The sequence below is a fragment of the Marmota monax genome, unplaced genomic scaffold (genome assembly GCF_021218885.2).
Source record: "Marmota monax isolate L192 unplaced genomic scaffold, Marmota_monax_Labrador192_F-V1.1 WCK01_AAM20220418_F8-fsc00068, whole genome shotgun sequence".
Taxonomy (NCBI): Eukaryota; Metazoa; Chordata; class Mammalia; order Rodentia; family Sciuridae; genus Marmota; species Marmota monax.
Genome location: NW_026692352.1, coordinates 8,137,501 through 8,243,423, shown reverse-complemented (window position 1 = coordinate 8,243,423; position 105,923 = coordinate 8,137,501). Strand labels below are relative to the sequence as shown.

The 105,923-nt window shown below is 40.0% G+C and overlaps 3 protein-coding genes, 2 long non-coding RNA genes and 1 pseudogene across 8 annotated transcripts; 3 read left to right on the top strand and 3 right to left on the bottom strand.

The window, feature by feature from the left end:
- Positions 1-13,365: 13,365 nt before the first annotated feature.
- Positions 13,366-20,605, bottom strand: LOC124091243 (uncharacterized). 2 transcript variants are annotated; one of them, XR_006851310.2, is made up of 3 exons: positions 20,506-20,605; positions 16,523-16,665; positions 13,366-13,496 (listed from the first exon to the last, which is right to left on the bottom strand). It is a non-coding gene; the product is annotated as an uncharacterized LOC124091243 (long non-coding RNA). The 2 variants fall into 2 exon arrangements; XR_006851311.2 differs by having other exon boundaries at positions 20,418-20,531.
- An 88-nt stretch (positions 20,606-20,693) lies between these two features.
- Alg8 (ALG8 alpha-1,3-glucosyltransferase) lies at positions 20,694-53,187 on the top strand. Of its 3 annotated transcripts, none has more exons than XM_046442066.2 (13): positions 20,694-20,827; positions 27,445-27,523; positions 33,992-34,185; positions 36,471-36,580; positions 38,825-38,892; positions 41,988-42,069; positions 42,356-42,459; positions 43,258-43,378; positions 45,983-46,122; positions 47,450-47,589; positions 50,542-50,639; positions 50,915-50,987; positions 52,583-53,187. In XM_046442066.2, exons 1-13 carry the CDS (start codon positions 20,733-20,735, stop codon positions 52,812-52,814), a joined length of 1,536 nt encoding a protein of 511 aa, XP_046298022.1. In that variant the 5' UTR covers positions 20,694-20,732; the 3' UTR covers positions 52,815-53,187. The 3 variants fall into 3 exon arrangements, with proteins under 3 accessions (XP_046298022.1, XP_046298021.1, XP_046298023.1); XM_046442065.2 differs by having other exon boundaries at positions 41,988-42,114; XM_046442067.2 differs by lacking the exons at positions 50,542-50,639; positions 50,915-50,987 and having other exon boundaries at positions 41,988-42,114.
- An 8,290-nt stretch (positions 53,188-61,477) lies between these two features.
- Positions 61,478-66,978, bottom strand: LOC131424106 (uncharacterized). The gene is made up of 4 exons (XR_009226607.1): positions 66,855-66,978; positions 64,162-66,360; positions 62,456-62,667; positions 61,478-61,899 (listed from the first exon to the last, which is right to left on the bottom strand). It is a non-coding gene; the product is annotated as an uncharacterized LOC131424106 (long non-coding RNA).
- Positions 66,886-77,281, top strand: Ndufc2 (NADH:ubiquinone oxidoreductase subunit C2). Its single transcript, XM_046442063.1, has 3 exons — positions 66,886-67,203; positions 73,677-73,820; positions 77,101-77,281. The coding sequence occupies exons 1-3, from the start codon at positions 67,035-67,037 to the stop codon at positions 77,148-77,150; spliced, it is 363 nt and encodes a 120-aa protein (XP_046298019.1). The 5' UTR covers positions 66,886-67,034; the 3' UTR covers positions 77,151-77,281.
- On the top strand, positions 67,211-73,669 carry LOC124091092 (actin-related protein 3B-like; annotated as a pseudogene).
- Positions 77,282-78,701: 1,420 nt separating the features above from the next.
- Thrsp (thyroid hormone responsive) lies at positions 78,702-81,668 on the bottom strand. The gene is made up of 2 exons (XM_046442062.1): positions 81,135-81,668; positions 78,702-79,350 (listed from the first exon to the last, which is right to left on the bottom strand). Exon 1 carries the CDS (start codon positions 81,601-81,603, stop codon positions 81,154-81,156), a length of 450 nt encoding a protein of 149 aa, XP_046298018.1. The 5' UTR covers positions 81,604-81,668; the 3' UTR covers positions 78,702-79,350; positions 81,135-81,153.
- Between the last annotated feature and the right edge of the window lie 24,255 nt (positions 81,669-105,923).

Sequence of the window (105,923 nt, the reverse complement as noted above, 5' to 3'; positions counted from 1 at the left end):
ACAGATCCAGACCATCACATCAATAATCTTTGTAATCCATGCACTGCCTTTAACAGTGTCTTGCCTATGTTTACTTTTTGAGCAAATGTGTGTCCTATGTCAGGTTCTGTGCTGGGTTCAGGAGAAAACATGATTTAAAAACTCCACTGACTAGATTTTCTTCTGTCTTCAAGGAAAGGGCCAAATAACTTCAAGAGACATTTAGGCAGGTAGGATGGCAGTAAATAGAAACATATCCAGAATTTGACCACAGACTCTAGAGTGTTTAATCTTAAGTAGTCTATAATGTCATCTTCCAATGATTGGTACTTGAATATGGAACTCAGGTTTGTAAGATTATCAATTCCTAATGTAGCCACAGGCAAGTAATCATCTCTCTCTAAAACTGCAATTTTCTCCCATGTTCACTGCAATGCAGCATAATTCACAATATCTAAGAAATAGAATCAACTTAATTGTCCATCAGTGAATGGATGGATGAAGAAAACGTGGATACCTTATATACGTACACAAGGAAATATTATTCAACCTTAATAAGAAGGAAATTCTGTCAGTTGTGACAATATAGATGAACCTAGAGGATATAATGCTAAGGTAAATAAGTCAGCACATAAACAAAATAAAATAAATAAATAAATACATTAATTGATAATAAAAATAAATAAGTATTTTATTTATTTTTTATTTTCAGACAGGGTCTCAGTAAGTTGCTTAGGGCCTTGCTAAATTGCTGAGCTTAGCTTCTGACCTGTAATTCTCCTGCCTTGACCTCCCAGGTCACTGGGATTACAGGCATATGCCACTATGCCTGGCAGGAAAAGGTTATTTGGGGCTCATGATTTCAGAGGGCCATAGGTTGCTTTGGGCAACCTCACTCATAAATGGAATGATCTCACTCATAAATGGAATCTAAAAAAGTCAAACTCAAAGAAGCATAGAGTGGAATGGTGGTTACCATATTCTGGGGGTAGAGGAGAAAGGGTTGGATAGGACTAGGGAGACACTGGTGAAAAGGTACAAAGTTTCAGTCAGACAGGAGGAATAAGTTTCAGAAATCTATTGAACAGCATGGTGATTACAGGTAATAATATATTGTGTATTTGAAAACAGTTTATTAGATTTTAAATATTCTGACCACAAAAAGATAAGTATTTGAGGTGATAGATATATTAATATCTTGACTTAATCACTCTGTAATGTAGTAATGTATCAAAACATCATACCATATCCCATAAATATACACAATTATTTGTAAATTAAAATTTTTAAAAAACAAAATAAAAAATGGGGGCTGGGTTGTGGCACAGTGGTAGAGAGCTTGCCTAGAACGTGTGAAGCATTGGGTTCAATTCTCAGCACTGCATATAAATAGATAAAATAAAGGTCCATTGACAAATAAAAAGAATATTTAAAAACAAATAAATAAATGAAGATGAAAAACTTCCATTTTCCCTAAATTGAGGGCTGGAATATAGCTCAGTGATAAAGCTCTTGCCCAGCTAGTACATGAGGCCCTGAGGTTAATCCCCAGCACTGCAAAAAAATAAAAATAAAACAAAACATATTGTATACTTCAAGTAGGTACATTATATAGAATGTGAATCATATCTCAATCAAGTTGTTTTCTAAAAAAATGAAAATATTTGGAAAAAAATTTAAAAGTAATAAAAAGAGATGAAAAAACCCCCTGATTTCCCCCAATTGATAAAGTGGGAAATATAATCATTAAAATGAATTTTATATGAATAAATATTTATATCTATCTACCTCATTAGATTGCCGAGGGAATAATTGAGTTGATCCACATGAAGTTTTTAGCAAGGTGCAAAGAATAAGTGCTAGGTAATTTTTTTTTTTTTTTTGCTCTGTTGGGAATTGAATCCAGTGCCTTGTGCATGCTAAGCAAGCACTCTGTCACAGAGCTCCATTCCTGCCTTGCTATATAAAGAAAACGTGGCATACAATACATATTATTCAACATTAAAAAGAAGAAAATAGGACTATATTTTCTAGAAAAGTGAGCCTCTAGGTATGACTTGTAAGGAGAAAACTGAACAGAAATATAATAAAGTAAGAATTATATTTTAGATGTGGAAAAGAGAAAAGAGGGAGCAGAAAGTTAAGTAACAGATCAATAGTTGGGGATTCTGAGGAACTAATAAGCTGGTGAGAAATTCTGAGTGGTAGAGTTGGCCAATTAACAATAATGAGTGCTGGGGCTGTAGCTCAGCAGCAGAATGCTTGTCTAGCATGTGTGATGCACTGGGTTTAATCATCAGCACCACATAAAAATAAACAGATAGGGCCTGGGGCTTGGGCTCAGTGCTAGTGCACTTGCCTGGCATGTGTGAGGCACTAGGTTTGATTCTCAGCACCACATATAAATAAATGAAATAAAGGTCTACCAACAATTTAAAAAATAAAACTAAATTTTTTTAAAAGATATAAACATAAAATAAAGGCATTGTGTTCATCTACAACTAAAAAAATTTTTTAATAATAATAATAATAATGAACAATAACAATCACTAATAGTTATATCTTTTATGCTCCAGGGAGTTCTAGGTGTTTTCCAATTAATAACTCAATTCACAAAACAATACTGTGAGATACATACTAAAATTTCTTTGCTTTATAAAAAAAAACTGAATTGAAGAGATGGTTAAACCTCTTGCCTAACATCCAGCAACTACTTGGTAAAGCCCACATCAAAAACCTGAGTCTGGGTCCCAAGTCTTTGTTCTTTTTTAAAAATATCTGTTTATTTAGTTTTTTAATATGGGGCCGGGGATCAAACCCATTGACTCTCATGTCTAGGCAAGTGCTCTACCACTGAGCCACAACCTCAGCCCCCAAGTCTTTGTTCTTAATCACTATGCTTTACATGGAAGATAATTTGAAAACTCAGGATTCAAGGAAACCATTCAATCAAATAGGGACCAAGATTTCTCAGAAAGATGTCTCAGCATAGTATTATTTGTTGAACATCTGCTATATAATGAAAGCTGCTTTTGGTGTTTGCACCTATCAGTAAAACTTCACCAAAAAAACCCTATGAGCTAGGAACTGTCATCCCACTTTTAGATGATGAATTTGAATTATGGAAACTAAGGGATAAAAGCACTTCTAGCCCAAGTCCATTTCAAAATGGTCCCATTTGTTCAGAGACCCGCCCTTGGTTAATCCCCAGTTTCTGGGAGTAGAGGTTAGTGGATATGTAATCAGCAGATATCAGAACTCGCACACTGGTTTCCTGACCTAAGAAGTAAGAGTCTTTATTTTAGAAAGGGCCAAGTAAAAGCCCTTAATATTACCCAGCTACTTCACAGCCCCAGTCAAGCCAAGATAGTAAATTAGAAGCAATATCATATTTTGGAGGGAATTGTAGAGATTAATACTATCAAAAAAAAGAATGCAAACCTGTTTATCCCTATTATATCTCTATTCAAATTACCTCTCTGGGGGCTGGGGCTGGGGCTCAGTGGTAGAGTGCTCTCCTGGCATGCGTGAGGCATTGGGTTCAATCCTCAGTACCACATAAAAATAAAATAAAGGTATTGTGTCCATCTACAACTAAATATATATATGTGTGTGTGTGTGTGTGTGTATATATACACAGATACATATATATATACATATGTGTGTGTGTGTGTGTGTGTGTGTATATATATATATATATATAATTTTTTAAATTACCTCTCTGGCCACTGCAAAATGATGGTGGGTGATGAGGGCCACAGACAAGTCAAGATGGCGCCTGGCACTTTGCCAAGAGGAGTGGTTGGAGAAGTAACGCCAGAGAGCCATTAAGATGATGGAGATTCCTTAATGACTGACTGTTGTGTCTAGATTATGTCAATTAAGTTAAGCTGTGTATAATTATTAAGATGATGAGGATTCCTTAATGACTGATTGCTGTAACTGGATGATGCTAAATTGAAACAAGCTGTGTATTCAGTTATGTATATATACCTCTGCTGTCCAACAATAAAGCGGCTCCCGCTGTATCAACCTTCACAAGTTGCTTGTCACCCCCAGGCCCCTGGTTATTTTGCCCAGCCAGACTGTGGCAGGTGGGCTATCATGAACTTAATCAATGGGACCTTAAATGTATCGGCCATATAGAACATGGAATCTTTACTGTGATACATCTTCTGGCACTTGAAATGTGGCTATTGTAATGAGAAATGTGTTCTAGGTCCCCAACAGTAAAGAAGATCAAAAGCAGCTCATCTTTCTCTGGAAAGGATGAAAATCCACATTCACTGCCCCAAAGCTATGTTAATTCTCTTGTTCTGTCACAGAGTAGGCTTCAGGGACCCCAAGAACATCAACATTGGCCCCCTAGCATGATGAAGTATCATGTGTGAAGCACTGGGTTTGATTCTCAGCACCACATACAAATAAAAGAAATAAAGGTCTATCAACAACTAAAAAATGAAATAAATTTTTTAAAAAATAAATAAATAAATATATAAACAGGAAAAGGAAGATGCCTCAACAAGGTATAAGGTAAGATGCCCCAATAACAAGTGTTTAGAGGGTGGGAGATAAATCCCATGAAAATTTATGGGCTTGCCATGTTGGAGAAGTTTCTTGGGGTCCAATAATCTAGGGTAGGTAGAACATCCCTTTTAAGATAAAGGACAAGCTGGGAGCAGTGGCACACACCTGTAATCCCAGCGGATCAAGGAGCTGAGACAGGAGTTTCAGGAGTTCAAAGCCAGCCTCAGCAAAACAAGGTGCTAAGCAACTCAGTGAGACCCTGTCTCTAAATAAAATACAAAATAGGGCTGGGGATATGGCTCAGTGGTAGAGTGCCCCTGAGTTCAATCCCCGGTACCAAAAAAAAAAAAAAAAAGATAAAGGATAAGTTTTACACTAGCACTCCTATCTCTTAAAAAGAATAGTCTTTGATAAAATTTGGAGGATGCATATACTAGACCACCAATGCTGCTCTGATGGGTTTATCTGATGCTTTGGAAAGCTATCAGTTTTGTCAGGGGATAAAAGCAATGGAGAGCTCTACAGTATGTTCATTCTGCAATACAAGCTACTTTGACACTTAGTGATATGGACCAGAATATCTGTAGGGGAGAAGAATGCTATGTAGCATCTCTGGAAAACTCTGAGAGTTGCAGTGCTAGGGTTCTGGTGCAACCATGGCTTCTGTGGAAGAGAATAACTCATTTGACAAACAGACCCTGGACTACCACAGGGTCCTAGTAGAGATTGCTAGACCATGGATACCAAATATGATAAGTTAAAACTCCCAATATCTGTGAATGTTACCTTATATGGCAAAAAAAAAAGGGACTTTGTAGATGTGATTGTTATAGACGTTTTGGCAGTGCTAAACCCAGGGCCTTGTGCATGTGAGGCAAGCAACCAACGGAGCTATATCCCCAGCCCCCAATTGTTTTAGATCTTAAAATAGAAAACTTTTCCTGGGTTATTCAGGGGGTTCTAAATATAAACACATGTCCTTATGAGAGGGAAGCAGAGGGAGACTTGACACGTACAGAATGGGGGAAGGCAAAGTGAATATGGAAGATTGATGCAACTATAAGCCAAGGGATGCTGGCGGCCCCTAGAAGTGAGATGAAATAGAAACAGAATCTTCTGTGAGCCTTCAGGGAGAGTGCATCCTGCTAACACCTTGATTTCAGTCCAGTGATGCTGATTTTGAACTTCCAACCTTCAGAACTATGACAGGGTAAATTTCCATTGTCTTCAGCCACCAAGTTTATGGTAATTTGTTTCAGAAGCCACAGAAAATGAATATATCAAGTTACATCTACAGGAGTCACCCATTATGAATGAGTATTATTAATCAACCAAGCCATAAGAATAATAGCTGCAATCCACTGTGTGATAGAAATGGGACATTTTGGGATTGGGTCCAAGCAGGTCCAAAAAACACAATAACAGAAACACTTGCCCCACCCCATGTCACCTATTTCTGTTGCACTGACACCTCTTCCTCTACTTTCATCTATGGTCTCAGGGAAAGGGGGAATTAGCCAATAAAATCACTGTCAGATTCGCGCCCAACCAGGGACGCAAAAAAAAAAAAAAAAAAAGAATCACTGTCAGAAAAGGCAAACTCAAATCTATTTCAGAGATGGGTTGGTGAAATTTTGGGGTACTAATCAAAAATGGATTATTGTGTTGGGAGTGGTGGTACACACCTGTAATCCTAGCTACTCAGTGGCACACAACTGTAATCTCAGCTACTCGGGAAGCTGAGGCAGAATGATCTCAAGTTCAAGGCTATAATAGGCAACTTAGCAAGATCTTGTCTCAAAGAAAAATTTTTAAAGGACTAATGATGTAGCTTAGTGGCAGAGTGCTTCCCTAGCATGTGCAAGGTCCTGGGTCCAATCCCCAGTACAATAAAAAAATAAAAAACTGGACAGCTGCTTCATGACTCAGGATGTCTCTTAAGGATAGTGGCTAAAGCAAGTTCTTTCAATGGACATACAATCAAAACCCTTGGTTGTTCACTTAGAAGAGAAAAACGGCTTAAGTACAGTCACACATGGTCTTCTGAGCAATGATGAATGGCCTGACAAGCTGGTCAGAGATGGGAAAAAAACAATGTCGGAAGATTGAACCAAGGAAATCTGGACAAGAGGCATCTCTAATATGTGGGTTATTGCCCACAGAAAATATTTATCATTGAGATAGTACTCAACACCAGGAGGAGAGGATAATTCATCCTGTGAATGTCAGTCAGCTTCTCTCCCTCAGCGACTCCAGTGATAGCACAATGGGCTCATGAGTTGAATGGCTATGATGTGTTCTATTAGCTATTTGTTGCTGTGATAAAATACCTGAAAAAGCAACTTAGAGGGGCAAAGATTATTTAGGCTCAGGATTTCAGAGGTTGCAGGTATCTGGGTGGCTGCATTGCTTTGAGCCTGAGGTAAAACAGAACCTCATGGCACAGGAAGGCTGCTCACCTCCTGGCTGCTGGGAAGCAGACACAGAGAGACAGGGGCCAGGGGCAAGATATAGTTCCCCAAGGGCACACCCCTAATGACCTACTTACTCCAACTAGACCCCACCCCTTATAGTTTCTAGCATTTCTCAATAATGCCATCAAATTTCATTGACTCCCTCAAGGAATTAATCCATTGGTGAGGTTAGAGCCTTCATGATCCATCACATCTCAGAATCCCCACTTCTGAACATTGTTGGATTGAGGATCAAGCCTTCAACACATGAGCCTTTGGAGGACACTCCAGATCCAAACCAAAACAGGTGACAAAGACGGAGGCTATCTTGTTAAACCCATGCATAGCTATGCTGGGCTTAACAAGATAGCCTCCCTCTTAACAAGGTATTGCCTCTGCTAACTGCCTAAAAAGCCAGTAACAGAGACCAATACTGAGCTCCAGCATAACACTAATTCTAAAGTAAATCAGTCAACGTTTTGGAAGGTTGATTACACTATATCCCTTCGGCCCCAGAAGAAGCAATGAAATGATGCTTATTCTGGGTAAAATTTTGCCTTCCCTTCCCTGAGAACTTGATGCCAAGAAGCAGGAGTTAGGGAAAAGGAGAATAAAATAGGAAAGCCAAATATAAGGATAAGATATTGGCTATCACTGAGACAAGTGATTGCTCAAACATGTCAAGCAAACTGGGGTCTTGTCGCTGATAAAAAATATATAGGAAAGGAGGGCTGGGGCTGGAGCTCAGCAGTAGCGCACTTGCCTGGTGTGAGGTACTGGGTTTGATTCTCAGTACCACATGTAAATAAATAAAATAAAGGTCTATCAACAACTATTAAAAAAATTAGGAAAGGAGCTATGGGATACCCTTTGGCACTCCAATTAAAATGTTTTTTACTGTTGGACATGGTAACACACACATATAATCCCAGTAATTGGGGAGCCTGACACAGGAGGATCACAAGTTTGAGGCAAGCCTAGGCAATTTAGCAAGATGCTGTCTCAAAATTAAAAATTAAAAGCACTGGGGATGTAGCTCAGTGATAGAGCACCATTGAGTTTAATCCCCATAACTACAAAAAAAAACTTAGTTATTAACACAGTGGTTTATTATGTCTTAGTATTATAAATGAGCTAGGATTGAGTAAAACATGATCAATTGATCCTTGCAAACCTTTGCCTCTTCAGACTCATGATAGGTAACTCCACTTGTAAGACCCTGAACGTGGAAAATGTAGCTATAACCAAGGTCTTGCCAAGAATACTACATGGAGTTCCTGAAAGCAAATGAAAGAGACTACGAAAAAGAAAGGGAGACAGACCTCAACAGGGTCAGTGATGCTTTATTAAGCAGCAGGGGGGGCACATTTTCAAGATGGAAAATGGTGACAGACTACTGAGAAGCTGATGTGACTCCATTTTTAAAAATAAATAAATAACAGCAGCTTCTACCTCAAGGCCTGTCCTAAGGAAGGGGGCGTGACCCTTGTCCTTGGAAAAACCCACAGAGCACTCCTAAGCACATACCCACCCTGCTGAGTTGTTTGTAAATAACAGGAGAGGTCTACAGCACCAGGTGTCCCTGACTCAGTTAGGCTAGGTGAGGACCCATAACAACTCCCCTAGTAACCTCCAATCAGCATGAGACAGGGAAAATACCTGGAATGCCAGATGACCCCCAATAACATGTTGGGAAACCATGTAGTTTAGCACGTACACCCCTAGTGGCCTAAACCAATCAGTTCAAACGAATTCCCCTCTTGTACTAAACAATCACCCCTATCCAACTTATTCCTGCCATTGAATGTGCTAATCAATGTTAAGAGCTGTTGTTTGATTTTCCCGCAGTATGGAATGATTTGCTGTGTGATGTTGTGATGCATCGAGTATACCCCCAAAACCTATAAAATCTCACTGAACAAAGGACTGGGACTCCACTCCCTGGGACCGATGAGGCGGGAACGGTTGTGAGTCCAGGCTCGAGCTTGCAATAAAGACTCTTGTGTGACTGCATCGGATTTGGCTCCTGGAGGTCTACTGGGGTCCCACGAATCTGGCATTACACTACAACAAGGGCCAGATCATGGGAGGAGTTGATCACTTACTTTAGGCAGCTTGCTTTTGGCAGGCAGGGGGATTTGGGCAGATGATGGAGATTGCAACAGGTCAGATTCCTGAGCTCCGTTCTTCCCCCAGGGTTTTTTTTTTTTAAGTATTTATTTTTTTTTTAGGTGGACACAATATCTTTATTTCATTTTTTACGCGGTGCTGAGAAACGAACCCAGTATGCACTACCACTTGAGCCATATCCCCAGCCCTCCCTGAGGGTTATTTAAGTCTCCATTTCCTTTAGTTCCTAATTCCTTCAGAAAACACATATTTTCAGGGTTCTGGGGATATAGCTCAGTGGTAAAAGGCATGCTTAGCATTTAGCATGTACAACTCCCAGGGCTTGAACATCAATACCACACACACACCAAAACAAACAAACAAACAAACAAAATCTTCTTCAGGAAATTCCAGAGAGAAAAAAATAAAACAAACAAACAAAAACCTGGTTAAGAAAGTGGATATGTGCACTGCTAGGTATAAGAGAAAATCTCAGGAAGAATTCTGTACACACACATTTTAATGTATTTACTGTTAGTTATGATAATGTCATTTCAGTTCTCTGTCCTTATAGGTATTTTCAGTGCAAGTTACAAGAAAAGGTCATTGAAGCAAGAGCTACAATAAATGTTTTAGGTAGGACTTAGAAGCTCTGATGAGCATAAGGAAACCAGAATTCCATGCCTCTATAGCAGGATATAGAATACTTTTGAAATCAAGCCTGGCACCATCACAAGAGCAAAGATGAGAAGCTCTTAACATCCCATTTATGTAAGATTAGTTTGTACTTTGAAAATATTTCTAGTTTATTCACGTTTTGCACATCACTGATTTTTTGCCAAAAATCTTTTTTCTAGTAATGTTATAGACATCATTATCTAAAGTATGAAGACACGAATTAGTGTCAATATACTTTATATACAACCAGAGATATGAAAAATTGTGCTGTATATGTGTAATAAGTTTGTAATGCATTCCACTGTAATTTATTTTTAAAAAAAAATTAATTAAAAAAAGAAAAAAACTTCTTAAAAATAAAAAAAAAGTGGATATGTGGAAAGCTGGGCCTGTAGCTCAGTGGCAAAGTACCTGCCTAGCACATGTGAGGCACGGGGTTCCATCCTCAGCACCACATAAAAATAAAAATAAAATAAAGAACGTGGTTGTGTGCACTTGCATGTGCACAGACGCGCGCACACACACTCTCTCTCTCTCACACACACACACACATTCTTTTTTTCCCTGGTACTGGGATTGAACCCAAGGGCACTTTACCACTGAGCCATATCACCAGTTCTTTTTATTTTTTTATTTTTTTAAATTTTAAGATAGTCTTATTAGGGAACAGACAGATAACGAGTTCTATAAAATGGTCCCACTGTGATCAATTGATCCTTGCAAACCTTTGCCTCTTCAGACTCTTTTCCAAGAAACAATTTACCTACAGCCCTGTGTGGCCTCTGTGGACAGGATATGTCATATTTCTCAGCAAACCTGTTAAGCGCAGGAGAAAACGGACCCAAGATAATGTTGATGGGAAGAACCCAGGAGACTTTTGTGACTAGATGCTGAAAATCTGGGAGATAAGGACAGTTCCTCCTAATCTTAAAAGCTATAAGAATGTATGGTTAAGAGTCCAATTAGAACAGGACGGCATGGGCCAAGGTGACCTAGAGTTGCCATGGCAGTGGGGACTTGACAATCTGATGTCATCTTGCTGCCAGCCAAAAGTCAAAAGGTGGACCTGGATCAGATTCTCTGGAAACTTTCTGGGATCCCCAATCAAACTGGAATGCAGGAAAGACACATTATCCCTCTTCTCTCTGAGAGGACCCACTTTCTCCCTTGAGAGTGTCCCCTTTCTCTTTTCCTATCCTTTCAATAAACTCATTCCTGTTACTCTAAGTGGCATGTCTGAAATCTTTCTGACTTGGCCCAAAGAATCAGGATTTGAAAGGGGAGTATTTGTGTTGCCTCAGTTTCCTAGAAGGCCTCAGCTCTGTAATAGTCTCTTTCACTAAATTGCTGAGGCTGACCTTGAACTTGCAATCCTTCCGTCTCAGCCACCGCAAGTCACTGGAATTACAGGTATGTGTCACCATGCTGGCTACATACACACATTCATGTATGGAGGCTGGACACAAGAAAAAACTGATGGGAACTTTTCCCCCCTAGTGCTGGGAATCAACCCAAGGCCTCTCATATGCTAGGTAAGAGCTCTATCCCTGGCATTTAATACATAAAGCAAAGGAGACAAAAAGGAGTTCATTCAACATCCAGCTTTACATAAGCACTGAAGGAGAGTGAGAAATGCACAGGTGTCCTGAATAAGAACCATGAGCTAGAATAATTCTAGGTCGACTCTGCTTTGAAAACACATCTTAACCAAGCAGGTGGGTTTTAATAATAAGCCACCCAGCAGGCCAACCAGGTCCCCACTGTGAAGCATCAGATTGCAGGTGGGGATTAGAATGAGGTGTGGCTGGTAGAACAAAGAGGAATAACAAAAACCACCTTCTCATTTTTCTACCAAGGTACAGAAAGAAAGGAAAAGTGACATGCCCTGGTTGTACAGCAAGTCAGAAACAGAAATGGAACTAACATTAAGGCCCTTAGCCTCTTTGTTTCACATAACTTAAGATCTCTTAAAACTATCAGGTAATTAATATCAAACACTTTTTTTGGGGAATTGAATCCAAGGCCTCAAACATGCCAGGTGCTCTACCACTGAGATACTCCAACCCCACCTCACTGCCCCAGTTCCACTCTTTTAATAGTTTTTTTTTTTTTTTTCAGTAAGTCATTCCCATCAATCTACTTATTCAACAAATGTTACAAATATCCCAAACTCTGTGCAGGGAACTGGAGCAACCAAAATGAATCAGATAAGACCTGATTTAGAACTGTGGGTCAAATACTCTGTTTTGAACTATTTGTGTCCTCCTATCCCAAAATTCGTATGTTGAAATCCTAACCTTTAGTGCCATAACATCAGGAGGAGGGGTCTTTGGGAAGTAATTAAGTCCTGAGAGTACAGTCCTCACAAATGGATCCCAGAGAGCTGTCTTACTCTCTACCAGGTGAGGACACAGTGAAACACTGGCAGTCTGCAGCTTGGAGAGGGCCTGGGCCAGAACCCTCTACCTGACTTAAGAGCCTTAGAACTGTGAGAAATAAATGTCTGTTGTTTGTAAGTCACTAGTCTATGGTTGTCCCCCTCACCACCCTCACAGCCATGTCCCACACAGGCAATGAAAGTTGGAGCTCCTCGCGTGTAACCAGTTGGCTGTGAAATAAAACCGAGAAAGAGAAAACAGGGAAGAAACCACAGGACACAGGAATTTTAGAAAGGTGGGGGGCAGGATGGCTATCCCATCTTAGGGATCAAGCTTCCACACTGGAAATAAGGAGATAGAGCCAGTGCTTGCTTTATTTATTGGGGGGGGGGGGACATCAAAGGTTTTCCATAGAATATACTTAGCCAATTAAGGTAGGAGGTGGGCTGTCCAGTTTCCAATGCATTAAGCCCAACTTTGGAGCTACAAGAGCAGTGTCCCTAGCCCGGAAAAGGCAGAGGTCACGTGCATTGCGCAATCTATCGAGCGGAGGAGCCACAAAATAGTTTTCAACGCCAAACCTAAATCTTACTGGCTCAGGCAGAGTGAAGAGGCTCAAATAAGCTCAAATAATTTACAGGTGGCCTCCCACATCTCCCCTCTCACCCCATACTAGGGGTCAAACCAAAGGACTTGAACATGCTATATAAGCACACTCTCCACTAATCTATATCCCCAGCCCCTTTTTAAAGACAGGGTCTCCTCTGCTATCATGTATAACTAATTAGAATAAATTTTAAAAAATAAAAATTAAAAAAAAAAGGCAGGGTCTCTCTAGATTGTCCATGCTGGCCTCAAACTTGTGATCCTCCTGCCTCTGCTTCCTGAGTAGCTGGGATGATAGGCATGTGCCACTGTGTCTGGTTTATGGTATTTTTTTTTTATAGAAGCCTAAACTAAGGCACCTTCATAAACAAAGAGTTAGATAAGAAGATGGAAAAAATTAACATCCAAACAACTGCCAGCTCTAGAATTCCTCTTTGGAAAGGAGTTGCATTTATTTAGAATACCACCTTGATAAGGGCTTGGACAGAAGGAAAGGCCACACATGGAAAGTGCCCTGAAACTATTCCATGTATAAACAGCTGTAGAAGAGGTTTGTTTTGTTTGTTTGTTTTTTGTGTGTGTTTGTTTGTTTGTGTGTGTGTGTGTTTTTTTAAAGAGAGAGAGCGAGAGAGAGAGAATTTTTTAATATTTATTTTTCAGTTTTCGGCGGACACAACATCTTTGTTTGTATCTGGTGCTGAGGATGGAACCTGGGCAGCATTCATGCCAGGCGAGCGCGCTACTGCTTGAGCCACATCCCTAGCCCCTGAAAATGAAAAATTTTTAAGGTATTTTTTTAGTTGTATATGGACACAATATCTTTATTTATTTATTTTTATGTGGTGCTGAGGATCAAACCCAGTTCCTCACACATGCCAGGCAAGTGCTCTACCACTGAGCCATAACCCCAAGCCCTGGAATTTTTTTTAACAGTAAGTTTCTTCTATCTTCCTTCAAATCTGTCTTTGAATAAAACATATTTTCCTACCAATTTGAATTTGAATATTTCTGGAGTGGTTTAGCCTTTCCCCAGGTCAGCACTGGAGCTGCTTGGTAACAGGGGACACCCTGTGGCCAGGTAGCTAAAGAGGGTGGAGGAGGGGCAGGCTGACAGTCTGAAAAGTCTTACAAATATGCTGTATGAGCAGACTTTTCCTGGAATTGAAAGTACTCCCTGAATTACAGGTAAGAACACAGGCTATGAGTGAGGGAGTAGGAAATCTAGAGAAATATGTCATGTGAAAACATAAGTCTGAGAATCTATAGAAATATCAGCAAGGATTTTGGCTTCTACAGGCCATAAAATCAGGAAATGGCTGGGTAAAGTCAGTTTTACCTAGATCTAAATTGCCCCTCCCTACCTTCAGCTATAAGGTTGTTAAGGTTGTGTCTTGGGCAGCTCCATCCTACCCTTCCCCCTTCAGCCCACCTGTTTCCTACCTTTTGGCCATTCCAACAAGCATTCATTCCTGAGTCTAGTCACAAAGAAATCCTAGGACATACAAAAAGGGCAGAACACCTCACTTCTGGGAATACGAGGATACCAGCTATGGCGCCCTTCTCCCTCCCTGGAGAAGTCAATGTTACCCCTTTTTAAATAAACCCTGCTTTATATGCTTGACTTGGCATGCTTAACTTCAACATGTGAGGGAGCAGAACCCGATAACCAGCGATATCAAATGCATTAAAAGAAATCTACAGCCGGGTGCAATGGTGCTCACCTGTAATCCCAGCAGCTCAGGAGAATAAGGCAGGAGAATTGTGAGTTTCAAAGCCAGCCTCAGCAACTTAGTGATGATAGACCCAACCTGGTCTTTTCTTAAAATTGGGCATCTCGCCACAAAACCATGAAAAGATAATTTCGGCTTTACTATAAATTACTGCAAATTCTGAACCTGCTTGGAATGCCTGCCCGTGCCTTGAACGCACCCATGCCTGGCTCTCTAACCAGATAGTAGCCCTCTCTGAAACTTAGTGACACCTCATAAATATTGGCCTTCCCTGGCCAGACAACGACCCTCTCTGAGGCTCTAATGGTCCTCATAAATTCTGATGTTGGGGCCAGCAAAAAATGTAAACTACCATTAGTGTGATGCTTGTCAGAGTTCTGTTATCTGTAACCCCCCTTTGTGTAACTTTCTGGGCTATAAAGCTGGGCTGTAGGAAAGCTGGGGTGCTGTCTTGTTCCCGCTGTTTTGGGAGGGAGAGGCAGCCCGGCCGGTGGAAATAATAAGCTTGCTTTAATTTGATTTTAATTGGAGTCAGTGGTCTTTTCTTGCATCCTGGTCTAACAGGGAGACCCTAAGCAACTTAATGAGACCCTATCTCTAAATAAATATAAATACAGGTGAATATGGATCAGTGGTTAAGCACCCCTAAATTCAATCCCTGATACCAAAAGAAAAAAAGAAAAAAACCTACAGAAAGGGTTTTGGGAAATTGCCATGGATCCTTTGGGCTGGGTCATGAAGGATTTGTGGTAGCATGTCATGGGCATTGGGGGAGGGAACAGCACATACAAAGGTAGAGATGCATAAATAACAAGGTATATTCAGAGAAGTCCTATCACAGGAGAGCAAGGAGCTGAAACTCCAAACATCTATTCTTGTGTCTCAATAAAAAATTTAAAGTCAGACACAAAAAGTCAAGCAAGAGAATTTTATTATGAGTGAAAGAACACTATCGAGAGAGAGAGTCAAGGCGGGGATTGTAGCTCAGTAGTAGAGCACTTGCCCAGCATGGGTGAGGGATTGGATTCAATCCTCAGCACCACATAAAAAGCAAATAAATAAAAAATAAACGTTAAATTCTTAAAGAAAGATAGAGAGTAACTTCTGAGCAAAAACAAAGGAACAATGTCATTTCCAAATTTATTACCATTTGATGTTTTTCAGGAGAACTGGGTTCCACCTAATGCAGTCTTTACCAATTAAATGTTTAACTCCTCCTTCACATCAGGCAGGAGAGTTTTTTACCTTAGTTGGTCCTCTCCAGAACTATCATGGTGACCACCCCATTCAGGGGGCTTCATTTACAAGTCAATTTCTAGATTAATGCAGGTGCCAGGGTCTATGACTAGGCAGACCTCATCTTTAGTGCACCTGAATTACTAAAGAAATTTCCTTCTGAAATACATTGAGAAACTTATGGCCATAAATCCTAACTTTACAATGACCTCAGTAGAGGAGTCAGTCCCATTGATCTTTCCTTCTTGATGTATTCCTTAATTGGCTCTCTTTGTGTCCATCTATTTATTCTCAGAGTTGGTATACCTGTTGTTCTACAAAGTTACTTGATTGTTCATTAAAGGCAATTCAAAGAAACTCCGTGACCTTTCTGTGTTATTGGTTCACATTTCACTGATCATCACTAACTACTATCTAACTCTTTCATGTGGCTAGAATAAATTAAGTGGGAGGAAGCAATGTGAGATGAAGCTGGAGAAGCAAATAGGGTCTGTGTCATAGAGGTCTGAATGACAGCTTCAACTTTTCTCTGTAGAAAATGTGTAGCCACTAGAAAGTGGGGATATGATTATTCTCTCCATTGCGTCCCTTTATTCCTATCTCTAATTGCTGACTCTTCACATTCTATGAGCAATTTGTTGTGTCATATGCTTTGGGAGACTCTAAGCTCCTGAAATTCCATGTGGGTGATAGGAAAATGTAATCGTAGACAGTCCTGAATTCAAATCCTACCTCTTTAACTTACTAAGCATCCTTGAGCAAGTTTTTTAACCTCTCTGAACCTTGGTTTTCTTATCTAAAAAATGGGGATAATCACAATACCTACCTCAAAGGATAGTTATGAAGATAAAAGCAATAAAAGTGTTCAGCATGGTGCCTGCATGCATTAGTCCTCAGATAAGGCAGTTCCTGTTATTCATCCTTGAATACCCAAGGCTTAACATAGAATGTGTACATTTTGAGGGCCTGCTATAACAGAGAAAGAGAAAAAAATTATTGACAGGGAGAACAAACTAGACATAATAAATGGAGAGCCTTCCCACTACAAGAGACAGTTTTGTTTTCACCTAGGTACAATTTTTTTCCTAATATCCCAAGAATGTAAAAAAGTCTTCTATGGTAGATTTTAAATATGTCAACAAATTCCTTGCTATTCCTCCCTTCAAGTGGTGGAGTCTAACTGCTCTTTCCCTGACTGTGGATTAGATTTAGTAAGTGGCTTCTAATAAATGATGCTAAAGTGTTGATGTGTACCTGACTCTACATCATGAAAAACATGGCAACTTGCTTCTTTCTCATTCTTTTTGTTTATTTTCTTTTATACATGGGTACAATATTTTTGTTATGTGGTGCTGAGGATCGAACCCAGTGCCTCACATGTGCGAGGCAAGCACTCCCCCAGTGAGCCACAACCTCTGCCCTCTTGCTCATTCTTGAATCTATATCTGGCAGCAGCCAATTGCTATGTCCCGGAAGGACAACCAAGCACCCAGGGAAAATCCCAGATGAATAGGAACTGAGGCCTTTTGCTGGCCTTGGAAGTGGATACTTCAGCTCCAGTCACATCTTCAGTTGGCTACAGCCTCTGATGTCATCCTGGCTGGAATCTCGGGAAAGACCCTGAGCCACAGCCACCCAATTAAGCCACTCTTGAGCTCCTGATCACAGAAATTGTGATATAATAGTGTTTTTTATTTTAGGTTCTAAGATTGGGGGCAAATTTTTATGTAGCAATAAATAAATACTACAACATCTAAATGCAATATTGTTTATTTAAAATTTTAAACTTGGAACTTAGCGGTTTCTTTTTGACTTCATTCTCTAAGTGACATTATCAACAATCACCCTGAGGTTAAAAGAAAAAACAACCTTTCATTTATGGGAACAATTATAATCATAGTTTCAGGTTCCAAAAAAATATAAGAATTGAAAATAAAAACAAGTCTCTGGGCACTCAGAACCCACAGAACTGCTGCAGTCTGTGAGATAATCAAAATCTGAGCATGTTTTCTCTCAGAGAAAAGCTTGTTAGTGGTCAGGAGAGCTTTCCAGTCACCAGCAATGCCCAGGAACTGGAGCAGAATGGATCAACTTCTTAGAAAGGAAAGTGGCCAGGTCATGTGGCTTAAGAAAAACATCTCCAAATTGTATATTGTTTTATCTGTTCAAATATTCTACCTTGACAACCCTATAAGGCTGACATAAGGGGTTGGAAATGTGGCTCAGTGGTAGAGCACTTGCCTAGCATGTTTGAGGCATTGGGTTCAATTCTCAGTACCACATATAAGTAAATAAATAGATAAAATAAAGGTCCATAAACAACTAAAAAAAAAATTAATTTTTTTTTTAAAAAAGGATACACAATGGTACAGAAGAGAAGACACAGAGATAAATCACACTGATCCTTGACAAAGTTGCCAAAAAACATACATTGGAGAAAAGACAGCCTTTTTAACAAACAGTGCTGGGTAAACTAGTTATCCATATGTAAAAGAATGAAATTAGACCTTATCTCTCATCCTGCACAAAAGTCTACTCAAAATGGATCAAAGACCTAGGAATTAGATCAGAAACTATACAACTCCTAGAAGAAACTACGGGGACAAAACTCCAATATATAGGCACAGACAACGACTTTCTCAATAGGACTCCTAAAGCTCAGGAAATAATGTCAGAGTTAATAAATAAAAGGAATCAACCCCTTGACTTTAACCTAGTGGGACTTTCAGATTTCTGGTCTGCAGAACTGTTAAGAATCAATTTGTGTTGTTTAAGCTACTGAATTTGTGGTAATTTGTTATAGCAGCAATATAGCAGAAACTAATGCAAGATACTTTAAAACATCTAAGAGACCTGGGGGGCATAGCTCAGTAGTAGAGTGCTTGCCTAGCCTACAGGAGGTCCTGGGTTTGATCCCCAGCACTGAAAAGAAAAAGGTGGGGCAGGACACATAGCAGACACCAGTAGGCAGTTGGTAGATAAGGATCTATATAGGTGAGAGAAGAGGGTGGAGCTTGAGGTATAAATTTGAGCATCATACACATGTTGATGGCAGATGGCTGCGGGGAATATAAATTCATGTTAATACCTACTTGCTGTGCATCTTTCAGAAGAGTATTTAATTTCTCTGACACATTATTGAGCACTTATTCTGTCCTGGTATCATCCCACACAATTTATATACATTCTCTTAATCCTCACAATCACCATTTTTATCTCCTATTTTACAAAAAAAGAAACTGAGGTGTTTTTTATTTATTTTTTTTTTGTTTTGTTTTTGTTTTTAAAGTTTGTCCTAGTCCACAGACAGCACAAAGTAGAGACAAACTAACTTCAGCCAGGTCCCATGGTCATGCCTGTAATGCTGGCATGACAGGAGAATTGCCAAGTTCAAGGCCTGCCTCAGCAACTTTGTGAGACAGTCTCACAATAAAAATAAAAGGGCTGGGATGTAGCTCAGTGGTAAAGTGCCCTGGGTTCAATCCCTAGTATCAAAATGGAGGTTAAAAAAAAAAAAAAGAACTAATTCTATTGCTTTTTGCCTCAGTGCTTGTGGCCGAGTACCAGCACCATTGATGCAATCTAGGAGTTTGTTAGGTTTATTGGATTCAAATGTGAATTTTAACAAGATTCCTAGTTATCACATTAAGTGCGGGAAATATTAGACTCTTAATATTTGGTATCAGGCTTCCAGATCAGGCTCCACGCAGCTAGGTGCTCCACCATGTCCTAGCTTGGAGTCCTAGCAATATAGATTGGTTTCTACCTCTATCTCTGCTCATGTTATTCTCTACCTCTGTTGTAGGGACAGATGAGGCAGGGCACCAAAATAGCAGTTTTATTTGGCTGCAGCCAAGTTCAGAGGGTACAGCTTTCGCTGGAATCAACTAATCCCCAGAGTTCAGGTAGTTTCAGAATTTTTTTTTTTTTTTTTTTAGTTTTAGATGGACACAATACCTTTATTTTATTTATTATTATGTGGTGCTGAAGACCGAACCCAGTGCCTCACACGTTCTAGTCAAATGCTCTACCACTGGAGCTACAACCCCAGGCCTAGTTTCAGAATTTTATACCCAGCTTGTAAGAGGAGGGGCTCAGAAGTTCACAGTCTGCAGAAGTTCACATAAAAACAGATTTTTCTTTTCACTGTTCTGGGCAAGTTAACCCTTCAAGGACAACACCTGAGAAGGGGAGAGCTTCTTCTCCCCTTCCTTTCCTCCCCCTGCCAGCTGTTACCATTGAGCCCAATTTCTCATCCTAGAAATGTAGACATCTTTGTGAAGCTCCAGCTCAAGGCCAGAGGCTTTGTTAAAAGATTTGTCTTTTTATTATCACATTTTGCATTTGTAAACACACTTCTACAAATTACTACACTGGATAAATGTTTCTGAAAAACTAGTAAAGGGGTGTTCAGCACCTGGAGCGCTTATTTCTTCCAGGCCAGTGGCCAAGTAAAATAAGGCAACATGAAAATAGGAATTTTACCTACATTGAACTCTTTTGTAGAGACTCTTTTGCTTCTTGTCCTAAAATCCATTTTGGTCAAGATTTTGGAGAAGCTTAGTTAAAATTTTCTGTGGAGGAGGGGGTGCCACTACACCTGCATTTTAAATTCCGGTTCCGGGGCCTCCCTACTTATATCTACTGTAACCACGGATAACAACCATCTCCTCCACTAGCACTCCGAACTTAGCTCTATGACAAGGTAAGATTTTTCTCACCTATTATGCCAAACGCCAGTAAAATCAAGACCTACAGGAGACCAGGGACTGTTTGAGTCAGAAGTATAAATTGGCAAATAAAACAAACCTGTCGCTGCCAGCGCCCGCGCAGGCGCTGTGGCGTCCTGCCCCGGGAGCCCGGACTGTGAGGAATGCAGTGGGCGGGAAATTTAAAAGCTTGAGTTCTGGCCTCTGGGCGGCTAAGCGGATATGCGCATGCGCGCAGTGCAAGGGCACCGCCGCGGAGGGCCTTCTCCGCATGCGCGGAAGGCCGGATGTGGCTCAAATAGATTGAAAGTGCGCTGTGCTGCAGCAATGGCGGCGCTCGGAACCCTAACGGGTAGTGGCAATTGGTTTTCTGCTTTGGCGCTCGGGGTGACTCTCCTCAAATGCCTTCTCATTCCTACCTAGTAAGGACCTGCACGGCCAGGGGCTGGGCGGGAAGGCCCCAGGGTCGGTCAGGGCGGGAGGAAAATGTGTGTTATATCCCTGGGTATGAAGAGAGATGTTGGGTCGTGGACGCCACTCCACCTTTGCTAAGCTTCCCACTTCTGCGGTTGTTACTTAGAACTAGAATATAGCCCTGGCTGGTCCTGTTCAGCCCCGTTGCTGTCTGACTTAGGGCAAGTACTCTGAACTTTTTGAGCTTCAAGGTCCTCATCCTCAATGTGCAAATAAGTACCCACCTCCACCATTCATTAAACAGGTATTATCAACTGCAATGGGGCTCCAGCTCTGTTCTAAGTCCTGGGGATGCGGTGACTTGGAGTTGGTTGGGGCAGACAAACAGGAAAGTTTCAGGTTGTGATAAGATATGAAGGATGAGGCCGCTGCGCCCGCCTGAAACCAAGCGGCTCTGGAAGCTGAGGCTGGAGGATCCCGAGTTCAAAGCCAGCCTCAGCAAGTTTGCGAGGCCCTAAGCAACTCAGCGAGACCGTTCGCTAAATCAAAAAAAAAAAAAGGGGGCTTGGGGGTGTGGCTCAGTGGTTAAGTGGCTCTGGGTTCAATCCCTGGCACAAAAACCGGATATCAATTGTATAAATTAGTGGGTTTCACTGACAGTCTCATACACGCAAAAATTGTGATTTGGTCGTATCCAACTGAGGTGATCTTTGAGTTAAAATCCAAAGTATGAAAAAGAGTAATGTGAAAAAAAGTTCAGAAATGAGAAAGAGTAGGTCTTTCCTACAATAGGAGAGAATTCTGGATATCCTGAGCAGAAAGTAGCCTGTTGTCTAAATAGCAGTTAAGGAGGAAAAGTGGTGCAGGAAAAGTAGATATTAGCCAGATCACACAGTTAAGAAAACCATAGTTAGACTGTTGTATACAGAAAAGTTGTTTGCTGGGTCAAGACTGAAAGCATCAGAAGGGGAAACCACTACCAAATGTGGTATCTATACAACAGGTGCTCCGTATCAACATTTATTAACATTAGTTTCTGCCTTCCCTTTATCCACTTTCCTGGTTTTTTTTCCCTCATCCTTTTTCTCACCGCCCCTCAGGGTCTCCCATTTGTTAGTTTTAGGGTTTGCTTTATTGGTATCATTTTGATTTGAGTTCTTGATAATCTCTTGTTGGGTGTGGAAGAACTATATGTATAGAAATTCCATACTTATATATGTAATTATATAAGAATTGCAATATGGCAAAGTAACTTACAGGGGTATTGGTCACATGAAAGCAAATAAGAAACATCTTTCCATCTTACAAGCAAATTGGAAAGATCTTACTAAAATATAAGAAATTCCTTTCATAATAAAATGAAAGGGTTTTTTGGTTTTTTTGCTTTGCTTTTTAAACTATAGGTCTGTGTGTATAAGGTCATTTTTCTTGTTTTAGTTACTTCAGCCTAGAAATGTATCTTGAGTACTGCTGCAGGTCAAGGATTAAGAGTATTTGTTGTAGGAGAGCTTCCTAATTGAACTTTAAGTATTCACTCTGGCTATTTACTTATTTGTTTGTTTGTTTTTGTGATGCTGGGGATTGAACCAGGGCCTTGTGCATACAAGGCAAGCACTCTATCATCTGAGCTATATTTTTTTTATATATTTTTATTTGTTCTAATTAGTTATACATGACAGTAGAATGCATTTTGACATATCATACATAAATGGAGTATAACTTCTCATTCTTCTGGTTGTAAATAATATAGAGTTAGACTGGTTGTGTGGTCATATATGTACATCTATCTGGTAATAATGTCCAATTCCTTCTACTATCTTTCATACCCCCATATTCCCTCCCTTCCCTTCACTCCTCTCTGACTAATCCAAAGTATCTCTGTTCTTCACTATCCACCCACTTATTGTGAAAACATTTGGCTTTTGGTACTTTGGGATTGGTTTATTTTGCCTAGCATGATATTCTCCAGCTCCATCCATTTACTTGCAAATGCCATAATTTCATTCTTCTTTAAGGTCAAGTAATATTCCTGTGTGTGTATATATATACCACATTTTCTTTATCCATTCATCTGTTGAAGGGCATCTAGTTTGGTTAAATAGCTTGGCTATTGTGAATTGAGCTGCTATAAACATTGATGTAGCTGTGTCACTGAAGTATGCTGATTTTGAGTGTTTGGGATATAAACTGAGGAGTGGGATAACTGGGTCAAATGGTGGTTCCATTCCAAGTTTTCTGAGGAATCTCCATTGCTTTCCATAGTGGTTACACCAATTTGCATTCCCACCAGCAATGTATGTATCCTTGCCAACATTTATGGTTGCTTGTATTCTTGATAATTGTCACTTCGGCCATTTATTAATCTTTACATTGCAGCCAAAGTACAATCATGTACCATAAAATGACATTGTTTTGTTCAAATGGACCACATATTATACAACTGTAACCCTGTAAAATTATATCATCTACATTGTGACCATCTTAGTTTATATGTGAACTTTCTATGATGTTTGCACAAATACAAATTGCCAAAAGATACGTTTCTCATCCTTGTTGTTAAGGGGTCCATGACTATAGTTACTTGCTATTTGGCATTATGTCTCCAATCTTGGTTTTTCATTTTTTTCCAAATACCTTTTCAGTAAGTTAAAATTACTTTTGTTCGTCTTAGTTTCTTTGATAAATAGAAAAAAGGTGCTATGGTTTGGGGATATAGCTCAGTTGGTAGAGGGCTTGCCTTGTATGCACAAGGCCCTCGGTTCAATCCTCAGCACCACAACACACACACACACACACACACAAAAAAAAAAAGGAAGAAAGGAAAGAAAGAAAAAAGTGCCACAAGGCTAAAATTCTCCCTCTTTGATTTAGATTTTTGTAATGCTTTTATGAATATTTATAACTCTTCATTTGTTTTTGTTCAGGAAACATTTCAAAAACATCTACTATATTCCTACATTATAGTAAACAGAACACTAAAGTGAAAGACAGTTTTTTTGCTCAAATTGCTTATAGTCAAGATGGGGAAACAGACAAGTTCTGTCAAAGACTTATGGTTACCAAAACGTATCTCTTCTCACAATAATGGCAAAGTAATTATAAACCTAATGAGAAAGGATATCAGTGTATGAGAACATTCAGCAGCCTTTGAATCTGGTAGAAGAGTGATAACTGATTTAGCAACACAAAGGGACCTTCTACCAGCATGCTTGCAGAGGACAGACAAGAAAGGAGTCTATATACCTTAAAGAACTCTAGAGGGCTTCAAAGTTTGAGTATATGGGATTCGAAATTGGAAAATTGGATGACAGTCAATATACTTTAAAATTTTTTTTTTTTTTTTTTTTTTTTTTTTTACTGTGGTTCAGGGGATCCAACCCGGTCTTTGCATGTGCTAGGCAAGCACTCTACCACTGAGTTATATCTCCAGCTCAACAATCAGTATACTTTTTTTTTTTTTAAATCTGCAGTCCTGTAATACTGGACTGTATTTCCCTCGTAAGTGAGATTTCTCTCTGAGGACAGTAAATAGGGAAGTCTGGATTCAGAGTTAGCAGATTATATGGAAGGCATAAGTAAGATAAAGGGAAGAAAATGAAGATTAATTGGAAGTCTATACAGAGTGGTCAATCTCCCACATCCCATTCTCCACCCCACTGTTATTCCCTCAACTAAGTGCAGAAGCAGAAAATCAGGTTGTTTTCTGGGGAAATTGAACAACCTCAGAGAAAATATCTTTTGGGGATCTGCTACTAAAACTTAGCAGTGTATCTAATTATCAGAAAGTGAAGCCTCCAACAGTATCCAAAAAGAAACAAAATAACAGCAACCAAAACAACAACAACCAAAAAAGGGAAATTGAGGTAGTACAACTAAGAAAATGTCCCCACACTCCCTCATGTCTTCTAGATGCTCTCTTCAGAGAGAAAAAAGATAATATGGATAAAGACAGAAAAGATGCTATAAAATAGAGATGATGAGAGAACGGAGTACTTTAAAAAGGAAAATGTAACTGGGCATGGTGTCAGACGCCTGTAATCCCAGTGACTCAGAAAGCTGAGGCAGAATGATCGCAAATTTGAGACCAGCCTCATCAATTTAGCAAGGCCCTAAGCAACTTAGCAAGACCCTGTCTCAAAATATAAAAAAGGTTGGGGATGTGGCTCAGTGGGAAAGTACGCCTGGGTACAATTCTTGGTACCAAAAAATAAAAGTAAGTGTAATTGCCAAAATTAAAATAAAAGGAATAAGAGAAAAGAATAAAATAAAATGTAAAGGAAAAGAATTAGAAGTACATTGTAGAATGCCTAACATTCAACTATAAAATTTTCAGGAAAAAAAAAATACACAAGACAGGAGAGGAGATAAATAATAAAATTTCCCAGAGCTGAAGGACACTTAAGTGCCCAGCATAATGAATGAAAAAAGGCCCTCACCAGAACATCAGTTACTAAAAATTTTAGACTGCTAAGGATAAGAAGACAAAAAACTTCCAGAGATGAAGTGAAAAAATGAGATATCTGCACATCAACATTTATTAGTAAAAACCAATGGAGAAAGTTTTTTAAATTCTTAGTAGCCTAGAATTCTATACCCAGTTAAGTAAAATATATCATATGTGTGAATCATAAATGTATATCACTGATTTTTACAGAGTTAATTTATCAATAAAGAATACATAGGGCCGGGTGTGGTGGCGCACACCTGTAATCCCAGCAGCTTGGGAGGCTGGGGCAGGAGAACCAAAGCCAGCCTCAGCAAAAGCAAAGCACTAAGCAGCTCAGTGAGACCCTGTTTCTAAATAAAATACAAAATAGGGTTGAGGATGTGGCTCAGAGGCCAAGTGACCCCTGAGTTCAATCCCTGATATCAAAAAACAAAACAAAAAGAGCATCTAGGGCAATAAGCAGAATTTTATCAGAAACCCCACATGCTTCTCCATTCACTTCTCTGTCCTCATCAAGGATATTGGTTTTCTGACCTTTAACTCCATAGGTTAAATTTTTCCTGTTTTTGAGGTTTATACAAAAGAAACCATTCAAATGTTCTGGCTCCTTTCACTCAATGTATGAGTTTATAGTTGGTTCATTCTCCCCCACCACCCTGACCCCAGTACTGAGGATTGAACCCAGGGGTACTTTATTTTTGAACTACACACCCAGTCCTATTGTTTTTTATTTTGAGATAGGGTTTTTCTAAGTTGCCTAGGCTGGCTTTGAACTTGAGACCCTCCAGCCTTAGATCCAAAATCACTGGGATTACAGAGATAACATTGGGCCTGGCTTATATTTACCATTTTAGAAATTGGAACTGAGGAATTGTTAAAGCACAATATGCAAGTACCAATTCTAGTAACTGTCACAGTAATGACATCACATTATGTAGTCTCTGGAATACCACTGCATACTTGTGAAAAAAGGAAAGTGAAAAAAAGGACAGATAATATCTGAATGTTATGAAAATAAGTTTTGTCCTACAAACTTCCTGAAAGGGTCTCCTTGGGAGTCATACTTCGGGAATTGGTGCCCTATAGTATTCTATTATATGGATATATATGATAGTTTAACCATTCTACTGTTCATGGACATTTGGATTATCTCCACTTTTATCTGTTGCAAATAATCCTGCTTTGGAACATTCTTAGGTCACATAAGTCTTTTAGTAAGAACATCTATAAATATATACCTAAAAATGAAATTGCTATGTTATCAGTTCAGTGGTGATTTTGAGGAATTGCTATGAAATTTAGGTGAGATTATCTCAGGAATTTGGGGCTATCTCTCTCTAGAAATCAAGAAAAAGACCTAGATTGTATATTGCAATTTGTGAATCCTTACATGACAGTGGAACTACTATCATGTGAACAAGATTGTCTAGAGCAGAGTACTTTGCTTTAGAAGCCCCAGAACTAAACTTAGGGGCACATCAACATTTACCTGATAAGTATGGAAAAGAAAAGCCTGGAGACTGAGAAAGGAGTGGCCAGGAGACTTAAGACAAAGTTGTTACTGTGGAAAGGTGTAAAACATTGGAAAACAAACTGAGCTGTGAGGGATAATCTGTTGACTTTGGTGAGTGGATATTCAACAAGAATGCATTGATCCTATCCAGGTGTAAAGTACTTTCTAGATATGGAGGGGCAGTACAGTGCAGACAAAAATATTCTGGAGCTATTTGGATATATTTATATATAGTGACAGGGATGTGGATGCAGTGAAAAGATAGGACTAGGACCTTTTTCCACTTCCTCCTCATCCTTGAGGGTCCAGCTTTTATGTGAGGCTTTCTCCAGAAAATTAATTTTGTTAGAATTGTTTGTAAGCAATAGAAAGTCACTTCTGAGGAATAGCCTGGGAGCCTCCTGTAAGTATTTTTTCAGCCCTTTAGATAATTCTGAGATCCTTTTCACTGATTTCTAGATCTCCCAACAACTTTACAGAAGGTCAGGCCTTGTGATGTACAGATAAGTGAGGTTTTTCAGGATTATGTAATGCCTGTTTTTGTCTTTATAGGATAGTGAGCTGTGACTGTTTAGGGGCTGTTGATCCTTTTAAAAGCATAATAAGAAAATAGAATTTATTAAATGTTTCAAAATCTCATTTTATTCATCTGATTGCTTTGGTAGCCATTCTACAGATTTTGAAGTACACCGCAACTGGCTTGCTATCACTCACAGTTTGCCAATATCACAGTGGTATTATGAGGTAAGTTTTAATTTTCATGTCTTTTACTTCTTTTAAGATGATATGTAAAATCATGTAAATATTATTCATATTAAAACAAGTTTCTGGTGCTGGGAGTATAACTCAGTGATAGATAGTTTGCCTTGTCTACCACCACAAAAAGAAAAGAAAAGAAAAACATATATTAAAAATAGGGTTTTATACAACATAGATCTAATTAATCTTTACAAAAATTAATTGTGTGGTGGTGCATGCCTATAATCACAACCAACCCAACAGGCAGAAGCAGGAGATCAAAAGGTCAAGGCCAGCCTCTACAATTTAGCAAGACTAGTCTCAAAATAAAAAGAGCCAGGCAGGGCTGGGGTTGTGGCTCAGCGGTAGAGTGCTTGTCTGGCACGCACGGGACCCTGGGTTAGATCCTCAGCATCATGTAAAAAATAAATGAGTGAAATAAAGGTATCGTGTCCAACTCTTGTAAAAAAAGAGCCAGGCATAGTTGCATATGCCTATAATCCAAGTAACTTGCAAGGCTGAGGTAGAAGGATCTCAGGTTCAAGGCTAGCCTTGTCAACTTAGTGAAGCCCTAAGCAATTTAGTGAGACCCTGTCTCAAAATAAAAAATAAAAGGCAGTAGGGTGGGGGGCGGCGCTGGAGTTGTGGCTCAGTGGTAGAGCACTTGCCTTGCACATATGAGGCACTGGATTTGAACCTCAGCACCACATAAAAATAAAATAAAGATATTGTTTCCACCTACAACTAAAAAAGTGTTTTAAAAAAGAGAGAGAGAGAGAGAGAGAGAGAGAGAGAGAGAGAGATAAAAAGGGCCAAGGATGTGGCTCAGTAGTAAAGCACCCTGGGTTAAATCCCTAGTGCTAAAACCATATGTGTGTGTGTGTATATGTGTGTGTGTGTGTGTATACACACATACATGTTTTATATATGTTTTTTTCCTCAGTTCTGTTCTCTGGAACCATTAGAATCCCCTTACTTCAAAATGAGATTCCCAATCTATAAATTGTGAATTATATCATCTACCTCTCTTTTTTTTGAAGGAACATTGGATTAGGAAAGAAGAAAAATTAAATTCTAGGCCTGGCTCTATTTATATAGACAGACACAAAATATTTCATGTCTTGGACCACACTCTTTCACCTGGCACATGGGGATTTAGAATGAATCATTTCTAAGATCCTGTCTATCCCTAGTATTTTGTGATTTTATGTGGAAAGGAATAATTAAAGGTAATATGTAGGTATCATGTAATATGCAAATAATTCTCTCCTAATACTTCTAGAAACCACATCTGTGTTTTTATTTCTGGATGAATATCTAAATTGCATGTGGTACTTCATGAAAAACAGACATCATCTTAGAAATATTCTAATCAAAAGCTGTAGTTTGCCATCAGGAAGGACACCCTCCCCCCCATTTTTGACAGTACTTGGGATCAAATCCAGGACCTCGAACTGCTAGGCAAGTGTTCTACCCCAGAGCTACATCTTTAAGCCCATTAGTAATTTTTAAGTTGAGTTTTCAGAAATAGCTTTTTGGGTTGTTTTGTTTTTGTACTCTGAACAATTGTCCTATATGAATAAGTTTATTCTCACATGATAATACTTTACTTCACGTGATAATACTTTATTTCATAGGAATGCTGAGGAACTTTAAATGATTGCATCAGCAAGAGGTATTTCAGTCTGCATGTATGGATACCAACTAGAAGTAGTGTGTAGACTAGTAGTCTAGAATTTGGGTAGTAGCTTCAGACTGCCTGGATTTGACTTTCAGCACTGCTTCTTAATGACTGTGCTGGGTGATGATGGGCATGATATTTGACCTCTCAAATCCTCAGTGTTCCCAATTATGAAATAATGTAAATAATTGTTAAGTTGAAATGAATAAAACCGTGAAGCATTTTTAACACAGTACTTGGAACAAAATGCTCAACAAATATTTTTAATCAATTATTAATTAACATCATTAATGTAGTGACTCTCAGCCTATAAATGAAAAGGCAGTCCCCTATCTTGCCATTTCTCCTTTTTTTTAATATTTATATTTTAGTTATAGGTGTACACGATACTTTTATTTTTATGTGATGCTGAGGTCAAACCCAGTGCCCCATGCATGCTAGGCAACCGCTCCACCTCTGAGCCACAACCCCAGCCCTGCCATTTCTCCCTTTTTGACTGTTCCTTCTCAGTCTCCTTTGCTAACTCTTCTTTATCTGCACACCCCTTAAAAAGCTAGTACTCCCTGGAATTCTTTTTCCTTTAATTCTTTCTGGGTATCCTTTCATTTAGTCCTATAACTTTCACCACTTCCCATTATCTTAAGACTTCTAAAACTGTATTTGTGCCAAAGGTATCTCCTAAATCTGTTATAGAAGAGGTTTATGCATGTTCTTGGCAACAAAAACCAACAAGAAGCAAAACTCAGTGGTTTGGCAGAGACTCATAGAAGGAGATAAGGCTGGAAAGATATGTGCACTGGATCAGTTAGGGTCTTATATGTCCCAGGAGAGTATATGTGTGAAGCATGGATTGCTTTATGGAGCTCTTCTTAACTGGCCTCAAATTAAATTGGTCAGTTGGTTAGAAGAGACACCAGAAAGACCCTTAATAGGGCTGGGGTTGTGGCTCAGTGGTAGAGCACTTGTCTAGCATGTGTGAGGCACTGAGTTCTATTCTCAGCACCAAAACAAATATATGAATAAAATAAAAGTCCACTGATGTTTAAAAAAAAAGAAAAGACTCTTAATAAATAATTGTTAAATGAACACATTTCCTTTGAATCTTTATATGTACAAGTTATGTGTTCAGTATTTGAAGAAATATCTTTGTTGTGGTAGCTTCTTCTTCTTCTTCTTCTTTTTTTTTTTTAATCTTTATTTACTTATTTTTAGGTGGTGCTGAGGATTGAACCCAGTGCCTCACACATGCTAGACAGACATTCTACCACTGAGCTACAGCCCTAGCCCCTGCAGTAGCTTCTTGAGCTAATAATGCATTTGGAGTCAAAAGACCCAGATTTGTGTTTGATTTGAGTTTGGTCTCCAGCACCTCTTAGTTAAGTGATTCGGAAGAAATTCTAGCTAAAGCTGCATTGGCTTCCCAAAACTTATTTAGCTAAGAAGATGCCCTTAGATAGTAATCCTTGAGGTTAAGAGGCCTTCTGGGCCTACTTTAGGAAATCTTTATGTGGATTAGGGGTTATGAACACAGAGTCCCTGAGTAGTGTGAGATGATTAGAGACAGTAAAGAAAGTATAAAACTTTATTTTGAAAAAAGTGACTGTCTCAGGCAGAACAGTGTCCTGATTTTTTTTTTTTTCGGGGGGGGGGGGCTGGTACTGGAGATTGAACCCAAGAGCACTTTGCCATAGAACTATGAACTATATCTCCAGCCATTTTTTATTTTTGAAACAGGGTCTGGCTAAGTTCTCAGGCTAGGCTTGAATTTAGGAAACTCGCAATGCTTCTACCTTAGCCTTCCTAGCCATTGGGATTATATGCCATGGTGCCCAACCCAAATTCTTTTAATGCTTTCCACTTTAAAAATATATAACTATGTCAGTAAAATAAGACTGGAAAAACTTAGACTTCCAATAAAATTAATGATTCTTTAAGAGTAGATTGAGGGCTGGGTTTGTAGCTCAGTGGTAGAGCACTTGCCTAGCATGTGTGAAGCACTGGTTCGATCCTTAGCATCACATAAAAATAAACATATAAAATAAAGGGATTCTGTCCACTTACAACTACCAAAAAAAAAAAAAAAAGTAGATTGAAGGACTTCGGACATAGCTTAGTGGTAGAGTTCCTCTTGCTTAGCATTCATGAGGCCCTGAGTTCAATCTCCAGTACCAAAAGTGAAAAAAGAGTAAACCAGGTGTGGTGGCTCATGCCCTTAATCCCAGTGACTCAGGAGGCTAATGCAGGAGAATTGCAAATGTGAGGCCCTAAGCAACTTAGTGAGACCCTGTCTCAAGAATAAAAAATAAAAAGGGCTGGAAATATAACTCGGTGATAAAGCACCCCTGGATTCAATCCCCAATACCAAAAAAAGAAAAAATTAAAAAAAAAAAAAAGTAGATTGAGGTCTGTCATTTGGAATGTAGCTGGAAACTGCAAATCTTAATGAAATCTAGATATTGTAGACATCATTATTATTGTAATTTCTTAGAATTACATGAACAGTAATTTCTAAACTTCTTTGGATTGTCCTATCAAGAAATCATTTTTGAGCACTGTCTACGCAATGTGTCTTTATTTAAAATTATAAAGACAATGCTCCATTAATACACAATTAAGATAGAAATTTTGGTGGGAGATACTGGGGATTGAACTAGGGGTACTCAACTACTGAGCCTCATCCCTAACCCCATTCTGTATTTTATTTGGAGACCGGGTCTCAATGAGTTGCTTGGTGCCTCACCGTTGCTGAGGCTGCTCTGAACTCTCAATCCTTCTGTCTCAGCCTCCCAAGTGGCTGGGATTACAGGCGTGCACCACCACGCCCAGCTAAGATAGAAATTTTTTTAAAATATGTTTTTAGATGTTGGTGGACCTTTATTTTATTCATTTCTTTATATGCAGTATTGAGAATCGAACCCAGTGCCTCACACATGCTAGGCAAGTGTTCTACCACTGAGCCACAACTCCAGCCCCTAAGATAGAAATTTTTAAAGGATGAGACTAAAACATAAAGTTTCTAATTTTTCTTTAGTTCAGTGGCCTGTTTTGTTTACACCCCACATTGGAGACTTGGAGATAGAGAAGGATATTTCATGAAGTAGAACTTAATGGGTGGGTTCATAGCCTGAATGCTCTGACAGAGCTCCTCTGGTTTTGCCTTAGCTTATCTGTCTTCTCATTTTACTCCTACAGTAGGGAGCAAACAGGTTAGGACTAAAGTTTCATTTATTTCTCATTGTGAGTGGAGGGCCTGACTGGGCGTACATGAGGCCCTAGGTTCAATCCCAGCACCATGATAACCAAATAAAGGTCTGGGGTTGTAGCTCAGTGGTAGAATGTTTGTCTAGCACATGTGAGGCACTGGATTCAATCCTCAGCACCACATAAAAATAAAGAAAGAAAGAAAGTATTGTGTCCATCTAAACTGAAAAAAATAAATAAATTTTAAAAATTTAAATAAAAGTGAACAGAAGGGGTGCTAGAGATATAGCTCAGTTGATAGAGTGCTTGCCTCGAATGCACAAGGCCCTGGATTCAATCCCCAGCACCATAAAAAAAAAAAAAAAAAACTGAACAGAGAACTAACATTTTGTCTGAGTCTCTCTCACCTCATTTTTTATCACAGAGAGACCCTGAACAGCAGTCCCTTTGGGCAGCCAGTTAGTATTCAGTATACATGTAGTGCACTTCTAAATAAAGAATAGTTTCTCATTGAAAAGAGCAACAAGTGATTAATATCTTCACCTCTTCTAGGTACAGGCCTTAGTTTGAGTTTTGGGGACAATGATAGTAATTTTTAAAATAAATTTTATTTTATTGATTGATGCCTGGGATTGAACCCAGGACCCTGTGAATGTTAACCACGCACTCTACCACTGAGCTACACCCCTAGCCAATAGTAATAATTTTAAGTGATAATAATATTATTATGTTTGTATCCAGCTTAATACCATATATATAGATTTTATAACTTACAAATAAGAGCATATTAGGTAAAATTATTTATATGTAATTATATATACACATGCATTATACATATATTTATATATACATATATTATAATAATACTCATAATAACCACATGATGTAGATACTACCATCCCTTTTGTATAAGTAAGAAAAATGGAGATTTACAGAAATCTAACAAAATATAATATTCTGAAGTTTATATGTTTTTCATATGATCTATAGCTTTATTTACTCATTAGTTCACTCATTTAACTAATAGTTATTGTTAATAATTAATGTATCCAGCACTTAACTAAATTCAGGATACAAAATGACAAGGGGTGGTTTCTGCTCTCAAGGATCCTATAACCTACTGAAAAAAAGTAAATAGCATTTATGTAGCATTTTGTTGTTTAGAAATATATTTCACATATATTACCTCATTTAATCTTCATAGTATCTCATGTTAGAAGTTGGGGAATTGAGTATGTCAGACAGAAATTGAACCCAAGCTGAAGAATCCTTTGTTATTCTGCAGCTCTGCTTACAAAGGGTAGAATTATGTCTGAGCCATGTTTATTATTTCAAGGCTTCAGGTTAGTTTCCTTTGAAGTATAGTTGATTCCATACAAGGAAATTGAAGACCATATGAAATAACCTGGAAGACAAGTTTTAGTGTTCTGCTCATTCTTAGATAGGAATTGCTCTACATATTTAGGGCATTATTTTAAAAGCAGTTCATTTCATTCATTCATTAAAAGGCCAGAAAGTATAAAGGTTTTTAATTCTTTATATCTTTGTTTATTCAGTTACTTAAAATGTTTTATCTTCAATTTTTATCACAGGCAACTTCAGAGTGGACCTTGGATTACCCTCCTTTTTTTGCGTGGTTTGAGTATGTCCTGTCACATGTTGCCAAATATTTTGATCAAGCGATGCTTAATGTTCATAATCTGAACTACTGCAGCTCAAGGACCTTATTTTTCCAGAGATTTTCTGTCATCTTTACAGATGCACTCTTTGTGTATGCTGTCTACGAGTAAGTGGGAAATGTCATTCTATGTGGAGGGTATTGAAGAAATATAGTATTAAATAGATTAACTTATTCCTGATTTAGAGGAAACAAAGCTCATATAACAGAATACTGTGAGTAAGTACATGAGCAGTCTAATGTAATCTTGCAGAAGAAATTAGAATGAGGTCAGGTGGCAAGGCAGAGGTAGAAAAAGAAATTGTGAATGTTGTAGGGGGAAAAAAGTAGACCAGGTGGAGTTCCAAGACCATTTCTCCCAGCCAGAATATCTCCACATGCTTTTCTTTCCTTCCTTGCATCAGGCCCTCAGAGGCTTTTATGGCTGCCTTGTTCTTTGGGATGCACATAAACACTGTGCACATATAATCCATTGTGTTCATCACCAAAGTCTGCTGTTAGAAGTTTACATTCCGCTAAACTCAAGAAATCTTAGTACTTTTAGTTGTTATTTCTGGATTGTTTTCTTCATGAAGACTCTTCTTTATGTTAACCTTTTTATATTTTATATCTTACATCTTATAACTTAGTTTTAAATAAATATTCATATATAGTATATCTTGCACAGTGACTTCCAAATATGTAAGTTTTCATTTAAAGTTGGCTTCCATCCTTTCATAAAACTTAAATCTGCCAGTATGATTGTGACGGAGCAATAACTAATGTCCGTTCAGTGACCCTTGGCATAAATGGATCCTTTCTATTAGTGAGACCCTCTAGACTGAACCCTTGTCCCAGTCAGGAAGAGTCCCTTGGGAATGTGTTAATCTCTGCTTTTCTCATTGAGTAATTCCTGTTTGACCTCCTTTCTTTCACTCTTTGTGACTTGGCAAAAGTTGGAAGGAAGATGATTTGTAGTATACTCCTTTTAACTCAAAATATTTGAATTCAAGCTCTTTCCAAGAAAAGGAGAGGGAGCAAAATTAATTTCAAAGTAGGGAAAATAGTTAAATAAAAGCATCAAAATGTATATGCCGATTCCCAGAACCAGGCACTGTGGGTAGATTATTAATTTATTTAATTTTCTCAATTATTCTAAAAGGTTACTGTACCTATTCATGAGGAAGCTGAGTCTTCATCAAGGAAAAGCAGTACCCTCTTTAACTGTCTCTATAGTTTTTTTGTTTGCTTTGGTACTAGGGATTGAACCCAGGGACATTTAACCACTGGGTCATATCCCCATCTCTTATTATTTTTTATTTTGAGACAAGGTCTTATTAAGTTGCTTAGGCTGACTTTGAATTTGTGATCCTTTGGCCTCAGCCTCCCATGCTGCTGGGATTACAGTCACCACCATGCTGGGCCCTTTATTGTTTTTAAAATTAGCTGATATTCAAATGTAACACATTTTTAAACATATTTTCATAAAATAATACATCTTTGACAAATTTTGGAAAAGCACTCATACAAACACAAAGTAAAAATGACCCTATTTTCTCCCTTCCATAATTGTTACTATTAACATTTTGATGTATATTTGGTCTCTTTGGGGCCTTAATATATATATACACACACACACATATGTATATACATATATACATATATATAATATATACGTATATATGTATATATTATATATGTGTATATACACACACATATTACATATATAATACTATATATATTACATCTATAGTATTATGTGTATATGTTATATATATATATATATTTTTTTTTTGGGGGGGGTGGTGGTGGTGCTTGCGATTGAACCCATGTGCATGCAAGGCAGGTACTCTACCAAATGAACTATATCCCCAGCCCTTACTATAATTTTTATAAAATAAAATAAAAATGGGATTATATTTTTTATTACCTTTATTGTTAATATATCACAACATTTAAATAGCATACAATTTTACATAAAATTTTTATAAAATTATTATTTGGACAAGCAAGAGTCTCAAGTTTGCTACTCCATTGGGGTTTGTGATTCAACCCAGGGGCTTGCACATGCTCTACCACTGAGCTACATCCCAAGCCCCTGCGTTTTTTTATTCTGAAGGACTGAAATAATATGTGTACTTTCAGTTTTCAAAAGACTTATTTTGGAGTTTTAGGTTACTTTTAATTTTATTTTTAATTAAATGAAGACTTCGATTAAGAAGAACATAGCTGAGAAAGACATGGAACCAGCCCTGAGTTCTTTGTCTCTGCTGCCACCTTTATAAGCAACTAAGAATAGCATGGACAGTTTGTCAGTAATGGCTTGTAAAATGTACCATAGTGTACTCTGCAGAAGTATCGTGATGCTCTAGTGAAAAATCAAAGTTTTCGTTTCATTCCTGATGAATCAATAGGTGCTGTAAATGCATCAATGGAAAAAAGGCGGGTAAAGAACTTACAGAGAAACCAAAGTTTATTCTTTCAGTGTTACTATTGTGGAATTTCGGATTGTTAATTGTGGACCGTATCCTTGATACTCTGTGTAATATTTTCCTTATGTCTTCTAAAGTATACTAATAAGATTAAATCTTTTAATAATTATGATTTCTAAATGTGAACTTATTTTGAAAATTGGCATCAGGTGAATTAATGGGCTTCTAAAACTATGCTTTCTGCCCTTTATTAGTGGACTCTGGCTGTTGGAACACTTTGTCCCTGAGAAGTTAGTGGTAATATATGAAAATCTCTTAAACTATTCTTAAAGAGCTATGGATGTGGCTCAATGGTAGAGTATTTGCCTAGCATGCATGGAGCCCTGGGTTCAATCCCCAGTACCACAAGAAAGCAAAATCAGTAAAACAATATGCTGATACATACATGAGAGTGTGTGTATATTGTATGTATACTCACATATATGTGTATGCTCAAATTTGTCAGCTGTCTTTTTTCTTTTTAATTTGGCACTGAGGATTGAATTATATCACCACATCCAGCTGTCTTGATTAATTAAATGGTACTGAGGATTACCACTGTGCTACATCCCTGGCCTTTTTTTAAAAAAAAAAAAAACAGGGTCTCACTAAATTGCCCAGCCTGACCTCAGAGTTGCAGTTCTCCTGCCTCAGCCACTGGTATTACAGGCATGTATCACCATGCCCAACTGTTGACTGTTTTTAGATTAAACTAATATATATTAAATAGTTTATAACACATTATACTAAATACCTCTTATAGGAAAGGATGTTACATGTAGGAGCAGCCAGACCTTCATGCTTTCCTACCATTTTGGCTTACTACCTATTAACAGGCAAAATTCTTAAATTCAGAGGATCTTTATGTAATTAAAATCCTAATGATAGAAATCTAATAGTTTGCAATTTTCATAAAGGTAGACTGGTGTAGAGAACACTTGGACTTTGTTTTTAATCTGACCTGCACTTAAATCATAGTTATGTTGTCACTGTAGCTTTTAGGACCATGAATAGTCTCAAAAAAAAGGGTTAGAGGTGTAGCTCAGTGGTAGATTGCCCTACCACTAAGCTTCAATCCCTAGTACTACAATCAATCAATAAATGGTAATTCTGAATACCTCACAAATTCATTGTGAAGCTTAATAAATAAGATTGAGTATGTCAATGGAATATTACTCAGCCATAAAGAAGAATGAAATTATGGCATTTGCAGGTGAAAATATGGACCCAGAGACTATCATGCTAAGTGAAATAAGCAAATCCCAAAAAACCAAAGGCCAAATGTTCTCTCTGATATTCATATGCTATCTCACAATAAGCAGAGGAAAGGAAAAAATAGATGTTAACTGGATTAGACAAAGGGGAATGAAGGGAAGGGAGAGGAAAGAGGGATGAGAATGGGAATGACAGTAAAATGGATTGGACATAACTTTCCTGTGTTCATATGTGAATACACGACCAGTGTAACTCCACATCATGTATAGTCCCAAAAATGGAAAGTTATACCCCATGTATGTATAATATGTCAAAATATATTCTACTGTCATGTATAACTAAAAAGAACAAATAAAACTTTTTTAAAAACATTTATTCTTTAGTTGTAGGTGGACACAATGCCTTTATTTAATTTTTATGTAGTGCTGAGGATTGAACTCAATGCCTCACTCATGCTAGGCAAGCGCTTTTCCTCTGAGCCACAACCCTAGCCCCCAAATAAAACATTTTTTAAAAGAGATTGTGTATTACTTCAAATTACGTCAAACAATGAAGTGCTGCATGCTAGCAGCCTTAAATGGCTATTAGGTACCTCCATTTTTCAACCCTAATTCTGAAAAACGAAACAAAATGTAAACTGGTGGGTACACACCTGTAATCTCAGCAATTCAGGACATTGTGGCAGCAGGATCACAAGTTTGAGGCCAGTCTTAGCAATTTATCCAGGCCTTGTCTCAAAATTTAAAAATAAAAAGTACTGGGAAAATAATTCAGTGTTAGACTACTTGCCTCTGGGTTCAATCCCCAGGACCCCACAAACATCAAAACAAAATAGAAACTTCTTGCACCTTAGCTGATGACCGTTAAATTAGGAAAAACCATAGGAAAGATTCTGTTTTTCTTCTTTAACATTAATTTTAGAAGATTTTTTTGATTCTTTATGGAAAACATTTATGAGAAGTCCAAATTATTAGTAGTATATTTGTCTTTAAGGAAGCATTTGCAATTTCTATATTCATTTGGCGGTCACTGTTCATTATGAATTTGGGGTCTTCTGATGTGTTTCCTTGACATATATCCAGATATTCATTTCCAGTACAATGGATTCCTATTTGGATTAATGCTGCTCTCCATTGCACGGTTATTTCAGGTAAACACAAAGTGCCTAATTAGATTTTTCTCCCTTTAGTTTATTGCTTATGAAGACAACATTGTAGTGGGTAATTTATTTGACCCCTTGCTTAGGGTTTCCAAGTGCTATAGACATTTTTATTGGGTATTCTCAAAAATTCCATGTTCTCTTTTGACAGTAATTTTCTCCATCTTACAGATGAGAAAATTATACTCTAAGAACTTATTAAGAGTGTGGGAGGCTTGAATTTAATTTGAGTTCTATGTTAGGTTGATACCATTTCCATAGGAATGAGATCTCTAGCAGTTTTTACAGTGTGGTAACTATGATGGTGGTGCTTTACCATAAAAGCTTGTAGAATAGTGTAATGGAAAATAAAAGACCTGGGTTGAAATCCTAATTAACACTAATGAGCACACAAGTGCATTGGCTGTTTTCAGATTCGTTACATAGGATGCCTGACTAAGGCTACCTTACAAGCATTCTGTGAAGTTGTCTTAGCTATTATCCTCCTTTTATAGAGGAAGAAATCAGAAATTCAGATTTCTAGGTGACTCTTCAGTTCTGGAATTGATATTTAGGAATCTCCCCAAGGAATTTTCTTAAACCATCAGGTTTGAGAATCACTGCCCAGGGACAAGTCATTGAACCATCTTAGCCTTTGTTTTCTCATCCATAAAATGAAACTTACCCCTTGGTTCTTTTTTTGTAAAATGGAGTTTCCTATCACAGGGACTTTGGAAAGATCAAATTTGGTATCTGTTTTAAAGTACCTTGTCAGCTGTAGGGGCTGGGTGTAGCTCAGTGGTAGACTGTTTGCCCAGCATGTGCAAGGCCCTGGGTTTTAACAACAGCACCACAAAAACATAAATAAAAAATTAAATAAAGTTCTTGGTCAACTCTAAATGCCTAGATAAACATTTTGGGTGGGGGCAGGTACCAGGGATTGAACTCAGGTACTCGACCACTGAGCCACATCCCCAGCCCTATTTTGTATTTTATTTAGAGACAGGGTCTCGCTGAGGCTGGCTTTGAACTTGTGATCCTCCTGCCTCAGCCTCCCGAACAGCTGGGATTGCGGGCGTGTGCCATTGCACCCAGCTAGATGAACTTTTTAGCAATAAAAAGCCACAAAGTGTGTGAAACATATTGGTGTTCAGTGAATAATCAATTATTGGATGGTTGTTGAACAAATGAACTAAAATTTGACTGTAGAATCAACTAGACTTTATTTGGATTTTAAATTAAGTTATGAAATTGGTGAAGAGAGATGTGGAAGCATCCCATTCTATTTCCTTATTATTCCTAAACTTACCTATTCTAGACCACACCTGATAAAACAGTAAGAAAAGGAACTTGGCCTTTTATGGTCCCTTTGGCAGTTTCCCTTTCTGAACACCAGGACCATTACCACATTTGATCTTTCCAAAATTCCTGTGAGGTAGGTAGAATTCAGACTTCTTTAATTATAGTTAACTTGTTTTTATTTTGGTTGGGGTTTTGTTTCTTAATCAAAATACCTGTATTTCTAGGTAGTTTGTTAGGATCAAGTGCTATACCTGGTACCTTCAACCTATAACAAGTTACCTGATATGTAATAGTAATATAAGATTTAGCCAGGGATGGTGGCATATGCCTTTAGTCCCAGCTACTCTGAAGGATGAGGCCCGAAGATCTCTTGAGCCCAGGAGTTACAAGACCAGCCTGGTTAACATTGCAAGGTCCCATCTTAAAAAAAAAAAAAAAATTTAAATTTTTTAGTATAGCATCATATATATTCATACTCTTATTCCCAATTCCTCTTTGGAAATCCACGTATTATAAGACTTTTTAAGGGGTGAAAGTAATTGAATTCTTTTGGCTGTAGCTCCTTAGGGAGGATTTGTAGTATGTTGTTACTAATGATACATCCTGTATCTCAAGCATCAGGCTTGGTACTTAATAAATATTTGTTGAAATAATGAATTTATGAACCCACTAGGCTAAGTATTAGAATCACTTGCCTTTGTACTCCTCCTTATATTGTCTGTAAAATATTTACCTTCAATTTTATAACTTTTTTTTTTAACTGTACTACAGATTGAATCCAGGACCTCACACACACTATGCAAGCATTCCACCACTGAGCTATATTCCCAGAGATATATTTGTATGATTTAAATTTTCTATATAAGACATAGCTCAATGGTAGAGCGCTTGCCTGGTACATGTGAGGCCCTGGGTTCCATCCTCAGCGCTGCGAAAAAAGAAAAAAATGAGGCAGTCATACAGAAGTAGAGAAAATAGAACAGTGATCTACAGATACACGTTAGATTATTTTTAAATATATCCCAGATAGCATATTTCATTTATATTTTAGAATATATTTATTTGAAAATTGACATTGTTGGGCTGTGGCTCAGTGGTAGCGCACTTGCCTAGCATGTGTGAGGCACTGGGTTTGGTTCTCAGTACCACGTATAAATTTAAAAAAAGGTCTATCAACAACTAAACATAAAAATTAAAATAAAAAAATATATTTGACATTGTTTTAGCTGGATGCATAGAGCAAGTCTGTAGTCCCAACTATTCAGAAGGCCGAGACTAGAGGATCATTTGAGCCCAGGAGTTCAAGGCCAGCTTAGGAACATAGCAAGATCCCCATCACTTCAATAAAACAAACTAACAAAGTGTTTTTTTTTTTTCTTTTTTGTCGGGTGGGGCACTGAGAATTGAACCCAGGGCTCACATGTGCTAGGCAAGCCTTCTACCGAGTTAAATCCCCAGCCCTTTTGTTTTCTGAGACTGGTTCTCAGTAGCCCAGGGTGGCCTCAAACTTGTGATCCTCTTGCCTCAGTCTCCTGAGTAGCTGCTATTATAGGTGAGTGCAACCATCCCTGGATGTTTTTCTGTTTTTCAGTAAAAATTTTGTGAGTAATCACAAAAGTTGTAAAAATAATACAGAGTTCCTGTGTATTCCTCAACTATTTTCCCCTAATGTTACCATCTTACTTGACCACCAGTTTTCCACTCATGTCCTTTTTCCTCTTTCAGGATTCAATCAAGGATACTAAATTATTGCAATTTCTTTTACCTTGAGTTTTAAAGTAATATTTCCCTTTTCAATCTTCTAGAAAAGGCATGTGGAAGGAGCATTTTTCTTTGCCGTTCTCCTACATTTCAAGCACATCTACCTCTATGTAGCACCAGCTTACGGTATATATCTGCTACGCTCTTACTGTTTCACTGCAAATAAACCAGGCAAGTTTTACTGATAACAAAATGTTTTTTTGTTTTCTTCTTTAACTGTATTGACTTAGTGCCTTACTGTATAAAGTTTTTTATGACTCACAACAGATATTTCTCATTTATTGATCCTATTGACTCTTTACCCATCCTGACTTTTCTGTTCTTTCAATATAGCCCAAAGGGGATACTTCCAGTTATTATTGGGTTATATTTCTCTAAGCTGCTGGTTAATGGTAATGTTCCTTTTCTGTAGATGGGTCTGTCCGATGGAACAGTTTCAGCTTTGTCCGTGTTATTTCGCTGGGACTCATCGTTTTCCTGGTTTCTGCTCTTTCGCTGGGTCCTTTCCTAGCCTTGGTAAGCCTGTTTATTTTTTTCTTCTTTTTTAAAAATAAAGAAATACATGTGTTTGTCATTGTTTAATAGAAAATTATAAAGCCAGAAATATATGAAGTAAGTAAAACTACTCATTTCTTACCCTCTGCCCTTTTTGACTTTCACAAAACTAGGGTAGTATTGTTTCAGACATTGTTGTGCATATTCAAATGTGTACATGTATATATATACATGTATATGTTAACTGTATATTATACACACAGATATACGCAGAAGTGATCCTCATTATTTGTGGATTTTTTATTTCAAATTCACGTACTTGCTGAAATTTATTTCTAACCCCCCAAATCAGTGTTTTTATAATCTTTCATATACAGCAAAATGCCTAGAAGAGATGTTCAAGTGTTTCTTTTTTCCTATTGTTCCCCACCCTGAAGTCAGTTTTAACTTCTACTAAAACTGAAAAGTACCATATCTCTTACAGACTTTCCTGCTCTCCCCTTCACTCCAGTAAACTTGGATGATCTGCATTCTGAATTCTCCTTTGCACCTTACAAATTCTTTCATTACTGTTTACTTCATAATAGTATGGAACTTGTATTCAGTGTATTCTTATGTGTCTTGCCCCGTTGACTGGTTGATAAGATTAGATTAAAAAAGGTCTATAAACTGCTCAGGATCATACAACTGTTTACTTGAAGGAACAAACTGGTACTAGACCTTATAATTTTCTACACATTGTGCCATAGACAGCTTTCCAATTTTGTTTTTGACATTGGGAAAAATTGATGACTGTTCAATCACTTCTTTTTTTAACAGAACCAGCTGCCTCAAGTCTTTTCCCGACTCTTTCCTTTCAAGAGGGGCCTCTGCCATGCATACTGGGCTCCAAACTTCTGGGCCTTATACAATGCTTTGGACAAAGTTCTGTCTGTCATTGGTATGGTATCATATCTTTTCAAAACTTAGACTGTGAATATTGATAGGACTGGTCACATCCAGAAATATGTTGTGAATGTGCCTGAATTGTTTTTTCTCCAGTCCTGCATTTAGCCCTCAGGATGAACAGAGGAAACATTTCTTGGGACTGAGGTTTAGTGCAGTCAACAAATTGCATTCTTTAAAAAAGCTCCTTTTGGAAATGGAATTCTTTCTTGGTAAAAAACAATATACAGATACTTCGGAGGTAATTTTTGCCTGAAGTAAAACATTCAGCAGAACTAACCTTACTTTTAAACTTAAATGTATGAAGAAGCAAGAATAGAGAATGTATAAATTGTGACTCTGGATATTAAGCCAATAAGGAAAATGATAACCATGCATTTTAGCATGAGATGAAAAGAAATTAAAAAGCCCAGTCTATACGTTTTCCTTTTTTTTCCCCCCCAGTTCTGAGAATTAAACCCAGGGATGTTTTATCACTGAGTTACATTCCTAGCCCTTTTATTTTGAGACAGAGTCTCACTGAGTTGCTTAGGGCCTTACTTAGTTGCTGAGGCTAGCCTTGAACCTGAAATCATGTTGCCTCAGCTTCCCAAATCCCAGGCATGCACCACAACACCTAGCTTTCTTTTCCTTCTTGAGATGCAATCTCACTGTTTTGCCAAGGCTGATATTGAACTCCTGGGTTCAAGTGATTCTCCTTACTCAACTTCCTAAGTGATGAGACTATACAGACACATACCATGCCTGGCTTAGGCAATGCATTTCATGTTTGTGTTGTAATGAACACTAATGTACACCTTGAGATGGTTATGTTAAAAATAACTCACTATGGGCGGGGTTTGTGGCTCAGTGGTAGAACGCTCACCTAGCATGTGCAAGGCCCTGGGTTCAATCCTCAACACCACATAAAAATAAATAAATAAAATAAAGGTATTATGTCCAACTACAACTAAAAAAAAAATAACTCACTATGGAATAACTCATTCCCGTCTATGAATCATGCCCACCCTGGTGAGAAAAAGCAGGACAGAGCCAATTGCCTTATCTGAACCAAGAAACTGCTATACTTTGTATATCTGCCTCCTCAAAGATGTCTCACATAGAAAGTCAGTGACAAGTTAGGCAACTGTGTTGCAGGGAAATAATTGTTAACTTTTAATAGAGAATCAACGGGCTAAAGGGGACAGAGAAAGGGGTGAATAAGCAGAAAATATTTTAGTAGTCTACATCTTTTCTTCAAGATTTATGGGACAGGGGGCGGGGGGTGATGCTGGTGAGTGAACCCAGGGCCTTGTGCATATGAGACAAGCAATCTACCAACAGCTATATCTCCAGACCTCCCTCAAGAATTTTAATTTTTTTTAGTTTTGTACTTGTAGATGGAAAGAATGCCTTTATTTATTTTTATGTGGTGCTGAGGATCAAACCCAGTGTGTCACACATGCCAGGCAAGCACTCTGCCACTGAGCTACAGCCCCACCCCTCTCCCTCAAGATTTGTAATGGCATTTAGAAGGGCTTTACAGGTGCTCAAACTATCTGTGACTGTCCTGTTACTCTGGTGCTTGTTTGAGAAGGCGCTTTCATCATTATTCCAAACTTGGTTTATTTAACAAGTTTTTTTTTTTTAACTCCTTTGTTCAGAGGAGACAACATCCTATCATCATTTCTGTCTTTAAGGGAACATAGTATAATAAAGGAAATGAGCATGAAAACAAAAACAGTGTAGTATACAAACACTTCAATAGAAAGCTTACAAGAAAATCATCTCTGCTTTTCGATTTAGGAACTAAGATGAATAAGTGAATTAGGAGTTAATTTGGCAAAACAAGTAGATCATTCTAAGCAAAGAGTAGCCTGAGCAAAAGGACACAGATGTTGAGAGTGATATGTTGAGGACCCACAGTTAGTTCGTGATAAGCAGGCCACATTTAACAAAGAAGAGATGAGGCTGGAGAAGTAAGAAGGAGCTAGATCATGGAAGACTTTGTATTTAAGATTATGGACTTTCTCCTATAAGAAGTGAAAGATTCAGGCTGGGTATGGTGGCGCACACCTTTAATCTCATCAACTTGAGAGGCTCACACAAGATGATTCTGAGTTCAAGGCCAGCCTTAGCATCTTAGCGAGGTCTTAAGAAACTTGGCCAGACCCTGTTTCAAAATATTAAAAAATAAAGGGATGGAGATGTAATTCAGCAATAAGTGCCCCTGAGTTTAATCCCTACTGCCAAAAAAGGAAAAGAAATTACGGATTCAAAGTTGGGATTTGACATAGTCTGCATTCCAAAAACTTGCTTCATTTAAGAGGTAAGAGCAGATTATTGTTTACATATTACCTGCCCACAAGATTCCTGTAGGCTGCCACAGTTCCCCATTTCAATGCAAACAGCTACTTTATAGATTATAACTTAAAGCAAGAGGCATTCTGTCAGAGGTAGGACAGTACAGACTTAAATTCATGAAATCTTGCTTTAAGCAACAAGAAGATTTAGTAGTTTAATTTTTTTTCTCAAGGTAATTATGGAGTCCCATTAATTACAAATATGTGTGTGTATGAGTGTGTGTGCGAGTGTGTTTGTTTATTTATTTATTCTCTAGGTTTGGAATTGAAACTTCTTGATCCCAACAAGATCCCTAAGGCCTCAATGACAAGTGGTTTGGTTCAGCAGTTCCAACATACAGTCCTTCCCTCAGTGACTCCCTTGGCAACACTCATCTGCACTCTGATCGCCATACTGGTAAGAATTCAGCTGGTATTACTTGAGTTTTCTCTGCTTTTCTGTTGCGTGGCTGATTGAATTTCAACTTGAAGGTTTTCAGGCTGCAGGGTGAATTCCATGGCTGTAATCCTGCAGACTGAAGCATTTCCTGGCAACTCTTAGAGAAACTTTGTACATGGTAGGGAAGGATTGCCAATAAAGCCTCTGCAAGATTCTTGCCAGTGGCTGTTAGACCATCTGTCCACCCTGGGGTGAGGAAAAAAGAAAGCCCATAGAGAAGACATGAACCATGCTGTGAAGAGAGAGGAAATCTTTGTGGCAGATCATCCAGATTGTTTTGTTTTTTTCATCCTAACTAAATGATCAGCATTCCAAATATGTCTAGATGGCATGGATATTTTGTCTTGATATAGATAATGAGCTGAGAAAGTCAATAGTGACTCTTTGCACATCAGTTGAGTCTGTTGAGTCAGATGCTGTTAGAGCCTTCATTCATTGTTAGTGATCATGGTGACTTCAATTTTGTGATATAATTTCAGTAAAATTCCAATAAATTCAATCCTGTTGATGATTATGCTCAGTGTTAATTTTCATTTCCAAACTTATTTGCAAGACACCTGACTCCACTTAGGTACGTGGCAGTACTAGTATGTAGATAACTAAGCTCTGCTGGCCTACTTGTTCACATGTTTTCACTGAGGTCAAAACCTTTTTTCAAAAATCTCAGCCTAGTAAGCTGCGTATAGAAGCAGTAGTTTTATTGTAAATTATACTCCAGCCCAAAAAGGTACATGTTTGCTTATTAATTTGGTAACATCTAACTTATTAGCCCAAAAATATCTAAACTTTGTAGTTTGATCTAATAGATTGAGCTAATCCTAATTATAAAGATATAAATCATTATACTGTATATCCAGAACTTAATTGTCATTTGTTAATTTTGATAATTAGAATTGCTTTTAATGAGTTAAATACACACTTCCAAATGCCTGCTTATTCTGAGTAATTGCTTTCATGTTAATGTTTGTTGGACTATGGGGCTGGCGTTGCAGCTCATTGATAGAGTGCTTGCCTAACACATGTGAGGCACTGGGTTTGATCCTCAGCACCACATAAAAATAAATAAAAAATAAAATAAAGATATTATGTCCACATGCTACTAAAAACAAACAAACAAAAAGATTACATTAAAAAAATGGAGGACTATGCACACCGTGATAAATTACACCAATTTAATAGAGACTTGTCTATTATTTTTCAGCATTAATACAAATTGCATCTGCCTGATCTGTCAAGCTGGGATTTTAAATGACACTGAAATTTTATCTTTATTTATTATTTCTAGCCCTCCATTTTCTGTCTTTGGTTTAAACCCCAAGGGCCTAGAGGCTTTCTCCAATGTCTAATTCTTTGTGCCTTGAGCTCCTTCATGTTTGGGTGGCATGTCCATGAAAAAGCCATACTCCTCGCAATTCTCCCAATGAGGTAAGCACATAGCTTAGTCAGTCTGCATTTCTGGCATATTTCACAGTGTCTTGCTGTTTTCCATTTGTTGTGCTCCTTTTTGTCATGTTCATCAGGGTAGGCAAAGGCAAAGGAACAGTTCAACAGGACAGGAATGTTTACTTGGGATCCCTGGGCCCATGAAGGTTCCGAGGTATGCAAAAATGCATGTGATGTTTCTACATTTTTTGGTAAAAATACTGTAATAATTAAATATCATGATAGGTGTGGATGTTGAATGGCAACATGGTTTAGAAAAAGCCTGGGCTTTGGCAATATCTCCTCTGTTAAAATAAAGTCCCATGGTTCCTTGTTAAGTGTTAGTTAAAGTAAGGACTGAGACCATTCTGAAATAATTCTGTAATGTTTAGATTACAGAAGTAGATTTTCCAATATTGTTTGTTTGTTTATTATCATTATTATTATTTTGCATTCTTCCTTTGAGCCTCTCAACAGTCTTTAAGATAATTAGAATAAATGGGTATCATCCCCTTTCTTAACATCTGCAGAAACTAGGACTCAAAGAATTTATGAATCCCCAGCCCTATTTTATATTTTATTTAGAGATAGGGTCTCACTGAGTTATTTAGTGCCTCACAGTTGCTAAGGCTGGCTTTGAACTCTCAGTCCTCCTGCTCAGCCTCCTGAGCCACTGGGATTACAGGTGAGCACCAACACGCCCTGCTAAAAAGAAGCATTTTAAAGGTAGTAGTGTCCATTTTATGTACAATTAAAACCCAATAGATAGATGATAATGAAATTGGCCTTTTTTTCTTGGATGTTTTTCTCAAATCTTGAGAAATCATTTAAAACGCTAAAAGAACATTAAAGCAAAATTTTGAGGTCAGTTTATGGCTTCTCTGGGTTTATTTATCAACATGAAATTGTCAGATTAAAAAGTAGAACAGTTTGGGTGCGGTGACACTCACCTATAATCCCAGCAGCTCAGGAGAATCACACATTCAAAGAGTCTCAACAATGACCTTGTCTCAAAATAAAAAATAAAAAGGTCTGGGGGATGTGGCTCAGTGGGTAAGCACCCTTGGGTTCAATCCCTGGAGCCCCCTCCCCCCAAAAATAGTCTTTTTCTGAATTCATACTGAAGATATAGGGCATTATCTAGGAGATGAGCTATGGGGTTGGAAATGAAATTCTGAATCCTGTTTGCCTGACTGCTACCACTAGGCAGCTCCCAATCCCACAAGATTCCTTTCTTTGGAGAAGTTATTTCCTGATTTGGTTTGGTATACTCTATCAGTCACTTAACTTTTCCTATTTAAAAAAAAAAAAAAAAAAATTATTCTCTAGAGGACACAGAGACTAACCCATATAATTACAGTTATCTTATATTACACAAAGGCCAAAAACATACATTGGAGAAAAGATAGCCTCTTCAACAAATGCTGCTGAGAAAACTGGAAATACATGTGCAACAAAATGAGATTAAACCCCTATCTCTCATTATGCACAAAATTCAACTCAAAGTGGATCAAGGAATTAAACCAGAGACCCTGCATCTAATAGAAGAAAAAGTAGGCCCAAATCTCCATCATATTGGATTAGGCCCCTTCTTCCTTAATAAGACTCCTATAGCACAATAATTAAAATCAAGAATTAATAAATGGAATAGATTCAAACTAAAAAGCTTCTTCTCAGCAAAAGAAACAATCAGTGAGGTGAATAGAGAGCCTACAGCTTAGGAACAGATTTTTACCAGTTGCACATCAGATAGAGCTTTAATCTCTAGAGTATATAAAGAACTCAAAAAGCTAAACACCAAAAAACAAATAACCCAATCAATAAATGGACCGAGGAACTGACAGAAGATGATATACAATCAATCAACAAATATATGAAAAAATGTTCAACATCTCTAGCAATTAGAGAAATGCAAATCAAAACTACTCTAAAATTTCATCTCACTCTAATCAGAATGGCAGCTATTAAGAATAGAAAAAGGGGCTGGGGATGTGGCTCAAGCGGTAGCGCGCTTGCCTGGCGTGCGTGCGGCCCGGGTTCGATCCTCAGCACCACATACAAACAAAGATGTTGTGTCCGCCAAAAACTAAAAAATAAATATTAAAAAAAAAAAAAGAATAGAAAAAACCATTGGTGAGGATGTGGGGGGAAAGGCACACTCATACATTGCTGCTGGGACTGCAAAATGGTACAGTCAATATGGAAAGCAGTATGGAGACTCCTTGGAAGGTTGGGAATGGAACCACCTTTTGACCCAGCTATTCCACTCCTCAGTCTATACCCAAGGGACTTAAAAACAGCATACTACAGGGACTCAGCCACATCAGTGTTTATAGCAGCACAATTCACATAGCTAAACTGGAACCAACCTAGATGTTGTGCATATATACACAATGGAATATTACTCAGCAATAAAAGAGAGGAAAATCATGGCATTTGCAGGTAAATGGATGGAGTTGGAGAATATCATGCTAAGTGAAGTTAGCCAATCCCAAAAAACCAAATGCCGAATGTTTTCTCTGATATAAGGAGGCTGACTCATAGTGGGGTAGGGAGGGGGAGCAACGGAGGATTTAGACCAACTCTAGATAGGGCAAAGGGGTGAGAGGGGAAGGGAAGGGACATAGGGGTAGGAAAGATGGTGGAATAAGATGGACATCATTACCTTAAGTACATGTATGAAGTCATGAATGGTGTGAATATACTTTGTATACAACCAGAGATATTAAAAATTGTGTTCTATATGTATAATATGAACTGTAATGCATTCTGCTGTCATATATAACAAATTAGAATAAAAAATTATTCTCAATTGAATTGGACTTGTAGAAAAATCTGTACTTATTTTAAGCTTAAATCAGTTGTAAGAGTAATGATAGAAGCGGTTTATTCAAGCTCTTTGCAAGTATGATTTCAGTTACTTTAAGGAATTATTGTAAGAATTTTTATTTTTAGCCTTTTGTCTGTGGAAAAAGCAGGAGATGCTTCAATTTTTCTGATTCTGACCACAACAGGACATTATTCTCTCTTCCCTCTGCTCTTCACTGCCCCAGGTAAACAGCTTCTTTTTAGATGCATTTGACACCATGTGCCTTTTTAGTCAAGGCTGGAGATCATTATTCTAATTTCAACAATCCTAAAATTTCAGAGATGTCATCTTAAATAAAATCTTCAATTTGCCCTTAGTTCAAAATATCTCTAAATGTCACAAAAATGCATAAACTCAAAAATATTATTGTCATAATTAACTGTTTGTGTGTGTATATAGTTTTAAGTATCATAAATCTTTCACTTACCAGTTAAAATATCATTTTTTTTTTTTAAACAGAACTTCCCATTAAAATCTTACTCATGTTACTATTCACCATCTATAGTATTTCTTCACTGAAGATTCTATTCAGGTAATCAAAAAAGCACATTTAAATTATATTTATACTTCTGAAATGTTTACTACTAACTGGTAAGATAAATCTTTAAAATTTGTTTTTAAGTTATAACAGTAATATAACATTACAAAAACTTGGTAAGCAGAGTGAGAAATTACCCATAATCCTGTAATTCTGGCATGACAGCATATTTGTGTCTTTAGTTTGAGAAAGTATTTAAGAAAGACTAGTTAGCTTAAAGCTTTAAATGAAAACTAAAAAATGGAATGTAAAGGGCTGAGGATGTAGTTCAATGGTAGAGAACTTGAATAACATGCAAAAGGCCCTGACTCAATCCCTAGTACTACCACACACACACACACACACACACACCCAAAAAAAAAAAAAAAAAAAAAGGATGCATTATGGATAAAATTACCTAAGTAGAGATGAAAACAAAGATATTATGTAAAAATTGTTACAGATGCTGGGTGTGATGGTGCATATCTGTAATCCCAACTAAGGGAGGCTAAACCTGGTGAATAACAAGTTCAAGGCCAACCTGGGCAACTTAATGAGACCCTGTCTCCGAAGAAGAAAAGTGACTAGGGATATAGTAGTCAGTGGTAGAGCATTTGCCTAGCATATGTGAGACCCTGGGTTCAATCCCTAGTACTATGAAAAAATAATAGTTAAGATTTATGGGTGAAACTTTTTGCTCTTCTAAACTTTATATTAGTTTGCTTATGGATCATATCTATCTACATAAAAATTAATATAATTAATTATAATTATTTTAAAACTTATAAATCATGTGACCCAGCAATTCCACTCCTAGTTATACACCCAAGAGAATTGAAAACAGGGACTCAAGCAAGTACATGTATATTAATGTGGAAATGTGCACCATTATTTACATACCCAAAAGATGCAAACCACTCAGATGGCTATCAATAAAAGTAATGAATAAATAAATTTGGTATATACTTATAATGGAATTTATTTAGCCAGAAAAAGGAATGAAGTTCAGATACATGCTACAACATGGCTGAACTTTGAAAATCTGCTTAGTGAAAGAAGCCAGACACAAAACAACAAATATTTTATGATTCCACTTACTTGAAATTCTAGATGGACACAGTGGTGAGCCTATAACCCCAGATACTTAAGAGGCTGAGGCAGAAGGATCACAAGTTCAAATCCAGTCTGGGCAACTTAATGATACCTGTCTCAAAATAAAAAATTGAAAAGGGCTGGGGATGTAGCTTGGTGGTAAAGTACCTCTGGGTTCAATTCCCAGTACCACAAAAAAATTCTCAATTATGTTACATTTCATCATATTTTTATTCTAGTGTCACAGCCCCCAGTCCCTTTCCCTCTTCCAAATACAGAGCTAATTTTCTATGAACAGCTTCAGCTAAGTGTCAAACATAGGTGGATGACTGGGTAAATTTGGATTATTATGATAATGTAATGGTATATCATTGTCATTTTTTCTAGATGTGAAATTTAATGTAAATTTTTATTTCAGCCTTGGTTATAATTCACACCAAAACAGTATAGGTGGAAAAGCTTTAGCTGGGAAATGTTTGCTAAACCAGAATGACTCATCTTTCTCTCCTTTTCTTCAGAAAAGAAAAACCTCTTTTTAATTGGATGGAAACTTTCTACCTCCTTGGCCTGGGGCCTCTGGAAGTCTGCTGTGAATTTGTATTCCCTTTTACCTCCTGGAAGCTGAAGTATCCCTTTATCCCTTTGTTACTGACTTCAGTGTATTGTGCAGTGGGCATCACATATGCTTGGTTCAGACTGTATGTTTCAGTGTTGACTGGCCCTCCTGTCAGCAAGACAAAGAAGCAATGAATAGAGGAACTGCTTGGAAGTAGGCCAAGCAATTATTTCATGGGAAATTAATCAGAACTTGAAGAAAGTTGCTGGTGGCATGAGCCATTCATTTTAGTAGATCTGTTTAGAGGACCATGCTTGCCATCCTTGGCCTTGTTGAGCCTAGCAACCTGATTGTCACCATGGTGAGAAGCCACTGCCCTCCGTAAGCAGTGAAATTCATTTGAAAAAAAAAAATCTCATCTTCCTCTGACTGCTATGTTTACTGAAAGCTAACGGAGTCTGATTAACAGCATAATTATTTGTATACTAAGTTAACCATTGGCAGGATATAAAGGATAATTAGACTCCTCTACTGAAGGAAACATAAATAAAATGGCATTTTTTTTTATTTCTGCACAGAATACTTCTGGATCATTACCAGCTCCTACATTTTCCTATTTAGCATGCGTACAGGCAGATGGTGTACTACCCCCATTCTGTACACCTTGTTCTAGGAGGTTTTTGGTGATGGTGGTGGTGGTGGGGTTGTTTTTGTTTTTTGTTTTTTTGGTTTGTGGTTTTGTTTGTTTGTTTGTTTGTTTTTTCCCCATTGAAGTTACACAATAATAATATTCAAAGTCAGGAGACTATTTAATGTTCTGCTTTGGCCAGGCATCAGAGACTATAAACCAAATACAAGCTACTCTTATATTGAGTTTAGGACATCTTGAACAGCTCATTTTTTCTGATAGCAAGCACTGCAATTTTGATAGCTGCCACTTAAACTTTTCCTGGTGTGAAAGAACTGAAGAGATTTTGCAGATTTGTCTCTTCCTGTCCCTTCCTTGATAGTACTACATTTTATCTAGGACCTCTAGTCACCTAATGCTAAACATGCAAATTTAGCTAACATTTATCTAGCCAACACCAGAACTTTTACACATTTTATTTACCCATCACCCCCTAAGAAGATCAGAGAAAGTCCAAGGTCAGCGGCATCCTAGGATGCTAATCCAGTTATTCCATCTCTTAAATCCATTCTGTTTTCCCAGACTTCTCTTGAATCTGTTATTGGATACATAAAGATGGAGATTTGGCCAAAGAGAAAGAGAAACATAACTCCTCTCGCCTCACCAGAGTCTCCCCTGCACCCTTGTCTGGTTCTCTCAACAACATAAAATTCTCAGTGTGCCACGCTATATTAGACCTCTGCTTCCTTTCATTCATGCTGCTTCCTCTCCCCTCTGACTTTTCTACTATCATCTGATTGTGCATACTTCAAGATTCAACCTAGGGGGCTGGGGATGTGGCTCATTAGTAGAGTGCCTGCCTGGCATGCACAAGGCCCTAGGTACCATCCCCACTACAAAAAATAAGGTAATGGTCCTAAAGGAAGGTACAATGATACATGCCTATAATCCCTGAAATTTAGAAGGCTGAGGCAGAAGAATTGCAAGTTTGAGGCCAGCCCCAGCAATTTAGCAAGACCCTGTCCCAAAAATGAAAAAGGGCTGAGGGGTGTAGCTCAGTAGTAGAGCACCCCTGGGTTCAGTCCTTAGTACAGAAAAAAGGAAAAGAATTTTGGGACCCTGGAGTCATACAGCCTGGTTGGAAATCCTACCTCCATTTTTTAAAAAATATTTTTTAGTTGTTGATGGGCCTTTATTTTTTATTTATTTGTATGTGGTGCTGAGAATCGAACCCAAGTGTGTCACGCATGCTAAGCAAGTACGCTACCACTGAGCCACAGCCCCAGACCCCCTACCTCCATTTTAAAGAATTATTTAACCATCCTTTGCCTCTCAGTGTTGTGTTTCTCTCTCTCTCTCTCTCTCTCTCTCTCTCTCTCTCTCTCTCTCTCTCTCTTTTTCTTTCTTTCTTTCTTTCTTGGTGGTAGGGGGTGCCAGGGATTGAACTCAGGCACTCAACCACTGAGCCACATCCCTAGCCCTATTTTGTATTTTAGTTAGAGGCAGGGTCTCACTGAGTTGCTTAGCACCTCACTGAGTTGCTGAGGCTGGCTTTGAACTTGCAATTCTCCTATCTCAGCCTCCCAAGACACTGGGATTACAGGTGTCACTGCACCTGTAATCATCATCTCTTGAATTGAGAAGTGATTTAAAACATTGCCTGAAGCATTGTATTATATATGTGTATATATTATATAATATATATGGAAAATACTCACACATGAATCTTTTCTCTTTCTTCCCTTCTCCTCGAAAATTGAGTGTCCCCACCCAGTGTTCCCACTGCCAGGGATCTGCTTCTACCATTAAAAACTGTAGTACTTGAGTGTGTTTTTTTAACCTGCTTTCCCCAGGGATCCAAACTTGTATTGTTAGTCCCATTGTTTGGCACAGTTGAAAGGGCAAGCACACCACACAGAGCATGATTAAAACCTAAATGTTACTAGTGCAAGCATTAGCACAAAGGACCAATGTAACTCCACACATTTTCGCCAGTTGTACAAGCCAAAAAAAATTTTTTTTAAGTGGAAGATTAATTTGACTGCATCTCAAAGCCAAGTTTAATAGGCTTTGCATGTAGTTACTGTAAAAGTGATGTGATGACAGAACTGAAAGAACTCATCTGGTGCAGGGGTTTCTAGAATGGAGGGTTGAGCACTGGAGGGTTGTTTTCAAAGTTACCTCAGAGCCTCTGGGTTCCATCCCACCTTCCACCAAATAAATAATGTTTTGATCTATTTTACCTATTAGGTTATATTTACATTTTCCTCAGAGTCAAAAAATAGTCTTTAAACAGAATAACCCCTTCCATTATCAGGAGGAAAATGGCTCTGGAGATAGAAATACTGACTGGTGCCAACATAGACTGGAACCCAGACTTCCTGCCTACCACCCAGTACATTTTACAGGTACTATATTTTAGATTCATGAATGTTTTGAAATTTTATAGACATGCAGGTGATTTTCAACAACAAATTCATATGTTTCAGAAGTTAGTAATAAGTACAAGAAAATTCATAATATGGCTGTGCATGGTGGTGCATGCCTGTGATCCCAGAAGCCCAGGAGGCTAAGACTGGAGGATTGTGAGTTTAAAGCCAGCCTCAGCAAAAGTGAGGTTAAGCAACTCAGTGAGACCCTGTCTCTAAATAAAATACTGAAAAAATGTTTTGTTCTTCAGTAGCTTAATAAAATTATACTTCCAGCATGACCATGGTAAAAATAGCTTTTGGCCCCTCTATCCTTTTGTGCTTCAGAGAAATAGGCTACTGTACTAATGGCAGCTGAGACTATTTTTTAAATCTTAAGAACTTGAATCAATCTGGGCACGGTGGACGCGTCTGTAATCCCAGTGGCTCAGGAGGCTGAGGCAGAAGGATCACAAGTTCAAAGCCAGCCTCAGCAAAAGCGAGGCACTAAGCAACTCAGTAAGACTCTGTCTCTAATAAAATACAAAATAGGGCTTGGGATGTGGCTCAGTGGTTGAGTGCCCCTGAGTTCAATCCCTAGTACCAAAAAAATAAAATAAAAACTTTAATGAATATAGCCATTAGTTTCTCACAACATCTGCATTTTATTATAAGATCAATAGCAGTGGTGTTTTTTTTTCAAACTTAGGAGTAAGAAATAAAACCAATATACTTGTATATATACAACCATTCTTTAAAAAGACAGGACCAGGGGCTGGAATTGTAGCTCAGTGGTACAGCGCTTTCCTCTCATGTGTGAGGCACTGGGTTCAATCCTCGGCACCACATAAATAAATAAAATAAAGGTACTGTGTCCATCTGCAACTAAAGGCTATGGATTCTATTCCCAATGCCACACAAGAAAAGACAGGACCGTCATATACTTACGTACAGTGGTATATATGAATAAAAAAAAAAAAAGTCCATCTTACAAAGGCTCTCAAAAGAGTTCCTCAGTGGTTTTATTTTTTACAGTTGTTCTGACAAAGAATAAATGGCTGATTAAGCAGTATCCATCACCTCTTAAACCCTTCCAATATATGCAGATATTTGTTAAGGTATTCTTTTTTTTTAAACATTTTTTTAGTTGTCTGGATCTTTATTTATATGTGGTGCTGAGAATCGAACCCTATGCCTCACACATGCTTGGCAAGTGCTCTACCACTGAGCCATGCCCCAGCCCCAAGGTATTCTTTTTAAAAAAAAATTTTTTAGTTGTAGTTGGACACAATACCTTTATTTAATTTACTTATTTTTATGTAGTGCTGAGGATCGAACCCAATGCTGCACACGCACTAGGCGGGTGTTCTACCGCTAAGCCACAACCCTGTTAAGGTCTTATTATTATTATTATTTTAATATTCTTTTAGTTGTAGATGGGCCTTTATTTTAAATATTTATTTTTATGTGGTGCTGAGGATTAAACCCAGTGCCTCACACATGCAAGGCAAATGCTCTAGCACTAAACTACAGCCCCAGCCTCCCTGTTAAGGTATACTTGATTAATTAATATTTTTCTTCTTCTGACACACCTGTTTGTTTTTGGAGCAATACATAATGAGGTTCTATTCCCATTTTCATGACAACCCATTTGACTGATTCAAAAAGGGAAGATACCATATTGTGTTCATTTCTATTGAGTATCTACTAAGTGCCAAGTCTTGTGCTATGTGTTACCTTTTGTGTGTGTGTGTGGTTCTGGGGATTGAACCCAGGGCCTTGTGCATGTAAGGCAAGCACTCTACCAACTGAGCTATATCCCCAGCCCATGTAACCTCTTTTAATCCTTCCTAAAACTGCAAATCAAGTTTATTCATTATTTAGTGTTATGCACTGTGGTAGATGCTAGAAATCAAAAGTAAGAAAGAAAGATACATTCCTGCCCACAAGGAAGTTTTTTAGTGAGTAGAGGGTCATAAGAGCCAGGAAGAGAGGTACAATTTTAAGATTAGTTTTATATACTGAAGTAAAACTCAAAAGGTGCCCAAAGTTGGATGGGAAAGGTGCCATCCAGTTCTATACCAAAAGGCAACCACTGGGGCTGGAGTTTGTAGCTCAGTGGTAGAGCTCTTGTCTAGCACATGTGAAGCACTGGGTTCAATCCTCAGCACCACATAAAAATAAATAAATAAATAAAATAAAGGTATTGTGTTCATCTACAACTGAAAAAAAAAAATTTGTAAAAAAGGGAACCATTTGCCAGGCACGGTGGCGCACACCTGTAATCCCAGCAGCTCAGAAGGCTGAGATAGGAGAATCACAAATTCAAAGCCAGCCTCAGCAACTGCAAGGTACTAAGCAACTCACTGAGACCCTGTCTCTAAAATAAAATACAAAATAGGACTGGGGATGTGGCTCAATGGTCAAGTGCCCCTAAGTTCAATCCCCAGTACCAAAAAAAAAAAGGCAACCATTGTTATTAATTTCTTGTAATCATTACAGAGGTACCAGAGATTTTCTATGCTTGGAGAATACACACACACACACACACACACAAACGATAACATTAAGCACACCATTTTTACTTCACTTTTTGTGCGTAGTATATTTGGGGATTCATCCTATAAAATTGCATTATTTTAACATCTGCATAGTATCTGTGTTAATGATTTATTTCTAAGTAACAGTGACTAGAAACAATACATTTATTATCTCACAATTTCTGTAGGTCACAAGTCCAGGCACAGCTTATCTGGGTCTTCTACTTCAGGATCTCTCAAAAAGTTGCAATTAAGGTGCCACCTGGAGCTGTGGCAGCTTACCTGAAGGTTTGACTACAGAAGATTCTGCTTCTACACTCACATGGCTATTGACAGAATTCAGTTCTTTAGGGTTGAGGACTGAGAGCCTCAAGTTTCTTTGTGCCTGTTGGGTGGATACCACCTTCAATTCCTGGCCTTGAGGTCCTCTCCGTAGAGTCATCACTATTTAGGTGCTAGCTTCATCAAAGTCAGTAAGAGAGACATCGAGATAGATGTTGTAAATTTACATAATGGAATCATGGAAGTGATATCACCTTTGCCACATTCTGTATGTTAGAAGGAAATCACACATTCCACCCATACTGACATGAATAACAGGAGGCAGAAGTAATTGGAGATCATTTTAGAGTTTGTCTTCTATAAAATCCAGTATATAGATGTTCCCTAATTTGTCCAGATTCCTCTTTTTTATCTTTTTTATGTATACATTTATTTTTAGTTGTTGATGGATTTCTTTTTTTAAATGCAGTGCTTAGGGGCTGGGATATAGCTTAGTTGGTGGAGTGCTCACTTTGCATGCACAAGGTCCCTGCGTTCAATCCCCAGCACCACCAAAAAAAAAAAAAAGTGTTCTGCTTAGAATCAAACCCAGTGCCTCACACATGCTAGGCAAGGGCTCTGCCACAGAGCCACAACCCCAGCCCTCAAGATTTCTCTTAATGGACATTTAAGTTGTTTTCAGTGTTTCAAGTACAATAATGATGCAATCAATATTTCATTCTGTATATGTGCAAGGATTATACATGAAAGATGAAATTTCTGAAAGTGGGATTTCTATGTTGAAGGCTATGTGCAGTTGTTTTTTTGTTTTGTTTTGTTTTGTTTGACTTTGGTTTTGGGTTTCTTGGGGTGGGTGTGTGTGTGTTTTTGTTTTGTTTTTCCAATACTGAGGATTGACCAGGAGTGCTTTATACCTAAGCTACATATATCCTCAGCCCTTCTATTTTTTATTCTGAGTCTCACTCTGGCTGGCCTTGAATTTGTGATCCTGGAATTACAGGTGTTTGCCACTGATCCTGGCTATGTTGTAATCTTGATAGATGTTGCCTAATTGGTCACAGAAGGTGCAGTTTATGTTCCACAGGCAATGTATGAGGATGCCTATTTTCCCACACATTTACCAACTTACTCTTTCATCATTCTTTTTTTTTAAGAGAGAGAGAATTTTTTAATATTTGTTTTTTAGTTTTCGGCGGACACAACATCTTTGTTTGTATGTGGTGCTGAGGATCGAACCCGGGCCACACGCATGCCAGGCGAGTGCACTACCACTTGAGCCACATCCCCAGCCCCCCTTTTTTTAATTTAAATGTTTCCATTGGCTTTTTTTTTTAATATCTTTATTTTTACATGGTGCCAAGGATTGAACCCAGTGCCTCACATGTGCGAGGTGAGCGCTCTTACTCTGAGCCACAATCCCAGCCCCCTCATCATTATTTTAGATCTTTGCCAATGATAGGGTAATTTTTTATCTACATTTCTCTTCTGTGAGAATGTTAGAATCTTTTGCTATTTTGAGTCATTGTATTTTCTCTTCTGAAACCTTGTTTGAATTATGTTCTTTGGCTTTTTATTAGAATTTTATATTTAGTTGTAAGTCGGTATATGTTTTTATTTATTTACTTATTTAATTTTGTGTTATGAAGGATTGAACACAGAGGCACTCTACCCCTAAGTTAAATCCCCAACCCATATTAATTTTTGAGACAGGGTCTTACTAAGTTGCTGAGTCTGGCCTTGAACTTGTGTTCCTCCTGTCTCAGTCTCCCAAGTACCCGGAATCATAGGTGTGTGCCACCATTCCCAGAAAGTTAGTATGTGTGTGTGTGTGTGTGTGTTTTAATGTTTTTTGTAGTTGTATATGAAGAGAATGCCTTTTTTTGTTGTTGTTTATTTTTTTTGTGTGTGTGGTGCTAAGGATCAAACCCAGTGCCTCACACATTCTAGGCAAGTGTTCTGCCACTGAGCTACAGCCCCAGCTCTAGTATATATTTTTAAAGATCATTCCAGTTACCCTATGGAGTTACGTAGGTACAAGATCATGAAGTTCAAAGAAGGGTGGCAGCAGTGTGATAAAGAAGTGGCTGGATTCGGATGAGGAATTGACAGGAGGTGGAGATGATGTGACGTGGGGCTTGAGAGTAAGGAAAACATCATAGATGTACTTTACATGTGGAGCATCACACCTGGATGAACAGAGGCACCATGTTCTGAAAGGAGAAAGATGCAAGAGCAGGGAGTCGAGGATGGAAGGCTGGTACCAAGAAATTTGGCTTGAAATTTATAAAATTCTTTTTCTAAAAGCCTCACAATAGTGATTTTACTAAATTGGTTGCTGGGCTGGGGTTGTGGCTCAGTGATAGAGCACTTGTCTAGCATGTGCAAGGCACTGGGTTCGATTCTCAGCACTGCATTTAAATAAGTAAATAAAATAAAGGTCCATAAACAACAAATAAAAATATTTTTTAAAAAACATTGCAGATGTCATAATTGTTAACATGACTTTACCAAACTATAGTTAACTGGTGCAGTTCACTGAGCTTATTTTACAAAGAAAAGAAAATGCCAAAACTCTGACAAAGTTGTTCCATTGCAGCCTTTTCTTGCTTATTTTTCACTGTAAAGCACAGTTAATGAATTGGTTATCTCCTTCAACACATCAATTTTCAACAAAATACATCTTGAACTAAGACTTCCAAAAAACTAGTGTAATTAACTTTTCATACTGTGTAATTTTATCTTTTAGTAAATTTCCATACTCTGAAACCATCCTTTGAAAATGGATTCATAGCATCTATTCCAAAAACTCTGTTATTAACACCAAAAGTTTCCTTTGCTAATTCAAGATCTGACTCTTCCTGTAATTTCTGAAGCCGCAGTTTAGATATCTGCTAATTATTCTGGTGTTGTGTTTGTACTTTAGGTTTTTCAGGTTCTTCTAACCTCTTTTTTCTAAAATAATTTTTTCTTTCTTTTTCTTTTTTTTTTAATTTCTTTATTTTATTTATTTATTATTTTATGTGGTGCTGAGGATTGAACCCAGCGCCTCGCACATTTTAGGCGAGCCGTCTATCACTGAGCCACAACCCCAGCCCCTCTTCTAACCTCTTTTTAATTTCTTCTTGCCTTTTTTTCTACTGCCATTCTTTTCTCTTTTATATTCCTGATTTTTTAAATTTTCTGGTTTTTACTTCCGCTTCCTTGTTTTTTTGTTATCCCAGGTATGCTTGATGTTCTCATCCTCTTCTTAGCCTTCCTGGGGATCCCTGCCAGGGGTGCCGTGGTTCCCCACCGTCCACATTGGGTCTTCCACAGAGAACATGGAGAGCATTCCAGGAGTCGGAGTCCCCTGCAGTTGCCACTTGAGCCAGGCGTGAGCATCAGTGAAGAGAAAGCACAATGGATGAAAATTATAAAATTCCTAAAAGAAAATTTAGGAGTTTGGTTTGAAAAGAATTAAAAACATCAAACAAAACCTAAAGAAAAATATTATATTGACAAATATGTCTGAATTTGGGTGTGTGCGGTGGTAGACCTTGTATGCACTAGGCTAGGACTCTACCAGTAAGGTACACCCCCAAATCACTGCATCAGAATTTTATATATATATATATATATATATATTATATATAATTTTTCATATATATAAACACACATATAATTCTAATTAGTTATACATGATGGTAGAATGCATTTTGATATCATACATAAATGGAGTATAACTTCTCATTCTTCTGGTTGTACATGTAATCATATGTGCACATAGGGTAATAATGTCCAATTCATTCCATTATCATTCATACCCTCATACCCCCTCCCCTTCTTTCACTCATCTCTGTCTAGACCACATTACCTCTGTTCCCCCTCACCCCTTATTGTGAATTAGCATCCACATATCAGAGAAAACATTTGGCCTTTGGTTCTTTAGGATTGGTTTATTTTGCTTAGAATAATATTCTTCAGTTCCATCCATTTACCAGCAAATGCCATAATTTCATTCTTCTTTAAGGATGAGCAATATTCCATTGTGTATATATACCAACCACAGTTGTTTTATTCACTCATCTGTTGAAGGGCATCTAGGTTGGTTCCAGAGTTTGACTATTGTGAATTAAGCTGCTATAAACATTGATGTGGCTTCCTCACTGTAGTATGCTGATTTTAAGCACTTTGGGTAAAATTAAAATGCCTAGAAAAAAATAAGAAATTTTTCATGACATTGGATTTGGCAATAATCTTGTTTTATATGACACCAAAACACAAGCTACAAAAGCAAAAAGAGACAAATGAAACTACCTCAAACTTTAAAGCCTCTGTACATCAAAGGAAGTAATCAACAGAGTGAAAAGGCAGCCCATGGAATGGGAGAAAATTTTGCAAATCATATATTTGATGAGAGGTTAATATCCAGAAAGTATAAGTAATTTCTACAACTCTGCAACAACAAAAACAAATAACCTGATTTAACAATGGACAAAGAAATTAAATAGATAATTCTTCAAAGAAGATGACCCACAAGCATCTGAAAAGATGTTCAACCTCAATCATCATAGGAGAAATGCAAATCTAAACTACAATGAGCTTCAAATGGTGGTACACACCTGTAATCCCACATATATTAAAAACTTTTGGACCAGCATCATGGGCTTGGGGATATAACTCAGTTGTAAAGTACTTGCCTAGGATGCACAAAACCCTGGTTCAATTCACAGTACCACCAAAAAAAAAAATAGGGCTGGGGTTGTAGCTTAGTGGTAGAACACTTGGAGGCACTGGGTTTGATCCTCAGCACCACATAAAAATAAATAAAATATAGGTATTGTGTCCATTTACAACTAAAAATATTAAAAACAGTGTGCATCACAGTCTTGAAATTAAAAGTGCATACTAGACTGAATAATTAGGAAACTCAATCCTAAGTCTATGGCTTCCACAAATATAAAATGATTTTAGCAGTCACATCTCACTGTTGTTCACTTTCCTCATCTACAAAATAAAAGGTTTAAACTAGATTATCTCTATGGTCTCTTCCAATTCTATCTTCTATACATCTCAGTAGGCAAGAAACTTGAAACCATAGGAGACCTAGATCAAATCTCTAAGAGATAATTAAGAAATGTAATTAGATTACTTAGGAAAAAATAATCATTTGCCATGGATACCACATAAATGAATCTTTTTTTTTTTTTTTTTTGCACCAGGAATTGAACCCAGCGGCACTTTACCACTAAGCCATATCCACAGCCCTTTTTATTTATTTATTTTATTTTAAGACAGGGCCTCTCTAAGGTGCTTAGGGCCTCCCTAAATTACTGAGGCTGGCCTGGAACTTGTGATTCTCCTGCCTCAGCCTGCCAAGCTGCTGAAATTAGAGGCATGTGCCACCATGCCCAGCTTTGAGTCCCTTTCTTTAAAAGCTAGAATGAGGTTGACATCAAAACTACCTTTCTCTGCTGGGGACAGTGGTGCATAACTGAGGCAGGGTGGTTAATTCCAGGCCTGTCTAGTTACCCTCAGTAAGACCCAGTCTAAAAGTAAAATTTTAAAAAGGGTTGAGGATGTAGCTCAAAGGCAGAATGCTCCTGGGTTCAATCCCCAATAAAACACACACACTACAATGAAATTTCACCTCACACGCATTAGAATGGCCACTATCAAAAGAATAAAAAAGTCAGGTGCATACCTGTAATCTCAGCTACTCAGGAGACTGAGGCAGGAGGATCACAAATTTGAGGCCAGCCTGAGCAACTTAGGGAGACTCTGTCTCAAAAGAAAATAAGAAAGAAACAAACAAACACACACAGGGATGTAGCTCAGGGGTAGTGTTCACCTAGCATGTGAAGGCCCTGAGTTTAATATCCAATACCTAAGAAAAGAAAGAAAAAGTGTTGGTGAGGACGTGGAGGAAACTAGAGTCCTTATGCACTATTGATGAGAATGTAAACTAATGCAGCCATTATGGAAAACAGTAGGGAGTTTCCTCAAAAAATTAAAAATTGAGCCAGGCCCAATTGCACACTCCTCTAAGCTACTCAGGAGGCTTAGGCAGGAGGATCCCAAGTTTGAAGCCAGCCTTGGCAACTTAGTATAAACCTGTCTCAAATTTTTATAATGCTGGGATGTAGCTCTGTAATAGAGCATCCCTCAGTTCAATCCCTAGCACCTCCCCCCCAAAAAATATTAAAAACTGAATTAACACAGGGTTCAATTCTCAGTACCAAAAAATAAAAAAAGTATTGGGAAGGGGGTAGGGATGGGGATATAAGCTCGTGGTGAGGCACCTACCTAGCATGCTTGAGGCCCTAGGTTTGATCTCCAGTATATTATGTGATAGAGCAATCCCATTTCTGGGTATATACCCAAAAGTATTCAAAGCAGGGTCTTAGGCTGAGGAGATGGGTCAGTAGTATCAGTGGTAGAGCATTTGTCTAACATGCACAAGACTCTAGGGTCCATCCCAGCACTGCAAACACCAAGAATAGCTGATAGATTTAATATTATTTACCACAATAAAGAGATAAAATTGATTATCATATAAAATATATCATAAACCCAAAAGTGTAGATACAATTAAAATAATAAAATGTATGTCAATATACTCACCATATAGCTTCAAAACTTCACTTGCTTTTCCTTTTAGAGTTTTATCAGTAATATGTTTATCTATAGATAATGTATTTTTCCCTAATATTGAGCTTTATATAAATGAAATATTTCAGTACCACAAAGAAAAAAAAAAGCAGGGTGATTTAAGATGTGGGTAAAGGTGACTGGAGGTGAAGTTGTCAGTGGTCTGTGCATGCATAATCAGTCTTCACGATTGACATGTTCAGAAAATGGCAGTTAGAAAAATCTCATTACTGACTCTCCACGTTTTTTTTTTTTGTTTGTTTATTTTGTCTTTGTCTTTTGGTACTGGAAATTAGCCCAGGGACACCTACCACTGAGCTACATCCCCAGCCATTTTAATTTTTTTTTTTTTTTTAAGACAGGATCTCAGTAAGTTGCCTAGGCTGGCTTCAAACTTAAGACCCTCTTGCCTCAGCCTTCCAGGTTGCTGGTATTACAGGTGTGCATCAAAGCACTCAGAAAATTCCATGCCTTCTTTTGCTATCAGAAGATTAAGATAAAAACACATTAGCACAGGAACAAGACTTTTTACTCTTATGCTCAAACACCAGGGAAGCAGAACATGGGGTTCAGAAATCCCAGGCTAACTTAAAGGACAAAGGTTGTACAACTAACATGGCATCTACATAATAGGCAGGTACCCAATCTCTTGATGTCATGACATGTAGAAATGGAGTTTAGTATGTTCACTCTTCTTCATCATGTCTCTTCATAGGACTCATAACTTATTACCATCTCAGGTCTCCAAATAAGGTGTGATTTTTATTATGCTAATAAAGTTAACTATAGTTTACTTTTAGAATCACTAAAAATTATGATTCTAAATCTAAATTTGGATTTAAAACCTAAAATTGTGTTTGCACCTCACTTCTTGGAACTTGTCCCTTATCATCTGAGACAGTCCCTATTTTATTTTATTTATTTTCGGAACAGGGCATACTATTATTCTTTCTCAATAGGTTTGATTTTAGTGACCTTGTCTTTCCTGGCTCTGGCTTCTTGGTATCTCTGCTGACCACATAGACTTTGAAGGCTAAACTGACTTTCCAACATCCTGTTTCCAGATGTATCTTAATTTCATGTCTTTAAAGGCTGATCTACTTTTTAACTCTCAATTTTCTGGTATGTCTGTTAACTATTAAGAATGAGAGGGCTGGGGATGTGGCTCAAGCGGTAGCGCGCTCGCCTGGCATGCGTTCGGCCCGGGTTCAATCCTCAGCACCACATACAAAGATGTTGTGTCCGCTGAAAACTAAAAAAAATAAATAAATAAATATTTAAAAATTTCTCTTAAAAAAAAAAAAGAATAAAAAAAAAGAATGAGGGCTAGCTTAGCCATCTCAATCTGAGGGTGGAGTTTTCAGATTTCTGATGTCAAAAGGTCACCCATCAGACATCTATGCAGGCCAAGAGTCAATGGATTTAACAAAAATGGCCTTCAAGTTCCTGAAAAATAACCCAGGCAAATGTAACCATCATAACCTACATGTCAGAGGTGTTACTTATAGTAACCTCCAGTGATTTTTAAAGTCAACCAGAAGCAAGTGATAAAGGATTTATTCAAGTTTTCCCTCAATATTATTGCTCCAGAGGATAAGGGAAAAGGAACTTTCATTTTATCTGTACTGTTTTATTTTCTTTATAAAAGCACCCCCGCCACCCCAGGCCCCGCTGTCCCCACTACCACCCGCCCAATAAGCAACAGCAGACTACCTACACCGGCCATTTAGTTTACCGGAACCTTACGTGCAGGGTTCCGGCGTAGCACGCATCGGGAAGTGTTTGGGCGCTGCACCTCCGTGCGCCATGTCCTTCAACCCCGTACTCTGAGGAGACCGTTCGCCACTTAGGCCCTGAAAGTGGTCGTGGTGGTTTTCCTTATAGTTGGAGGTCCGAGGCCAGGCCTCAGGTAGAAACGGCATCACCATGATGGACGGAAGGCCGGGCCGAGTGCCCCTACAGTTCCTGCCAGATGAGGCTCGGCGCCTGCCTCCGCCCAAATTGACCGACCCGCGGCTTCTCTACTTCGGCTTCCTGGGCTACTGCTCTGGCCTGCTAGACAACGCGCTCCGGCGGAGGCCGGTGATGTCGGCGGGTGAGGGCTGCACGGGCGGGGTCTCCCAGGAGGAGAGGGGTTTGCAGGCCTGTGGGTCGGCTTCGCCATAGGCCTGCTCGCGGTGCATTGTTTTTCTGGGCCTTTATGTTTTTCTGGTCTCCCTCGTTTCCCTGGGCTGTCTGCCAGGTTAGCTCTTCGGAATCGGGCACAGCCAGACTGTCATTTTTCACTTGAAGGAACTGACAGTGCGGTGACACAGGGTCTTATCCGTGACCTTACAATGAGTTTGTGAAGGACCTGCAACTGTTCCTCTAAGTTCCTGCTGTGCTTTGTGTAAAAATGAGTGTTCACTCCATGCCATACATTACTGACACTCCGTGGACGTTGTAGCATTTAGATCTTTGAAAACTTTATGGGGAGGCTTTCTCCTCAAACAAGAAAACAACTTCATAGAGATTAAAGCAGTTTGCCCAAGGTCAGTGGCTAGTAAGCAGCATAGACCTGTATTTAGACCTCAGAGTGTATTGAAACCAGTGCTTCTCAGTCTTAGTGACCATAAGAATAATCTAGAGATCTTGATAAATTCGGACTCTGATTGATAAGTTCAGGGGACCGGCCTGATGTTGTTTGCAAGCTCCCGGGTAACAGTTACATCTGCTAGTTTGGGAACCCACACTTTGAAAGTCTCAGTGACCAGCAGGCTGAATTTTCTAGTAGAACATTACTGGCCTTGTGTCAGAGACTATTTTGACAACAGCTGACACAGTAGCTGTGCTAAGAACTATGGATTTCCAAAGGGAAAAGAGGAGAGAAACAACTTTGGAAGAGATGCCTTTGAACTTACCTTTGATTATCAGGTGAACTCAGAGAACATAGGTAAAATGCCTGACACACAGAAGGAGCTGGGTGAAGTTCCCTTTCCTGAGCTTTTGTTATGCAAACAGTTTACCATATATTTATTCAACATTGAACTTTTGTCCGTCTGGCATTGGATACATGGGGTAAGGAATACTGTCCCTGCTCTTAAGCTCCTAGTCAAGTCAGGGAAACAAACAATAGTCCATTACTGGTTTCAGTGTGATAGACACTTGTGTTCTGATAGAGGTGGGTGAACAGGGAGTTCTTTTCCAGCACAAGGAGATACAGATAGATGGACTGTTCCAGAGGAAGCAAAGGTGGCAGAATTATGAATTATTATTATAATCTCACTTCATTGTCTATTTAACTGTTCTGGGAAATAGAAGAACATATTAGTTAAGAGCATAAACTTTGGGACTTTTCAGCATCTTCACCCTATTAGCCATTGAATTCTAAGGAAGTTTTCTAACTCTGAGAACTAGATAACATTTATAAAGTACTTAACACAGGAGTGGGAGTCAGTTCCTGAGTTCCCCTGAATTTTCCAAAATTGCTTTGGAAAATTTAGTAAGTATGGAAGATTATTGAAATTGTCATCCTCAGCAGCATTTGTTAATGCATATTGTACTTTGTCTAGCTTAGTGCCTAGCATATAGCAGACTAAAGTATGGTACAAATACTTATTGAGCCAGGCACAGTGGTGTACACCTATAATCCCAGTGAGTTGGGAGGCTGAGGCAGGAGGATCTCAACTTTAAAGCAAGCCATAGCAATTTGGCAAGGCCCTAATCAACTTAGCAAGACTTGTCTCAAAATAAAAAAGGGCTATGGATGTGGCTCAGTGGTTGAGTGCCCCTGGATTCAATCCCCCTACCAAAAAAAAAAGGGAGGGGGTAACTTACTGAACATATAAGTAACATGTTAACAATTCTCCAAATATTTATAGACCAGATGGTCATATCTGTTAAAAAACAAATTGTGACTGGAAATGGTGCATACCTGTAATCCCAGCAACTTGGGAGGCTGAAGCAAGCAGGAGGATTTTAAATTCACAGCCAGCTTCAGCAACTTAACAAGACCCTGTTTCAAAAATAAAATAAAAAGGGCTGGGGGTGTTATTCACTGGTAGAACACCCCGGGTTCATTTCCCAGTAACACCAAAAGAAAAAAAATGTACAAATTTATTCATTTAGGGAAACAGGTATGACACATAAATGATGTTTCTAAGAGGGTTGGAAAAAGGAGAATGGAATAGATGGTGGATTTTCAAACTAGAGTCTTAGCATTCTGTGGATAATAATGGAATGTTCTATCAATGAAATAAAAATTTGCAGATCTTTTTAAATGTTTTTATTTTTTGGTATCGAGGATTGAACTCAGCGGTACTCAATCACAGAGTCATATTCCCAGCCCTATTTTTAGAGACAGGGTCTCACTGAGTTGCTTAGCACCTTGCTTTTGCTGAGGCTGGCTTTGAACTCGCAATCTTCCTTCCTCAGCCTCCCGAGCTTCTGGGATTACAGGCCTGTGACACCAAGCTTGGCTAATTTTTTTTATTTTTGTAGATCTGTTTTTCAATAAGCAGACATTATCAAGTAGAATTTTTCTTAAGCTTTTTTTTTTTTTTTTTGGTACCTGGGATTGAACCTGGGGGCATTTAACCACTGAGCCATATCTCCATCCCTTTTATATATTTTATTTTGAAACAGGGTCTCACTGAGTTGCTGAGGCTGCCTTTGAACTCATGATGTTCGTGCCAGCCTCCTAACTGCTGGGATTACAGGCATGTGCCACAGCACCTGGCTCTTTTCTTTCCTTTCCTTTTCTTTTTTCTTTTTTTAATATTTTTTTAGTTGTCAATGGATGTTTATTTTATTTATTGATATGTGGTGCTGAGAATCGAACCCAGTGCCTCATACATGCTAGGCAGGTGCTCTACCACTGAGCCACAATCCTAGCCCTCTTTCCTTTTCTTTACTGGAGATTGAACCCAGGACTTCCATGCATTCTAGATAAGCACTCTACCACTGAGTTACATCCTTAGCCCTTTTTGTTTTAAGACATTGTTTCACCAAGTTGCTGAGGCTGGCCTTGAACTTGCAGTCCTCTTACTTCATTATTTAGAGTGGCTGGGATTATAGGTATGTGCCACTACACCCAGCCTTCCACACTCACTTTTAAAACTCTTGTTGCTGTTTATCACTTACCTTCCCTAAATTTAGTTATTTATTATTTCAAGTTCAATGTATCAGTAATTTATGGTATTATACAAAGAGTACAGTGGTTTATAGGTTTAGATTCACTGGGAATAGAAAAGAAAGCGAAAGTGTTTGTGAAGGGATTATGTATGTAATGAAAGGAAGACCACCCCTAAGAGAGAAAGATTGGGGAAATAGGGATTTGGAGAAAGGGCAAGCCATGCTTTTGTAACAGGGACACTGACAGCATCATCTAAAACATATGAAGTCTTTCTCTAAGGAGTATGGATCAATGTAGATAGGATCTAGATCTTTGTCTGATCCATTGGCACATGAAAGAACCTGGCACACTTTGGTTTACCATACGGCAGGTAGCCAGTTAGGGGAAGCAGTGGCTATTTGAGTCAGGGAAGAATACAAAACAGCCTGGGCTCTGTCCATTCCCAGGTTGTAGGAATATTTTGCAATTGTATTGCTTCCCACATTTTCCAAAGTACTTGTATATGTATTTTGTCTTAGTGTATATACTACTAGTAGTGGGTAAGATGGAATGGTACCATGCATCCCAAACATGGCAGGCTCCCTGCCTCCCTGTGTGGTGGACTGTGGCATTGAGGTCTTGCACTTCCTAGCTATACCAAGCTTAGCTTTACAGGTAACACTGAGCCATAGTTCATTATTCTGTCATGTGTTGCCATCAGAGTCTGCAAAAGTAGTCAACCCAAACCAAAGGATAGTGGTTGAGGGATGTTGGTGACCTTGACTTTTTCATAGGAGATAAAGCCATTAGTAATCCTACCTGTACTCTAAAGTGGCCAATATGACATGGAATCATTGAGGACTGGGCTCTTATGGAAAGATTCATGGAACAAGTGGTTTTTAAATACCTTTGAATAAAATACCTTGAGTAAAAAATAAGGACCATTATTTTTAATGGCAGACCTCCAGTGAATACACCAGAAAATAGGAAGTATCTTGCAGAAATTATGTTTGAATCATTTAATGTATCAGGAGTCTATCTACACTTTTGTTTTTCTTTTTTTCTGGCTTTGAGATGTAGTGTTAGAGCATTGTTTTGTTGACTATTTATTCTTTTAATGAATGCACTCGATGCAATAAACTTTCCTCTTACTACTGCCTTCATAGTGTCCAGAGATTTTGATACGTTGTATCAGTGTTCTCATTTACTTCTAAGAATTTTTTTTATTTCATCCTTGATTTCATCATTCAATTGTGTATTATTTAGTCTCCATTTGTTAACAGTAGCTTCTATTTTTTATTTTATAGTGATTTCTAATTTCATTCCATTGTGGTCTGTTGGAATGCAGGGTCTTATCTCTGCTTTTTTGTATTTACTAAGAGTAGGAAAGATAGTAGAATGAAACAGACATTATTGCTGTATGTGTATATGTGACTGCATGACCAATATGATTCTGCAACATGTACACTCAGAAAAATGAGAAATTATATCCCATCTATTTATGATATATCAAAGTGCATAAATGTGTTCTACTGTCATGTATAACTAATTAAAACAAAAAAAATTTTAAAGAGTCTATCTACATTGCAACTCAGGCAGTGCTGCCTTTAGCAGCCTCTTGGATATCTTGACAAGTTGGTGAGCATACACTGATGAGCATAGTTATTGACAGTGGACATGGAGTCACCTGTGGCAGAAGGTTATATAATTGGAAGTTGCCATCAAAACATCTTTTTTAGTTATGTTTTTAGTTATGCATGGACACAATACTTTATTTGTTTATTTATCATGTGGTGCTGGGGATCAAACCCAGTACCTCTCATGTGCAAGACAAGCACTCAGCCACTGAACCACAACCTCAGCCCTCAAACACATCTTGATTGCAGGTAGATATAGTATGTATTTTCATTCAACAGCTGCTAAGGGAACAGGAGGTAGGAATCCCTCCTGAGCAGCCATTGGGAACTGCAGCAACCTTTAAGGAAAAATACAGTTACATTTGTCCTGAATTAGCTAAGTATAACATGGATCCCTGGAAGTGGATAATATAGTTCATGGGTATCTGCAATCAACCAGAAGAAATTCATTATAGATGTTTGTTCTAAAAGGTTCTTGGGTCAGGAAATAATATTTCACCCTGAGTTTGCCAACCCTGATCTCATGGAATTCATCTTGGATGTTGTTGATAAAGTAATACAGAACTGTCCCATCAGTGTATGTCATCTGCCTTCTTTTAGTCATTTTTCCTGGATTGACAGGCTTGACAATGTTCAGGGAATTTGGACATCAACTGCAGAAAGATTTAAAAAGAGTGTTGGTTGCCAGATTAGCTCTTCACTAGAGCTCAGTGGCAACAGAATAAAACCTAAGCCTGTGGATGTTCAGGTGGTAATATGTCATCACATGCAGCACTTTGCTGGGTAGTTTGAAGGCTTGATGCTGGCCTCAACTCCAGAGTTCTTTCAGGGCCATCACCCTAAGAAGGACTTGAAGAATACACCTGTAGCATCTGCTGCCACAATGCTGTCTTTGGAGTCATGTTTTAGTGTTTGCCTTAGAGTCTGTCATCCTTGAAGTTCATAGAAAAACAGAACAGCAAACTTTTTTGCCATGTTTGCTAGAAAATGATTATATTTTATCAGGGTGACATTAAGTCTGAACACTAAACATTATTGTGTGAGAATTATGGATACTGTATGTGTTAGTTTTTTTGTTTGAATTTTCTGGAACTGTTTTATAGAAGATGATCATTTGAGGTTGGTGAGTGTTGGATGAAATGCTATCTTGATCCATTATAATAAAAGCTGTTAGAATCTATAATATTTTTCAAAAGGTGTAGTATAGCTGTTTAGTGACCCATGATATTTATATTTATGTTCAAATATAAATATTTATATTCAAATATAAATTGGGATATACAGACAAACCAGATCACTTATTGCTTTTATACCATATGTAGACTTTACCTCTGTCTTAATCATATTCTGAACAAGCAGTAGAATATAAGTTTGTATAGGTCTAAAGTTAACTTTATTGAAAACAAAGTGTTGTTGGGTTTTGTTTTTTTTTCCTTTTTTAATTCAGGATTTGGCACTTATCTACCTTCTTCCATTGAGTATTTTATAAAACATGAAATTTTAAAATCGTAGGTTATGTTTGCAGATTTATTATTGTTTTTCATGATCACTAGATTTCTTTAAGAATATGGCAGATGGCTCAAGGTCACTTTCAGTTGAGGTTCTTTCACAATAGCCATATAGAAAAGGATTGTTTTCCTTTATTTTTTGTAGTATGAATTGAATGTGTTCTACTGTCATGTATAACAAATTAGAATAAATAAATAAATAAAGCACCCAAAAAAAGAATGATAGAAGAAATACCATAGCAATAAATTAGATATCTAAAAATGTTAAAATGTAGTTCTTTATGCACAATGACTGATTTGCTTGTTTTGGGATTTGTCATTTGAATTTCAGGTTTGCATCGTCAGCTTCTCTATGTTACTTCCTTTGTTTTTGTTGGCTATTATCTTTTAAAACGGCAAGACTATATGTATGCTGTGAGGGACCATGACATGTTTGCGTATATAAAGTCACATCCAGAAGATTTTCCTGAAAAAGGTATTTCAAATTAATTGTAGAAAACCTTGTTCCTTACTCTGTTGTATTCCCTGATTAATCCTATCTATGTTAGAGGCTTCATGTGTGAAGCCTTCTGTTTTCTATGACTCCTACGTCTTTGTCTAGATCGAAATCTTTTTTGTTGAAGGAGTGGAGAGAGATATAGGGGATTGAACCCAGGGGCACTTTTCCACTGAGTTATATCCCTAGTCCTTTTACTTTTTTATTTTGAGACAGAATCTTGCTAAGTTTAAGTTGCCCAGGCTGGGCTCCAACTTGTAATCCTCCTGCCTCAGCCTCCGAAGTAACTGGGATTACAGGTTTGTGCCGCTGTGCCCAGCAAACATGAAGTTTTTAAATTCATGTATCAAATTTTTGACTGAGGACTTCTGTGTCCCTTGAATAGCAAACAAAATTCATGTCCCCTCTGCCTTCTCAAACCTTCTGCTGAGCTTCGAACTCTTCCTCTCCCACTGCCACTGCCTTGGTTCAGGCCTACCTAGATAATATCTTGTTTGGACTGTGACACCTCTAGCTCACCTCTGCCTTCAGTCTTGCTTCTGCTAACAGCAAATCTGGTCATATTTCTATATATTGCCTCTAGGATAAAATCCAAACTCCCTAGGATGGTTCATCTCCACTGGCAGAGTCAATTGCTTGTCTGCTGGTAGAAACGCTTTGCCCATTGGTCCTTCTATCTTCCACATTATGTCTGTATTACTCCCTGGAATGTAGTTTAATCTTTGTTTTCCTAGCCTCTAGCATAGAACCTACTACACATAGCAGCACTTATAAAATTAACAGCTGACCTAAACCTGCAGGGAATCCTGCTTTAGCTCCTATCACTCACCTTTCATAAAATGTTGCCAGGGGCTGGGGATGTGGCTCAAGCGGTAGCGTGCTCGCCTGGCATGCACGCAGCGCTGGGTTCAATCCTCAGCACCACATATAAATAAAGATGTTGTGTCCGCCTAAAACTAAAAAATAAATATTAAAAAAATTCCCTCTCTCTCTCTCTCTCTCTCTCTTAAAAAAATGAGGGGGGGCATGGCATGACCTTGAAGGAGATTCTGGGATGCTGACCCTTTCCTTCCTCTCTCTCAAAAAAATTAAAATAAAATGCTGCCAGGAGAGTCCTGGCTGGAGGAAGGAATAAGTAGGGAAGGCACAGATCAGGTACTGGAGGGCATCAGCAGATGTGGTCAAGCTCACCATGTCCCCACTTGTCAATGGAAGAAGCTCAGGAAATGCTTGTCCTGAACCTACGCTGTATCACTTGGACATGTGCTTTCTTATAATATTCTTCCTTTGGCCCCTATTTCCATCTTGTCCATGGAACAGGTTCCTGCTCAAGGTTTAACATCTGAGTGAAGCCTTCACCCAGCTATAGACAGTAATTCCCTCAGCACACTGTTGCTGTTAATTGTGAATATCATTGTAATATGACTTTTATTACCCACATTTGGCACACTTACACACAATACTGATGAGCGTATATGTGTGCTATTTGTAGACTGGAAATTTAACTTACTAGGGCAATTTTTGTCTTCCCAAGGACTAAAGATCCTTTTTTTTTAATATTTATTTTTTAGTTGTAGTTGGACACAATATCTTTATTTTATTTATGTGGTGCTGAGGATCGAACCCAGGACTTCACACGTGCTAGGCGAGCATTCTACTGCTGAGGCACAACTCCAGCCCCCTAAAGATCCTTTCTAAACATGTGAATGAATGTTGGAAAATGTTGAACGTTTTAAATATATAATAGATTTTTATATACTTTCCTATGCATGTAAATGTATAATATAAAGCATTTAAATTTCATTAGGCTGAGTTGGGGATGTAGCTGAGTTGATAGAGTGCTTGCCTTGCATGCACAAGGCCCTGGGTTCAATCCCCAGCACCACCAAAAAAAAAAATTGTTAGGCTGACTGACTGATCCCAAAGGTCCTGTTCAACTCTAAAACTTTATTAGTATTACAATACAATATTCCCAGGGACTTGAGTCACCTATGTGATATTTATGGTATCTAAAAAAGACATTTTTTTTTTTTTTGGCCAGTGAAGAGTTTAAATACTAGTACGATCAGTCCCAGTGGTACACACTTATAATCCCTTGGGAGGCTAAGGCAGAAGGATCCCAAGTTCAAGGCCAGCCTGAGCAACTTAGCAATACTCTGTCTCAACATAAAAAATAAAAAGGCTGGGCTGGGGATGTGGCTCAAGTGGTAGCACGCTCGCCTGGCATGCGTGAGGCACTGGGTTCAATTCTCAGCACCACATAAAAATAAAATAAAGATATTTAAAAAAAAGGCTGGGGATATGGCTCAGGGGTAGAGTGCCCCTGGGTTAAACCCATTAAAAAATAAAGTACCATTAAAAATTAAAGGTATATTGGGGCTGGGGATGTGGCTCAAGCGGTAGCACACTCGCCTGGCATGCGTGCAGCCCAGGTTCAATCCTTAGCACCACATACAAACAAAGATGTTGTGCCTGCCGAAAACTAAATAATAAATATTTAAAAATTCTCTCTCTCTCTCTCTCTCTCTCTCTCTCTCTCTCATATATATAATTAAAGGTATAAAGCCATAAATCAGGTGTGGGGAAACTCAGAATCATTGGATGTTAGAGCTGAAGAAATCTTGGCTAATTCTAATTCCTAGAAGTGAGTCCCACTAGCTAGGCAATCTTCAGCCCTGAGCCTTCTGATATCTTTGCCTAGATATTTCCACTAGCTCCCTCTGTCAGCAGGTGTCAGCCACTTCATTCTGTCTTCTAGTGGATTACCAGCAGGTGTTTCAAGAACATCCTGCACTGACTACAGGAGCATGGAGGGTTTCAACACATTAGTTGAAACTGGCCTCTCCTAGCTGAGCTATAACCTTCCTGTTTATTTCTTCCTTCATCCCTTTAGTCAGGATATTCCTAGGAGTAATTTGCCCCTCCAGGTACCCATCTAAATGTCACCACAGATTTAAGAAATAAAATATTTCAGTGATTTCCAAGCCATTGTGGTACTAGAGATTGAACCCAGGACCTAGCACATGCAAGGCAAGTGCTGTATCGCTGAGCTACATCCCTAACCCCCCACCATCACCACCTTTTTATTTTGACATAGAGTCTCACTGAGTTGCTCAGTATGGCCTCCAACTTGTGATCCTTCTGCTTCAGCTTCTCAGTAGCTGGGATTATGGACATGTGCACAGCATGCCTAGCTAAGAAATAAAACTTTAAAAAACGTAATTGTAAGATAATTTTTTTAATCTTTTATTTTTTATAGATAAGAAAACTTATGGTGAAATTCTTGAAGAATTCCATCCAGTGCGTTGAAGTCTTCAAAATATTTGCTCCCATTTACTAAGATGTTTCTAAATTTTATGGAACATATTTCCTCCACAACAGCCGAAGTTTATGTTAATCTGTATAACACCTATAATTAAAGTAGTTATCATGAACAAGTACTCTGACTCTTCTTTTTTCATTTTAAGAAGAAATAGGGCTGGAGTTGTGGCTCAGTGGTAGCGCGCTCGCCTAGCAAGCACGAGGCCCTGGGTTCGATCCTCAGCCACATAAAAACAAACAGATAAAGGTATTGTGTCCAACTACAACTAAAAAATAAATATTTAAAAAGAAAAGAAAAAAAATAGTTCATCATAGAGTAGTCACTTTCCATTGACCCAGTTTTAAGAGATTTGGAAGATTTTTAAATGGAGTTTAGGGGCTGAGGATGTGGCTTAGTGGTAGAGTGCTTACATAACATTTGTGTTGAATCCCAATACCACAAAATAATAAATGGAGTTTAGTTCCAAATCAGAACTAAACTCCATTTATTCTGATCAGATTTGGAAAACTTCAGCCCATGGACCAACTCTGGCCCACTGTCAATAAAGTTTTATTGAAACACAGCCACTTTCATTTGTTTATATGGCTGCTTTCATACTACAACAGCAGGGTCAAGTAGTTATGACAGAGCTTATAGCATGCAAGGCCTAAAATAGTTAATATCTGGCCCTTTTCAGAAAAGGATTGCCAGCTTCTGTTCTAATGTAAAATAAGCCAGATTATAAAGGGTTTTGTGAATCATAGATCATTTTAACTTGATTCCTTAAGTATGGGGAATTCAGTAAAAGGGTTTTAATTGGAATAATGGTCAGGTTTGTATTTCTGAGCTCCCTTTGCAACAATATATAGGGTGGTTTGGAAGGAAGACACTTAAGGCAAGCACAGTTAAACATCTGATACTGCACAGGAGTGTGCTCTTAGGTGAATCATCCTGGACAAAGTGAGCTCAGCTAGCACAGCCTACAGTGGAGCTTGACACAGTCAGAAGTAAAAAGCACCTTCCTGGAAGGAGGTGGTTCTTTATAGTCAAATCCAAATGTTTGCCAGGCACAGTGGAGCACACCTGTAATCCCAGCAACTTTGAGACTGAGGCAGAAGGATCACAAATTCTAAGCCTCCACAATTTAGCGAAACCCTGTCTCAAAAAATAAAAAGGGGTCTGGGGTTATAGCTCAGTAATAGGGCATTTGCCTCACATGTGTGAGGCACTGGTTTGATTCTCAGCACGGCATATAAATAAATAGGTCCATTGACAACTAAAAAATATTTTTAAAAAATAAATAAAAGTTGTAAACTGCCCCTGGGTTTTAAAGTCCTCAGTACCACCACCACCCCGGCCCCCCAAAAAATTCTAAAAAGCTTGTCCAAAAAGCTGAAATTTTATAATCAGTACTTTGGGGAACATTAGTAAAACTGTATACATGATTTCAAAGCAGAAGTTTTCTGGGAAAAATAAAGTTATTCTATTTACTTGAGTATCACTTGTAAAAAGTAAGACATTGGAGAAAGTGTTTTTGAAATAATAAAGAGATGTACAAATACAAGGTATTTTTTCTTTATTGCTACTGCAATAAATAGGTTTACAGTTCTTGCTCAGCCTCATCAGTGGTTGGCAGGCGTAACAGTGAGGTACTCATCCCGAGGGACTCCTGCTACCTCAGTTAAGGACTAAAGCAAATACATAGGGGAAGGTGGGAGAAAAATCAGTCTATTACAATCTGATAATTTCTCATATACCAGGTTCTTTTGATTCATCTTGTTTCATTTTTGTAACTTTGTGAGGTAAGTTGTCCCCATTTTATACATGAGGTTACTTAGGCTCCAGTGGGTGAATAATGCCTGAGGTCACAGGGTGGATGACTGCCAAGTGGAGGGAAGTGAACTTTGGTCATAGGCTAACACCTCTGCTCTTCTGTGTCATACTAGACTAACTTTGTCTACTCCCTCATGAACCACTGGCCACCACCCTGAGCTGGTAAGAGGATTAAATGGAGTTGTGAATAGCAACACATCCTAAAGGTGAGCCAAGGACTGGAGGTCACAAATTGATGCTCAGAGGGAGGTAGGGAAGCATCCCAGAGACACAAGTCGCCTTCACTTCAGCTGCAGGTCCAGGTGTTTCTGGAATCAGGGCTGACACACTGCTGCAAGTCCTCATCACAGTCTGCATTCTCTCGTGTAAAGTGATCTGTGGAGTGCAGGAAATTTTAAAGAACCAAATGAGTCTAAATTCAACAAGGCACTGTGATATACCTATTAAAATAGGAAGAGCAAGGGGAAAAAGTTTTGTCACTGCTGCTGGAAAACTGGCAACACTTCAGCTGTGAAGAAGAACCAGATTCTCAGCTGGGATCACTCGTCTGGTTTTTCCTCTACATTTAGTGGAAACTGAGATGCAGAAAGGTCAAATAGGTTCTTTAGGATATTACAAAAGAAAATGGCAGAGCCAAGAAAAGAGCCCAGATTTTTCAATATCTGCCAAACCATACTTTGTCCATGAATGAAAATGAGGTTAAGGTATGTTGAAATACTGTAGTATAGAATAGCTGCTGTGGCCTTTATGACTATTTGGTTGGTCAAGAAGTTGGATTTTACTGGGTGTGGTGGCTCACACCTTTAATCCCTATGGCTCAAGAGACTGAGGCAGGAGGCTCACAAGTTCAAAGCCAGCCTCAGCAAAAGTGAGGTGCTAAGCAACTCAGTGAAACCCATCTCTAAATAAAATACAAAACAGTGCTGGGGATGTGGCTCAGAGGCCAAATGTGCCTGAGTTCAATCCCCAGTACAAAAAAAAAAAAAAAGAAGTTGGATTTCTACCAGGTCTTCCATCTCCAATTCTCTTCTGCAATCTACGCCCTAAGGAGCACAGAAAATCCATCAATGTAGAGAAAAGAATGAGACTACAGGGCTGGGATTGTAGCTCAGTGGTGGAGCACTTGCCTAGCACATTTGAGGCACTGGGTTCAATCCTCAGCACCGCATAAAATAAATAAAAGTATTGTGTTCATCTACAACTAAAACTATTTTTCAAAGTAATGATAATTTATTAGATAGTTAATATACAAGTGATTTAAGTAGTACTCAAATGCCAGTTGTTATTTTTTATTACTATCATGATGCAGTGAAGAAACTGAAACACAAAGAAGTGAAGTGGCTTTCCCAAGGTCTCAGCTCAGTGGTAGAAGCAGGACATGAACCCAGAGCTCAGCTCTTCTGAGGCCCCCTGGCTGTTGATCCAGTTCAATTTAATTCAAGAAGAAACTCTGGAAGGCAGCCAAGAAAATCTCAAGGAGAGAGAAAAGCAGCATTGAAGTTGACCGTTTGGGTTTGAGGTGGAGAAACAAAAACAGCTGGGAAAGTACCTGGAAAGAATTCTCTATAGACTGTGGGTAGGGAGGGCATGTCTATTCTCCATCATTACAGAGTGGGAGAGAGTAGGCATAATGGAAAGAGCACTCAGCTCAAAGCTGAGGTCAGGCTTGCTTTTATCTTATTTTTTTTTATATTGAAATAGGGTCTCACAAGTTGCCAAGGCTGGCTTCAAACTTGGGATCCTCCTGCCTCAACCTTCCGAATCACTGGGATTACAGGCATGTGCCACTGTGCCTAGCTTTAATCACATACTTAAAGAAGTTGACAACGAGAACATTCATACAGGTATAAGCATTCACATACTTACCAATAAATGCACACAGACACAGACACATCTGTGCCCATGAGTTATGCACTCACAGGCCACTTTTTTCTTGTCTCCATAATAGTTCACTGCCATTACTCATCAATACTGAGTCAGAAGACTAGGAAGGTGAGCCCAGTCTTGAGCCTTCCCCAGGTGATTCCAATGGCCACCTGATGTGTGGTGACTCTGTCTGAGAGCCAACCTGCCCCTCTCTTGTTAGGTTGCACCACCACTCCCTCTTCCCCGGGAATATCCCCCCATGGACCCGGACCCTTTAGCATAGCCACCATTACCTTCCCTAGAGTTGGAGGCCTACAGGACCTGTCCCGTCATTTCCTGGTATTTTCTTGTCACTTCCTGAGCTTTCACAGTCAGGTGAGTAAGGATGCGATGGAGGCTGGAGAAGTGCACATGGAACTGGGTTTCCAGGTCCAGCTCCCCAGGGACCTCTTCCTTGGCCTCCTCTATCTCGGCAGCTTCCTTTCCAGCCTCATCCGCTTTGCGACCGACCACCTTGGCCTGCCACTCCTCCCTAGGCAGGAGCCCATGTTCTACATCCATCCGGATGGTCTTGAGCATGGTGAAGTAGGTGTAGAGATCAGGGGCCCCCATCTGGGCCTGGCCGCCATGTCCACCCAGTTGCACATCCCGCAGAAGGCTGGGGATCATCACCACCTGCTCCATGTTGCACACCACAGCCAAGTACCGGTCCACGACGGCCAAAAGGCAGTTTTTAGGGTAGCGCTTGGTTAGTACCGGCATGGTTGCCTGCTTTTACACAATGAGTTGGGAAGACTGCCCCAGCACTATTTCTAGGCTCTGGTTCTGACCACAGATTGACAGGAAGCCAAGGCCCAGTCATTGGGTCAACACAGCCCTGTTTTAAGCCAATCCCAGGGTTTGGGTCCCAAGGTCTGTATCAGGTGATCCACTGCCCAGGGACAGACCCGCCAACCCTTTGTTTGTCATTTCAGTTCTACAAGACTGCCTCAGTAAGAGCCCAGCTCTTCCACTGGCAGCTTGCAGAACTAGTTAAAGCAAAGCTTTTCCCTTTGGCAACAGATGCACTTGATCGCAGGAAAGTCAATAATCCTTTCAGATCACCTGAGGTCAAACTGAGTCTTTGCTACCCTCTGAAAGCACAAAGCTTACTTCTTCAACCCGGAGTGACTGTGAAATGAACAAGGGAAGAGCGTCATGAAATGAAATAGTTTGGTGTGGGGCAAAGAGCACTGAAGTGGTAGCCAGAAGTCCAGAAAGAAGGGGTCTGGATGCTGGCCATGCTCATGTCCCCGACAATCTTCCTTATAGAGGGTGCTTTTCTACCATGAACTTGACTAGGAACAAAACTCTTAATAAGATGCATTAGCCTGGTGTTACCTCAATCAGTCAGCAGGGTATAGAATTTGCATAAAATTGTTTCCTAAACTGTGAGCAGAAAACAGCAATTTTTCCAAGTTAATTAATTTTAAAAATTAATTTTAAGGGCTAGGGATGTAGGTCAGTAGTATAGTATTTGCCTAACATGTGAGGGCCTAGGTTTGATCATCAGTCATACCCCCTTACCTCCTCCCCCCAAAAAGAGTTTGACTACCTAAAGCTGGGCATGGTGGCTCATGCTGGTAATCCCAGCAATTTGGGAGGCTGAAGCAGGAGGATAGAAAGTCAAGGCCACCTGAGCAACTTGGTGAGATCTGGGCTGGGGCTGTAGCTCAGTGGTAGAGTGCCCGCCTCGCACGTGTGAGGCACTGGGTTTGATCCTCAGCACCACATAAAAATAAATAAAGATATTGTGTCCAACTACACCTAAAAAAATATTTAAAAAAAAGATCTGAGTAGAGAATCCCCGAGTTAAATCCCCAGTACCATAAAAACAAAAAACAAAAAAGATCTCTTAAGTAAGCCTTTGATGAATTCACTTCTAGTCTTCTAACATTGGTTTTTCCTTGACTGAGGAAAAATTTTTTCAAATATTTTCTCCTCAAGAAAACAGGACTTCTGGAAATGGAGTTGTGGCTCAGTGGTAGAGTGCTTGCCTAGCATGCATGAGGCCCTGGGTTCTATTCTCAGCACCCCCCACATACACATAAATAAAATAAAGGTCCATCAACAACTAAAAAAATATTAAAAAAAAAAAAGAAAATAGGACTTCTGGGCTGGGCAAGGTGGAACATGCCTACAATCCCAGTTATTTGGGAAGATAAGGCAGGAGGATCACAAATTCAAGGCCCATCATGGCAACTCAGTGAGACCCTGTCTCAAAATTAAAAAGGCTGGGGATGTAACTCGGTGGTAGAGAACCCCTGGGTTCAGTCCTTGGTATTAAGAAAAGGGGGAAAAAAAGGAAGGAAAAATAAAAATGAGGCTTCTCTTGTATACAAATCTCTAGGGCTGCTAAGCAGTGGGTATAGACATTTTTCATAAGGCTGGACAGTGTCACTGGGTTCTGGTGCTACCCACAGGCCTCTTGGGATACAGCCAGGCTCCCTGGACTCCAGCCTCCACACAGTCAACTGAAAGGTTTGGAAATCTCTGAAGGGGAGGACTTTGCTGCCCTGGTTTTGTAACTCCTTCTGAATTTAGGTCCAGTCCCTAAGGGCATTAATCCCTGTGTTAGTTCTTCGTTTTTCACCCAGCCCCAGGGTTACAAACTAAGAACTGGCAAACATGGTGTTCTGCTCGTGGTAGGGGCATGCTGATGTTGGCATGAGGGCTTGCCAGGAGTGCCCTAGCAGCTGCCTCCTGATTCTTTTGCCCAATGACCTGGATTACCCCTGGGCCTCCCTTGCCCCATGTATAAAACTGAGAGGGCTGAACTTTGTTAAGGCCTCTCCACTTCAGATTTTTAGACTCCTCCCAAGCACATGGCTAGTATACCTCACTGTGTTATTCTGCCTATGTGTGCATTTTAATCCCATCTGAGGCCATTCTATTTCCAGACATATTCCTGAGCTTGAACTAGAGAAATGAATGAGTAAATCAAGTGGAAAAGGGAGAGAGTGACTTAGCAATTAGGCAACTAAATGGCCTCTGTATGAATAAGTGTAGAACACAAGGAGGCCTGGGAAGGAATGAGGGAGGGTCTGGCTGACCAGGGTCCCCTGGCCAGCAGGCTACAGACTGAGACTGCCTCTAGGTCTCCCTGGAAGACAGAAGGCCTTAGTTAAAATGTTGCCAGTCATGTGTCAGAGTAGAAGGCAGACATGGAGTGCTAAAGGGACAGGCTGGACTCAGGGAGGTTCTAGGTGTGGGAAGAGGAAGAAAGCAGGAAATGTGTTTCAGGGGTTATAGTATTTTTCCTCCTCTCAAAGATGCCTCATCCGGTCCAGCAGGGCCATCACAGGTGGAAAATCCCAGCAAAGGTGGGGGAAGGAAGCAGACTAGACCTCAAGCTTCATTGGATTTCCCAAGTCTTTCCTCCCACCACTCCCAAAGGAAACTGAGGCTGAGTAAGGTGCCTCCTGGCATGGCCTCTGCAGAGCTGTCTACGGCCTTGCCCTGAGTGCCCCAAGCTGGGCAAACTAAACTGGCCCAGATAGACTGGAGTCAATGTCCTCAAAGTCCAAGCCAGGAATAATGTATGAATGTGATGCAAGGATAAGATGATCAGGTGGTATCTGGGGTTGCCAGACCCCAAGTAACCCTGGCTGGCCTTGAGGCCAGGTGGCTACAGAATGGACACAGACCAAGGTCGGGACAAGCTTTTCAGTTTGAAAATGTTGTATACAAACACATCACCTGATGTCTATGGGCTCCAGGATTTTTTTTTTTTTTTTTAATGTGCTTGTGTGATGCTAAGGTTGGAGGGAAACAGGGGTCATGCATGTTAGACAAGTGCTCTCCAAATCTCCAGTTCCCCAGGCTATTTGGGGGAGGGGATACTGAGAAGGAACCCAGTACCACTGAGTGATATCCCAATCCCTTTTTATTTATTCACTTATTTTTTGAGACAGAGTCTTGTTAATTTACCCAGGCTGGCCTTGAACATGCAATCCTCCTGCTTCAGCTGCCCAAGTTGCTAGGTTTACAGGCTTTACCTGGCTCCTCAGGCTATTTTTCTTCACATTGTCACTCCAGTCCTGGCCAGGGAATATATGGAGTCAAGAAGTGAGAGGCTTTGTAGTCATAATATGCCCCCTCTCCCCCACCACTCAGCCTACAGTATGCTCCAAACTGCTGCTTTTCACACAGGGAAGCCCATGTATTGAGAGCCTACTATGTGCAGCACTCTGGGCCTGGGATTTAACAGGACATGAGGGCAAATGAGGTCCAGGCACTTGGGGCAGTTTATTTATTTATTTATTTACTTGAATTTTTAATATATGTATAATTTAGTTTTCATGGACTTTATTTTTTTTTAATTTATATATGGTGCTGAGAATTGAACCCAGTACCTCACACATGCTAGTGCTCTACCACTGTGCTAAGACCCCATCCCCAGTTTTTATCTATTTGGGAGAGAACCATCATGAGCATATGCACAGATAAATGTGATTAGCATTACATTGTGACATACCCTTTGGAGAAAACAAAACAAGGTAACAAGACTTGCTAGTCAAAGTGTGATCTACAGACCAGCAGCATCTAATCATCCCAGGGCTCACCAGAAATACATATTCTTAAGCTCAGCCCAGGGCCTACCACATCGCAGCCTGGGAATGCCTAACTCCAAACATGGTTCTTTATTTTTTTTTTAATATTTATTTTTTAGTTGTAGTTGGACACAATACCTTTATTTCACTTATTTATTTTTATGTGGTGCTGAGGATCGAACTCATGGTCTCGCACGTGCGTGCAAGGCGAGCGCTCTACTGCTGAGCCACAACCCCAGCACCCCCAAACATGGTTCTTTTTTTTCTTTTTTAAAAATATTTTTTAGTATTGACGGACCTTTATTTTATTCATTTATTTATATGCGGTGCTGAGAATTGAACCCAGTGCTTCGCACATGTGAGGCAAGCACTCTACCACTGAGCCACAACCCCAGCGCCCCCAAACATGGTTCTTAAATGGCCAGGAAAGAAGAAACAACTGTCCTGAGACCTTAACATTCTTGGCTTCAAGAAGATTTGTCCTGCAGGCAGAAGGAATGGCAAGTGCTATCCATCACAAAGGATTCCTAAAGGGACAACTGACTCACTGCATGACCTTAAGTAAGACATTCAGCCTCAATCTCCTACCTGGAAAGCAGAGGAGTTGAACTACATAAAGAATCTTGCTAGGTGCATTGCACACTCCTTCTTTTGGGGGGTAGGGGGGGATACCAGGTGTGCAGAGCGGTGACAGTGAATGGGAGAGCAGTATCTGAAATGGGTTCCCTGATGACTTCATGGCTGTGGCATGCCTGGTACCTGGGAAAATTTCTGTAAAAAGGTGCAGGATGACTAGTTGCTATGGCAATGTCCTCCATGAGAAGGCTCTGTGCCAGGGTCTTATCAGCCTCTACCTTGATCTCAGGCACACAGCTCCTGGGAATAAAGAAACTCTCTTGGCAGACAACCACAATGTTTTACCAGCTCTGCTGCTCCTCAGCCTGCACATAACACTGTGCTAAGACCCCATTTAAACAATGGACTTTCTTGAAAGCTACACAAAGCTCCTAACATAGCACACTGTAACTGTAGAAGGCAACTGGGGAATAAGCTGCTTAATGTTGCTAACTTGTAACTTTCAGGAATACAAAGAATAATGCTTGCATAGTCTTTAATCTGATTAACGAGATAAATATATAATAAAGATTGCTGGCGTCTTTAGACCTGCTTCTCCATTAGACAGCAGTGCTCCACCCAATCCCAGCTGTTATCTTCAATATCTGCATATGTGAGTCTTTCTTTTCCTAATTTTCCATCGACCTTTGCTGGAACCTGCTAGGTTGGCCATGCTGGTTGCAACAACCAGAATTGAATTCAGGGGCACTCAACCACTGAGCCACATCCCCAGCCCTATTTTGTATTTTATTTAGAGACAGGGTCTCACTTAGCTGCTTAGTACTTGACTTTTGCTGAGGCTGGCTTTGAACTTGCGATCCTCCTGCCTCAGGCTCCCAAGCCACTGGGAGTACAGGCATGCACCAATGCACCCAGTTTAGGCACACACCTTTTATCCCAGAGACTTGGGAGGCTGAGTCAGAAGAATTACAAGTTCAAAGTCAGCCAGGGCAATTTAGGGAATAAAATAAAAATAAAAAGGGCTGGGGATATAGTTCAGTCCCTGGTTCAACCGCCAGTACCAAAATAAAAGAAGAATCCTTCACATTGAAAACACAACTCCTCTGAATGGAGGATTTGGAGGCACCAAGAGCCAATGACCCAGACATCATTATCCTAGGTACATGTATGATTGCACAAAGGGTATGACCCTACTTCTTGTACAACCAGAGAAGTAAAAAATTGTGCTTCATTTATGTACAATGAATTGAAGAGCATTCTGCTGTCATTCGTAACTGATTAGAACAAAGAAAAAAAAAAAAGAACCAAATGACCAACTACGGAAGAGGCATTTTAGAGGGAGTAGAAGGGCCCCTTTCTCTAGAGACAGTTCACCCCATGAGGCCCATGTTTTTTTTTTTTTTCTGCTTACTTGGGAATATGGATCTCTGGCTGTTCAGAGAATCTACTACAAATTCTGCTGACCAGAGTGGACCCAGGAAGCTGGCAAATCTTCCCATCCAGCCCCACTCCCAACTTCCTCTCTGTCATACCCCTCACCCAGTTCTGAGAAAAGACAGTTCTTCCTCCAGCTGATGCAATTAGCTCCCAGAGCCAGCTTCTAGGCTGGCTGAGTAGGAGAAAGGGGCTGTATGTTCACAAAGTGCTCCCAAATCAATCACAAACGTCAAAATAGTCATAGCTACAAGACTCTGTGGTGAGCCCAGCTCCTATAATTCACTGAAGAAGAAACTGAGAGCCTAAATCCACCTCTAGCCATGCTTTGTTTCCTTACCTGGGAGGATGTCACTGCTGGATATATCACTTACTATAAGCCTATGAATTTTAAAATTCTGTGACTAGACAAGATTTGTCACTGACCAAACACATGTCTGCCTCTCCCCTACCTGGGAGCCCTTGGTAGTCAAAAAACAGGTCTTGGCTTTTCTTTCTGCCCAGCACTTCAGGAGCTCAGGACTATTTCCATGCTTGCTGACCCAAAGGATGAATGAAAGAAAATGTGGAAGTCTCTCTTCCTTCCATGTGTCCGGGTATGTCTTTGCCGCAGTCTGGCTGGGCACAAATGCCGCAGTCTGGCTGGGCACACAATCAAGAGCCACCACACAGCTTGTAGATTCAAACAGCAACTCTTTATTTCCGAACTCACACCAGCCGTCTACAATCACGTTCTGGGGAAATCCAAGTTCTCTGCCCAAATCCACGTTCTCTGCCCAAATCCCCCTCCACTGGGCTTCTATCTCCAAAATATATTGTCTAAATCCCGTGAGAACTCAAGGGGAACTCAGGCAGCAGGATACGCCCTATTCCCAGCAGGAATAATCTTAAACCTTAAACCTGGAACCTAAACTGGGAACGCCCTAAACACGATTATCTTAGAACCGGGAACACCCTAATCTGCCTTGGTCCTTGAGCAAGGTCACCTACATTCAATGTCACTGCAACATGGGGTACGCTGGCAAGGAAATTGTCATACCTACTTGGCTAATGGCTCCCAGCATGTCTTCATTCCTTCCTTCATTTTTTTCATTTGACACACCTTTGCTGAGCTCCTGGGAAGCACTGGTCACAGAGGGTCTCTGTGAGGAAGCTGTCAATGTCATCCCAGACCCCAAGGAGCTCAACTGCGTCCTTTCACCATGGACAGTCCCTGACAGAAACACTCCATAAGTCACCATCAGTCAGGAGAGCTCTTGGTCTGCCTACTAGACTGAGGACCCCGCCACCCCCACCCCCCCACCCCCGCCGGGCTTAGACCCCAGCCAGAGTTCACTCTGGACAAGTCCTGGGAAGAGGTTTTTGCTGGGGACAAAGGAGATTCCAGTTAAGATCCATGAGTGTGTATACAAAACTCAACCAATGGACATCATTCTTCCAAACTCTCTTAGGCCTCCATCCCTCAAACCACCCTTGGCTGTCCTTTAGGGCCTTTTTTCCCCTTTCCAGCCAGGAATTTACAGAGATTCTCCATGATTCTTCCCTTCCCAATCAATCTTGCAATATAGGAAGAAACTGATTTGGCTGAAGCAAGATGAAGAAACTATAGCTGTATCCTTTGGCCATCTTGCATTAGTCCTTAGGTCTCTTCAATAGAACCAGAGAGCCAGGCACAGTGGCACATATCTATAATCCCAACTACTTGGGAGGCAGGAGGATTACAAGTTTGAGGCCAGCCTGGACAATTTAGCAAGACTGTGTCTCAAAACAAAATAAAAAGGACTGGGGGTATAGCTCAGTAGTAGAGTGCTTACCTAATATGTGTAAGGCCCTGAGTTCAGTCCTCAGTACTGAAAAGAACAAACACAAACAACAACAGCACACACACACACACACACACACACACACAGAGACTTAAAGTACAACAAAAAACCACCAGTCAGGAATAAAAGTCCAAAGCCTTATCCTTACCTCATTACCCCTTCTGGCCTTAGTCCCTGCTGGCAAATCAACTTGTCAAGGGGGAAGAGATGGCTCCAAAGAAGGGTCTGAGTTGTTCCCAGAGAGAAGGGGAAATTCAACCCAGAACCAGCAGGGTTCTGGGAAAATGAGAAGGAAAGACTTTCAGCAGAGGCATAGGCAGAGATTTCCTTAGGAAAGTAGAGTCACATTTAGGGGAGAATATGGGCATTCTCAAGAGGGAGACACCTTTGAGGGTAAAGCAAGGAATACACATGCAAGGAAGAATGTGGGCCATCTAGAGAGTGAGAGAGGTGTTTTGGTGGTTTCCTGCTCTTCTTTTAAAGGAAACTTGGTAAGGGCTGGGTATGGGAAGGTATGATGGAATTATATCACATTGGTGATCTCAAGGCAGTTTCTGGTTGTCTGGTCAATATCTGGATCCTTAGGCTGACATAGTCTTCATCATCCGATCAACAGATAGCATTAGAAAGTCCCCTAAATTATGAGTTTCTTAAACTGTTGTATGTCTCTTTGCTTAATTTATCGGGGGGTTAATAACAATACTCAAATAGATTAACAGATTTCCCAGGAATTTGGGGGTGACAGACCTGGAAAGTTATACAGCACTTCTGGGTAAAAATCTATTTCCTTGCCCTTCTACTACATCACATTTCTACCTCTTTCTCATTCCCTCTATCATACCTCAAACTAACCTGAACTCTGCTCTATGCTAAGCTCTGGGCTGGTCATGGGAGTTACTCCCAAGCATAGCCCAGGCCCCTAAGAAGCTCAGATGTGGGAGACTGATGTGGGAGGACAGACAACTAAACCAATAAACCACACCGGACTGGGAAATATTTTCCAGGCAGAAATACCAGCCTGAACAAAAGCTAAAAAGCGCAAAATAACATGGGTATATACTGATAATTCTCCAGTATGACGCACTTTCCCCGATACTCCACAGAAACTTTCAAATCTTCCCTCCCCCTCTTCCTAACTCACCCCTAGAGGTCTACCCTCACCTGCCATGGCTGACCTTTCTGACCAGATCGCCTCCCTCCCACTGTAGAACAGGCTCTTATCCCAGTTGCAAGGGTTGGCCTCTGCAGACTCCAGGAAGGGCTGAACCTCTTCCAGCCCACGAGGCCTAGCGCCTCCCACTACGGTTCCGGTCAGCAGAGGGCGCTGTCGGGCAGGAGCAGATCGACAGAGCGATCAGCTGGAAACGCGGGTTTCCAGCCTCAGAATCGTCTGCCTCCTTAGCCGGTGAAACCTGGGGGCTGGTGGTGGTAGGAGAAAAATACTCTCATCTTTCCAAGATACCTCTCACCAAGTAGACGGCATCAGTGTTTCGAGCTGGTTTATTAAAAGGGCTTGATTTAGGAAAAAGCACTGAGCTGATTTCTCCCCCCCACCGCCCCACCCCCGCTACTGTGCTTTTCGAACCGATTCTGTAGACTCCGTCTTTGCTACGGGAACTTTTAGGTTCCATAGGTTTTCTGAGAGTCATCTCTCTGGTAATTCCAACTCTTGAGTAATTCTGGTGCCGGCCAGTTTTCCAGCAGAATTCCCCCGGTACCGACTGCCTGGGGCGGGGACACCTGCTGACTGGGGAGACCTGCGCCACCTCTTACTGCCTAGCTCTTGGGCTCCTCCTGCCCCTTCCTCGGGGCTTCGGGTTCTCCCACCCGGTGCGGGAAAAGTCAGGGCCGAAGTCCAAGGACCTCAGAGCCCTTTCTGTGGGACAGATTCCCAGTGCTGGCATGTTCCTTCCGGAGCGTTCTGATAGGCTTTGGCTGTACCCAGAGGCTCTTTTACCCCGGGGCTGGGGGAGAGGCTTGGGGCCACCCGAGCTACAACAGCTCACTGCCCAGAAATATTGGAAGTCAAATTGGTAGAAAAAGAGTTTTTTTTGTTGTTGTTGTTGTTTTTTATGCCAGAAAATAGAATAAACGTTTCAAAGCTTCCATCTTTGAAATCCCTGAAAATAAACAAAACTTTTGAAGAAGGCCTGGAAGTATAGCTGAGTATTAGAGCTTTGCCTAATGTGCTTGAGGCCCTGTGTTCAATCCCCAAAATGAAAAGGAAAAAAAGATATGCAGGGTCCCAGCTACTCTGACGGCTGAAGCAGGAGGATCGCTGGAGCCCAGGAGTTCAAGACCAGCCAGAGCAACATGGCAAGACCTCATCTCAAAAACAAACAAAAGGGCCAGGCCCAGTGGTGCATGCCTATAATCCCAGCTACTGGAGAACCTGAGGCAGGAGACCACAATTCAAGGCCAGCCTAAGCAACTTAGCCATATCCTATCTCAAAAAGGGACTGAGGATGTGGCTCCGTTGCTAAGTACCCCTAGGTTCAATCTCTGGCACCAAAAGGGAAAAAAAAAAAAGGTACAGAAGAGTTCATAATATGAAGGAAATCCTCATGAAATTAGATGGGGAGAATAATAAGTACATACATGTTTAGATGAATCTTGTAAAAATAGTATGATTCAAATTTCATGAGTGGATAAGTATATAACGAGTGGCACCAACCTATGCCCTTGTTGAAGATCATATCAAAGTTTGATTCAATTTCACCCTGTGGTAAGAGACAATTGCTTTTGGCCATTTAAAGTTCAGACTCTGGGCTGGGGACATGGCTCAAGTAATAGCACACTCGCCTGGCATGTGTGAGGTACTGGGTGTAAGACTAGAAAAACGCCGCACCACACGACACAGATTACCAAAGAGGTTTCCGGTTTTATTACAAAAGGCTGTGTGTTTATATAGGTCTAAGAGAGGTAGCAGGGCTGAGGTAGATAACAGGTCGCCCGTTTATTGGCAAGCTCTTCCATATGTCAGTTCCGGAGCCCAAGAAGTTAATTCTAATTGGGGCTAAGGCTTCCCACCAGCAGGATTTGAACATTGGCACCTGCGGGAACGTTTCACGCCAGTGAAAGAAACAAAGAAGAGAAGGAGGGTCGTTAGACGCCATGCTGGGGTTTTTCTCTGGGGTGCTGCTGCTGTTATATGTTTATCCAACACTGGGTTTGATCCTCAGCACCACATAAAAATAAAATAAAGATATTTTTAAAAATAAATAAATAAATAAAGTTCAGACTCTGGCCTCTCCTTACCCTACTCTCCCTTTTGGGGAAATTTCTGTTAAAGTCTTTGGCAAGGGTCTATTCCTGATCCCTAATCCCACTACAGAAGCCCAGGTGATTGGATGGTTCTTCTTCAGGTCCTAGTATGGCCAAGAGCCTGTCTGTAACCACAGCAGCAGTAGCTATCCAGTTCCACAGAGTGATCCTGGTCAGGCTCCTGTAGCTGGGCCCCCCTGATCCTCTGTCCCTCATCCTCTGTGAATATGGATAGGTTTCTAAGAATTTCTTTTTGTTTAAGGAGCTGGCATTGGCCTTAGTTACCTCAGGAGCCCAGTTTAGCATTCCTGCTGTATTTGGCCACTGGGAGGATCTGCTACTAATTCCCCACCCCTGTGAAGGATTCCTCCTCTCCTAGGGTTGTGAGAAAAGGTTATGGGGTAATCAGCTGCAGCCTGCAGTTAGGCTGGAAGACAAGAAATGAGGGGCTGAAAGAAATATAGTTCATTGCTCTCCAGGAACCAGGAGGACTAGTTGACAGAAATCCAGGCAAGGGAGGTGCTCTTCTGAATGACAGTGGCCAGTTGGGAAACAATAACTAGTTTCCACCTGGTGTTAGGTACATGAAAATTGGCCCTGCAGGCTAGATGCTGTCATCATGTCCTAAAAAAGAGGGGGGGGGGAGAATATCTAAGAAGCTCTAACTCAGACTGGGCCAAAGAGAGGCCTTAGGGGCATCAAGAGATGGCTCTGAGAGGGAGGGAGGAAGAGAGTGCTTGAGGACTCTGGAAGTCCAGGATTTGGGGCACTGCCCAAGTTGGTTACTTTGCTGTCCTGTATTTGCTAGTCATGATTCAATCAGAAACTCTTAGATGAGAAAGGCCTGTGGGTCTGTTTGGAGGAGCAGGGAGAGAGGATGGTAGAAAGATGGGTCCCACTGGTCTGGTGGGCAACCCTGAGGCAGGAGTGGGTGACAACAATTTTTTTAACCAGTCTTTTTTTGAAGTATAACTTATATGTAGAGAAATGTACCCAAGTAATTTTTACAAAGCACACCTGTGTAACCAACCCCCAGCTCAAGAAAAAGAACATTGATCTGGGAATGAAGCCAGTGATGGAGAGCTTACCTAACATGTGCCTAGGCCCTGGATTCTATCCCCAGTGCCATAAAACAAAACAAAACAAACAGCAACAAAACACTGCTCAGCATCCCAGAAGCTTCCATTTGAAAGGCAATGATTTTAGAGAGGGCAGGGGACAGGGTCTCAGAGCCAAGAGGGAAGGGAAAAAAAGATCCTGCCAGGTATCAGCCTGGGCTGATGTATAGTATAGGCCTGGAAGATCAGCAGGAAGACCCCCACACCCAGCTCTCTGCCATTTTTTTTCCCCTAACTTTACTTTGAAACAGAGTTTCACTAGATTGTTCAGGCTGGCCTACAGTTTGTGATATCCCCCTGCTTCAATCTCCAGGGTAGTTGGGGTTACGGGCATGCCCCATGGTGCCCAGTTGACCCTCCTTATTACCAGAAGTTAGTGAACTGGCTAGCATGCACCATGTACAGTGCCAAGTGTTCAAGGTCCGCCCCAGAGAGCTTGTAGAGCAGGTTTTTAGCCATGGGCAGCCCTGGAGAGAGGTAGGAAACACTGTGTTCTTAGGTCTCAGACCAGGTGGAGCTGGGCCTTGCACCTGAGGGCAAACAGGAAGAGGATGGCTTCCTGGAGGGGCTGGGAACATAGGTGCCAGGAGGATCTGGGAGTGGCTGGTCACAGGGGAGATACTGCAGCAGACACTATTTGCTGCTACCTAAGTTTCTGTTTGTCCAGGAATGATTCACCTGAGTCCGCTGATTAGTGCCTCCTCCTCTTACCCTATGAGTGAGGGACAGAGGGATGAGCATAGCTGTGGGGATACAGGACTCGCATTTGAACTCTGGCTCGGGGCTTAGTAACTCTGGGAAAGTTACATTCCCTCTCCAGCCTCAGTTTTCTTATCACCAAAATGGGACAACAATGTACCACATAGAATCATAGCAAAAAGGAAGAAATAAGATAAACCTTCTAAAATGTCTGATGTTGGGCAGACATTTAATAAGACATTTGTTCCTTTCCTTTGCCATTTTTTTCACTTAGCAAATATTTATTCGAGGCCTGATATGTAGTAAGCAACTATATTAAGCAAGGAGAAGCCAGCACTAAACAAAACAGATATGGAGCCCAGCTGCAGTAATGGACCTTGGGACAGACATTAAATAAAAACATGTGTCATAGCCGGGCGCCAGGGCTCACACCTGTAATCCCAGTGACTCAGGAGGCTGAGGCAGGAGGATCACAAATTCAAAGCCAGCCTCAGCAACTTAGTGAGGCCCTAAGCAATTTAGTGAGACCTTGTCTCAAAATGAAAACATAAAAAAGGGCTGGGGATGTGGCTCAGTGGTAAAGTGCCCCTGGGTTAAATCTCAGTACCAAAAAACAAGGAATGAAAAACAAAACAACAACAACAACAAAAAATGTCATGAAGGAAAAGACTATTGTCTTATGAAAAGAAACTTCAGTGATGACATCTGTCAAATTGAGTGGTCAGGGTGATACTGATCTTGGTATCAGGAATGGGCCCTTGTTTCCCTGATATTGAAGATTAAAGACCTGAAAAATGCCAAGACCAGTGTGGAAAGTCAGTTTTATTTAAGAAAGGGACAGTGACAAACTTCTTCAAAGAGAAGGGACCCCAGAATTGAGTGTCTGCGGGAGGGGGTGTGTCTTATTCTTTTATAGGCCCCAGCACTCCCCTTTTAATTATTGCCTTCTTCTCTCCAGGTCTGTGCCCAAGAGCAGGGATGTGGAGGCTGTTCGAAAGGCAGAGTGCCCAGGAGCATGAGCCTTTGTGGAGGTTAACAACCCATTTTTCTCTCTTTGATAACCAGTGATGACCAGTCATCATCCTCTCTCAACTCCCATCATTCATCACCTACACTGACTACCCAGGTTGGGCTCCAGGCAGAAGGCTTTTTGGCAAAGACAGCATGTGTGTGTTAGGGTGAGTCAGCACAGTGGGCTCATTTTTTAAAAAATATATCTTTAGTTGTCAATTAACTTTATTGTATTTATTTATTTTTTATGTTTAGTTGTAGATGGACACAATACCTTTATTTTATTTATTTATGTGATGCTGAGGATCAAACCCAGTGCCCCATGCATGTGACGCAAGTGCTCTACCACTGAGCCACAACCCCAGCCCAGTGGGCTCATTTTATAGAGCTATGCTCTTTTTTTAAAAAATATATTTTTAGGGTTTTTTTTTTATTTTTAAGTTGTAGATGGACACAATATCTTTATTCTGTTTATTTATTTTTATGTGGTGCTGAAAATTGAACCTAGGGCCTCATGTGTGCGAGGCAAGCGCTCTGCCCCTGAGCCACAGCGCCAGTCCCTATTTTTAGTTGTTGATAGACCTTTATTTTATGTATTTATTTATATGTGATGCTGAGAATCGAACACAATGCCTCACACATGCTAGGCAAGCGCTGTACCACTGAGCCACAACTCCAGTCCAGAACTATTCCCTTAATCTCATGTTCCCACTATTTTTATCAATCTGTCCCCTTAAAAGAGAAGGCCTCTTGGGAAATGGGCCGTTTGGACTAATACATAAAGAATGAGAATGAGCTAGGTATAGTAGTGCACTCCTGTAATCACAGGGACTGGGGACTCTGAGGCTGGAGGAGGGCAAGTTAAGGTAGGCCCCAGCAACATAGTGAGCAGCTGTTTCAAACTAAATAAAAAGGGTTGGGGATGTGGCTCAGTGGTAGAGCAGCCCTGGGTTTGATCCTCAGCACAGGGGAAAAAAGTGAATGAACTAGACCTTTTGGATTCCCAGCTGTGAGAGTTCCTTGTCTCAGCTTTACCTTCTATAACATGTGGCTAAAAATCCATTCCTACTTTATAGGATTGTTAGAATGAAACCAAATCGTGCATATGAAATGGCCTCATAGGTGCAACCACACAAGGTTCTGTTTGCGGCTAACTGGTAGAAAATAGAGAGGCAGAGAGACAGAGAAGAGCTTCCTTAGCAACAAGCCAGCCTTGTTGGAAGATGGCTGCCCCTTACCTTCAATGCCATCTAACACCCTGCCCTGAGGAAGAATCTTTTATATGTTTTTTTTTTCAAGAAAAGGGATGTGGGTCCCAGGTAGGTGAGCACCTCAGTTGTTCACTGTTTTTGAAAAGTAACCTTTATTTTTTGCTGGGCACAGTGGCTCACGCTTGTAATCCCAGCAGCTAGGGAGACAGGAGCATGGGGAGTTCAAAGCCAGCCTCAGCAATTTAGCAAGGCACTGAGCAACTCAGTAAGACTTTGTCTCTATAAATAAAATACAAAATAGAGCTAGAGATATGGCTCAGTGGTTGAGTGGTCCAATTCTTCGTCCAACCCCCTGCCCCCACACACCAAAAAAAAAGTAACCTCTTCTGGAATGGGGGTTGTGTGCTTGTGTGCATTTTAGTTCATTCACATAGTTAAGCAGGAATAAAGAAGATATAAATTATCAAAGTTTCTGTGTTGATTAGAGTGACTTGTCTGTTTTTTGTTGTGGCTGATGTTTCTGCAAAGCCCCATCCAGATATGGCCTTCTCCTATATAACTTGGGACTAGGGAGTGTTCGGAAGAGAGGGTTCTGTTCATTTCTAGCTAACTTCAGTGTAGTTAATCTATAAGATAAACTGGCTATAAGATTGGGCTTCACTGGGCAGCTCAATTTAAAGAGAGCAGACAGGAGCAAATTTCTGAGAAACTCCTGAGCACTGGGTCTTTGTTTTGTTTTTTGGTACTGGGGATTGAACCCAAGGGCACTTTGTGACTGAGCTGCATCCTCAGTCCTTTTTATTTTTCCTTTTGAGACAGGGTCTTGCTAAACTGCCCAGGCCTTTAACTTGAGATCCTCCTGCCTCAGGCTCCAGAGTCATTGGGATTTCAGGCGTGCATCATTGTGCCTGGCTGAGAATTGGGTTTTGATGGGAGGTGCTAATGTTCTCATGGGGACAGGCAGGTAGTGAATACTTTAAAATCAGTTCCCTTCCTGTCCCAGTTCATGACTAATCATCAAGTAAATGGTACAGAGACAGTTCATGCATAAATGTGCACACAGTTGTGGGCATGCACAACACACACAGTCAATAGCATGTAGACAGGACACAGAAGACCCCCTCAAACTGGATTATCTGAGGAGAGTTTCATAAAGGAAATCTTTTTTTTTTTTTTTTTTGCATCAGGGATGGAACCCAGGGGCACTTAACCACTGAGACACATACCCAGCCCTTTTTAGTTTTTATTTAGAGACAGGGTCTTGCTGAGTAGCTTAGGGCCTCACCAAGTTGCTGAGGCTGGCTTTGAACTCATGATCCTCCTGCCTCAGCCTCCCAAGCTGCTGGGATTACAGGTGAGCACCACCACATCAGGCTCTCATAAAGGAACTCTTGATAAAGTTTGGCAGGGTTTCGAGACAGCAACAGGGAAATAGTACTGTGGCTCCCTAAACTAGTAAAAGGCTAACAAGACAAGGAAGGGAGCCATACCAGAACTGTTGGGGGCCCTGACCCTCAGAAGAGGAATGCAGCACCTTTCAGGGACTTGTCAGGAAGGGGCCCAGATATTCTAACAGTAGCTTGCTTCTGATCTCCTTAGGATCCCAGTGGCCAAACTCAGGTGGAGTCAGAGGGCCTAAGAGCCTGTGAATACACCCCCGAAATAATTGGCCTCCCTGGGGAAAAGAATATGGTGGATCTGGAAGCACAAATGGAAGACATGTAACACAGCATCTGCACCTATAGGCCTCTTTAGATTGCAAGAGACAGATATATCTGATGTAAAGAGGCTTAAATAATAAAGACCACCTGGGGCTGGAGGCAAAGAACAGTGATAGAGTGCTAACTCAGCATATGTGAGACCCTGCATTTGATTTCCAACACTGCAAAAAAAAAAAAAAAAGAAAAAGAAGAAATACCTTAGGTCACCCAAGTGGAAGCTCTGGGGATGGGCCTTGTACATAGTTTAGCTATCCAAGGATAGCCAGCCAGAGTCTATCCCATTTGTTGATAATCGTCTCTCAGTTGTATTCCTTCATAGGGTGATAAGATGGTGACAGAGGAGAGTGAAGCAGGAATAGTTTCTGAGAAAAAAAAAACAAAAAACACCATGGTGGTTTTTTACAAAGGAGTATTGATAAAAGCAAGCACACAGTTCCTCTACAATTTGTGTTTGGGTGCTCACAGTCAATAAACTCAGGTGACAGGGTAAGTAACTAGAGAAATGCAAATCAAAATTGAGAAAGTTCATCTGTCATTTTATCCCCTATTATCCTTGACTATTATCCTTACTCTAAGATTTCATCTCATGCCAGTCAGAATGGCAGTTATCAAGAATACAGAGGATGTAATGTATGTTGGCGAGGATGTGGGGGAAAAGGCACACTTATACATTGTTGGTAGGACTACAAATTGGTACAACCAATCTGGAAAGCAGTATGGAGATTCCTTAGAAAACTTATAATGGAACCACCATTTGACCCAGCTATCCCACTCCTTGGTCTATACCCAAAGGACTTAAAATCAGGATACTACAGTAATGCAGTCACATCAATTTCATAAGCAGCTCAATTCACAATAGCTAAACTGTGGAAGCAACCTAGATGCCTTTCAATAGATGAATTAAAGAAACTGTGGCATTTGCAGGTAATTGGATGGAGTTGGAGAATGTCATGCTAAGTGAAGTAAGCCAATCCCCCAAAAAACCAAAAGCCCAATGTTCTCTCTGGTAAGTGCGGAGAGGGGGCATGGGAAAAATGAAGGAACTTTGGGCAAAGGGGAGAGAGGATAGGGAGGGTACATGGGAGCAGGAAAGATGGTGGAATGAGATGGACATCATTCCCCTAGGTACATGTATGACCGCACATATGGTGCGACGCTACATCGTATACAACTGGAGAAATGAAAAGTTGTGCTGCAATTGTGTACAATGAATCAAAATGCATTCTGCTGTCATATATGCCTAATTAAATAAATACATTAATTAATTAAAAATTTAAAAAATAAAAATTAAAAAAGGCCCACAAGTTTATGAACTGACCTTCTAGGCCTGGTCTCTGTTTCCTTTAGTCAAGGTTAAATTGAACAAGCTCTTTGTCTTCTTCTTTTTCTTACAGTAACAGGGATTGAACCAGGACCTTGTGCATGCTAGGAGAGCTCTCTAATGCTGAGATACACTCCCAGCCTCAAAGTGAAAGTTCTAACCTTACTCAGGGACTCAGGTTGCCTGTTCCCTCCAGAAAGGAGCTTCCTAGGTCTGGGGCCCAAACAAGTAGAGGGCTTCAAAAGGAAGCCTAGCCATACTTCAGCAGCTATATTACCAGTGCAACAAACACTCCTTTAAATTTTTTAAAAAATATTTTTTAGTTGTTGATAGACCTTTATTTTATTTATTTATATGTGGTGCTAAGAATCAAACCCAGTGCCTTACCCATGCCAGGCAAGTGCGCTACCACTGAGCCCCAGCCCCAGCCCCACTCCTTTAAATTTGAAAAACTTAAAGACCCAGTCATTATCAGCTAATCTCTTAGTTTTTTTTTTTCTCCATTTTAGCTTCCTACAGATGAGACAGTCAAGGATAATAGGGGATAAAATGACAGATGAACTTTCTCAATTCATAATCTGCTACTAAAGGTGTTTTTTTTTTTTAACTGGGAATGGAACCCAGGGGTGCTTTACTACTGAACTATATCCCCAACCCTTTGTATTTTTTTATTTTTTATTTTGAGACAGAGTCTCATTAAGTTGCAGGTGTGTGCCACCTGGTTCTCATACTTCTACTTTTTTTTTTGGGGGGGGGTACTAGGGATTGAACTCAGGGGCATTCGACCACTGAGCCACATCCCCAGCCTATTTTGCACTTTATTTAGAGTCAAAATCTCACTGAGTTGCTTAGCACCTCGCCATTGCTGAAGTTGGCTTTGAACTTGCGTTTCTCCTGTCTCAGCCTCCTGAGCTGCTGGGATTATAGGCATGCACTACCCGACTGGGCTCATACTCCTATTTGTAACCACATCAGCCATAAACACCAGGTACAAGGTGATGCCAAAAGATATCTGCAAGAGTATTACATAAAAAAAGAAACTCCTTAAATATTTTACCATTCCTGCCCCAGCCACTCAATAAAGGGCAAGGCCTAGGCCACTCATTTGTTCATGGACAGTTCTGACATTTCTCTATCAGAGCTGCCTCTTTCTCCTGGAGGAGGTGAAGCTTCCTCCCCCTTTTCTCTTTCTGATTAAAGCTTTTTTTTAATTGCTTTTATTTTTTTAAATGCATGACAGTAGAATGCATCACAATTCTTATTACACATATAGAACACAATTTTTCATATCTCTGTATATAAAGTATATTCACACCAATTCATGTCTTCATACATGTACTTTGGATAATGATGTCTATCACATTCCACCATCATTGCTAACCCCCTGCTCCCTCCCTTCCCCTCCCACCCCTCTGCCCTATCTAGAGTTCCTCTATTCCTCCCATGCAACCCCTCCCTACCCCACTATGAGTCAGTCCTGATTAAAGCTTTGCCTATGTATTCGTGCTCACTTGATTCAAACTCCATTCTTACACACAAGGTGTCAAAGACTCCTGTCTCCAGTATCACAGGCAATCAATCATGTTACCTGGCTGCTTCAACACCAGCCTGGAGAGGAAGAGGCGAGGCTACCACACTGTGCTCCAGAAATATAGAGAGTCAAATTAGTAGGAAAATAGGTTTTATCCAAAGCCAGCTCTGAAGGAAGATAGAAGAAACTTATTGCTTCAAGATCCCTGAAGGTGAATAGAGCTTTTAAAGAACAGCGCAGTGAGGGAGAAGGCAGGAGATGTCCCTGTGTCTATGAGTCAGCCCAGTGCTAGATGGACCTGAGCCGAGGGAGTGTCCATTTTCAGCTTTCTTGGTGTCCTGAGGATCTCAGCATTAGGGTGTGAACTGACAGCTTTCACTCTCAGTCAGAGCAAGTTGCCCTTAATTCAGAGTGGAAGCCCCTAAATGTGTCTGTTTCAATCATCTCATGCTGACATGAAAACTACCCCTCAAAATTCTGGCCTCTGGCACCAGGAGGATGCCAACAGGACCTGAAAACCAAATTTACAGCCAGGAGGGCACAGTGGCATACTCCTGTAATACCAGCTATTTGAGAGGTGGAAGGGAATGCATCACAAGTTCCAGGCCAGCCTAGCAAGTTAACCAGATTCCAATTAAAAAAAAAAAAAAAAAAAAAAAAAAAAAAGACTGGTGTTATAGCACAGGAAGAATGGTAGGTATGATGTTCCTGGTTCAATCCCTAGATCCGTAGTAGAGGGCTTGCCTAGTAAGCACAAGGCCCTGGGTTTGATCCCTAACATTGGAAAAAAAGAAAGAAAAAGGATTTACAACCCCACACAGCCTGATACATATACATATTTCTGCTTTTGTTCTTTCCCTAATCCTAATTCTTCATGGGGTTCAGGAAGGCAGATTAGCTATCTTCCCTATTTGGTCAAACTGCAAATAAACTTATTTTTCTCAGATTTTATAATTTTTTATTTTTGAGACAGAGTCTAAGTTGCTTTGGATCTCACTAAGTTGCTGAAGCTGGCCTTGAACTTGTGATCTTCCTGCCTCAGCCTCCCCAGTCACTGGGATTACAAGTGTGCCCACTGTGCCCTGTGGTTTATAAAGTAGCATTTCTAACAGGGTGTTGCAGCCAAAGATGATCAAAAAGGGGTGTCCTTCCTTGCTCTCTTGTCACAGGCCTCCTTCTTCCATTCCTCCTCTAACTCTGCACCTGCTTCCTGCCTCAGAGCTCAGGGTCCTGTGTGCCCCACTGTACCCTACCCTCCTACCACTGAACTCCTCTTCACCCTTGAGACATCGTCTGCCCTGGCTCCTCTCTAATGAATTCACCATTATTTATCCACTCTTTAGCATATCTATCTATAATTATAGTTCCTAGTTCTTTCCTCTTAAGACTGCTCACACTGTGTAACCAGATATTTATTTGTGGTTATTCAATTACAATCTGTGTCCCTGATGAAAGTGAGGCCTACAAGGCCAGCTCTTGTCCCCTAGCTCACTGCTCTCTTCCCAGTGCCTCATACCGTGATTGACACATAGTAGGCACTCAGATATGCATGTTCCTCTTCTCTCAAAAGAGAATGGCAATACTTGCAACCAACATTGTTCTGAAGATTAAACAGGATAAAACTCTCCAAACCGCCTGGCATGGAGTCAGGCCAGTCTGATCCATCCTGGAACATTCCCTAAAGACCTGGTTATTTCTTAAGCTCTTGTGGGGCAGAGGGAAGGGAATGGAAGGTGGTTCTTGTGGGTTGACATGGGTGTCCTCCTTTGCGGGTCTCATAAAGGGAGCTTTGTGTGGGAGGGGTGGGCAGAATGCCTCATGGGACAGCTGGGCCCAGGGCTGCCAGGCCTGGGCTGGGCACTCTGCCACAGGTAGCCTTCTGAGGGCCCTTTCATCTGAGTCCCAGCTGCCACTTGGCTGGCTGGCCAGAAGCCCAGCTGCCTGGGGAGCAGAAGGGCTGGAGGCTTTGTCTCAGGAAGAACAAAGAGCTGGTGGGTGGGAGGAGGGCAGAGGGAAACAGCACTTGCTCTTGGAATCAGGCCAAAGGGAAATAAGATCCAGCATAGACAACACCAAGGGGCCCTTTGAATTCTTTGGTTGCCATAGCACCAAGCAAGACAGGATAACAGGGACCCTCTCAGATAATTCCCCAACTCCTACCATGTTATAGGTAGAGAACTGAGGCCTAGAGAGGGGGAGGGACTGGCCCCAGGTTATCCTGTAAATGGTGGTTGAACCAGGTAGGACCTGGGTCTCTTGCCTGTTGGTGCTGACTCTGGTACAGACACTTCATCTTTGGTAATCCAGGGGTGCTCATACATGAAATGTAGGTGGTGCTAGGCGCGGTGGCCCATAGCTGTAATCCCAGAAACTCAGGAGGCTAAAGCAGAAGGATTGCAAGTTCAAGGTCAGCTTTAGCAATTTATCAAGGCTCTAAGTAACCTATGGGAGACCCTGTCTCAAAATAAAAATAAAATAAAGGACTAGGGATGAGGCTCAGTGCCTCAGTACTAAACACACACACACACACACACACACACACACAACCTAGAGGAAAGGAGGAAAAGTTTATTTTGGCTCTTGGTTCCAGACGTTTATTCCATGGTTGACTGACTTCATTGCTCTGGGCCCAAGGTGAGGCAGAACTTTATGGCGGAAGTGTATGGTGGAAGGAAGCTGCTCCACTCATGACAGCCAGGAGACAGAGAGGGAATAGGGAAGGGCCTCAGGGAAGATGAACCCTTCCAGGGCAAGCTCACAGTGGGCCCCCTCCTCCAATCACTCCGCACATGCCTATAGTTAACCACAGAGTCGTTTTATTTAAACTAGAATGGATGGATTCAGTTACAGTTCTCATAGTCTAATCATTTTGCCTCTGAGAATTCCTGCATTAACACAAGAGCTTTTGAGGGATATCTCATATCCAAACCATAACAGATACAAAATGAAGTGGAGGACCATCTAAATTTGGTCTTGAGGTGGTGCTGGAGTTTTCCATGCAGAGAAGAATGGACTGGTGGGCAATTCCAAGAAGGGGAAACACATAACAAAGGCATGAAGGCATGAGAAGGGGGCTGGCGCTGGCGATGAAGCAGGAAGTGGACCTGAAAGCCCAGGCTGCTTGGTGCTCACCCACTGCCCCTTGGAATGGGCAGCCCTCCTTTCTGGGGTGAATACACTTCAGAAGTCTGCCTCCCTGTGGAATCATCTGGACCCACGTGGCTGATCAACTTCAGAGGAGTCAGACTATGCAGAGGACAGTGTGCACTGTGCCGTGTGGCATTCACAGGAGGTTCCCCAACCAGGCACAATGAGCATGGAAGCCTGCCTTGAAGAGATCACAGGTCCCTCCCCATGGCTTGGACACTTTTGGAGTGTTATAATGATTAAGGAACATACTTCACCTGGTGTTATGGTTGAGAATGTTTCCTGATGATTCATGTGTTGGAAGCGTGGTACCCAGTATGGTGTGTTAACATGTAGTGGGACCTTTAAGAGGTGGCACCTAGTGAGAGGTCATTACTGGCTTCTCCTCAGTGTCTCTCTGGCTTCTGATCTTGAAATATGATCTCTCCCTCTCTCACATAATCTCACCATGATGCCAATTGCCATGTTATAACCCAATTCAGCCAAGAGCTGAATTGATGGGCCTCCTGATCTTGGACTTTCAGCCTCCTAAACTGTGAGCTAAATAAATCTCTTTCCTATGTAAAGTACACAGCATCAGGTATTTTGTCTTAGTAACAGAAAATGGACTAATATACCCCGTAACCCAACGATTCTTCACGGGCAAAGGGAGAGAACTTTTGAGTGAAAAAGACATGGGTCCAAACATGGCTCCTGAAGTTACCAGCAGTATGACTTTTGAGCCACTCATTGAACTCCCCCAAGCTTCAGTTTCCTCATCTGTGCAGCAATTCTAACTATTTGGAAGGATTGGCATGAGAATCTGTGTTCACTGTCAGTACTCAGCACATGCTAGTTTCCTTTTTCCTTCCTCCTTCACTTTGCACAACTTACCTCTCTGCTGGAAAGGATGCCATTCAGACCTCTCTTGCACAAACCTCTTCCTCCTTCAAGATGACCCTCTTACATGAAGCCTTGCCAGATTCCCCAAAATGAAAAACTGACTTCCTCTTGGAATATCTTATGCTAGTCTTATGGTGTTGCCTTTTCTTTTTCTCATTTATACTTTTTCAAAATTGTACGTGCATGGAATTTTATTTACTCCATTTCAGTTCCTTGTGCCCTCCCCTTTCTCCTTCTCTTTCCCCCTATTCTACTTCCTCTACTGATCTTCCTTTCACTTGCTTATTTTTTTTTTAATTTTTGATTAGTGCTTTATACACATACATAAAGGTAGAATTCACTGTGGTATATTTGTACATGGACGCAGTATAAGTTTGCTAAACTCATTCTACATTTCCTCATCTTACCTGTCCCTCCTCACTCCCTTCTGATATTCTTATACCCCACTGATCTTCCCTAAATCTTTATGACATCTGATCCCCTCCCATTTTTCTCTTATTTTACTCTAGTTTCTGCATAAGAATCATAAAGTATGGTCTTCTTGTGGAACTTATTTCACTTAGCATAATGTCTTTTTAAAAATATTTTTTAGGGGCTGGGGTTGTGGCTCAGTGGCAGAGCGCTTGCCTAGCATGTGAGAGGCACTGGGTTTGATTCTCAGCACCACATATAAATAAATAAAGGTCCATCAATAATTAATAAAAATATATTTAAAAAAATATTTTTTAGTTGTCAATGGACCTTTGTTTTAT

Excerpts from the sequence above, each read along its gene's own strand:
- Ndufc2 (XM_046442063.1), top strand. The coding sequence starts at position 67,035 with ATGATGGACGGAAGGCCGGGCCGAGTGCCCCTACAGTTCCTGCCAGAT. Across the intron at positions 67,204-73,676 it reads GAGGCCGGTGATGTCGGCGG|GTTTGCATCGTCAGCTTCTC; the intron begins GTGAGGGCTGCA and ends TTTGAATTTCAG. Across the intron at positions 73,821-77,100 it reads AGAAGATTTTCCTGAAAAAG|ATAAGAAAACTTATGGTGAA; the intron begins GTATTTCAAATT and ends TATTTTTTATAG.
- Alg8 (XM_046442065.2), top strand. The coding sequence starts at position 20,733 with ATGGCGGCGCTCGGAACCCTAACGGGTAGTGGCAATTGGTTTTCTGCT. Across the intron at positions 43,379-45,982 it reads CAAAGTTCTGTCTGTCATTG|GTTTGGAATTGAAACTTCTT; the intron begins GTATGGTATCAT and ends TTTATTCTCTAG. Across the intron at positions 50,640-50,914 it reads TCTGCTCTTCACTGCCCCAG|AACTTCCCATTAAAATCTTA; the intron begins GTAAACAGCTTC and ends TTTTTTAAACAG.
- Thrsp (XM_046442062.1), bottom strand. The coding sequence starts at position 81,603 with ATGCCGGTACTAACCAAGCGCTACCCTAAAAACTGCCTTTTGGCCGTC.